The sequence below is a fragment of the Mustela nivalis genome (assembly GCF_964662115.1).
Source record: "Mustela nivalis genome assembly, chromosome: 10".
Lineage (NCBI taxonomy): Eukaryota > Metazoa > Chordata > Mammalia > Carnivora > Mustelidae > Mustela > Mustela nivalis.
This window is the reverse complement of record NC_139029.1, coordinates 101,731,002-101,852,897: the sequence shown is the minus strand read 5'-3', so window position 1 is coordinate 101,852,897 and position 121,896 is coordinate 101,731,002. Positions and strand designations below refer to the sequence as shown.

At 43.1% G+C, this 121,896-nt stretch overlaps 5 protein-coding genes and 1 long non-coding RNA gene across 22 annotated transcripts; 3 read left to right on the top strand and 3 right to left on the bottom strand.

Annotated features, from left to right (window-relative positions):
• Positions 1 to 1,590: 1,590 nt before the first annotated feature.
• Positions 1,591 to 6,044, bottom strand: BCL2L15 (BCL2 like 15). The gene is made up of 4 exons (XM_082685035.1): positions 5,645 to 6,044; positions 5,203 to 5,324; positions 2,479 to 2,703; positions 1,591 to 1,882 (listed from the first exon to the last, which is right to left on the bottom strand). Exons 1-4 carry the CDS (start codon positions 5,769 to 5,771, stop codon positions 1,865 to 1,867), a joined length of 492 nt encoding a protein of 163 aa, XP_082541161.1. The 5' UTR covers positions 5,772 to 6,044; the 3' UTR covers positions 1,591 to 1,864.
• A 792-nt stretch (positions 6,045 to 6,836) lies between these two features.
• AP4B1 (adaptor related protein complex 4 subunit beta 1) lies at positions 6,837 to 20,194 on the bottom strand. Of its 7 annotated transcripts, XR_014299252.1 has the most exons (13): positions 19,897 to 19,992; positions 19,510 to 19,696; positions 17,609 to 17,833; positions 16,783 to 16,913; positions 16,259 to 16,406; positions 15,222 to 15,718; positions 14,112 to 14,195; positions 13,253 to 13,356; positions 11,954 to 12,161; positions 11,455 to 11,736; positions 10,531 to 10,981; positions 8,171 to 8,214; positions 6,837 to 6,927 (listed from the first exon to the last, which is right to left on the bottom strand). XR_014299252.1 is itself a non-coding variant. In XM_082685028.1 (11 exons), exons 2-11 carry the CDS (start codon positions 19,620 to 19,622, stop codon positions 10,554 to 10,556), a joined length of 2,220 nt encoding a protein of 739 aa, XP_082541154.1. In that variant the 5' UTR covers positions 19,623 to 19,696; positions 20,073 to 20,194; the 3' UTR covers positions 10,168 to 10,553. The 7 variants fall into 7 exon arrangements, 6 of the variants coding, with proteins under 6 accessions (XP_082541154.1, XP_082541152.1, XP_082541151.1 ...); XM_082685028.1 differs by lacking the exons at positions 6,837 to 6,927; positions 8,171 to 8,214; positions 19,897 to 19,992 and adding an exon at positions 20,073 to 20,194 and having other exon boundaries at positions 10,168 to 10,981; XM_082685026.1 differs by lacking the exons at positions 6,837 to 6,927; positions 8,171 to 8,214; positions 19,897 to 19,992 and adding an exon at positions 19,997 to 20,078 and having other exon boundaries at positions 10,168 to 10,981.
• Positions 20,195 to 20,200: 6 nt separating this feature from the next.
• DCLRE1B (DNA cross-link repair 1B) lies at positions 20,201 to 26,522 on the top strand. Of its 2 annotated transcripts, XR_014299253.1 has the most exons (5): positions 20,201 to 20,707; positions 21,333 to 21,498; positions 21,849 to 22,031; positions 24,610 to 25,741; positions 26,157 to 26,232. XR_014299253.1 is itself a non-coding variant. In XM_082685031.1 (4 exons), exons 1-4 carry the CDS (start codon positions 20,519 to 20,521, stop codon positions 25,683 to 25,685), a joined length of 1,614 nt encoding a protein of 537 aa, XP_082541157.1. In that variant the 5' UTR covers positions 20,229 to 20,518; the 3' UTR covers positions 25,686 to 26,522. The 2 variants fall into 2 exon arrangements, 1 of the variants encoding a protein (XP_082541157.1); XM_082685031.1 differs by having other exon boundaries at positions 20,229 to 20,707; positions 24,610 to 26,522.
• Positions 26,523 to 40,074: 13,552 nt separating this feature from the next.
• Positions 40,075 to 41,050, bottom strand: LOC309841701. The gene is made up of 2 exons (XR_014299254.1): positions 40,927 to 41,050; positions 40,075 to 40,732 (listed from the first exon to the last, which is right to left on the bottom strand). It is a non-coding gene; the product is annotated as an uncharacterized lncRNA (long non-coding RNA).
• Positions 40,921 to 93,669, top strand: HIPK1 (homeodomain interacting protein kinase 1). 10 transcript variants are annotated; one of them, XM_082685003.1, is made up of 17 exons: positions 41,000 to 41,082; positions 51,658 to 52,735; positions 61,343 to 61,466; positions 70,191 to 70,310; positions 71,126 to 71,212; positions 72,116 to 72,300; positions 72,611 to 72,773; positions 73,686 to 73,911; positions 74,863 to 74,976; positions 77,664 to 77,785; positions 78,662 to 78,796; positions 81,411 to 81,553; positions 81,962 to 82,144; positions 83,218 to 83,424; positions 85,394 to 85,635; positions 87,277 to 87,407; positions 88,740 to 93,669. In XM_082685003.1, the coding sequence occupies exons 2-17, from the start codon at positions 51,660 to 51,662 to the stop codon at positions 89,226 to 89,228; spliced, it is 3,747 nt and encodes a 1,248-aa protein (XP_082541129.1). In that variant the 5' UTR covers positions 41,000 to 41,082; positions 51,658 to 51,659; the 3' UTR covers positions 89,229 to 93,669. The 10 variants fall into 10 exon arrangements, with proteins under 10 accessions (XP_082541128.1, XP_082541129.1, XP_082541134.1 ...); XM_082685008.1 differs by lacking the exon at positions 41,000 to 41,082 and adding an exon at positions 41,251 to 41,482; XM_082685004.1 differs by lacking the exon at positions 41,000 to 41,082 and adding an exon at positions 41,352 to 41,482 and having other exon boundaries at positions 81,414 to 81,553.
• OLFML3 (olfactomedin like 3) lies at positions 93,669 to 98,066 on the top strand. The gene is made up of 3 exons (XM_082685032.1): positions 93,669 to 95,490; positions 96,176 to 96,461; positions 96,773 to 98,066. The coding sequence occupies exons 1-3, from the start codon at positions 95,377 to 95,379 to the stop codon at positions 97,591 to 97,593; spliced, it is 1,221 nt and encodes a 406-aa protein (XP_082541158.1). The 5' UTR covers positions 93,669 to 95,376; the 3' UTR covers positions 97,594 to 98,066.
• Positions 98,067 to 121,896: the final 23,830 nt, after the last annotated feature.

Here is a 121,896-nt window from a genome sequence, read left to right as displayed (position 1 = left end):
AATAGCATAACTTGAAAAAGCCAACATATAGTAGCAGTGCTACATATTTATTTCTATGCATTTAGGGGAAACAGATAGCTGGTTGCTGGAGGGAGGGGATGTGGTTACACTTGAGCCAAACTGCAACCAAACCATTAGTGTCTCTAAAAATAGATATAGCAATGCTTTTCTTCTTGACAATCCACTAAGTAGTCTAGCCTCCTTGGGGTTTATGAATGTAAGAGTCTCTATGTGATGACTGCCTACTAATCTATGAGATTATGAAGGATTATTACAAAATACACTTGCAGATACCACAGGCTTCACTTCCAATCACTTGAGGTAGGGGCTGGGGAAATGTAGACCCTCTACTGACTGACTATCCAGGGGTCCCGGAGCTTTCTGATTTGCCAAAGAGCTCAAGAAATTGTGGACTATGCAGGAACTGACAAACACTCTTAGATTAAATTCTTAAAAAAAAAAAAAATAAATAAAATAAAATAAAAAAGATTTGTCCTGTGTACCATTGTGTTTGGTACGAATGATCAGGGTTGCAACAGAATTTAAATTCTTTGAAGAGAAATGTTCATTTAGCTTTTAGCTTTAAAACAGGGGTCTACATGCCTTTCTGTAAGGGCCAGATAGTAAATACGTTTTATAGGCCATTAGGGATCTGCTGCAATTCCTCAGCTGTGCCGCTGAAGTGCTAATACAGGCATGGGCAACAAGGAAACAAGTGAGTGCAGCTGCTTGCTGGTAAACCTGTGGACACAAAAAGCAGCAGGCAGGATTTGGCCGGCCCCTGTACTAACTTGAGTATGCTCAAGTCCTATATGGACATAAGAATGCCTTGTGGAACTGGCTAAAAGGGTTGGCTCCTAGGCCCCAGCTTCCCCCTACAGAATCAGAATCTCTAGGGATGGGGCCTGGAAATCAGCAATTCATAAAGTCCACAAGTGATATGTAAAGCACTTTTTGGTTTGAAAAACACTGTGGTATGCAGCTAGTTTCATCTAAGCTGGGATGGCCCCACTGTCCTAGATGTGGGCCAGCACTTCCTGCATCCTGTGGCAGTAAAAATGCACTATTTTATCTTCTGTTGGCCTTTCTCTTAGAAGGGCAGATGTAGAAACTGTTTTTGTTTTTTGTTTTGTTTTGTTTTTGCTTTCAACCTAAAAATGCATAAAATGATTCTACTTTGGTGAAATTAACACAAAACTAAGGATAGGAATTTAAAAGAAAATCCTCAACTTTTAACAAGATTTTAACAAAAATCTCTCTTGAAGTCATTTAGACTGCAAAATAAATAGACAAGATCCTTACCAAAGGATAGGGCTCAATTTGAACTAATAATTTACTGTGTGTTCCCTTTCCCAAAATATGCCCAACAGAGGTCTGCTCTGTTGCCTTGAAATTTCCTCCTAACAAACCATTACTTTGTATCTGGAGGTCTTGGCTTAAATGGAACCTCCTCCAAATTCACGTAAAGACAGAAAGTACAAAATCTCTGTAGACATCCAAGGGCTGCTCCCAACTTTAGCAATTGGTGGAAAAGAAACTATTCAGATAAGTCCAGTTGTGTCCAAAGGAAAGCAGCTTTGGATTTCGTTGTCTGTTTTGTTCTTTAAAGATGTAAAAAAATTTTTTATTTGACAGAGAGAGACACAGCAAGATAGCACAAGCAAGGGGAGTGGGAATAGGGATGCAGGGAGCCCAATGCAGGGCTTGATCCCAGGGACCTGGGATCATGACCTGAGCTGAAGGCAGACGTTTTACAACTGAGTCACCCAGCTGCCCCGGATGTCTGTTTTAATGGCCAGCAATCAATCGCTCGATCAAAATGGCAGTGATATTGAAGCTAGGAAACAGCGCCATCGCTTTGTAGTCAGCTCTCCAGGTTCTCCTAGGAAGGACAGGGAATAGCCTACAGTCAAAAGGACATCTTTGTAAAGGGAGCGTCCTAAAGAAAGAACAAATAATCTACAGACACCTCCAGGGCGTGCAGCTCTTACTGAGGTCTCTGCTGCTGCTGGAAATGAAGAGGAATGCTCAGCGAGAGCAGATGTTCTAATGATTACTAAGACATGGGCTTAGAATGCCTCCTATAGTTACCGCAGCAGCAGATAGCACTGTTTGTTGTGAGATGACAGGGGATGATTCTGAATTTCTGAAGCGGGGCTGAGGCTAGTACTCTATCACCAGTACTTAACAGGCCGTTATATATAGGAAGCGGGATTTAGCTTTACACTGTTAGGAGTCAACTAAAATTTTAGGTAAAATATCTCTGGAGTCTAGAGGCCTGAGCTTCTGACTGTCCCCCTTCCCATGGGGAAAAACAAAGCAAAACAAAATAACAAACTGCCATTTTCAGCAAAGTAGGGAGACCTGTTCTTCTACTTGGTTTCCAACTTACAGAAAGAATCAGGCATTGGGAGTCCTGGGTATTAGTACAAAAACAGTGCAAATGCCTATCAAAGCCAGGGGCCCCGACATACTTACCCAACCTCCCTGGCCCTGGACAAACTCTTGGATGGCATTGTTCCCATTGATCATGCTTGTCATGGAGACAACGACCTGTCTTGCCATTTCGGGAGCGATGTGGGCCACGTATTCAAGAAGCTTCACAGACACTGCCAGAAAGGCTCTCTCATAAGCTAAGCTGGAATCCTGAGCACACCAAGCCTGACTAAGACTTTTGACTGTGTCCTGAAGTGCAGCTCCTGCCTGGAGAGAGACACGGGATATCAGTGAAGTGTTGATATAAAGGTACAGGAGACTACAGGGGCAGGCGTCCAGTAGAGCAAGAGTTTCCTAGAGAATGGCAAGTACATTGTATCTGATCATATCTGGGGTAATCTTAAGGAGTGTTATTTTGTTATTTATTGTAAAGTGTACAGAGAAAATGTAAGTAGCCCATCAAACCCATGATTTTAGATATGATTACTTAGGACACACAAAAAGTGCCAAAAGTAAAAAGTGATTTGAAAGAAAAATATTAAGTATAGCTGGTCGAGTTGTAGAGGTATTACTTGAATGACTGAAGTCTGTGAAATTCTAAAGTAAAAAAAAAATGTTTTTCCTCCTCCTCTTTCCTTTCCCTCAGAATTGATCCGAAAGTCATTAGGTGGGGCCAAGCAATATCCACCCTTGGTAGTCAGAGCAGTTGCCAGAACCCAAATAAGCTGCAGAGGGCATCCACATATGTATCCAGATCTTGGTTTCCAAATATCATTCTCCATTTAAAGATACCAGAGCTCCCTGGAAAAAGGCTGATTGTAGGCTGGGGCTTGGATAATACAAGAGAGCTGTCAAAAATTAAAGAAGTACTCACAGAATGACAGGGACGTACTAAAAAGACACAGTCCAGTGGCGAGGACACCCACTGGTCAAAGCTAGGACAATTTGAGCATCCAAATAATAATGATAGTAATAGGTTATAACCCTTGAATAACACAGGAATTCATGAGTCCATGTTGATATAAAATATAAATGAATAGGTTGAAATGTTGATGAGATAAGGAATATTTACACAGTTTCAAAGTACCTCCACAACACAACTATATTAACCAGATACTAACTACAGTGGAGAAGCCTTGCAGACACTATCCTAAGTAACTGAAGTTAACATCAGTAATGGGACAAATTAAAATGTGTGCCGCTTAAAAGGTGCAATGAGAAGAACACAGCAACCCTTCTGTGACCTCCCTACCAAAAGTACATACCCTGAATCCACTCAAGAGGAAACATGAAACAAACCCAAGTTTAAGGGACTTTCTACAAAATGACTGACCCATAATCTTTAAGCACCAAGATCATGAAAAAAGGAGACTGAGGAACAATTCCAAACTGAAGGGGATTAAAGAGACAAGACAACTAAATGCAGGATCTGACTCTGGCCTAGATCTTTTTGTTGTATGTGACATCACTGGGACAACTGGCCAAACTTGAATGGGATCTGAGGACAAGATAATAATGTGTTAGTGCTGATTTCCTGGTTTTGATGTGGTTATATAAAAGAATGGCCTTGTTTGAAGGAAATGTGAAAGTATTAGGGGATGATGGAACATTTCATCAACTACCTACTCTCAGATGATTCAAGAGGGAAATTCTTTGTACAACTAATTATGTGCAACTTTCCTATGAATTTGGAAGTTCCAAAAAGGTTTTTTTTTTTTAAATTAAAAAACAAAATTCAGCTCTTGGCTACCTAGGAAAGTTTCAGGGCAAGCAATTAGGAGTAGTAAGTCCAGTTCTGCCTGAATAGGCGCACCATCCAAGCTATAGTTCATAAGAAGAATAAAGCATAATGGTGAAGAGTGTGGTTCTGGAATCAGTCTGGGTTAAAATCCTAACTTCAACACTCACTCGGTAACCTAAATTCTTGTTTCCCTCTTCCTCAGTTTCCTTATCTGCTTAAATGGATAGCGAGTCACAAAAACACGTACGGAGGGTCTCCAGTATAGGAGGTACTATGCTGGGTTGTGTGAAGACAGCAGTGAACAAAGAGGTCAGATTTCGCCTCCCATGGCATTCCACAAACAGGAGGGGAGGTTGCACTGTGAGTTTCAGTTCCTATAATACCCCAGGGACTGCTGGAAGGTTTAAATGAGATAGTAAGTATAAAGCGTTTGGAATACTGTCTGGCACCTGTTAAGTTTGTATTACCTGCCATTATTGATAACAATCAGCAACATCTTCTAGAATGTTGTCTGTGGTCTTTACATCTAATGCAGCATCCAAGTGCCACCGCTAGTAATCAGCATTCTGATGAAAAGCCAGATATGCCCTAGGTGGTGGCTGTCAGTACTCATTACAACTTACTTGAGGACTGCCTGCCTTTCCAGTACATAATTTCATTGCTGGACCTTGGGGGAAGGAAGACACCCACTCCCAGCCAAATAAATATTAAATAGGTGCATTAAAGAATAAAGTGCTTTACCAAGAACAAAGTGCTACATATGTGCTCCGTGTCACGTAAGCACAGCTCTGTTGAAAAACAAATGGGAACAATCTGAAGGTTGATCAGCCCTTGCCAGAAGATTTTCCTCTCAATACCACTTAGGCCTTTGATTAACTCCTGAAGAACTAGCAACTGGAGAATTCCTGCTGTGTCTCCTTGGATGAACATAAGCCCCCAAGTCTTTTGCAGGACATTTCTAGGTATAGTCATACAAGAGTGGTAAGAAAGGAGCATCTGGAACAGAAAAAGAGCAGCAACTTTACCCGTCCATGACTGGTTTCTTCAATGACATTTTTGGCAGAAGCTTCCAATTCTCCATTGAACTGGTCACCCAACATCCGAAGGCGACCAGCAATGATGGCCACGTCAAAAGGGCAAGGATCTCCTAAGATGGAGGAACACATTCACATGCGTTATACAACTTGAAGGGACGGCCAGTCCCAGGAATCTGGGCATTGGAGAACGCTCTCTAGACTTTCAAACAATTGTGGCATCGATCTCTCCCGAGAGCACCTTCGATATCCTTTCAACCCCATAGTCAGAAAATCCCCCTTCACTGAGAATATCTTTCCCTTCCATGGTAACTACTGATTTTCAGGTATTGCTGAAAGCTTAGTTCACCTTTTGAAACTTAGGAGGCAATAAGAAAGCATACTCAGATGCTCTTATTGACCCGCAATCAGCACCTCAGGCCAGGAGCCTTACCTGAATCTGGTTCATCTCCACAACATAGGTCCCGGTTAGCGACCTGTGTTGGTGTGCCCAAGAAGTCTGTGAGTAAAGTGTTCAAGATGCATTCTGTTTGCTCCTCAAAAGTTCGGGGCCTCTTCATTTTAGATGCTTGCTGCCAAGTTTTTGCTTTTCCACAAAACAAGCAGGTTTCAGCTCAGCAGGAAGTCAGAACTGCTGGTAAACTAGAAGCAATGACCTCTGTTCTTTCTAAAGTCTCCCTAATGGGACCTGTAGTCCTGGAGCGTGTTTCAAAACTAGCTGTCAGAAACATGGGACTTCTCTGAAGAGCTCACCTACACAAACTGGGGAGACTTTTTGAAAACTTTCAGTTCCTTTTCTCAGAACCACACCCTAGCCAGAACTTAAGATTAATGAATAACTTTTATTGTTAGCCAATTTAGAACTGAGATAGAGTTGAGGAAGAGTTTCTTGGGCAATTTCATTTAGAAATACTTCCTGTTAGGTTCTGAGTCTGGTGTTGCTTAAAGAAAGTTTCAGAGTTATAATAGAACAGCATTCAACTTCTAATAGATGGCATTTATTTGCCATTTTCAGATGTTTTATGTACTGAGTGTCTATGGGTAAGGAACTATGCCTGGCACTACAAATAACACAGGAAAATGACACAGACACAGTTCCTGTCCTCACGGAGCTTACACTTTTGCATGCACAGCCGATATTACATGATTAATCCATAATTTCTTGTGCTTATTGAGATACTGTGTGATTACATTGTGCAATGGGAAATCAGACCTAGGGGGTTAGGAAGGCTTCCTTGGAGTTGTTAACAACTGAGATGAGCTCTAAAGTACAAGGAGGGATTATGAGACAAAGAGGAGAAATAAAACCATTCCAGGTGGGACTAGGATATATAGAAGTTGAGAAGGTGGGAGGAAAAAACTTGCGCATTTGAGGAATTAAGAATGGAGATAATACAAAGTATTTCACAAGGAAATTATATGAGGGTTAAGTAAGACAATGTTCTGTGGGATGATCCAGCAGTTTCTGACATGTAGTAAGTGTTAAATGTCTTTCCTTTAGCCCAAGGCCTGAGGACCAGGATGAAAGGAATCTGGGATTCGTTCTCCAACAGAATTAAGTAAGATTCTTCTAACAGGCGTTAGACTCCATCACTGTTTTTGTGAGATCTCCTGACTGACACTTACCCACAGTGACTGCCTTCTTAATGAAGCCACATCAGTCTGGGATTTGGGTGTCAACACTCAAACTTATCAGCTCTTCCAGGGTATTCTGACCTGGTGAGCCGATAAGGAATTCAAGCATAAGTCCTACTTACAAAATAAAAAGAGCCAATCTTCTGTTTCCTATTCTGTTCTAAAAACAAATGATCATAAACTGCTTTTGGATGAGAAACAGAAATTACATAAAGGGCCATCTTCATTTGTCATCTATCACTAGGGCTGAAACCAGGTTCTGCTGAGTAAGCTTCAGATCTGACATAAGAAGATCTTTCTGAGAGAATTCTGAGCCATCATCCTTTCACACTAGAGTGGGTTACTAAAAATTGAAGGATTCTAACAAATTAATTTGACATATTCCCCAAGTGCATTGGAAAACAAATGAAAGGTTTATAAGATACCATCCAGCTGGTGTTAAACACCCAAGGTAAGTGGCATCAGTAAGTGGCAGCATAGAAATTGAAAACCAAGCCCATCCTACCTCAAATAATAAACCTTTTCCCACAGTAATTTGTTTCACAGGTGATGTGCTTACAGGCAAATGCCATCTTCGGAATCTAATCTTTGCATTATCTTATCTATCCTTCGTTATCTTGTAGAATCAATGTTGTAAGGCTAAGGAAAGGAGTATATCTTCTCCTGGGCAATATGGGGTAGTTTCTTCCTTTGTGTATTTCTTCTGGAGCCTTCATTATAGCGTCTTCCCGAACCACCCCATTCCTTCTTCCACAGCTCACATCCCCTTCACTCTTGCAGTTCAAGTACTATCTCCCAGGTAGTACCAAAAAACGAGGCCACAGTGTTTTCACCATCACTTGCTTCTTTTGCTGCCCTGGCCACAATTTACATCCCTCTCTCAAAAGCCTCATCACCTTTTTTCATTGGCTCAAAGTCTAGGGTCTTGTCATCTGCCCCAGATCTGCCTATGAATGAGGATCTTTGGGTACTGCTCCTCTCAATGTGTACTTCTGTAACTGAGAAAGTAAGTTCTTTGTCTCTCCTCCCCCAAACACCCAATATATGAGAAAGGGATAGAATAATGGTTACAGGACTCCCATTCAAAAAGAGGTGTGGGGGAAATGGAGGCATTTAATAGCCGCTAGTCCATGGCAGTACGATTATGTTCAGGAACTACACAAATGACTGCCTCTGCACAGTTTTAAAGCACCATGGTCATCAGTGGGCACCCATTCATTACACGTGTCACCGACTATTTCCCAACCCAGACATTAGAAAGTCATTTTTCTAAAAGCACAGTATCAACTACCCTCAAGGATTTTAAAAATATGCATCTACTTACATCACATCATCAAACCATATGTCTGCCAAGGCTAGAGAGAGCTCCTAGGGAGAAGAAATATAATTAACTTCATGGTATACGTAAGCTTTAGTCATTTTGCTTATAAATTAGCAAAACCAGGCTATAGTTAAAAGAAATCATTTCCTCCTTCAGATCATTTTAAAAGTACACTTTTCAAAAGCAACAGTCTCATATTCGGCTATGCCCCATACATTATAGACAAACAACCAAGTAGGACTTAATCTTTTAAAAGCTCCAATAACTGGGATCATTTTAGTAACATTTGTTCTATTATTGAGCCATTCCCAATTTTCTTTAGATCAACATTTCAATTATAGTCTTTAATTTTTAAAGAAGTAAATAATTTTACTTAATCTCTACCATTTATATACTGTTCCTTTATAACGCTGTAAATTGGCAGCACTTTACACTTCCATTTTATTTCTTTTAGTATGTAATTAAATAGTCACGGTTTAACCAAACAAATCAAACTATGGAAAAGGCAATTCTGAAACTGTTCTGATCTCTCTACATGTAATTGTAGGAACCCTTGATCTAGATCCTTCTCAGTGGGGAGCGATTTTGTCCCACTGAGGCACCTTTGGCAATTGTCTGGGCATTTTTGTTACCACTAGGGGTTCTATTGGCATCTAGTGGGTATAGGCCAAAGATGCTGCTAATAATCATTCTACAGACCACAGGAAAACCCTCCATACAAAGAATCATCTGGACCCAATGTCAGTAATGCTGCTTTTGAGAAACCCTAGTCTAGATGGATTTCCACTATTGTTTGGTTGATACAATATAACAAAACACACTTCAAACACCATTCCCAAAACACCATCAGATCTGATTATTGACAGCCATTCATTTGGTAAATATTTATTGAGTCCTCATTATATGGCGGACTGTGGAGATGGAAGGAAAGAACATCACCGTCCTTAGAAACTGTCCAGGTGGGAAAACAACGCACAAAATCCAGGGCCTTGCCAAAAATATCAGTTACTTACTCTTATTAAGAGCCTAATTGAGAGAAGTGATGGCTGAAAAACTTAAAGGTGCGCAGTCCATTTACGTATCTATGTGGTAGAAGTCCTTGAATCTAGATATTTAGATTGTGTTATCTTAAGTCCTTGAAGAAATGTGCTAAGGTCCATGTTAAAGTCATGCTCTCTGCTTTCACTGAAGAACACCGTAAGTGATGGGAAACCCATTACTGACTTCCCATAAGAATCTTGTACTTTTCCCCGTGTCACCTATGTGAAACTACATGTAAATTTCTTTTGGAAATTAATATTGGAAGGATTCTTCCTCTCTAATGATGACTTTATACTTATTTCTCTTCACTCAGCCAAATCACTTAGAGCTAAATTTGAGGCTCAACTGTACCAATTATGTCGGCCCTTAAGCCTGAACATTTGTGTACTTCCCCATCCCTAACTAAGCTGGTCTGCGATGGTATTTTCATCTTCCCTGTTGTGGATCCTCTGGTTATTTATACTTTACTATTTATACTTTAAACCATCCTATGGCATCTGCTCTCACCATAAGTTGCCTCAGTTAATGTAGAAAATGTGGGCAGGTATGAATAAAACTGAAAGCAAGGAAGAGTGACAGAAAACAATTACAACTTTCCTGCTAGACACACGCACTGGAGGCCATGACAGCCTGACAGAACCTGTAATGAAAGCAACCAGGGTCACAGAAAACTTCCTGCAAGAGCTCGTGACTGAGCAGAAGCTAAGAGATAAGGACTAGATGTTACAAGGACAAGAAAGAAGATATGAGGGTGGGGAAACGTTCTAGCCAAGCAATAAAAGCAGGAGCAAAGCACAGAGGTGAGAGGGAGCCTTGTGCATTCAAGGAATGCCAAGTCATTTGCCAATGCAAGAACAGGGTGTTCAGGCAAGCAGTGAGACAGGACACTGAAGAGTTACTTCTGATGCCGCACTAAAGACTTTGGACTCTGGCCTTGAAAAGCATGATTAGAAACAGGAGACCAGTGAGGAATTTATTGCAGTAATACAGGGAAGAAAAGATGATCCCCACAAATGATGACTTTATCAGTTTCCATAAACATCAGGCATCTTTAGTAAAACAATCCGTATAATGGATTAGAAAAGAATCCAAATCCTATCCTCAGTCCCTCCCCAACCCCTTACCAACATTAACCTTTCAACATCACCTAGAAAATGGGGTCATTCACCTATAGGTATGAGAGGAATAAGTCAATAGTCTTTGGACAAAAACATAAAAATCCTGGTTCTGAGATTGTCCATTCTCCTTTGTATTTGATAGCATCTGGATTTAAAAGCAAATTCTAATAAAAAACTAGGAATTCTGATAGCTACTCATCTCACCTAGGACAAGCAGCAAGAATCTGTTATGATTTTATGTCTCCAATTGTTCCAAGCACAGTTTCTAATACAGAAATAAAACTATTAAGTGTCTCAGTCCTTGGCTCGTTTTGTTTCACAGAGATCTGCATTTCAGAGTTCTCAGGCTCCAAGAGCAGTTCTGTTAGGAAGAGGCAGCCAGTGTCATCCTGGGCACTGAGGTAAGCTTTCCACGGCTGAGCCCCAGCCCTGCTCATTGCGATGGTCTGGATGTTCACTACTTGTAGGGCCATCTGGAGGGTGTCGGGATGGACGGCTCCCCGCCAAGGGAACACCTGCTGATGAGCAACTTTCAGGCTAAACCAAGTTTTCTCAAAATACTCAGCAGTCAGCTGGCTATTGGGGACTAGCATTAGGGCTCCAGAATCAGGAAGTTCCTGAACCGTTTCCTTGCTCTCTTCAGGAATCAGGGGACCTGAAAGAATTAGAAAGTTTGTGTAAGAGATCTTTTTAATCTATACCAACTGTGTTTTTTTGAAAAAGATTTTATTTGTTTGAGAGACAGAGAGAGACCACATGAGCGGGGGGGGGGGGGGTATGGGGGTGGGCAGCAGAGGGAGAAACAGGCTCTCCACTAGCAGGGAACCCTAAGCGGGGCTGGATCCCAGGACCCTGGGATCATGACCTGAGCAGAAGGCAGATGCTTAACGACTGAACCACCCAGGCGCCCCTAAATTATGTTTTTTTAATCTAGATTTCCATAAGTACACAGTGTGACTTTTATCTTTGGACAAATGGTTGAAATAGCCAATGAGGAACTTCTTTCTTGCTCATGAAGACTTCAAATTCAGCCCACAGTCTGAGCCGTAGCTAGGGTACTCTACTTCCCACCAGTCATTGCAAAAGGTAAAGATTTTTTACAAGATGTAAAGTAAGGACTATTTCTACCTGAAGTGGCAAAGGATGCAGCATTAGGAAGCTCCGGGCCCCGACGTTCTGGCCCCTGGTATTTAGAGATGGTTGCCCAGCGGGCTTTGCCGTAGACTGGCACCAGCGTGTTGAAGTCTGAGGCCCAGCTATTCACAGGTCTTTCTGCCTGATCCTCCAAAAGTCCAAGAGAAGGGTCAGATTTAGGACTACACAGGATCTGCTTCACTCCATCAATGCCAGCTAAGAGAAGGCGATAATAGAAGAGGCCCCGGTCTCGTACTGCCATATCCTTTTCTTCCTCTGAGGTAAGACAAAGACTGAGTTAATTACAAATAAAACCAAAACACTCCTTCTACCCTGTGCCAACTGGAATGGGGGAAAAAAGAAAGGAGGGAGGAAATCTTAGAGAATGTTAACGCGGTTTCTTGGGTCCCCAGCATGACTCACCAATCAGTGTCAGCTGTCAGAATGTTTCCTATCTGACATGGCAAGTACAGTTTCCTTCTGGAGAACCTACCTATGCAGTAATGTAACAGACGCCCCAGCATGTCCTGGCACTCGGCAGGCCGAGAGAGGAAAAGGCGCAGCAGTGCAGTGAGTAGCTCCATCTTCACAGCTGGAAAAGTCTCTGACTTCACGTTCTCCACAAAGTCTTCCAATACATATGGAGCATTGGGGATTCTCTCCCCATGGACACCAAGGAGCCAAATCAGCGCCTGTTTCCCCTGAGGAATGAAGAAGTGAAAGCAGGTCCTTGCCATCTGACTGTCCCTAACACAGTAACAGGTTTTGTTCCCCGCAACGTCAGCAGAAAAGGTATAATCTTTTATTGACTTTAATTTGCATTGTTATTGATCCCCCACACCCCGACTGCACTCTCTACAACAAATAGGAATAAAATGTCACTACACAAAAGGAGACTCAAGACTCCCAGAGCCTGCGTTGGTTATGTAATACAGCTTCCACAATGTGGGGGCCTCTGCCCCAGTCTGGGGTTTAATATGTCAGTGGAAGCTATTGAAAGAGTGCTCTAAACCACTTAATGAAGATGGTAATTAACCTAGAGTGAAAATCGGAGACCTCTGGGAAGCTTCTTAAAAATCTATGTGTCTAACATGGATGGAACTAGAACGTATCATGCTTAGCAAAATAAGTCAAGCAGAGAAAGACAACTATCATATGATCTCCCTGATATGAGGAAGTGGTGATGCAACATGGGGGCTTAAGTGGGTAGGAGAAGAATCAATGAAACAAGATGGGATTGAGAGGGAGACAAATCATAAGTGACTCTTAATCTCACAAAACAAACTGAGGGTTGCTGGGGGGAGGGGGGTTGGGAGAAGGGGGGTGGGGTTATGGACATTGGGGAGGGTATGTGCTTTGGTGAGTGCTGTGAAGTGTGTAAACCTGGAGATTCACAGACCTGTACCCCTGGGGATAAAAATATATGTTTATAAAAAAAAAAATTAAAAAAAAAAATCTATGTGTCTAGGCCCAGCACTCCTGAGTATTTAAGTTGGCAGACCTGCAGTGAAGTCCAAATATCCACAAATGATTCTGATTCTCATTACAGCTGAACACTCCATGCTCTAAATCTCTGGCTCAACACTGTTCAAGAAAACAATGATATCAAAGCATCTGTAGCAAAAATCATAGATAAATCTCATGTTTTTATCACTTCTACCCTACTATACCCAAAAAGAATCTGAGGTGGCAATCAATTCTAAGAATTTCCATATTCGGACACTGAATAGAAAGAAGAATTAGAGAAACAATCTCCCCTCTGCCTGGAGATAAAAGAGAATTTGCCATCTACCTCACTGTCTTGAATGTTCTCCTCGCAGCCGGGCAGGGCCTGACACACAGCTTCCGTACACTGAGGACACAACCAAACCAGGTCTCGGAAAGTTTGCACCACCACTACAACACAGCTCAGGACACAAGAGCATAGGATTAGAGGCTCCACACAGGAAGGAATCTTAAGAGAATTCACATATTCAGAGTAGACTGCTACATGAATTTCTATAAAATAGGTGTCAGAGGGGTAGTCAATGATTTTCTGAGAAATGTCTGACACAGGCAATAATTTCTTAAATCGGTTTTGTTCTTACCGGATTGGTCATGAGGATCAAGGAGCTCATACATGCAAAAGCACATGGTAAAATGTAAAGCAAATGTGAGGTCATGTTATTGTTGAATGATATTTGGAAGAGAGTTTAAATGCAGCCACCACGGATGGGACTAGGGTGAGGCAAATGAGGCGCTGGGGGTATAAAATTGAAGACATGCGGGGTTAGCATTTGCACAAGCCTGAGAGTGAGTGCCTTGCATCCTGGGTACCTAGCTTGCCTCACCCTAGTCCCAGCCCTGGAAGCCACTGCTGCCATAAAGCAAAAAGAGGGGTGAGGGTGGGGAGTTAACAAGCCCAGGCATTCTGGTAGCCTTCATTATCTACAGAACAGCCTTGCAGAGTTATGGCAACCTGAAGACCCTCTCTGTCAGATCTACAGACCCTACGCTTCTCTGACGGCAGCACATGAGGATGTAAAGAAAAGCTTAAATCTCTGTTACACAACAATAATTTTTTTTTTTTTTTTTTTTTAAAGCAACTGTTACAGGGCAGGCATTTGTCGGGGGAAAAAAAAAAAAAAGCCCAAACGGTGGCCAGCTATTACCTGTGGTAATGTGCTCTTGCTGAAGCCCCAGCAACTCTGTTAGAATCTGCACACACTGATCTGTGTAGGTCCTGGCAATCCCACCTATAGGAGAATAGAAAGCAGAGAAAAGTGGTAAGTCAAATCCTAGCACCTCATTTTAAAAAAAACTTGCCACCAGTCAAAGACAAAGAAGAGCAGCAAAATCTTAAAACAACCACCACCAAAAAAGCCCACCCCTTGCTTGATGAAGTAACAACCTAAGTTTCCTATGTTCGGTAAAAGTGGATCTTCTCATTGAACAAGGCTGAAAACCTTCAGCAACAAAGTTATGTGTGGCAGCTAGATACAAGGCCTCGAGGCATTGCAGGCTTCAGAGCACCTCCCAGGAATGGCCCTGCACGGAGCGAACACCTGACCACAAGAGCTCTGCTCTCCTCTTTGTTTGCTCTTCCTGCCCCTGAAAATATTCATTCTTCATTCTAACCTAAGAGTTCCTTCTCCTCTTCCACTTGAAGGCCTCCAACACAACATAGTTCCCTGGTTGCTTTCATTTTGTGACTCAGTCTGGCCTTCTGAATTCCAAACAAATATGAAAAAGCCTGTAAGAGTTAGGATTCATTGTGTTGGTCTGTACTCAGCACAATGCATAGCCCATAGTAGAAGCTCAATAAACAACTGGCCACTTGACACAGGATTTTGCGTCTGGAAAGCAGGTTCTGACCCTGGGTCAGGAACCACATGACCTTTGGCCATTTAAAAACCTTTTTGTTTCTGAGTTTCTTCATCTCTAAAATGACGTGATAACACTTGCCTACTTTTCCTGACTGCCTCCCAAGACTATGCTAAGATATATGGGAAAGCATTCTGGCTAGTACCCAAGAAAAGGCCATATAAATTTTAAGTACTCTAGTTTGAGTTACCTGTATTCTCTATCCTAGAAGATAAGGCAACACCAGTGATGCCAAAAAACCCCTCCCTCCCCACTTCTGTCTGTGGCCACTGACCCCAAGGTAATTTGGTGCATGGTAATTTGTCTCTGATGCAAAATTCGTTCCCTTTTGGTCTCTGTGATTCCACAGGTTTCTGGTTAGTCGAAGGTCTCCAAAAGGAAAAGCAGCAGACCCCTACCTATGGCAAAGATGGCGGCCTGGGCAAAGTCAGCTGACACGTCAGTACAGTACCCTCGGAGCTCCTCTAGCACCTGCTGTACGTTCTCATCGTTCACCAGCTCACACAGCACCTCCACCTTCTGCAGCTTGATGTAGTGGGGCTCCGAGTAGGAGCAAAAAAACTTTTTGTAGTGGCTGCTAAAATGCCCGGGCAAACTGTGCAAGATCTGACGCACATGACACAGGGCAGCAAAACAGAGCTCGCGGCTCTCCGAAGAACAGGCAGCCAGCAGAGGGCCCTTGACTTGCACAAGCACATCCGTCTGTACATGGGAGAATTTTTTTGCCAAGATGAGAAAGAGTTTCGTGGCTCCCATCACCACACTGGGGCTACTGCTCTTGAGAAAGCTATCTAGCAGATTGAGAATGTCAAACAGCTCTTCCTCACTGCGGGGTTGATAGCGTAGCAGAAAGTTCAATACTTCTGCCTGGCCCCACTGGTCCAGTTTTGGCATTCTATCCAAAAAGGAAAAGAAGAGTGTTATTTTAGCAACCAAATTAGGACCATCTGCACGCAAATGTCATGTCACCAGTCATCTGTTCATCACAACAAGGAGAGAATTCTTGGAAACAGGCTGTGCCATAACAGAACTATTCTTTTTCATGTGCTATTTAAAGTTTACACAAAATTGGCTTTCAATTCCGAGATGAGTTTATACTACAAATTCTCATCGTCTAAGGCCAAGGACCATAATCACTGGACCTAGATCCAGAGTCTTTACAGTTTACGACCTAAATCATAAATAGTTTGGGGGACATAAGGATTGTAGGGGAGGACAGAACCTATTTCCAAGGGATATTTCTGCCATCTCTCTATACCACCAAAAGAAACTAAGACAAAAGAAATCCTCTCAGCGAAATATGAGGAAGTTAATAGTCATGGTTAACTTTACTACTCTACAGAAGTTGTTCAAAAGGTCTCCTTGATTCAACGTGTCATGATCCCACTAGGATGCAGATCTCATTGTAACAAAGAGAGCACCGAGGCATCCAAACCGATTTAAGAGATGGTGGGCGATGGGCTTGTTGATGACAACGCCTCCTTCCTGTTTCAGAATTTCCTCTAGAGACCTCAGGCAGTTCACAACCACAATTGGATCCTGGTCACGCAGCAAACTGTATAATTCATTTACCAGAGCACCGTCTATAAAAGAGCACAAAGATCTCAGATAAAGAACAGCTTCAATGTCTCAGGAACAGAGCCAGAGTACTAGCTCCAGGCAGACAAAGCTGAACTTCTCGGCTACAAAAATAACAAAGGCAGTAATAAAGTGCAAGGCAAAAAATTGCCATCTGCAGACTGTTCTAAGTAGCTAACGTGATGGATCTCACCTGGGCCCCAGAGAAAAGGTGTCTGTGATCTCGAAAAATACCAAACCGACCTTTCTACTTAAAGAGACAAGTACAGAAGTAAGGCCACATTACTATTTTCTCCCAAAGTCATGTCATCTTTTACAAAGTCATACATGTAACTAAAGCAAAAATAAATACTGGTCATGACAGATTACACTGAAACTTACCCACTTCAGAGTCTCCATGAAGATTATGCATCTTGGCACAACCAAGAACTGCCACCCTCCTGACATATGAAGCTTTATCTCGCAGACCATTGAGAATGGGCTGTTGGATATATTCCTGCACACCAGGCATCCTAAGCAACACATACTGGAGTCAGCCAGATCCTGAAAGGCTAGCTTTGATGGAACTCAGCTCCTATTCACTTAACAGAAAGTTTAGTAGATGTTTGAATGTACAACTATCACATCATAAAGAATTAAGGAGGGGCGCCTGGATGGCTCAGTTGTTACGCTTCTGCCTTTGGCTCAGGTCATGATCCCTGGGTCCTGGGATTGGATTCTGCATCGGGCTCCCTGCTCGGCAGAAGGCCTGCTTCTCCCTCCCGCACTCCCCCATGCTTGTGTTCCTACTCTCAATCTCTCTCTTTCTGTGTCAAATAAGTAAATAAAATCTTTAAAAGAGAATAAAGAATTACAGAAAGCCACTGCTAAACTTAAAAAGTCATAGTTGACTTTTCATCTGGAATACTACTACAAGGGCAGCAAAAATATATTATCTACATAATTGTTTAGAAATCATTTAACCAAAACCAAGAACTATTTCAGCAAGAGTGAGAATGGAAAATTCCCTTTAATGTAACATGTGACATTTAATGTAATGTGACATAGTTTTTTAAGCCTAAGCAATGGCTGAAAACTTGGATTCAAGTTACAAGCACATTTTCTCTAGTATTAAGAAGTTCAAATAGATTATCACTGTTGAAAACCTTTCCCATGGTCTCCTGAATCCATCAGCCACTGATAAACAGTCAGGGAAGAGGGTACTCACCTGAGACTACACATGCTTCGTAGTGCCAGCCCTCGCACCATTGGATTGGGGTCCGAACAGTCTTTGCACAGTGTATTAATGGCCAAGAGAGCCAGATCTGGTTTCAGGGGAGCATATGTACACATGTAAAGATAAACCAGCTTCTTCTGAACAATATCTACGGTGGCACTGGCCTTCACCATTTCCATGAAGACACCAGACATGTCCAAGCCCTGAGTCATGTGCCTGAAACCAACACACACAGCAGAAGTAAAATACATAATCTACAGCCTACAATGAAAGACATTTTATCTATACACATCCTGGTTATCCAACTAGATTGTGAAGGAAGCAACCAAGTCTATCTTGTCTATTACATTGCACAATACTTCACGCCATGGACCTATAATAAACATTCTTCTATGCATTTAACAAACATTTATTGAATTCCTGGTACATTCCAGTCTAATTCAGCTTCTACATTCCAGGGATATGTTCTGGGGCATAAACCTGAAGAAGGCCTGGTCTCGATCTTTAGGAACTCGAAGTATAACTAAGGAGCAAGACAAAAACACCACTAAATACAGTACAATAGGTAAATATTAAAATAGGTAAGTATTAAAACTGAAGTTATAGACAAGGTTGGGGCACCTGGGTAGCTCAGTTGGTTAAGCATCTGGCTCTTGGTTCCAGCTCAGTTCATGATCTCAGGGTTGTGAATTCAAACTCCACATCAGTTCTGAGCTCAGCAGGGGGCCTGCTTGAGATTCTCTCTCTACCTCTCCCCCCACCAATAATAAATAAATCTTAAAAAAAAAAAAAAAAAAAAAGAAGTAACAGACAAAGTGCAGTGGGGATCCAGAAGTCTAATACTGACAAGAAATCATAAAACACTTCCAAGAGGAAGTAACACGTTAGTTGAATGAGCTGGAATTTTCCAGGCAGGTGTAGTTGTAAAATACGTTACACATACATAAAATACGTAACACATGCTATTAGATGTGTAGACATCAGCAAGAATGCTACATTCTTTAAGAGTCTGCAAGTAGTTGTGTTAGGGTGTTCTTTGGGTGCTAGGATAGGAAGTTTGGATTTCCTTCTGTAGATCCGTTTCTCAATCAGATGGGATGTCTGTCTAAAATGCACATTCCTGGGTTCCATCCCACCCGACTGAAAGCAGCATTATTGGATTGGATGAAAATTGTACACTTTTTTTTTTTTTTTTTTAAAGGCATCCCAAGGGACTTTTGTGCATACTGACGTTTGTGATCCACAACTACAGCCAAGAATTATATGTTCAAACTCAGGTTAGGAAACTTCGGAGAAAAATGAGGAGGCAAGGTGACCTAGGAAGCCACTTCAATTGCTTTGGTGATAAAACCAGAACAGCGGTGCCAACAAAAAAGAAATGCATAGACATTTTCTTGGGGGGGAAAAAAAGAGGATGGATATTTAGAACTATATATCCATACCATCTGACTCCAGAAGTGAAAACCAGGCGTCATCAAGACTGACTCCCTCCCTTGGTCGGCAGGACGGTGGCGTTCCTCAACCCAAATATAAGCGGAAGAGCGGGTTTGGGGAGAGGGGAAGGATGCAGGTGCTACTTTGCATGTCTTTGAAGAAACATCCAGATGGGAATGCCCAGCAGGCAGTAGGGTATGTGGGTTTGAAGATACAAAGGGCTTTCTGTACTAGACTCTATAGATCTGGGAGTAGCAGTCTAGGTTCAAGACATGGGTGTAACCACCCTGCTGAGTAAACGAAGTCAAGCAAGTGCCACAGGGGAGGCTGCCGTGGCCATCCAGAGAAGCGGAAAGACCAAATCACACCCTGCCCTGGGTTCATTCACACTTTCCGAGCGGCCAGGGGTGGGGGCCCGGATGGGGGCCGCCGCGGGGAGTGCGGGCGGTAGCTGATACCTAATCACTCGCTGGATGACATTCCGGTAGCGCAGCCTATCGGCCTGGACGTGAGGGTTACACAGAGCCTTCTTGAGCTCCTTCACCACGTCCTCGGAGCCAAGGTACGGCATCTTCGACAGTCACCGGGCAGCCCCCCAGAACCCCTAGGTAACTCGCGGGCTCCTCCTAGCCCTGACGTGGGAACCTGGGCAAAGCAAATGTCAGTCAGCAAGGAGACCAAAGGCGTGACCTCACCCCAGCCTCGGCTTCCCCGGGGGCCGCAGCCCAGGCCCCAGCACTCTCACACCAACCCTCTCCGCGCCCCGGCGAGCCCCGAACGAGGCTCTGCAGTTCTTTCCCGGGACCTGCAGGCCGGCTCGCTCCGCCCGAGACCGCTCCAGCTACCTCGAGGCCCTCCGCCCCATTTCCAGCCCCGCCGCCGGAGGTCCGCGGACCCCTCCCTCGCCAGTTCCAGCCCTCGGTGCGCCTCCGCGCGGCTGCCCACCCGGATAGGCCCAATCTAGCTTTCTGCGGAAGTCCCGCCTCCTCGGGGCCGCCCGCGCGCGGCGGCTGCCACTCACCTTCTCGCAGCGAGCGCCGAGCGCCGCCCGGACGCCGACCTTAGGGCGCCCTTCCCCCGCCTCTCACCTCCCGGCGCAGCCGCGCGGCTCCCTCTGGTGGAGGCGCGGCGGGCCCTCGGAAATCCGCTGCTTCGGCCTGTCTCCGCCCAGCAGCGCGCGCTTTGAGCGCCCGGCCTCAGCGCCGGCTCCCGCGCGCGGGTAGGAGTGGCGCTCAGTGGAGCGTCGTCCGCGGTTTGCGATTCCCCCCAGGACTCTCCAGAGCGCGGCCACTTCCTTCTTTTTGCCCACGCTAGGGACCTAGTCCTCTGCTGGCCTGGCTTCCCGTTAGGGTCTCTGGCCGCGTGGCTGCCCCAGCGTGACTTACCTTCAGGGCGCGGTCGCGGGAAGCTCGCGCGGGAGCTCTGTGCCCATGAAGATCTCGCTGGTGACTCCCCAACCCCGCCACCATGAACGGGGCCCTGATCCCCCATACGCCCATCGCTGTGGACTTTTGGAGCTTGCGCCGAGCCGGGTCCGCACGGCTCTTCTTTCTGTCCCACATGCACTCGGACCACACCGTGGGTTTGTCTAGCACCTGGGCCCGGCCCCTCTACTGCTCCCCAATCACTGCTTACCTCGTGCATCGTCACCTGCAGGTACGGGGCAGGGGGCGGGAGTCCTCCGAGAGCTGGGTCGAGCATTCGGGTGGGAATCCCGATCTGTCACAGCCTCTGACTCGTAGAGTAGGGGCCTGGAGGACTGATTTTTACAAATGTGGGAGTTGTTTGAACCCAGAAACGTGAATGTTTCAGCTATAAGTTGGGGAGATCTTTCTGTCCAGCCAAGGAGACTGTACCTACGTTTTCAGATAAACTAGGCCAGTGTATCTCTCGTCTCAAGAATCCACCTAAAGTGCTGGGTGACACATTCTTCAATTCTCCCCCACCCCCCTTCCAGTAGATCTAGCTGGTGCAGGTACAGGAAAGCTGGTTGGAATTTTTTTAACGGGTGCCCGTCAAGGGACCATTGTGATCAGAAATGTTTGAGAATCGCTTGGCTAGACTGTTTTTTGGACTCTTAATTTAAATTGTACCAAGGGTGGGAAGGGAGAGTGAGAGGAAGAAGGGAGCATTTGAGGGGACTGTCGGTTAGACCTTCTGCTCCTGGGTGGCTTAGGATGTCATTTGCGTTCCCTGATTCTGGTAAAGGGTTAGTTCCTGATCCAGGGCAGTATCAAGCAGGAGATTTTGTGTTCACTAGAATGACCAACTTTTTCCTCAGGTACCTAAGGAGTGGATTCGGGCCTTGGAGGTTGGCGAGAGCCATGTCCTGCCTCTAGATGAAATTGGGCGAGAGACCATGACTGTAACCCTCATTGATGCCAATCACTGCCCTGGCTCTGTCATGTTTCTTTTTGAAGGATACTTTGGAACCATCCTCTACACAGGTGGGCCTTCCAAGGGGTCCCTCCCGCCTTCCCAGCCTAGACACTACTTTTTCTTAAGCAGCCTTAACTCAGAAGTCTGGAGACCTCCTAGCTTCACCCCATATGAGCATAGTGACCCTTTCTCAACTGATTTCCCACTCTTTAAGGTTTCAAACCTTATAAAGAATAATAAAAACAGAAGCAGAATTCAGACCTTTCCAAAAAGAAGCTATACTATGTTAGTGCCAGACTTCCTATGAGTTTTTCCACAGGCTGGTAAGCAAATGTCCTTCAGCTGTTGGAAGCCGGGAGAGGCTTGTGTTTTATATTCTTGTCTCTGACTCTCTGCTCCCCATATATTCTTCTTCTAGGTGACTTTCGGTATACACCTTCCATGTTAAAGGAGCCAGCCCTGAAACTGGGGAAACAGATCCATACTTTATACCTAGACAACACCAATTGTAACCCAGCCTGGATTCTTCCTTCCCGACAAGAAGCTGCCCGCCAGATTGTTGAGCTCATTCGAAAGCACCCCCAGCATAACATAAAGATTGGTAAGTGGTTTCCTTTCCTTTTTCTTTTACCCATAGTGAATCTTGGGTTTGGGGGGTTTCTCATATCTTCTAGGTCTTTGTAGATCCCTTCCTTACCCCTGAAACCTTATTTAAAATTGTTATCTTCCCAGGGCACCTGGTTGGCTCAGTCTGTTAAGCCTCTGACTCTTGGTTTTGGCTCAAGTTGTGATCTCAGTATCATGAGATCAAGCCCTGACTAGGGCTCTGAGCTAAGCTCCCAATCCGCTTAAGATTCTGTCTCTCCCTCTGCTCCTCCCAACCGCCCAGCATCCCCACACCCCCATGTGTGCGCTCTCTCTCTAAATAAATCTTTGAAAAAAAAATGCAATCTTCCCACCATCTCTACTGCGACATTCTCAACTCCTGATCCCCGATACCAACTCAAGTTTTTCATTCTTTAATAGCACTCATCACCTTCCAGTATACTCTATCCATGTTTTAATATGCTGTTGCTTATTATTTGTCTATTCTCCACGTCTCCTGCCATACACACACACACACACCAACTCCTCGAGAACATGGATGGAGGTAGGAAGGAGTCTTGTGGAACAGAGAAGTAGCAGCCGGCATGACAGGCACACAGTGGGTGAGGAGGCTCTAAAGGTAGGAGGGGCTGAAGTGCTCACTTGTAAGCTTGAACTTGATCCTAAATGTAATCCTTGAATGTAACTTGATCCAAATGATTATATTTGGGCAAAAAGCTATTGAAGGTTTTAAATAGGAGGGCCAATATTGCACTTACTGTTTTATAATGTATTCCACAATTTGCATATTGCTGTATTTCGTTTTTATTGTCTGTCTACCCCTGCTGGAATATAAGTTCCACAATGGCAGGGCTCTTTGTTTTACTTGTGGCTATATCTCAAACACTTAGATTAATGCCTAAGAAGGCACTCAATATTTGTTATCTGAGTGAGTGAAATTTTTTTTTAAGAATTTATTTATTTGGGGCGCTTGGGTGGCTCAGTCATTAAGCATCTGCCTTTGGCTCAGGTCATAGGTCCTGGGATGGAGCCCCACATTGGGCTTCCTGCTCATCAGGAAGCCTGCTTCTCCCTCTCCCACTCTCCCTGCTTGTGTTCCCTCTCTCACTGTGTCTTTCTGTGTCAAATAAATAAATAAAATCTTAAAAAAAAAAAAAGATTTATTTATTTATTTGTCAAAGAGAGAGTGAGCACAGGCAGGGGGAGTGGCAGTCAGAGGGAGAAGCAGGCTCCCTGGTGAACAAGGAGCCTGATGAGGGACTCAATCCCAGGACTCTGGGATCATGACCTGAGCCAAAGGTAGACACTTCACTGACTGAGCCACCCAGGAAATTTATCAGAATATAGAATGCTGTGCTTAAAATCAGACACACTGAGAAATTAGAAACATTGTTTTAGCAATTCCTCAATAGTATAAAACATTTCGGGGCCTTTTTTTCTTTTTTTTAAATTTTATTTATTGAGAGGCAGTGTGCACACATGAGGAGGGGAAGGAGCAGAGGGAGAGAGAGAATCTCAAGCCGACTCCGTGCTGAGCTTGGAGCCCACTAGGGGCTTGATCTCAGAACCCTGAGGTCATGATCTGAGCTGATCAAAAGTCAGGTGCTTAACCCAGCCACCCAGGCGCCCTCATTCTGGGGCCTTCTAACAGCTGATTTCAGCATCTACTCATCTAGGCAATCCAGTAACACTCCTGCCATTTTTGTCTTCTAAAGCTCTCCTCTGATCATATTATTCCTGTGATTAAAATCAGCCATTTTCGGGGCTCTTGGCAGCTCAGTCATTAAGTGTCTGCTTTTAGCTCAGGTCACAATGCCCGGGTCCTGGAATCGAGCCCCGCATCAGGCTCCCTGCTTGGCAGGAAGCCTGCTTTTCCTTCTCTCACTCCCCCTGCTTGTGTTCCCTCTCTTGTTGTGTTTTTGTCAAATAAACAAATAAATAAGTGATCATTTTTAAAAAATAAAATAAAGAAAATAAGCCATTTTCCTGCTGCACGCTCTTCAATGGCTCCCCTTCACGTAACAGAATTAAGTTCAAACTCCTGAGCAATATATGTGGGCCCTGTATGATTCGACCCTTCCCTCTCCTGTGTCATTTCTTACCAGTTCCTTCTTGGCACTTTCGTAACACCAAACCATCCCCTTCCCTTGCCAGGTAAACGCAGACCCATCCTTTATGACAACTCAGTTGCCATTTTCCGGGAAGTTTCCCTAACTCTGTCAGCTGGTAGATAACTTTTCTGTGCTCTCATAATACTGTGTGCGTGTCTCTGACATGGCCTCTGAGTCCCCATGTAGATCATACTCCTTGAGGACTGAGGCTTGTGCTTATTTTCACAGTGCCTAGCATCTGGTAAATGCTTTCCTCTGTTGAATCAAACCAGTGGGTGGAATCAGTGGTAGGCCCTTCCCCATTTTCCATGTATTTGAGCTCAAATCCCACCTCCTCCCTGATACACTCCCCAACTGCCCCATTTGTGTATTTTCGTGAAACATTTGGGTGGCGTATTAGGATTCCCCGGGATCTCCTTTCTTTCATTTCTTGCTTTTCTCATTCCTTTTAACATGCTTCAGGACTCTATAGCCTGGGAAAAGAGTCACTGCTGGAGCAGCTGGCCTTGGAGTTTCAGACCTGGGTGGTATTGAGTCCTCGGCGCCTGGAGTTGGTGCAGCTGCTGGGCCTGGCAGACGTGTTCACAGTGGAGGAGAAGGCCGGCCGCATCCATGCGGTGGACCACATGGAGGTCTGCCATTCTGCCATGCTGCACTGGAACCAGACCCACCCTACCATCGCTATCCTTCCCACGAGCCGGAAGATCCGCCACTCCCACCCCGACATCCACGTCATCCCTTACTCTGACCATTCCTCTTACTCGGAGCTTCGGACCTTTGTTGCAGCGCTGAAACCTGGCCGCGTGGTGCCCATTGTCAGTCAGCAGCCCTATAGGGACTACTTTCAGGACAGCCTGAGCCCCAGGCTCTCTGCGCCTCTGATCCCAGACTCTGTGCAGCAATATATGAATTCCTCCTCAAGGAAACCAAGCTTTCTCTGGCTGTTGTTAGAAAGGAGGCTAAGGAGGCCACGAACGCAGGGTGTCGTGTTTAACTCTTCTCAGGAAGCTGCTGATCAATCTCAAGCTGACAGGGACTCAAAGAAGGCCAAGAATGAGAACCTTCCTGGGGACCTTGAGAAGCAGGCTTCCCACCCTCCTTTGCAGATCAAGAAACAGTTGTTCCCGGACCTCTGCAGCAAAGAATGGGATGGGGCAGTCCCTATCTCTGAGTCCCCGAAGATGGTGACTGTACGGACTGCGAGTCTTTCAGTGCACTTAGAGTCCACAGATGAGGACTTTCTTCCTCTAGAAACTGGGGAAGAAAGTGGTGTAGCGCCCCACTTGGTACCCAGGGGAAACCAGGATGGCTTAGCAGCCACAGGGAACCAGAACACCTGGCTGGGTGGGGAGTCTTTCCTGTCTCACAGCAGCAAGGCTGCTCCTCTCCTGGCTCCTGAGTTCAGGGGCCTGGCACTAAAATACCTTCTGACTCCAGTGAACTTTTTCCAGGCACGGTTCTCTTCTAGGGACTTCGACCAGCAAGTGGAAAAATACTGTAAACTCTTGCTCAGGTGCAGAGAGGAGAATGGAGAATGATACCTTTGGTTGGTCCAGCCTGCAGTTTTAAAGATTGACTGTTGGCTGGTGAGGAGGTTTGTGACGGGCCTTACTTTCCTATCTTCACAGGATCCTTATGGGCTCACCCTGGAGAAATATTTCTCAAAGCATGTTCATTGAAATCCCAGTGCCTACAGACTCATGAGTTTTATGGTTGACTGTGTTTAAGAAACACTTCCCATTACACCCCCTGCATAGTATACATGAGCACACTAAAGGTTCTGAGAAATCCTGCGGTAATTTAATCTGCTTAGCTTTAATCCAGTATTTCTCCACCTCTCTGGAACATGCAGTCCTTTTATGTGGGTGCAGAAAGAGATGTGGTCTTAATCTGAAAGGACCAGGTTATTCCCATTGTTTCTTGGTGGGCCATGTGCCATTCCCCATGTCCCCTTCTCCCTCTTCCCAGATCAAAGAACATAAGTAGTTATGTTGTTGTTGTTGTTTTAGTCAGGAACTGCACTGCTGGAGGATAAAGTGGTGATCCAGGCAGCACGTTCCAATCCTGAATGTCACTGACTTGCCATGACCCCATCAAAGAGACTTCCTCTCTTTGCCTCTGGGAGCGAACAGGAAGCAATGAAGAACCCTGGAACAGGGGAGTGAAACTCCCCCTGCTTCCATGAGAGTTTACAATTAGTGTCACAGGAGACTTCTCTGGAACAGAGCCAGCTGGGGAATTGGGCACCCCTTACCAAGGCCATACCTGGAACCAGCTGAGCATTAGACTTAGGGGTACAACGGCCTCCTGGCCACCTGGAAGCTGTGACTCTTTGGCTGAAATAAAGTTTTAATAAAAGATCAAATGTGCTGCCAGATACGTCTGATTGTTCACATGGCTGGGATATTTGCTACTCTCCCCACCCCCCAACCCCCTTGGGTTGAGTAGGGAACCAGAGCACACAGCCTGTTTGTTTTAGTATCCAGGGCAGAGACCAAGGAGCCAGCTGGTGGAAGGGGTGGGGGTGCGCAGCTCTGCCCTGTCCTTCTGCTCACAGCCTGACAACATGCCAAACCAATCAGCAAGACAGCAGATACCACAGGCTCTGAGAGGGCACAGGCGAGTGGAGCTGGGTACAGGGGTAAAAATGGCTTCAGAATGGAGCCTTGCAATAAAGAAGGTGGTTTCTACTTTCAGAAGAAGATAGGAAGAATTTAGAAAGTGAGGCCTTGCTCTTGGGCAAGCTGTGCAGTTTTGTTTTGTCAGTGACCTTCACTGTAAGCCTCCCATGGGCCCAATCAGAGCTGCAGCAGGTGAGGCTTGTGGGGCAGCAGAAAACATGGGCTCGTCCTGGGCTTGAGTCCAGGACACGCTGGGCAAAGAGCTCTCACGCCTAGTTAGTGGCTCCTCCATTCCTCACCTGTAAAATAGACTGTGAGACCTACTTTCCCTGGTTGCTGTGGAAGTTAGATAATTGGTAAAATTCTTAGCTCGGTGGCTACTCCATGATGGATATTTCAAATATTGGTTCTCTTAGCCTCTGGCTCTCTAAAGAGATTATTCAATATATAAAACATGAAATTTTACAAGTCATATAAAAATAGAAAGAAGAAAAATCAATTTTAATTTCTCCATGTACATCAATTGTTTCTAGTCTTTTTCTGTATGTATAAATGTATTATAATTTTCAAAATTGGGGCAATACTGTATATAATTTCAATCTTCCATTTTACTTAATATCTTTTTTTATTTTTTTTTTAAAGATTTTATTTATTTTTTTGACAGATAGTGGTCGCAAGTAGGCAGAGAGGCAGACAGAGAGAGAGGAGGAAGCAGGCTCCCTGCTGAGCAGAGAGCCTGATATGGGGCTCAATCCCAGGATCCTGGGATCATGACCTGAGCCAAAGGCAGAGGCTTTAACCCACTGAGCCACCCAGGCGCCCATTTTACTTATTATCTTAAACATTTCTTTGTACCATTAAATATTTGAAATGTATTTATGAATAGTTGTATGATACCTTACAGAGGTAATACCATTTCCATAGTCAACATTTTGTGCCCTTTTTTCACAAATATGTATTATAGTGAACAACTTTATGCATCTATCATGGCATTTTGTTTATTTCTTTAGAGTAAATTACTAGAAGTTGGATTACCATCTTAGATTATCTTTTGGGGGGTGGGCAGGGGCTGAGAGAGAACCTATGCCCAGTGTAGAGTCCAGTCTCACCTGAGATCATGACCTGAGCCAAAATCAAGTCAGACACTTAACTGACTGAGCCACCCAGACGCCCCTACAATTTTAAGTTCCTAATGCAAATTGTACCTCATTGCCCTCTAGAAAGGTTTCCCCACCATCCTTTTTGCAGAAGAGGATAGGATTAGAATACCCTGAAGATTCAAGTTCAAATGATGTTGTTAGACTGGAACTTACGAACATATGGCAAATCATCTTGTGTGTTAATAAATATTTACTAAGGCTCTGTGGGCAAAGGCTTAGCCTGAGCTCCTCTAGGAGCCTCTAGCTGTCTCACTTCTCTGCTACCCAAAGGTGGCTGGGAGAGATAAGGTAGTCCTCATATGAGGGCCCCCAGATTGGCGTTATCTTCTAGGGACAAGGGAACCTGTCTACTCTTGGCCTGTGCTGTGTCACACGCATTCCTTGAAATGGGATCTAGGTGAATTCAGATGAGGGAGTGGAAGCAAATTATTCCTCAAATAATTCTTTGAAGAATTTAGTTGTTGATGGCATGTTTGTGTTTCAAAAATAATGGGAAATTTTTTAAAGTAAATTTGGCTTATAATAGAGGTTCGCATGCAGTTGCCTTATTTGCTATCTCAACAGTCTCACGTAAAAGTCCTGCACTGCATATATCTGTAAGTAGCTAGTTTATTTCTTTTTAGGATTTTATTATTTCTTACTTGAGAGAGAGAGAGAGAGTGTGTGTGTGTGTCCACGTGCGGGAAGAGGCAGAGTGGGAGAGTAGGAGGGAGAGAGAATCCCAAGCAGACTCCTCGCCAAGTGTGGAGCCTGACACAGGACTCGATCCCACAACTCTGAGATCGTGACCTGGGCCAAAACCAAGAGTCAGAGGCTTAACCAACTGAGCCACCCAGGCGCCCCTTAATTTATTTTTAGAATCTAAGGATGACCACGTGAATCTAAGATCTTACAATTAGGTTTAAGGATACCCAGAGAAAGGAAATTCTCTAGAGATCAATTAGTCGTTCGTTTCATGATCTGTGGGAAAACATGTACCTTTCCGAAACAAGACGGAAAGTGACTTAAGTCCCTTTAGAGAAAAAAAATCTGCCTGGCTGGCTTTGAGGGGCCATCTCTCACTCCTGACCCAGACTGCCCTTTGTGGTAGGAAATAGGAGATAAGTGAGTCTGCTTATTTAAGAAAAGAGATTTGGACTTGGGTTCTCCATGTCAAGTCCACTCCCAGGGAGACTGTTCTCTCTGCATTCTTGGAGTGGTTCATAAGCAAGAGAAATCCCACCTGGTAGGCCATGTTCACATATTATTGAAGCTATCACTACAGAATGGCTATGAATTTGTTACGTGCCTCCCACTCTTCACCCTCCCTAATCACTACCACAACAAGCTGTTTTGTCTTGGGTTCTGTCTTGGGTTCGTGGTGCTTCCCAATCCTCCACGGAACACCTCAGCACATCAATACAGAATTCTGCTTGCTATTATAATCTTCTAAATCTACAGCTTCTGCGGGGATTCTCAGAATGGTTATGCTTGTCTTTGTTTTGACCACGGTGATTTCATTTAGCTGTACCCTTCTATTTTGACTATTTCATTCCTAGGTAACTTCCTCTTCTTTGAACACCTCCTTAACCCATCAGATCACAGAATGCTCCCAGAATCTCAGGCTTGGTTCCTTTCCTGGACAGATGGCTCACTGAATCATCTCTCAATCACACAAAACTCCTGACTAGCCTTGGGGTTAGTCTTTCCCTTAAAATATTCACATATTAAAAAACAGAATTATGGCTATTTTACCAATTCTGAATCTTCCCATCAATTTTCAGTAATTTTGGGGAGTGGAGAATGAAAATGTTCTCAGTGCTATAATCCCATTCTTAATGTGTTCACTGTAAAGTGTGCTTCTTGGAACCAAGAACCTTGGGTCCAGCTCACTCTCCCTACTAACTGGGCACTATGGAAACAAAGCATCAAGGTGGAGCCAGACTCCTGTATAGAGGGAGTCAGGGATATAAGGTTTGGAGAAAACCGCTAAAAGGTTCTGAGCACCCAATTCCTAAACTGGGGAGGGTGGATGGGGAGTCCCCTACCAGCCAACAAGTCTCCGGTGCCAGTTGGGTGTCCTATAATTCAACTGGATTCTGACACTCTTTAACTGGAGATAGCCTCCACTCCCACAGGTGAAGGACTCAATCCTACAAGACTGCTCTCTTCTCCCTCAGACACCAGTCACAAGTCCAGGTTATCCCCTGTGCTTCTGACCATGGGCTACAGATTGGAGCTTTTCTTGTCTTCTTGGGTTTGATTCATTTGCCAGAGCAGCCCACAGAACTCAGAGAAACATTTTACTTACTGAATCACTGGTTTGTTACAAAAGGATATAACTCAGATGGAAGGCAAGGTATGGGGAAAGGGCCAGGAACTTTCATGATCTCTGAGCATGCTATTCTCCCCAAATTTCCATGTGTTCACTCCAGAACTCTGTCTTCACCCTGGATGACTTTAACATTCCAGTCTCAGGTTCTTTGACCTCACCTCCAAAGACCTTATTTCTGTCTTCCTCACCGCCCTGTCTTTACCAGAAATTTTACTACATCTGAAATCTCAATTTTAAATCTTCTCTTCTCCCAGCTTATTCACTCAAGGACCTCCATGGCCAATGTGACCCTCTCTGAGCTTCACTTCCCACCTTGACCCGACCACATCCCATGATCTATCGGTATAATACAACTCCTTGGCTTGCACTCACTCAGACACACTCGCCTTGACAAACTCTAATTCTGAACAAATTCTACTATCTCTCTGCTCTTTGCCTGCACTGGAACAGCTAGATGCTATTGGAGAAACCCCTAACCAGACTGGTTTTGTTTTAAATCATGACCTCATACATCAAAATGGCCTTCCATTCTGCTAAGCAATCCTATTACGTTTATTCAGTGGGCTTGGTTTCCAATTTTCCCCTTCTCTTGGCTTTCCCTCCCATCACACTACCATCTATCAGTAAATCCTGTTGACTCTACCTTGAAACGTATCCTGAATGTTCTTTCTTTTCCCATCTTCACCTCCACCGCCTTTTTCAGAGCAGCCTTTGTGTCATGTCTTGAGTTATTGCAAGAGCCTCTTAAATGTTCTCCCTGCTTCCAACATTGCCCTCTCCCCTGCAGACCCACAGTCTGGTACCCCCAGCAGGCCTGATATAAATCATACCATATTGCTTCTCTGTTCAAATCCTCCAAGGTCTTTCCAGCTCACCCGGAATAAGACCCAGAGTTCTCACTGTGGTCTTCCTGGCCCACATGCTCTGCCCTGTTCTCTCCGATTACTCCCCACCCTTTGCTTACACTCTCCAAGCCTGCCGACCTCCTTGGGGTTACCCCAGCACCAGGTCCTGGGGGCACTCACCTCATTTTGCTTCCTCTCCTTACCAGGACTTCCATTCCTATACCCACATGGCTTCCTTACCTCCTTCAAGGTTTTGCTCAGCAAAATGATTCTTGGTCATCTTACTTAAAATTGCAACCATGTGGCTAGCCACTTCCTCTCTCCCTTCCTTCCTTTTTCTCCATAGAGCCCTTGCCCCTTGCTAACATACTCTTTTACCTACTGAGGTCACTGCACTATAGTGTAAACTCCAGAACTCTTCTTTTTTTGTTTTTGTTTTTGTTTTTCTCCCTTGGTTTCTTTTGTTCACCATTGCATCCATAATGTCTCAAACGCATGGCAGTTCTTAATAATAAACACTGGTGGAATGAATACATGAATGAATCTAGAGAAATGGATGGATTGTTCATCCTTTAGGCAAGCCTCCCTCAATAAATCCTGTTTCTCCCAAACAGGAAGTAAAGCAAGTTCTCAGCCCTCAAGCTAACACCTATTGAAGGCTTACCTTGGTAGACATTTTTTGTATGTTACCTTTAAATCTTGTAGCTCTCTTATGAGAAAACTAGTGTCCACAAATTCACAAATTCAATCATTCATTTGCTTATTCAGTGAAATTTACTGAATACCTACTATGTGTTCCAGACATTGGGGATACAAAATAGTGAATAAGAAAATGTCCTGCCCACATGGCACTTACACTCTCGAGAGACAGGCAGTATACATAAAGATCAGATAGTGATAAATGCTAAGAAGAAAATAAAACTGGCTTATGGGTGTGGGCAGCAGTTCAGAAACGGGTCAAGAAAGGTGTGTCAGGGGATTGGGGATTGACACTTAAGATGAGACTCGAGTCATGAGAAGGAACCAGTCAGGGGAAGACCTGATAGCCTGAGTGCAAAGTCAATGTGTTGGGAACGAGTTTTGTGTCCAAGGAACATTGAGAAGAGCATGTGTTAGAGAGGGAGAAGATGAGCTCAGAGAGGGAGGCACTTAAAGCAAGCAGTTTGGGCTTTAGTCTAGGTATAGTAGGAAGCTACTGGAGTGCCTTAAAGTGTGTGTTTCGGGGGGAGTGAGATATGATTTGATATATATTTTGAAAGCATCAGATGGAGAATAGGGGGAGAGTAAAAGCAGGCATACACAAGTTAGGAAGGTCTTGCAACTGTGAGAGATCCTGGTGAGCTGAACCTGGGGTTTCTGGAAGAAGGGATTTGCACTGTGTCTGGGTATAAATCTATTAGAGAAACCTCTTTATTACACATAGCTACAGAAATAAAAGACATGTCTTTTCCTCCACCAAAGCTTTCACAAAGGAGAAGCGTGTGCATGTATATATGTGTACATTCTGATATTTGGGGGTAATAAGAAAAGAATGAGTTTTACAAGTAACTAGAATATTTTATGAATTTACCCTATTTTCTATAATAGACATACTTTACAACTATGTACTTAAGAGAAAGAAAAATGTTTTACTTGCTTTGGAGTCAATACAAGATTTGGGGTTAAAGGTTATGTTTTCTAAGCGAGTAAGGCTCTTCAGTAAAACAAAAAAAATAAGAGAATACTTAATTTTAAAATTATTTAAATTATTATAAAGTTTAATCATAAAATTTTACTTGAAATAACATTAGTCCTGATCTTTGAATATCTGAATCTATGAGGAGAGATCTATAAGATATAGTAGAGAACAGAGTATAATCAAATTCAGTCGGACTCGAACCTTTTTGTTTAATTCACCAAATTATAATATTCCATATCCTTATGGAGGAGCACCAGAATGAACAGGTAACTTTTCATTCATGAGCGTGCATCCTCTCTCTGTAAGACTCTTAGTAAATATACACATAACTAAAATCAGCACTCCTTTTAATCAAGATAGGACTGAAAATTCTGTATTTATTATTCGTCTCTATCTCACTTCTTACTTTTGTGAAATAGAACGTCTGTAGGAGTGGAGATGAATAGTAGTAGATTCAGGATATTTTTTGGAAGTAATATCGATAAGTTTTTCTGATGGCTGGAATGAGGATGGTAAGGAGAAGGTATTAGCATCTCTATTTTAAGAAGGAGGAAGGTGCGGGGTGCCTGGGGGGCATAGTCAGTTAAGGGTCCCACTCTAGATTTCGGCTCAGGTCATGATCTCAGGCTCTTGAGATCAAGCTCTGTGCTCAGCAAGGAGTCTGCTGTCCCTCACCCTCTGGCCTTCTGTTCCTCCCTGCTCCTTCAAATAAATAAATAAATAAATAGAATCTCTCTCTCTCTCTTTTTTTTTTTTAAGAATAAGGAAAGTGAAATTCATCAGTATACCCACTATCACCCTAGTTACTAGAAGACTCAGGATTCCTCCTGATGTCAAGACTCCAAAGCTCATGTTTTACTTCTGTATTGGACATTCTGGGAGCACTGAGGTTGGTCGGGCAGAAGCCTATTTCGCATCAGAGAATTTACCCTCCAGGATTTGATCGGACCCCTCCTCCTCCCCACCTCCAAAGGAGTCACCTGCTAAGCTCTTAATAGCTTGAAGATTTGATAAAAGTGAGTTTCCAGAAGTAATAATGAAAAAATTAAGTTAAATTTCACAGCCAAAGATGAAGATTGCTGGGTTTTCCAAAACTCTATTCTATAGTTAATTGAATTCTGATGCTTTGAGCACCATGAATAAACACACAGTAATTTAGTCAGCCAAATAGTTACTGGTACTGACCACATATCAGGAATTGTGTTAAGCAAGGGATACTTTGTTAGGGCCTTTTTGATTTCCGAGCCTGCAGGAAGTGCAAAATGACTTAGCACAAATAATAGTCAATGATTGAATTTCGAGTTCCTGTCCTGATGCATAGACCTCTCTCTCGTGGGTCTCTGTGTCCCTTCCCAGATCATTTGTTTTGGCTTTGGCTTTGGCTTAGAATTGAAAATAGGAAAAGACATATGGAAGGCAGGTGCTAAAAGCTTGTGTAACAGTTGGTCGAAGCTAAGAAGCTACAGAATGGTGGAGACATAATGAGACACGACGATGACCCAGGGAAGGGGAGAGAAAAGCTGAATTTTGCTGAATAAAGAGTTGGTATATGGAGAAAGTGAGAGAGTAAGGTGGTGATGTGTAGATAAGGGAGAAAACAGAAATGGTTAGGGGGAAAGAGGGTCTGAGGAGGAAAAAATATGGTTGTAGGGGTATTTAAGGCATTGTTTCTTCTCCCATAAGGCTCTGGATGGACTCTTGAAAATTAGGAGTCAGGTCTCTTGCCCATTATGTCTAAATCCTGCAAAACTCTCTCCCCTCCCCTTTTTTTGAAGTGAAATTCACATGACACACAATTAATCATTTTTAAAAGATTTTATTTATTAATTTGACAGAGAGGGAGGGAACACAAGCAGGGGGAGCAGGAGTGGGAGGAGGAGGCTTCTCAAGGAGCAGGGAGCTGGATGTGGAACTCTGATTCCAGGACCCTGGGGATCATGAGCTGAGCCAAAGGCAGATACTTAATGACTGAGCCACCCAAGTGCCCTACAATTAACCATTTTAAAGTGTACAATTCAGTGGCATTTCATGCATTCATAATGTTAACTAGCTGTATTTGACTCTTTCTCTTTAATCCCATGGCCGTGGCCTCTTTCCAAACTCCCCTTCCATCCAAGTCATTTCTGCTAGGACCCAGTTCCCCAAATGTGTTATTTTGATACAAAAAGAGAACAAGACCAGCAAGACTTACACCTGAAAGCAGGGAAGCCAGTTCCTACTTGCAATCCCACTCTTCAGCCCAGCAACCACCCAGCTTTAGTGGGGAGATGCTAGGGAACATGAGAAGTATGGGAGCCAAGAGGGGACCAAGCCTTTTTACCATACAGAGGAGGGACTCACTCACCTGTTATCATAACACAGGTGGGCACTTCATTTCACTGTTCTGTATACCACACTCATCTCTGCCTGGTTTTAGTTTCTAACCCCGTGGCTCCCTGGTGGCCTAGCGCAGACCAATAACTCCTTCCCAAGGAGTACTTGTCATGCTGAAGAGCTCGTGTCCATTGCATGTGATAATGTAATGGTGTTTTTAGTCTGTTCACATTTTGCATGGAAAAGGTACTTAAAGATAGTTACTAAAACCAAATAACATCTCACTGATGGCCTGGCTAAAACAGTGCTGTCTTCTTTAAGTCCCTGTTCGGTCAATAGTGATACTTCTAGATGCATCTGCATTGATCTCCAGACAGTAACTGCTGTTTCTGACCACTAGTAATGCCACTTTGAGGACCAATCTCAGATTTGTTATAATTGTTCCTAATTTATTTCCTAAATTAGATTTTGAGGTCCCAGAGGACACAGAATATGCTTTATTCATCTCTTTATTCTGTCTAACTGAATGCCTGGTACTTATTATACAGTCAATAAATCCTGGAAGAAAATGTTTTTAAAAAGGTTCTATTTAGTCCCCATCATATATGCTGGGTTTGCCCTCTAGGAAACCAGTTCAGGGGCCAGAACAACTTTTCCTGGCTTATTGCTGTGAGAAGTGCTCAAGAGAGCAAAGTGATTCAGTTCATGATTTCCCAGGTGTAGCTGAAGCAGACAGCAGGAACCCAAACAGCTTCCTTGGGTATTAGGAACTGAATATGGGAATTGACCAGAGTAGATTCTGTCACCCATTTGGTTCAAACCATCCTTCCCAGTTTGTTGGTCACCACTCATACCAGGAAAGATCTTTTGTAGGAATCACATTGCTTCTTCCTCCTCACCATGCCACTTGATCTTACCAAGATCCACAGGGACCATCTCACTGCAAATCCTCTGGCCACTTTTCCATTCGTATTCTCCTTTACTTCTCAGAACATTCAGATACCACCAATTAGCTCCTTTTCCCAGAAAAGCTCTCCTACTTCTTTCTCGTGTCACTTAAGAATGATTTTTGGCAGCAAAGAACAGAAAACTCGTCTAGCAGTGTTCTTGAAACATATGAACGTTTATTTACTTAAAAAGTCCAGAAGCAGCGGGCAGTCCCAGTTCCATTCAGAAGCTTATTTCTGTCATCAAAGACTCCTTTCTGTCTCCTTTGCTGTCCTCCATCCTGACTGTCTTCATCTTTGTTTGCTGTCACATTTATGGTCACAAGATGGGTATGACAGCTCCACGCCTGGTGTTTTCACTCCTTTGTCTCAGCAAAAAGAGAGGCAGGGACAAAAGAATTTCTTCTGTGAAGGTCCTGTCTTTTTTATACAAAAAGAAAAATTTTCCTACGAGCCTCCCACTAGACTTCCTTTCCTATTTCAGAACTGAGTCTATACCCACTCTTAGACTAGTCACTGGTGATAAGAACTGGAATTACCAGGATTGGTTTGGATCACTGTAATTCATTTCCTGATTTGGTGAGATGAAGTTACCTTCTTTGAAATCAAAGGATCTTCCTTCTGTCTGAACAAAACTGGGATCCTACTAATAAGGAAGAAGTAACATAGAAAATAGCTTTTGGACAAGCATGGTGGAGACTGGCCTAATTTTTACTATGTCAAGTCTCTTGGGTACACAGATAGATTGTGTCATCTCCTAAGCATTGCAGCAGTATCCATGTTCCTGAGTTACCACCAGTGTGATGTGTGCAAAGTAGATCTATGTGTTTGCTACCTGCAGGCCTGGCCTATAAAAAATTCCTACATGGGATGGCTCAGTTGGTTAAGCAGCTGCCTTTGGCTCAGGTTATCATCTCAGGGTCCTGGGATTAAGCCCTGCATTGGACTCTGCCCAGCACGGAGTCGGCTTCTCCCTCTCTCTCTCTCTATGCTCTCTCTTTCTCCCAAGTAAATAAATAAAAATCTTTAAAAAATACTTCCCACACAAATAATCCATATTTTCTCTTCCCTTTGTTTTTTTCTGGCCACATACAAAGCACTCAGTGGAGAAATCCAATGCTCCAAGGAATGGTGAACCTGCAAGAATCAAGATGAATGTGGAATATGTGAAAATTGGGCATGCTAAAAAAGACACAGGAGCGGGGTACCTGGGTGACTCAGTCGTTGGGCATCTGCCTTTGGCTCAGGTCATGATCCCAGGGTCCTGGGATCGAGCCCCGCACTAGGCTCCCTCTCAGTGGGAAGCGTGCATCTCCCTCTCCCATTCCCCCTGCTTCTGTTTCCTCTCTTGTTGTGTCTCTCTCTGTCAAAATAAATAAATAAATAAAATCTTAAAAAAAAAAAAAAGACAAAGGAGCTTGAAAAGGCCCTCATTGACTAAATCTGGAAAATTTTATCATGCAAATAATTAAGGACTGTAAGGAATAAACCATTGAAAAACACAGTAATCCATGAGTCTATATCATTAATAGATAACTAATTAATTAATAAGAGATAAGGGAGGATTGGTACAAGTAAGAACCATCAATAGATGCTAAATCTATGGGAACACATTTGATGAGGAGCAGGATATTTGCAGGGTCTAAGATGTCTCCCCATGGATTGCTTATTACAGGGAAAAAAAATAGTAAATATACTGTGGAGGAATCAGACACCTCAACAAGGTGACTAAAATTATCATCACCCATTGAGGGAGAGAGTCATCATCTGACCTTGGGTTTGATATCCTGAGAAGGACACAATATCACAATATCACAATAGTATTCTGGCCAGGAATGGATAACTGGGATCTAATAATGAATAAAGGTGAGACAAACATAAACAACAAATTGGAAATGAGGGACATTCTCTTGTCCAAAGGGGGTGGGCTGTACCCTTCAAAAATATCAAAGACAAAGAAAAGCTAAGGAACTGATACAGATTAAAGGAGACTAAAGAGACATGCAATATATGGATTCTCTTATTCGAAGGGGAAAATGGGTAAGAATGACATTATTGGATTAATTGATGAAATCTGGAATATGGATGTAGATTGAAGTATGGTATCAATGTTAAGTCTCCTGAATAGATAAATGTACACGTTGTGTATATAAAAGAATGTACATATTCTTAGGACATTGAAGCATTAAGGGATAAAGGGGCATGGTAGATGCCATTTACTTTCAAATGGCCAGAAAAAAATGGGTGTGTATGTGTGCTATCTATTTGAGACTGCAAGTGTTAGAGCAAAAGGGGCAATCAACAAATCCAAATTAATCAACAAATCCAAGTAAAGGATATATGGGTGCTCTTTTTATTATCAACTTCTCTGTGTGTTTGGAATTATTTCCAAGTAAAAAGTTTTCTGGGATCTAGATTTTAAAAAACCACTGAGGATGCCCTCTTGTTTCAAAGGCTTTTTTCATGTTCTGCCTCTTATCTTTTCCTTCAGACCTTTTGTCTCACCTGGTTTCCCCCAGTTTTACAACTGTCAGCTTCTACTTGAATTCTCTCTCTCTCTCTCTTTTTTTTTCCTGGCCCCTTGGATTCACTATTTGTTCGGATAATTGGACAAGTTTTTTGATTCAACTTCTCCTGTGACTCAGCCTTTGGGTCAGCTTCTCCTACTTGGTCTTAAGTAATATAGCTCCCGAGCGAGTACTTCCTGTCTGCAACACTGAATCTAGGCTCTAGGCCACAGAGAAATATCATACCCTAGGTCAGATTCAATGCTTCCAACTAGCAACAGCTCCCTCTCTAGCGGCACTCATTTTGTCTAGGAGGAAAGAGTTCTCCTCTCTGACCCCTTCTCTCTAGGGTCTCTGCTTGACCAAACCTTCATCATAGCCTTCTAATTAGTCTGTTTCTCTAGTCTTTACATGTCCCAGTCAGCCATCCTTCTTCACTGCCACTGCCTCTCTCTTTAAAGCAGATTCCTTCATATTACCTGTTTGGCTAAACCTCTAAGAGTTCTTCATGGCCTTTAAAATCAACCTAATTTACTAAGTCCGTATCTTGCCACTTCTCTGCTGAAGGGTCAGCTCTTTCAGACCATGGACCATGCATTTTCTTTTTTGTATCTTTAATTTCCAATATAGTGCCTGGCACACAAATATACTCAATAGACATTTGCTGAAGGGACAAATGAACCCAGCTACATTAAACTTGAAACTTCTTTGACCATGCCCTGTTTAAATATCTCCTTTTCTGGAGTCTTCTCTAGCTCTGTCATTCAAGTCTTATATATGTCACTATGCATTTTTTTTCCTTGTTGACTGTGAGCCAAGGGAATGTCTTATTCATTTTGCATCTGACCCAGTATCTAGGAGAATGCCTGGAATAGAGGAGGCATACAGTTTGTTGGATGGATGAATGTATATTAGAGAGGGGGAAATAATAGATTTTGAGAAGGTCTCCATGTAGTGAGGCCGACTGAAGGAATGACCCAAGAACCATGAACATAGATCAGCAAGTACAAATAAGGTACAGGGAAGTAAATACACAGATGATGATGCAGAATTAAATAATTAGAATAAAATGCGAGTCAATCAGGAAAGGTTCCCTCAAGATGGACTTTGAGATGTGTTTGAAATGAGTAAAGGGACATAATTTGAGATAATAGGAGGCTAGAAGCATGTCACTGAGTTTGGTTGAGCCAAGTCATGGTAAGTAATTAGTGTGTTTGAAGCCTGCTTTTAGAGCAGGATCTGTTCTACTCCAGAGCTCAAGTTCTGCCTTTTTCCTGGCTCCTCCCCAAGTGGGCATGCTCACCCACTCTCTGTATTTTGATGTTTCCCAGGTCAGCCCAATGTAGGACTTTATGTTCTCAGTTCCTGTGAAGATAAGCAAACAAAACTGCCCCGTGGGATTGAACACTTGCTAACCTTGGTCCTCTAGGGAAATAAACTTCCCTTTTCCCAATAAAACAGAACTGCTCCTAGTGATGTTAAGCCAGAAAAGAAACCTTAACGAACATACTAACGTAGTATTACCACTTCTTCACAAGAGTATTAGCACATCTTCACTTTTTTTTTTTCTTTTTGTGAGGAGATGGAGATCCAAATAGGTCAAGAATGTATACAAGTGAGATCTGAGAAATACAGGGTAATAGCAGAATCTTGACTTTGCCACTTCTGTCCCCCTCCTCAAAGAGTATATGCAAACAACCATGATGCTGGACGGTCACTTTGTAGGGCTCAGATCATTGCTGCCTCCAGCACTTTGCAGGATAGAAAAACTAAACAGGTTATACTACTGTCTCTAAAAATGGTCCCCACTTTAGGAACAAGAACATTTTACACAGCGGGAGGTGCTTCTGAAGTCCTAGGGAGAGAATCTCTTGACTTGGGGAGATGGCAACAGTCTTTCTTTTAGGATAACCTAGTTTTTACAGTGTCCATTTTTTTTTTTTTTTCTGAATGCTGTGTGTCCAATGCACTCCCGTTCCTGAATACGCAGTCTTACTGTCTTCTGCTCGAGGCAAGAACGTTATGGTAGCATTCGCTCACTGCACGTTTTGAGGGGCTGGGTCCAGAGCACAGCTGCTCCTTCTCACCTCGCAATGCACACAGTTTTCCTATGGCGGGCAGCGGTAGTCTCCTAAGCGGCTCCTGATGTACGAGCAGGCTTCCAGATCCCGTGCACGGATGCCACTCTGCCAGAACGTCTCTAGATGGCAACGAAACGTTTAAGCCTAAACTGAGGTAATTCCTCATCAGCAGGGGGGCTTCCCGGGTAGGCACTGCTTCGCCGCGCGCAGCCCAATCTCTGGGGGAGTCACACTAGACTGTGGTGATGTCACACTGGCTGGGATGACATTTCACAGCTGGACCCCCTCCCCCCCCCCAACCGCCACCAAGCACCTTTAAATCATCGCGGAGTCTGTAGCGCGGAGGGGGCGGGGAATCCGGCCCCCGCACTCGATCCACGCTGGCTCCCCACGGAGGCCCCCCCACTCCCACCCCCATCTGTACTATGCTGTCCTCCTAATCCGCCCGCTCCTCGACACTTCCGCCTCAGTAGGTGTCATGGCGCTGGACTGTGAATGGTTCCCGCGGGGCGGGGCCGCCGGATGGGGGCGGCCGCTCGGCGCTCGGCTCGTCGGGTCTGGCGACAACGGCGGCTGCGGAGCGAGGGGCCCGGCGGTGGCCCCGGACGGCAGCGGGAGGCCGAGGCGGGAGCGCGCGGGGCTGAGGCGGCGGCGGCGGCGGCCAGGGGCCGGGCGGCGGAGCGGGCGGGAGGCTGAGGGGGCTCCCCCCGCGGGACGGGCGCGGGGACGGCTCCGGGGGGCGGGGGCCGGGGCCCGGGCCGGCTCGCGCGGGGGGTATGATGACCCGGCGACGGGGCCCCGGATCTCGTCTCCTCCGCCGCCTCCTCGCGGCAGCCCCAGCTCGCGGCTGAGAACCAGACCCACCGGCGGTGAGTCGGGCCGGGCGGGAAGGGGCCTCGGCAGGGAGCAAGCTCCCATCCGCTTCCCGAGGCGGGGTCGGGAGGGCCGCGGGCTCTCAGGGGCGCCCGGCCTGCGGGGGGCGCCTCCCTGGGCGCGCCCCCACCCGGGACGCGGTGCCCCGTCCGGCGGCCCGGCCGCTAGCGGCCGCGGAGGAGCTTGCGTTCCCGGGAAAGCGAGGAGGCTCCGGGCTTGTTTTCGGGGCAACTCCCCCTGCCTCCTGCCACTTCTCTTTGGGGCGTGTTGTTGTCCTCAGATGACAGGGGGCCGCCTTGCGCCTCCTCACCCGGCCGGTTTTTTCCCGGCCGTCGTGGCAGGTTCCCAGCGTGTGGCTTGTGCGTGTGTATTTCACAGCTCTGCTTATCACCATGGTTTTGGGTTATTTGTGCTCTTTGCGACCAGGAAGCGGTGTCTGGAAAGGACGGCGGTGGTGGTGGGGTGGGTGTGGAAGCTTTTCTATCCTCTCCGCTTCTGTTCTTTAATCGTTAGGTTTGTAATTTGTAATGATGGTGGAGACTACGTGGGACCAGCCCACCTAATGTGTGTCTGTGCAAGGCGGATTTAGAGGTCTGGCTCGGAGGGAAACTTTTGCTGTCTGTCGCCACTTTCCCAAAGCTTTCGTTTAAAGAAAAGAGAGAGAGAGAAAAGGTGAGGAAACAACCAAAAACTCTTGGGTAAGGCCCGTACTGTTCGCAGGTCTTTGGGAAAGAGGCCCTTTTTGTGTTTAGCAACCGGGACTTGGGGCTCGGTCTCCAAGAGCGCTGGTCTAACCTCCAGTTTGTTGTGGTGACAAACCGTGAGCACTGGCCTTGTGTTTATGCTGGGCTCGTTTTCTTTCCTGTTTAAGTGGGGGAAGGGAGGAGGGGCTCGAGAAGGGGAAAAAACAATCCTCAGCCTCCGTATGTCTTTCCTGCACGTAAAACCGTCCCTCAGCTGTAGAAAGACTCGTTTTGAGGAAGCCCTAGGTGCTTTTTCTTAGTGACACTTCGGGAATTTTCAGAAATTGCATCAAAATATTCATTTCAACTGTAGACTCTTCTGCCCAGTCTGTCCTTTATCTTATTTGTTCCCTAGTAACTGATGAAAACAGCAGCCTGGCTTCCTGCTCTTGATGAAATGGGGTTAAATTAAGTGGCTGATGCCCTCAGCAAAACCTACAATTTTGCTCTTGTTTGTGTAAAGCTATTTTTGATTCCTGGTCTGTTGTGTGTGTGTTTTGAAGATTGTAGAGATTTCAAGTCATTACAGGCTTTTACTTATATAGGTCTAAAGCTTTCTGAAAACATTTCAAAAATCTAACAAGTCCTGTTACCTATGATTTGGGATCTTTACATGTAATTACCCCAGAGTTCTGTGTTACAATACTGGTATGATGGAAGTATATCTGTGACTTTAAGATACTGTTCCTTGCTGGGAGGATATTTTAGTAAAGTAACTTGTGGTTGGAACTGTAGGCAGCCAAGCCAGTAAAGCATCTGATGAGTAAAATGGTGAGTGAGATCTTGTAAATATGTATACTGGCTCTAGTTGGTAAGTAGGACTTCTGCTGGTGATACTCATAAATAGTTTATACCATTTTTGGATATTGTAGTTTTATGGATTGTAGAGTAAGTTGATTGGTAACTTGAGATTTAAAACCAAACCAAAACTCCCTCCTAAAAGAAAAAAAGATAATCTCAAAATTCACAATTCTCTGGAAAATAGAATTTCTTCATTCTGTGGTTTTGTTTTCACAAGCACAGTTCAGTCAGTAGTTGTGTTGGGAGAAATCAGTGAGCCAAACCTGCCTTGTAAACTTCTTACACTTGGAACTTGCACAACTTGTTGTTAGTTATATATTGTAACTGGTCTTTTTGTAATTTGAAGTAATTTTGCAAACATGAACTTCCTGATCTGCCCTTTTTCATTTTCACGACTGCATAAAGCAATCCATATGTTTTTAGCTTTTTTTTTTTTTTCAAGTTTCAGTTATTTCTCCCTAGTCTCTTCCCTTACATTTCCCTTACATTGTGCCATTCTGAACACAACCCATCAAAATCATTTTTCCTTCAAGTACCACTTCAACAATCAGTGATTTGCTTTTTGGTTCCTTTTTTGTTCCTAACTTCACAGCTCCCTAAATGACTTATGTATTTTTGTACAGCATAAATTGGCTCTGTAAAAAAACCTTTTATATCCTGTTTTTATATTTTTCTCTTTCTTTTTCGTGTGTGTGTGTGTGTGTGTGTGTGTGTATGTGTGTTACATCACCTAAGCAACATTCTAAACTCCTAGAAGATAGGGAAGCTTATGTATATTTCTTTTGGATTCTTTAAGGGCACCTGGTACGGTGCTTTCCCAGAGTGCTTAATGGAAAAGAATCAGAAGACCTGAATTCTTTGCCAGCATTACAACTCATTAGCTCTATGTAAAGCTTTTTTGCCTCCTTGGGTCTCCTTTTTCTCACCTTGGAATTAGGGGGTTTTGGAAAGAGTCTCATCAAGTCCATTTTAGCTGTAAGAATCCCTGTACTTTTTTGCCAGTGTTTTTTGCTTCAGTCGAGTACATCTCCTTACTTGAAACAGTTTTTCATTTTTCAACATTCCCTAGCATACTGGCAAAAGTTATCTCATTAATCTGAAAGAAGTTATTCCACCTTCTATCTGCCAAAGTATTGTTACCTTATTTAAGTCCTCTTTTCCTTAGGTCTTTGCTGACTGATCTAAACAGGGTCATCTCAAGATTCATGTTCCATATTGATGTTTGCTTTGTTAATTTAACATTTTCCTTATGCTTGAAACTCCTTGAGGTATAGCTTTCTTCATTCTAAATTTTATAGGTCTTGTAAACTGTTGGGTGCATATACCAAGATCATACCTTTTTACCAAACACAAAAAATACATACTTTTTTTTTGTTCTGTTGCTATAGATTCATCATTCCAAATAATGAAGAGCTTGAAATTTAGGAAAAGATATCCTGTCTAGAAGGATAGTTTACAAAATATTACAAAATATTGATTATATGGCTGTGAGTTACATAGAATTATAGAATTACTCTTTCATCAGCTAACACCACTTACTCCACACCCTCTCTTTGCATTCTAGTTGGGTAATTGGCTTGCTGGTTCCTTATGAAGGAAAGTGTTACAGGAAAAGGGTGGTGGGCTTTCATTCAAATAGTGTCCTTAGGGTTTCACGCCTATTTTTTCCTTCTGTATCACTACACTTAGAAAACTATTTTAGGTATTCTCTTGTAGGCAAGAGACTATAATTTCTATTTCAGTTGATTATTTCTCTAATTCAGTCAGTATGACACCTGAGATCCTCTTTTGTTTATATATATGGAGAAGAAAGATCTCTTTCTAGTCATTCATTCTAACAAACATTTGACACATACCGTATGTGATAGATGCTGGTGATACCCACCCCCCAAAGACACCTACTCTGGTATTTAGAATTACCCTTACAGAATTTGCAGTTTAGAAGAGAAGTCAACTTTTCTTTTTGAGATTGGGAGGGAGGAGGGGGAGGGGCAGAAAGAGAGAGAGAGCATCTTGGGCAGGCTTCACACCCGGCGTGGAGCCCGTTCCAGGACTCAGTCTCACAACCCTGAGATCACAACCTGGGCCAAAATCAAGAGTCAGACGCTTGACCAACTGAGCCACCCAGGCATCCCAAGAAGTCAGCTTTTAAATAGTCATACTTAGAATAACATTTAGGGTGGTCTCATGAGTTAATACGTGATCTGGCTCTTGTCTGCCTGCTTCTATTATTTTCTTCCTTATTCTGTTCCATCTACACTGCTCTCTTCTTCAAATAAGCCAAGAATGTGCCTTGTCACTAACTGTTCTCTTCCACTGGAATGGCTTCTTCTTGTCAGTTAGATCTTAGCTTAAGTGCCACCACCTTACAAGGCTTTCCTTGACCACCAAATCTAGAGTATCTCTGCCCCTCCCACCATCTCTGTCATATCATTGTGTTTTGTTTTCATCCATAGCATTATCTCTAGCTTCTGTTTTCTTGGGGGATATGTGTGTGTTGTTGTCTTCCCAGAAGAAAGTAAATTCCAGGAGACAAGGGATCTTGTCCATCTGGAACACCACTGTTATCCCTAGTTTCTAGAACAGTGCCAGGCAGACAGACTAGATACTCAGTATATGTTTGTTAAATGAGTAAATGACATAAATAAGTACAGGTGTCATAAGTACCGAGAAGTGGTAGAGGATGCTGTGGGAGCCTTTACCAGGAAACCTAAGCTAGTATGAAGTGACCTGGGTGTATTTGTCAGCATAAGGCTGACTAACACATACATAATCTAGGAACATAGTTTTTCTTTCATGTGACATCCTGAAGTAAATGTTCCAGGTTCAAGTGAGCATTCTTGGTGGGCAGGTGGTTCTGCTCTTACAGGATCATTCAGAGACAGTTCTTTCCATCTTATTGCTCTGTCATCCTTGAGCATTGTTTCATGGTAGAAGCTGGGTCTCCATGAGTCTTTGCTGGTAGAAATGGAAAGGAACACAAAAAGCTGTACATTACTGTCTGTTTGTGAGAGGGGCTGATGTACATAGCCATGAGCCTGGGGTGAAGGAGAGAGTAGATTTTGATCCAAACCAACAGCCTATATAACCACACTGAAAAAATGGAGACTAACAGGATAAGTAGAAAAAGAGAAGACTAGGAGGGGACAGTGAAGTTCAGAGAGGAAATATTATGTGTAAAGGAACTAGGATGGGAGAAATCAGGCCTGCTCTAGGAACTCAGAAATTTAGTGCTACTGGAAATTTGGACATTTTGTACTTTATCTCAAGGTTTTAAGCAGGAGACAGATAAGCATTTTTTTAAAGTTTCATTTGTAAGGTGAAGAATGAGTTGGGAGAAAGGAGTTTTAAAAGGGGGCTTGAGAGTCCCATTTGGGGAAAGCAAGTTAGGCTGTTGAAATAGCCCAGGATTTTCAGCAGGGGTGGAGAAAAAAGAGTGGAGTGGAGAGATAGATGGTGTTACGGTGAAGGAGTTTTCTTCCCAACACTACTCCTTGCTTTATTTTTACAGAATGTGTTTTCTTATTTACCTACCTTAATGATATGAATATTCTTTTCTTTTTCTTTTAAAGATTTTATTTATTTATTTGACAGACAGAGACCACAAGTAGGCAAAGAGGCAGGCAGAGAAAGAGGAAGGGAAGCAGGCTCCCTGCTGAGCAGAGAGCCCGATGCGGGGCTCGATCCCAGGACCCTGGGATCATGACCTGAGCCGAAGGCAGAGGCTCAACCCACTGAGCCACCCAGGTGCCCCTGAATATTCTTTATATATCATCATGCTGGGGAAGATTTATATCTGTGTACATGTCAGCTGAGGACAAGTGCCAGAGGAAGCAATCAATTTACAGTACTGATTTTAGGTTATTTAGGTCACCAATTGTTAAATTGTATCAAAGAGGCAAAGATGATGCTAAGCAAAAGCAGTAGGAATTTATTATTCCTACTAGAATAATAAATTATTCCTACTGGAAGATGTAAGTTACCTGGAAAGGAAGGGCAGAACACTGACAAATGATTACCTTGGTTGTCATAACTCACTTCTCCTTTCATAGTTATAATATTTGAATCCTTTGTAGTAATATTAGCTACCTGTAGTGCCCATAATGTGGGGCACCATGTAAATGTTCAGTAGATGTGACCACGGCAGGGAGTAGGGAAGCCTTTAATTTGAAAGCTGTATGTTCTCAGTTCTCTTTAGCAATAAGTACAAATGCTAGTAACCCTTTGCCTGTTAGTTCTAGTTCTCCATGAATACTGTGGTCAAATTTGTCAATATACTTGGATAGTTAAATCCTTGGAAATCAGATTTGAAATGAAAAGACGTTTATTACTGGAGTCAAACAAGAGAGGTGAAAGTAAATTCAAGAGGTGAAGAGAGGTGCAACATTTTTAGGAAATCCCAAGTAATTTATTGGGCACTGCTCTCCTGGGAATTGGTAATATTCGTAACTTAATAGAGTCTGATACATAGTAAGTTTTCTGCAGATGTTAATTCTGTTCCATATTTTTGTTGGGAAGGCCTTACCCTAGGAAGAAAATTTCTTCCTCATTTTGCAGAGGCGGTTTTCTGGAACATAGTATCTTTATCTTATGTCTAAGAATGGCTGCTTTTAGCTGAATTTCAGGATGTTATATAGATAAGAGTGTTGATTTTTCTTTTTCTTTTTTTAAAGATTTTATTTATTATTAGAACATGAGTAGCGGGGAGGGGCAAAAGGAGAGGGAAAAGCCAACTGCCCCCTGAGTAGGGATCCTGACATGGAACTCAATCCCAGGACCCTGAGATCATGACCTGGAGGCAGATCCTTAACCAAGTGAGCCACCCAGGTGTCCCAAGAGTGTTGATTTTTCCAGGCAGGTTTGATTTTGTATTTTCTTCTCACCTTGTGCTTGTTGAGGTCAGGATGAGTCCCAGCCACACTGGCATAGTACTGACTTAAGTACCATACACCCTTACTGTGGGGAAAGCCAGTCAAATTCTGGGTTGTTCTTTCCCTATGGATAGACTTAAAAGTTTGTCATACTGAATAAGAATCACGCCCATTTATATCCTTAAGCTTTTAGAAAAATTCCTAGAACTTGTGCATTTTGCAGGGCTCACTGAGGACTTGAAACCATCCGTATCTGTTATTTTATTTATTGGGTGAAAAGTTGCCCATAACATTACTCTGGTAAATGCAGTATTTTAAAGTGTCTAGTTATGAACATATTTTTAAAAATTTGGTATTATACTTCATGAATTCTTTTTAGATTTATTAACTTTATAAGCTTTCATATTCCTTGATATAGCTACAAAGTGCAAATTTTGTATTCAATTCTTTTATCAAAGACTTTTAGGCACATAAAGGTTGTGCTCCTGTTTCTTGATAGGTTGTTAAAATTAGTAACTCAACAGATATGCAATGGAAAACAAATTTCAAAAATTTGCTTCCTTTCATTGTTTAAAAATTGGCTCAGTTTTATAATAGGTGAGAAGTATTTTTGCATATATTTTAATAGGTAAATTTTGTAAAGGTACTACTTGGTCTCAGATTTTTCTTTTCATTTCTTTTTTAAAAAAGATTTTATTTATTTATTTTTTGATAGAGAGAGACACAGCGAGAGAGGTAACACAAGCAGGGGGAGTGGGAGAGGGAAAACAGCCTTCCCACGGAGCAGGGAGCTCCATGCGAGCTGGATCCCAGGACTCCGAACCAGGAGCCCAGGAGCCCGGGATCATGACCTGAGCCGAAGGCAGACGCTTAATGACTGAGCCACCCAGGCTCCCCTTTCTTTTATTTTAATTTGGTATTATGTCAGTGATAATAGGCAGAACAAGAGGACTTGTAAATTCATAGCCTTGGAATTAAATTGCACTGGCTTTAGCTTTTAATTTACACTTTTTGTCTCTTCAGGATTCATATAAATTATGAAAACTCTCGTTTAAAGTAAATCCAGGCCACATTTTAGAAATCGAAGGCTGAGGATTTGTTCTTCATTCCAGCTGTCTAGTCCAGTGCAGATGGTTTTTAGTTGCATTCAGGCACAAAGAAATGTACACATTGCTTTTTTATGTTCTGTAACATCCTTTGTCATGCTTCCTTCCTTTCTTGTGTGTGTTTATTCTCTTATGACTAGTAAAATTAAACTATGTGTAGTGGAGTGGAGACTCCCTCTATATCTCAAAGATGCACACAGAAAAGGGAGGGATATTTGAAAAATATGAGTGGTAGGGAGTAGATAAGAGGTTGGTAGGCAGGGGTAGAAATCATCCAATAAATATTGCATGTCTGAATATTGCCAGGGTCTCTATGGTAGTTTCTGATGCTGTAAGCAAAGAACAAGACCTGTATGGCACCTATCATGGAATTAACACTGTAGCTGGAGATGGGAGTAACATTGAGTAAATAATTTTGAGTTGTAAGGGAGGAACAGGATGCTATGGGAGTGCATGGTGGGTGGGTGGGGGGTGGTAGTTGTGGGGTGTATGTGTGTGAGTGGTGTGTGTGTGTGTGTGTGTGTGTGTGTGTGTGAATGAATGGTTTTCTCAGAAGAAAATCTTATTAGATTATCACCATATTAGAGGGCCTTCCAAGAACTGAAAAGGGCAGTATGGGCAGGATGGCTGGCATGGAGGAATCAAGGTGAGGAGGTTCTGGAAGACAACAACCAGATTTTTGGAGAGTGTTTTAAGGCAGGTTGAGGATTTTGGACTTGATCCACAAAGCAGTGGAAAACCCTGAAGGCAGGGGGAGGAAGGTGGTTAAGAAAGAAAGAGCAGTCATCTGATTTGCACAGTTTAAAAACAAAGATCCCCAGAGTGCATTCAGGATTAGTTTGGAGGCTATTGGCTGTTTGAACTAGAATGGTCCCAAAAGGGGTAGGAAAAAAATGGCCGATTTTGAAATATACTTAGGAGGTAGAATTGGTAAGATTTGGTTATAGATTAGAGGTAGAGTAATAAGGGAGGAGGAAGATTCAGGATAATAATACTAAATGAACTCCAGGCACTGAGTCTGTACATGTGTTGAACAATTTAATTTTCAGAATAATCCCATGAGTTAAGTATTATCACCAATTTATAGATGAGGAAACTGAGACTCATTGCCTCTCTGATTTTTGGCTTAAGATGTAGTATCATAATTGAGTTAGAAGACTAGGGGTTGGGTGGGGGCTCATAAGATTAGTTTTGGACTTGTTAAATTTGGGATGTCTGCAGGATACCCAAATTGCAGTGTGGAATGTTATTTGGAAATAAGAATTTGGAGTTGAGAGAGAAGTCTCGGTTAGAAATAAAGATTTGAGACTCTTTTGTAGATGACTAATCCTGGGAAGTAGTTATTGGGAAGAGGGAAAGTATGGATAAGAGAAGAATTAATATAGAGCCCCACAGCATCTGAGGGTTACATGATTGAGAAGGGGAAGATAAGTAGGAAATGGCTTGTTATGCTCTGTCAGTTATTTCAACTTTTTTCTGAAAGTATTAGCTTTGGAAGTCTTGGGGTTTATTGAGTTTGAGGTGTTTATGGGATAGTCCAGGACAGAAAATTTGGCTGTTTTACTCCCTTTCTCCATGTTTTTCTAAGAATAACTTCCCGTGGTTCTTCAGAAGATCCTCTCGATAGGCTTCACACCATCTTGTTTTGTGATCATTTTATCTGTGGTCTCCTTACATTGTAGTGGACAGAGCTAGACACTATTAAAATAGTTAACTGAACAGAGTAGATAAGCATCCACTTTGTCCAGTACATTCTGGACACTATTTCTATGAATGTAGTTTAAGATTGAATTAGCTTTTGGGGTGTGTGTGTGTGGGGGGGGGAGAACATTATTATATGTTTCTCTTACCAACTGAAAGTGTCTTTCATATACATGTGCTCCCACTAAACCTTGTATTTCTTATCCTTCTGCTTTGTGCTAGTCATATTTTGGACTATGTAGGATTCTCTATTCATGTTAAATTTCATCTGCTGTTTTTGTCTTGTAGTTTCTACCCTATTGTGGTCTTTTTGAATCTGATACTTAGCAAATACTGAGTATCTGCCCAAATTTGAGTCCTGTCTAAATTTTGTAAGTGTGCCTTCTATGTCTCAATTTAAATAGTTGATCAAAAAGCTCATCAGGGCAGGAGTGAACACAGAGCTATGGAATGAGCTCTCGGGCCAAAGAGCTTGGTGCTGCTACTTAGTAGCTGTGCTGTTTTGGGCAAATTACTTTATCCACTCTGTATCTTAGTTTCCTCATCTGTAAAGTGTAAATAATAGTATCTCTTCCAAAGAGTTGTGGTGACAATTAAAAGAGTAATGTATGTGAAGTGCTTAGACAACTACTTGACACATAGTAAGTGATCAGTGTTCTAAGCCATTATTATTATTATGGTTATTATTTTATAAACCGTTATAGATGTTATGCTCTTTTAACAATATGACCAACTGTTGCTGAGTCTTGAAGAGTGATTAAGAGTGTGAGATTGACCAAAAAATTGATCCTTCTGTAATAGGAAATGTGTTTTGGAAAATGTATAAAATAAAACCCCAGGCAGGTAGTTATACTTTACTTGTGGTTTTTCTAAACTAAAAGTCTTCTGCTCTGTTAATTGAGGGGTTGTGTAAAATTGAGGGTCTAATTCTTGCTCTCTCTTAACGTAGGTATGGCATCACAGCTGCAGGTGTTTTCCCCCCCATCAGTGTCGTCGAGTGCCTTCTGCAGTGCGAAGAAACTGAAAATAGAGCCCTCTGGCTGGGATGTTTCTGGACAGAGCAGCAACGACAAATATTATACCCACAGCAAAACCCTCCCAGCCACACAAGGGCAAGCCAACTCCTCTCACCAGGTAGCAAATTTCAACATCCCTGCCTACGACCAGGGCCTCCTCCTTCCAGCTCCTGCAGTGGAGCATATTGTTGTAACAGCTGCTGATAGCTCGGCCAGTGCTGCTCCATCAACCTTCCAAAGCAGCCAGACCCTGACTCACAGAAACAACGTTTCTTTGCTTGAGCCATATCAAAAATGTGGATTGAAAAGAAAAAGTGAGGAAGTTGACAGCAACGGTAGCGTGCAAATCATAGAAGAACATCCCCCTCTCATGCTGCAAAACAGGACTGTGGTGGGTGCTGCTGCCACGACCACCACTGTGACCACAAAGAGTAGCAGTTCCAGTGGAGAAGGGGACTACCAGCTGGTCCAGCATGAGATCCTTTGCTCTATGACCAATAGCTATGAAGTGTTGGAGTTCCTAGGCCGGGGAACATTTGGACAGGTGGCTAAGTGCTGGAAGCGGAGCACGAAGGAAATTGTGGCTATTAAAATCTTGAAGAACCACCCCTCCTATGCCAGACAAGGACAGATTGAAGTGAGCATCCTTTCTCGCCTAAGCAGTGAAAATGCTGATGAGTATAATTTTGTTCGTTCTTATGAGTGCTTTCAGCATAAGAATCACACCTGCCTTGTGTTTGAGATGCTGGAGCAGAACTTGTATGATTTTCTAAAGCAGAACAAGTTTAGCCCACTGCCACTCAAGTACATCAGACCAATCTTGCAGCAGGTGGCCACAGCCCTGATGAAGCTCAAGAGCCTTGGTCTGATTCACGCTGACCTTAAGCCTGAAAACATAATGCTGGTCGATCCAGTGCGCCAACCCTACCGAGTGAAGGTCATTGACTTTGGTTCTGCTAGTCACGTTTCCAAAGCTGTGTGCTCAACCTACTTACAGTCACGTTACTACAGGCAAGTGGCAAATGCTAAAAAAGCATATCTTAGACTAGAGATCTGTCTCTGTATTTAACATATATTACATAGAGTTACATATAACAAACAATGAGTTTATTTATAGATTCCTAATGTCTGGCATTCCTATATGTAATATTTTCTTTCTGAAGTTATTATTTAACACTAGAAAATTTAATTCAGTCCGATTGTGAAGGTTGTTCCTTGTTGAATTATTTTAGCATCTGGTTCCTTCTTTAGTACCATTATACCTAGTTTTCCCATTTTAAAGAGTCTTTAAAAATATAAAGATGTTTACTTACTTGTAATGAATTTGGGCATATGCTGCTACTTTTTTCAAGTTCCTTTCTTGGCAGGTAAGATGCCTTGGGAATAATTCCAGGTTTAACTCTAGCAACATTTCATTCTTTGACATTTTCTTTCTTTTGTAATAGCATTGGATCTGATGATTGCTAAGGGCACTTCCTGTTTTAACATCTCCATAATAGTTCAAACTTATTTGGTTATGACCTTATTTGGTTATCCTAGAATGTCCTTGACCCAAGTGCCTTATACTTTAGTGATTTATATTTCCAGATTGGTGTGTCTAACAAAGCTGCCTTTTTAGTATATAATGATTATTAGGACAGCTCTTAAGTGTCGGTATATACAATGTTGTCTGTGCTATAACCAAGAAGATTTACTGAAAGAAAAGGGGGAAGTCTTCTTAAATGAGCTTTTATTTCCTCAGTACCTCATTTATTTATCTATTTGTCTAGTTACAAATTTTAAGGAATTTGATTCTTAATTTTAATGATTAATTAAATACAATTGCCCACTCACCCAATCAAGAAGTGAAACAATAAACAAACAAAAAAAATAGGTAACCCAATGTGTTTATCAGGAGATATATCAAGAGATAATCTGTCAAATGCTATATTAACTTTTGAGTAAATAGAAAGTCTGAGCTTAGAATTTTATGTAGTGTGAAAATAATAGGATATTTTAATCTGTATAAGGCTCAGAAGAGATGCCATCTCTTTACACATCTCTTTATATCTCTTTACACATCTAATTGTGTAAAATCTGCCCAACATGAAGTTTACCATTTTAACGATTTTTAAATGAACCATTCAGTGTCATTAAGGACATTCACCGTGTTGTGTAACCATCACCACTACTAAATTTTTTTTATCACCCAAAACAGAAGCTCTGTGACCATTGAGTATTAACTCCCACCTTTCTCCTACCCTCGGTATCCTCTATTTCACTTTGTGTCTCTATGCATTTGCCTATCTAGATACTGCATGTAAGTGGAATTATACAATATTTGATATTTGTCCCTTTGTGTCTGGTTTATTTCACTTAGCATAATGTTTCCAAGGTTAAGTCATACTATCAAATATATCAGAATTTCATTCCTTTTCATGACTAAATAATATTCCGGTGCATGTATGTATTGGATTTTGTTTACCCATTCTCTTGGGTTTCCAGATTTTTGGCTATTATGAATAATGCTACAAAGAACATTAGCGTTCAAGAGTTTAAGTCCCTGTTTTCCATTCTTTTGGTGGGTATATAGCCAAAAGTAGAATTGCTAGATCATATGGTAATTCTATGTTTAACTTTTTGAGGAACCACCAAACTATTTTCCACTAGTAATGAATAAAGATTCCAGTTTCTCCACCTCCTCATCAACAGCTTTTTTCCCCTTCTTTTTCTTTTTTGAAGTCGGGGGGGATAATAGCCATTCTTATGTGTATGAAATGGTATTCATGTGGTTTTGATTTACATTTCCCTAATGAGTAATGATGCTGAGAATCTTTTCACTTATTTTTTTATTTTATTTTATTATTTTTTTAAGGTTTTATTTATTTATTTGACAGAAAGAATGGGAACATAAGTAGGGGGAGTGGGAGAGGGAGAAGCAGGCTTCCTGTGTTGCCGGGAGCCTGATGCAGGGCTTGATCCCAGGACCCTGGGATCATGACCTGAGCTGAAGGCAGACGCTTAATGACTGAGCCACCCAGGTGCCCTGACCATCTTTTCATTTATTGCACATCTGTGTATCTTCGGGGAAATGTCTGTTCAAGTCCTTTGTCCATTTTTGAATTAGATTTTTTTTTTTTTGGTTGAGTTTTAAGAGTTCTTTATATATTCTAAGTATTAATCCCTCTGCAGATAGTTGATTTGCAAATGTATTCTCTCATTCCATTGTGTTACCTATTTACTTTGTCAGTGGTATTTGCACAGAAGTTTTAAATTTTATTGAAGTTCAGTTGGTGTTTTTTGTTGCTTATACTTTTGGTATTCTTTCTAAGAAATCATTGTCAAACTGATGTCATGAAACTTTTTCCCATTTGTTTTCCTGTAAGAGTTCTATAGTTTTTAGCTATTACTTAAAAGAATGTAAGAATACAGACATAGATAGCTCTTATAGTTGGGTTTTTGGTCTATTTTTAGGTTAATTTTTGTATATGGTGTAAGTTAGGGATTTGGTTTCATACTTTTGCCTATGAATATTCAGTTTTCCTAGCACCATTTGCTTAAAAGACTATCTTTTCTCTATTGAAAGGTCTTGACATTTGTCATAATTCATTGACCACAAATACAGGGGTTTATTTCTTGGCTCTCTCCTCTCTTCTATTGGTCTGTATGTCTGTCTTTATGCCAGTACCACACTGTCTTGATTACCAGTAGCTTGGTAGTAAGTTTTAAAAATTTAGAATCAAGTTTTGGCTATTTGGAGTCTCTTGAAATTCCATATGAATTTTAGGATGGATTCTTCTATTTCTACAAAAAACATCATTGGTTTTTGAAGGGATTGCACTGAATCTGTAAATCACTATGGGTAGTAATGACATCATCACAGCATTATGTCTTCCAATCCATTCTTCTCTATTTTTATCTTTTCCTTTTATAGTTTTGTAAAACTCTGATTATTTCTTGAGTGAGATGGAGTAAACAGATTCCTACGGCCTTGGTTTCTCATTTCATTATGCTCTAGGCAGTTTGGCTATTTTTGCAACTCTCACCTCCATTTAGTTAGTTATTCACGACTTAGAAGATTTAGGTTCTGATTGCTTTTTCTTTTATTATTCTCCTTTGAGCAATCCTACCACCACCCACTCAGGTATATATACAGAAACACTCTACAGGTGCACTTACGAGCTCAGTTCTGCATCTCCTTTGGAGCACTGGGGAGGTAGGAGGAAGGGCACTGCTGAAGGGTGTGGAGGTTGATCAGCTCTTGCTTCTCGATCTCTTCTCCAGTCAGTGCCTGCAGGTGTTCTTTAACTCGTAGCCTTATCTGTGGTAACGGAAGCCAATGTTAAGATTGAAAAGCAATTAGAAGTAAGAATTATTTTGTGAAATAATTTTAATGGAATTTTCTCTTAAAGTGTAAAGGAGATTTGAAGGGTAAATAGTTCTGGCTGCTTAGCTTTCTCTAATAACTAACTCATTTGAATAATTTTCAGTGTTAGGTTGCTGGTCTTTGCCCCTTTTCCTATCCTTTTGATGTACTTTTTTTTTTTTTTAATTTATTTGAGAGAGAGAGAGCATGAGCTGCAGGGAGAGGGAGAGAGAAGCAGACTCCCTGCTAGGCAGGAAGCCAGATGTGGGGCTGGATCCCAGGATGAAGGCAAATGCTTAACTGACTGAGTCACCCAGGTGCCCCTTGATTAATTTTTTTAAAAGATTTTATTTATTTGAGAGAGGGGGAGAACCCATAGGAAGAGTGAGAAGGAGAAGCAGACTCCCTGCCAAGCAGAGAGCCCAACATGGGGCTCATGGGGCTTGACCTAGGACATTGACATCATGACATAAGCCAAAGGCAGATGCTTAACTGACTGAGCCACCCAAGCACCCTATCCTTTTGATTTAATTTCAGCTGTCATTTGAGTAATTCGATTATGTTTTGTTTTTATAAGAAATACGATTTTCAGATTTTTAAGTCCACTGGTAATTACTCTTCAACAAGTCATCCTGGCGATTCATTGCATTTAGTTCTCAACTAGAGGAGTAATTGTGACTGGAGCTCAGTTTACCCCTTAAAAACAGGAGTTCTTTCTGCATATTACTGAGTAATTACTGTGCATACTGAAGTTCAGTATCCAGGGCTTAACTGCATTTAGGGTTTTTTTTTCCATTTGAAATTTAACATGAATATGCTCTTATGTCACAGTAATACTTGATAATGAACCTCAGGCCAATGGAATAGCAGCTCAGGCATTCCTTCTTTACCATTAATTTTATCCACAGTGGTCCTCTTTGCGTTGCATTTAGAGTCTGTTAAGTCCTCACCCTGGTGTCTTTTAGAAAACCTCTGTGAAATCTCTTTGGCCAGTGAAGCATCCTGGCTCCAAAGCCAGACTTCCTCTTACCTTCCTTTTTAGTTTACATTGCTTCATCTTCCTGATTACATGCCAAAATATTATCAGTTGACATAAATTTTTGCCACCATACTTCTCTGTTGGCCATCGGCTTGGCATTTATGTCTTAGCCAATGGAAATAATATATTTTATTTCCTGGACGCTATAATTGTGTTTGCTGACTACTTCCAAAGAAGTTGCTGTCTTTGGGGCTTGAGTTTAGGCACAAGGGTTTGCCATGTTTACAAGCTTAGTGCTTTTCCATTCTGAACAAATTAACTGGCTTTATTAAAGTTGAGATCACTGTATTTGTTATATATGGAAGGACAAGGGCTAGAGAAGGAAAGCATATTTTCAGTTTAACATAGACAAATAAACAGTTTCACCTAAGCCACAGATGCAGGAAGTTAGGCTTTATGTAATATCTCTGATCTGGTAAGTAAGTTTGATGCCTCTGAGATGGGCAGGAAGAAACAAGAGTGCTCATGACAATGAGCAGGGTTTAATTTGTGCTGTTAAGTGATCCTAACCACAACTTGCTCCATGTTCTAGTGAAATAATGCTTTATGGCTTTGGAGGGGTTTTTTAGTTTAAAGAAATTTGAAGTTGGAAAATCAAAAGACAAGAATTGCTATTTCTGCCACCTGGTTTTAGTCATTACAGCCTGCTTAGTATTTGTTCTTAAAGGATGGGATGTATTTTCAAAGAGGAGACCCACTAAGTCCAAAGTACAGTTAATGCCATTTTCCTACAAAAGTGAATACTGCCAGTTTGGGTTTTTTCCCTCTCTTCCATGTGTTTCTATAGGTCATCTTTTTAAATGTTCAGTTGTTAGAATGTCAGAGCTGGAGTGGGACCTAGAAGAGTAATTAACCTCACTCAGCCTCCCTAACAGATGAAGTATAAGCAGAATTTTAGTGTTGAGAGTTTATGTTGAAGGACTGAGAGATAATGGAAGGCAAGGGGAAAGATGATACAGTAATGTAGATAGCACCAAGAATTATAATCTGAATTCAGAGTTTAAAACATTCAGTCTTTAGAGGTGAGCCTGCTTTAAATGTTCTGTTCTGTTCAGTAAAAGAAAAGAACCTCAGTCTTTTTGCTTCCTAGAGTTTAGGTCAGACAGTATTTCTAGTTTCTAATGATAGTGAAAATCCCTCACTAGACTGAGAAACCTTATTTTATTTTTACTTTCTTTTTTTTTTTCTTTGATACTTAACTTTTGTATGGTAGATGTGGTAGAGTTACTGTTTTAAGTGAGTTTTTGCTGGAAATCCTTAGCTGCTTTTGTTACTCCGGAAGCAGAGTGAGACCAAATGGAAAAACTGATTCCAGTCAGTCTTTAGGGGATTTTTTTGTCTAATGAGGCTTGGGGGCTGGAATTAATGTTTTTCTTAATTTCCCTGAAACTTTAAGCTTTGGAAGCCTAATAGTTATCACATATTTTTGCTACCTTTCTAAAGAAATAAGTTATTGGGTGGCCTGCCCCTCCCTATGACCTACCTTTGGATTTTAAAATGTCTTCCTGGAATAGTGGGAATGGCAAAAATCAATCTGCTGCTCTTCAACTGATGCTTAGGAATGTTCTAAGCCCAGTTTTTATTTTGGCACAAAGCCATTTGCATGCTCCCTGCCAGCTATTTTTGGCACTGTCATGAACTTGGAAATTAATGATTCTGCTCACTGAAAGTAAAAATTTTGTCCCTTTTCAATTTTAGAAAAGCTTTTATGTTTCTGGATGCTCTTATGCTCTAGTTTATTAATGCTGTTAAACTTGTGCCATCTTAAAAACATGCTACCGTGATTGGGATTTAATTAAACTCTGAAATTTCATCAGTAATATGTCGCTCTAGCCACCTGCAACAGGAATATCCCTTTCGAAGTTTGTTTCTTTGGCTAACAAAACCACAGTTCACATCAATTAGTATAAAAACTGGTGATATTAGTCTTTCCACAGATAGCTGTCAAATAGCGAAGTCTTAGCAGGCCTGGATCAGTCTTCTGCTGTTCCTGTTCTAGGATCAGGAAAGCCTTTGGATCCTGTGAAGTCCTCTTATTTACCTTATTTTCTAAGGGCTGCTACTTAGAAAATTACTTCGGGGAGGATATTCTTATTTAAGGAAATACCCTTTATACAGCCCCTGCCCAGTCCTCCCTGCCCCAGAGCAGCAGCGTGCACATAATATTTAAAAGTTCGAGAAATCTAGGCACTCCATGAGGGGACACAGTCTGTTAAAGGGCTCCTTGTGGAGACAGATCTGCCAAGGGGTCTGGATTTGGTGTGCCCTTCCTTACAGATTCTAATTCTGTGACTTGTAAGAAGGAAGGAAATTGTCTGGAGATGATGATAAAATGTTTACGAGCTCAGCTCTTAATTCAGATTGCCTGTGCTCCATCAGTTAGTAATTGTGTGGCCTTGGGTGAGTTACTTAACTTCTCAGTGCCCAGTTTCTTCATCTGTAAAATGGAGGATCCTTTATTACGTAGCATCTAAGATACCATTGATTAGAGGTTGAAACATTTATATACCAATAAGAAGGTAAATGCACTGCCATTAAGCTAAAATACTCATCATTTGCAAGTATTTTCTTGATTTTAGAGATGTTAAAATATGAAAAAAAAAATGCACCTTAGAATTGATGACTTGGAGCACCTGGGTGGCTCATTTGGTTAAGCATCTGACTCTTGATCTCAGGGTTGTGAGTTCAAGCCCCATGCTGGGCTCCATGCAGGGCATGGAATCTACTTAAAAAAAAAAAAGAATTGATGACTTAACAGTAATAGTATCTATTTTCATCGGATTGTTGTAAGGAGTAAGTGACCACATTTGTAAAGAACTTAGAACAGTGAGTGGCACAGAGTAAGTGCTATATGAGTGTCATCTTTTATTATTATTGATATTAGTAATAACCTGTTATTATCATCCCCCCTTTAAACCCATTTATCTCATAATTTTAGTTATGGTTTAAAAAATGCCATGTAGGGCGCCTGGGTGGCTCAGTGGGTTAAGCAACTGCCTTCGGCTCAGGTCATGGTCCCGGAGTCCCGGGATTGAGTCCCACATCGGGCTCCCAGCTCCATGGGGAGTCTGCTTCTCCCTCTGACCTTCTCGCCTCTCATGTTCTCCCTCACTGTCTTCTCTCAAATAAATAAATAAAATCTTAAAAAAAAAATGCCATGTATACTACCAGGCCAAATAGATTTATATAGGTGGATATATACAACTTTTACTTTTTTGGAGACAGTACAATACAACTCTGGGCCCAGATTGCCAGGGTTCAAATCCTAGCCCTTCCACTTATTAACTGTAATTTTGGGCAAATTACTTACTCTGTTTGCCTCAGTTTCCTCTATAAATGGGTAATGATTTTTTTAGAGATTTTATTTATTTATTTGACAGAGAGGGAGATCACAAGTAGGCAGAGAGACAGAGAGAGAGGGGAAGAAGCAGGCTCCCCGCTGAGCAGAGAGCCCAATGTGGGACTCGATCCCAGTACCTTGGGATCATAACCAGAGCCAAAGGCAGAGGCTTAAACCACTGAGCCACCCAGGCACCCAAGTGGGTAATGATTTTATCTTAGATATGTTCATATATATATAAAGCTTTTAGTTTATGGTATTATCTTAGTCTTCTCTTCAAGGCTCCATAGGGTTTGGTTTCTCACTTTGAGCATTAATGGAAGTGAATATTTCTGTAGTGCTTTCAACCATGATATCTCTACAGAAGGCATTTCTGTTACCAAGGGATATTTATTGATCAGGTCACTTAATTTTTTTTCTATAATTAAAAAGGTGCTAAGAATAAAAATAATAAATTTGTGATCCCTTATCTGTGATTTCAGAATTAAAAAACTTTAAGTTTGGCATAAGCTCATTTATTGGCAAACTGTCTTGAACTCTAATGTAAGGCGATTTAAGTCTTTATTTAGCCAACTTAGTATGATTGTTCAATTGTTTCATTGCGGAAATACTAATGTGTTTGATTTTGGGGCGCTTTCCTAAACTCCATTGGGATTACTATGCAATATGTAGTTTTATGTATGGTGATACCTTTCTGAAATTCAAAAAAACATTCAATTCCATAACACATCTGGCCCCAGAAGTTTCAAATGATGGATTTTTATATCAAAGATAGTTTTCAGTTTCTTTAAATCAATATGTACCTTAAGCTGGTACTAAAACAGAGCTTAGTCGACATAGTTAATTTCCCCAAATAATGTTTGTTTTTTAATTTGCTTTTTTTGTTTTTGCTAGAGCCCCTGAAATTATTCTTGGATTACCGTTTTGTGAAGCTATTGATATGTGGTCATTGGGATGTGTGATAGCTGAGCTGTTCCTGGGATGGCCTCTTTATCCTGGTGCTTCAGAATATGATCAGGTAAGAGTATATATTTGGATGGAAATAGAATGCAAGTATTTACTAGTGAAATAGATTCTAGAGGAAGTACTTACTAGTGAAGTATTTAGATATTAGGGAAAGAGTAGTCCAATTAGAAAGGATTTTTTTGAAGACTAGAATTTTCTCTACCTGTTTCTCAGTCTGGTATTATGTTTGCAATTCAGAATTTTAAGTTTTTTATTTCATATTACCTTAGAAATGATTTATTAAGACTGGTTTTGGTTAACAAGTGTGTCTTGTGAGTTTTTAAGATAGGAAAATAAAGAAGGATGAGGAATTGGAATTTTAAGAGTGAACTTTGTCTCATTCAGAGCTGTTACTTCCTTTTATACATGACATATGCTGAAATAAGTACTCTCTACATACTGAAACACATTTGGCCCCGAAAGCTGTAATGTATACTGGATTTCTGTAAAATAGGATTTAGGAGGGAAATCATATGAATTGAAAAGTATTGTTTAGAAGATGATCTGTGTCTCAAAACAGAGAAGCTTTACAAGATGTCCGAGTTTCTCAAGGAGCTCGTCCTAAGGGAAAAGGTTTTGCCATGGATGTATTACTGTACTATGTATAATTGTATTATTTGCCATGGATGTATCATATGTATTATGCCATGAATTCTTATTTCTTGTTCTTTTAAAAAAAAAAAGGTTTTAATTACTATGCTGTAAGCTCTTTAAGGGCTTAGACTGATTCCACTCGTGTGTCCTCAGCTCCTGACATTATGTCTGACACATAGTAGGTACATGAGGATTATTATTTTTTGCTTTTAAAGAAGTAAATGGTTCTCTGGAATTATTAATAGGAAAAAAGAGTAAAACAGTATTTTTTCCTATTCAACTTAGAATTTTTGATTCCTTGATTCATGTCAGAGCCACCTTCTAAAAATTTGACTCTTTGGGCATGTCTTTGATTGAAACAAAAAATGAGTTGCTCATGTGATAAGTAACTGGTTACTTTGAGCTTTGTAATAATTCTGCCGTATGAGAGAGAAGTCAGCTTTCTTGTTTTACAATGACAAAGTGTGAGGGAGATAAATGATGCAAAAACACAGTTGGTTGAACTAAGCTATTGATTCTCCTTTTGGGTCTTAGACCCTTATGAGAATCTGATGAAAGATAAGGTGTATGGATATTCTTAGAAAAATTTATGTACAGTATTTTGAGTTCAAATTTAGGGGATTCATGATTCCCAATTAAGAAAGCTTGTTCTGAGCAGTTACAGCCCCCCAAGTGCCATTCCTAGGCCAACCTTCAACCTTTGTAAACAGATTGGTACTGTTAATTTTCCTAGGAAATAGAGCCAAATGAAATTAGGTTTAGAAGTTAAGATACAACTGTTTTTTTTTTTTTTTTTTTTTAAATAAAGAAATGATCTGATAGTTTTGAGAGAATTTTTGCCTAGTGCATAGATGTGAAACTGTGGGTGGTAGGAGGAAGTCGTTTTTCCCATGCTGAATAAATAGGGTACTGCTGTTGTAGAGCAGGATGGGGATGGGTTATCTTGGTGCATCTCTGGTTATACAAAAAGATTTCTGTTGCAGGATTTCTATTCTTATAGTTAAGTTTGTTTAAAACAACTTATATTGAGATAAAATTCATATACCATGTAGTTCAGCCATTTAAAGTGTACAACTCCCTGATTTTTAGCACATTCACAGGGTTGTAAACCATAACTATGGTCAGTTTAAGAACATTTTCATCCCTCTGTAATGAAACCCTATACCTATGCCCTTTCCCCTGAACCTCTGCGTCCCCCACCCCGTGGCAACCACTAATCTACTTTCTGTTTCTATAGAGTTGCCTAATGTAGTTGATCATATTTATCACATACCATGGGTGGTTTTCTGAGATGGACTTCTTTTACTTAACATGTTTTTCATCCATGCTGTAGCCTGTTATCAGAACGTCATTACTTTTTATGGCTGAATAATGTTGCATTGTATATATGCATACCACATTTTGTTTGTCTATTCATGTGTTGATGGACATTGAGTTACCATCTTTTGGCTGTTGTGAAAAATGGTGCTATGAACATTGACATATAAGTGTTTAAGTTCCTGTTTTCAATTTTTGAGGCTATATAACTAGAAATAGAATTGTTGGGTCATATGGTAATTTTATGTTTAAACAAACTTTTTCACAGTGGTCACACCATTTTACATTCCTACCAACAGTACACAAGAGTTCAATTTCTCTATATCCTTGCCAACACTAGTTCTTTTCTTTCTTTTAAAAAAAATAGCAGCCATCCTTATGCATGTGAAGTGATAATCTCATTGTGATTTTGATTTCCATTTCTCTAACAACTAGTGATGTTGAGCATCATTTTATGTGCTTACTAGATATCTGTTTATCTTCTTTAGAGAAATCTATTCAGGTGTGCATGAGTGGCTCAGTCAGTTGAGCGTCCAACATTTGATTTTGGCTCAGGTCATGATCTTGAGGTCATTAGATAAAGCCCAAGTCAGGGTCTGTGCTCAGTGAGGAATCTACTTGAGATTCTTCCTCTCCCTCTCCTCTTCCCCCCACTGCACTCAGGAATCTCTCCCCATCAGCACCCTAAAAATCAATCAATCAATCATCAATCAATCTTTAGAAAATCTACTCAAGTCCATTGCCCATTTTTTAATTAGGTTGTTTATTATTGAGTTGTAGGAGTTTGTATATATTCTGGGTATTAATCCCTTATCAGATACATAATTTTCCAAAACTCTCCCATTCCTTAGGGTTGCCTTTTCACTGTGTTGATAGCATTGTTTGCACAAAAGTTTTTAATTTTGATGGAGTCCCATTTGTTTGCTTTTCCTTTTGTTGCTTGTACTTTTGGTATCATATCTGAGAAATTATTAACAAATCCAAAGTCATGAAGCTTTTCTCCTATGTTTTCTTCTAAGATTTTATAGTTTTATCTCTTACCTTTAGATCTTTGAGCCATTTTAAGTAGATTTTTCTATATAGAATAAAGCAAGGGTTCAATTTTATTGTTTTGTATGTGGATATTCAGTTTTTCCAACACCATTTTCTGTAAGACTGTTCTTTCCCTACCTCTTTGCATCCCTATGAAAGATCAATTGACCATAAATACAGTGATTTATTTGTGGACTCTTAAGTTCTGTTCCATTGATCTATATATCTGTGTTTATCCAGTATTACACGGTTATGATTACTGTAGTTATGTGGTCAGTTTTGAAACTAGGAAGTGTGAGTTTTCTAACTTTTTCTTTTCTATTTTTTTTAAAGACTTTATTTATTTGACAGAGAAAGAGAGAGAGAGAGATCCCAAGTAGGCAGAGAGGCAGGTGGAGAGAGAGAGGAGGAAGCAGGCTCCCTGCTGAGCAGAGAGCCCGATGAGGGGCTCAGTCCCAGGATCCTGAGATCATGGCCTGAGCAGAAGGCAGAGGTTTAACCCACTGAGCCACCCAGGCGCCCCTAACTTTTTTCTTTTTCAATATTGTTTTGGCTATTCAAGGGACCTTGAGATTCCATGTGAATTTTAGGTTTTTTTTTTTTTAATTTCTACAAAATAATTATTGGTTGTTTTGTTTAAAAAGTAGAGTCCATTAAATCTCTGGGAGGTACCACCATCTTAACAATATTGTCTTTTTTTTTTTTTTTAAAGATTTTATTTATTTATTTGACAGAGAGAGATCACAGTAGACAGAGAGGCAGGCAGAGAGAGAGAGAGAGAGGGAAGCAGGCTCCCTGCTGAGCAGAGAACCCGATGCGGGACTCGATCATGACCTGAGCCGAAGGCAGCGGCTTAACCCACTGAGCCACCCAGGTGCCCCACAATATTGTCTTCTGATCCCATAAATGTGACCAGATTTTTTAGGTTTTCTTTAGCAACATTTTGTAATATTCAGAGTACAAGTTTTACATCTCTCTTATTAAATTTATTTCTAAGTATTCTATTTTTTTTTATGTGGTGGTAAATGGAATTGTTTTCTTTATTTTATTTTCAGGTTATTCATTGCTAATGTATAGAAATACAGTGAGTTTTGTAATTGATCTTTTATTCTTCAAACTTGTTGAACTCTTTTTCTAGTAGTTTTCTTTTTTTTTTTTTTAAGGTTCTTTTACTTTATTATTTTCATTAAGTGATCTGTATTCCCAGTGTGGGGGTTGAATTCATTGGACTTGAACTCATGATAAAGAGTTGCATACTCTACTGACTAGCCATCCTGGTGCCCCTCTAGTAGTTTTTTTCCCCCTCCTCCCCTTCTTCTCCTCCTCCTCCTCCTCCTTCTTCTTCTTTTTAAATTTGAGAGCAGAGAGAGAGAATGAGAAGGGAGAGGGTCAGAGGGAGAAGCAGACACTTCGCTGAGTAGGGAGCCCAATGTGACCCTCGATGCTGGGACTCTGGGATCATGACTTGAGCCAAAGGCAGTTGCTTAACCAACTGAGCCACCCAGGCGCCCCCCTCAAGTAGCTTTCTGATAGAGCTCTAGTTCTCATTGTTTTAATGGAATCCTTATAATTTTCTAACTATAAAATCAAGTCATCTACAAATAAAAATGGTTTTACATCTTCCTTTCCAGTTTGAATTCCTTTTTTTTCTTGCCTAATTGCTTTGTATTAAAGCAGTAGTAACAGTGTTGAATAGAAGTATAAGAGCAGAAATCCTTGTCTTGTTCCAGATTTTAGGGGGAAAATAATTCAGTATTTCACTGTTAAATATGATACCAGCTAAAGGTTTTTCATGAATACTACAGCAGATTTTATAGCAGATATTTGTGATTCTTGAAATATTAGTTAATAACTTCAGATTTGTTGAAAACATTTTGTTTAATATAACAAATGACAATAATGCTTTGTTTGCTTAAATGCAGGACTTTTGTTTTTGCTGTTTGTAAGCTATGTGAAAAGCAGTATCTGGATGATAGCTTCCCATTCTACTTTCACAGTGAAACCCATTCTGTAATATTAAAATTTTTAAATGTTTTAATTCTTAAAGTGCATCATTATAGAAAAATTAGAAAAGATGCAGTAAACCAAGAGATAAAACTTTTAACCTTTAGTAGTTTCAACCTTCAGAGGTGACCCTTTATGATTTGGCATATTTTATATTTATTTATGTATATAATTTGTTAATTTTCATCATGTACTTATTGAGTACCTACCTTAGACAGTGGGGATATAGTGCTGCATAAAACATTATACTTGCCCTCATGGAGGCTGTAGTTTGGTGATGGGAAACAGGCACTAAGTAAATAATTAAGTAATACTTTTCTACATAATATATAAATTATATACATAATCTCCAATTATATACATAGATCTCCAGTTTTTTACAGGATTTCTACAAAACACAAATTGATCATGCTACTTCCTTATTCTTCAGTGGTTTTTAAGCTTTTATTTATTTTATTTATTTATTTATTTATTTATTTATTTTTAGATTTTATTTATTTATTTATTTGACAGAGAGAGATCACAAGTAGGCAGAGAGGCAGGCAGAGAGAGAGAGGAGGAAGCAGGCTCCCCGCTGAGCAGAGAGCCCGATGTGGGACTCGATCCCAGGACCCTGAGATCATGACCTGAGCCGAAGGCAGCGGCTTAACCACTGAGCCACCCAGGCGCCCTCTTCAGTGGTTTTTAAAATACTTTTGGAATGAAGGCTAAATTCTTAATATGGCCTCTGAGCCCCTCCATAGGTTGTCCTTCCCCTTTCTCTCTCCCTCTCTTTGATCTTATACCATTTCTTCTTGCTTTTCGAAAAGTGCTCTAACACTATTGGCATCATTTCAGCACTGGTTAAGAATATGCATTCTTCCAGCAAAGGCCCCTTGTACGTACTTTTCTCATAGTCTGGAATGCTTCTGTACCACCCATTCATTTCATCTAGTCAGTGTCTACTCATTTATTAGCTCAAGCATTACTTTCTCAAGGAGCTTTTCCTTACCAGTCCCCAGTCTAGCTTGGGTTCCTTTGCTATGCATTTTTATAGAAGCTTGTTTCTTTTTTTCAGAATGCGAATTCAGTTTGAATATTCAGTTTCTGTCTCCCTCACTTGACTGCAGGGTTTATGAGAGCAGGAACCATATCTATTTTTAAAATCACCAGTGCCTCGCTCAATAAGTACTTCCTAAAAGAATGAATGAATATATGTGCTATATATAGTTCTATTCCACATGATAAACTTAGGGATATAGAGGAGCATATATACTGTATTTGGTCATATTTAAGACACTACTGACTGAAAGATACACCATTTTTCTATACCTGTAAGAAAGAATGCTGCCAGTTAAACCATGACAGTTATCAGTTGTGAGACATATCTTGATTTCAAAGATGTTAGTGTGAAAAAATATGCCTCTTAGAATCAGTGAAATGTAATTTTTTTTAAGTGAGATTATTTAATTTGTAATCTTGTTTTTCTACTTGGTATACTGTGAAATATCTTTATGTGTCAAGAATTAAACTTCTGTCATTTATTTATTTTACTTATTTTGAGAGTGTGAGCATGCACATGTGAGTAAGCAGGGTGGGGAGGGGCAGAGGGACAGGAAGAGAGAATCTTCAGCAGGATCTATGCCTAGTGCATCTAGTCCTGACCTAGGACTCGATCTCAAGACCCTGAGATCATGACCTTAGCCAAAATCAAGAGTCTGATGCCTAACTGTCTAAGCCACCCAGTTGCCCTTCTTCTATTGTTTTAAATGTCTGAGTGGTATTTTATTGCACAAATTTTATTTTGGATTTTAAAAAATATTTCACCATTTTTATATGTAAAAGAAGTTCATATTTAAAATATTCTTATATAGGGGGACCTGGGTGGCTCAGTGGGCTAAGCCTCTGCCTTTAGCTCAGGTCATGATCCCAGGATCCTGGGATCAAGCCCTGTTATCAGGCTCAGCAGGGAGCCTTTTTCCCTTTCTCTCTCTCTGCCTGCCTCTCTGCCTACTTATGATCTCTGTCTGTCAAATAAATAAATAAAAATAAAATCTTTTTAAAAAAATGTTCTTATCTGCATTAAAAAAAATTTTTTTTTTCTATTTTGTTAATACTATATTGGCTTCCATTATGTAGCTCTCACAGATTCAAGAGTGATATTCTGGTGTTACCTGAAATTGTCTCATGAAAGCAGGCTAGATGTGGCCTACAGGCCATAGTTTGCTGACCTCTGCTTTACACTGTTAAAAAATTGGTGAGGATCCCAAAGAAGTCTGTCTGTATACATTATATCTGTTAGTATATACTGCATTAGAAGTTAAACTGGGTGTACCTGGGTAGCTGTTGGTTAAGCATGGGACTCCTGATTTTTGGCTCAGGTCGTCATCTAGGGGTCATGAGATAGAGCCCTACTTCAGGATCCACATTTAGCATGGCATCTGCTTGAGATTCTGTCTCTACCCCTACTCTGGCTTAAACACATACTCTCCCTCTCCAAAAAATAAATAAATAAATAAATGGATAAAATCTTTTTAGAAATAATAAAATAAAAAATAACTCAAAAGAAAGTTTTTAGGGGGAGAGATGGGAAGTAAGATTTATTTCCTGGCTTATAAGTTTCTCTCTAATTTTATCTTAAATACAGCCATTCAAATATGGAAAAGGTGGTTAAAAAAAAATTACCTCTTGTATCACTCTCAGTAGTGGAGAGAAAAGCAAATCACCTCTTCTGTTGCTTTCTTGGGTCTTTGGAATTGTGGAAGCAAACAAATTGTTGAACAATAAAACTGGAAATTTTTTTTTTTTTTTTTTAAATCTTTTTTTTTTTTTTTTTTTTTTTAAGATTTTATTTATTTATTTGACAGAGAGAAATCACAAGTACACTGAGAGGCAGGCAGAGAGAGAGAGAGAAGGAAGCAGGCTCCCTGCTGAGCAGAGAGCCCGATGCGGGACTCGATCCCAGGACCCCGAGATCATGACCTGAGCCGAAGGCAGCGGCTTAACCCACTGAGCCACCCAGGCGCCCCAAAACTGGAAAATTTTTTAAACACAACTATATGCAAGCACATATTTTATTAGCCATCAGAGCAATGACCTCATCACACATCCTCTCTGGAAATCTCTATTGTATCCCCATAAGGAAATGAAAAAGGCAGATAATTTCTGAGTATTATTTTTTAAATAGTTTTGGTTTGTGGACTCCCTGAAAGGATCTTGGGGACCCCCAAGGCTCCCCAGACCAGACTTTGAGAGCTGATAGGTTAGTTCATAGTGGGTACTTAGTAAATGTTGATTGAATGAACACACTGCCTGCCCCCTAGTGATGTAGGGATAGAGAAACTAAATTAGTATTTAATTTTATGGTATGAGAGAGAAGCTCTATGGCAATTTAGAGTAGGAAACTAGAGTAACCAAGGAAGAAAGAAGCTTATACAAATGTTTTCCTGATCTTTTTAATTTGATAATACATCAACAAATGAAATGGAAAAACCCTTGTGATCCATGAGATAGTTTGTTGGAAATTATTCTGTTCTGTCCTAAAAATCACCTAAAGTTTTCTGAACTTTGTATCAGAGGTCTACAGAAAAGTGAAAGTGTTTATACACAAAATTTTCAAAACTGAGTTTTCCTCAGAAATGACTGAATAAATATTTGGGAATCACCTGTGAGTGGGTTTGCATATATATGTATTTACAGATACGTTTTATTTGTATTGATTTGACTAGAGCTAATAATGTCTTGGTGTAGAAGTTTTTAATATTTTCTCTTTCCACTCCAAATCAATGTCTTAATGGTTCTGATGTTTCAGATTCGTTACATTTCACAAACACAAGGCCTGCCCGCTGAATACCTTCTCAGTGCTGGGACAAAAACAACGAGGTTTTTCAACAGAGATCCTAATTTGGGGTATCCGCTGTGGAGGCTTAAGGTCTGTCTCCCCTACTATACTACCCATTCCTGCACTCCTTACTCCCAGCTTTTTAGTTACTAAGTTCTTGAGGTGGAGGTGGGAAAGGGGATGGTGGTGGTGGCAATGTATGTTTGCAGGAAGTACTTAAAAAAATTATCTCATTGTACCCATTTGACCTGATCCTTAGCTTAAAAAATAAATAAATAAATAAACTAAACACCGTTCAGTTGTCTAAGGTTGTTTTGTATATTTGAACCAGCAGCTGAGAACAGGGTATGGAAAACAGTGTTCACCATTAAATCACAGGAAGAACGAGAATAACTTAGCTTTGACTGTTTTGTAGAGAATTCTGAGTAAATATGAGAAAACAGCATAATTTTCTAACTCACCATGTTAAGGCCTTATATATTTTCATGAAATAAATGCCTGCTTTTTACTTGTGAATTTACTCCTTTAACTTGAAATCTCAAACTAATTTGAGTAACTTTGTAAATCTCTGTCCCTGAACCTGTTTAATAGTTAGGATTTGAAATATCATTTCCTTTGAAAGTAGCTTTAAGAGAAATATGGTAATGACCCTCTTACATGACATCCTTCAGGAACTGTGCTACATCATTGTTTCCACATTTAATTTAGCAGTATTAAAAGAGTAGTCAGATATCCAGGTCCCATTCATATGCTAGAAGATTTTCTGGCTGTAAATTACTTTCATGTTTGCCATCTCTGATTGGCAAGGTGATGACACCTGTTTCTTTGTATTTTGACTTTAATTTGAACAAAATGTGAAAATAACGTACAGATGGAATTTTTTTTTTTTAATCTGTATTTTATAGACACCGGAAGAACATGAATTGGAGACTGGAATCAAATCAAAAGAAGCTCGAAAGTACATTTTTAATTGTTTAGATGACATGGCTCAGGTGAGTATAGAAAGTTTCAGGAAGCCAGATATTTCCGTATCTCAGAGACACACTTCCATTGATTAATTATATTAAAGATAGATTTGATCTGTTATCTTCTAGTACATTTTCATTTTTTAGAGATAGAAGTTCATTAATATTCTGCCATGTATTAAAAGAACATTTGAGTCCTAACCAAGATACTTTTGGAATTACATGTTCTCCCTTGCTTTTGCTTAACTGATCTCTTTGCCTGTCAGTATTTTGAAATACTGTTTTTGAAGATTTCTTTACTGTCCATTTTCTCTGCTAAAAAAATACATAAGAGCTAACATTAGTTGAGTGCATATTGTGTTCCAAATTCTGTTTAAACACTTCATATTTATTATGTCATTTAATCTTTTCAACAATAGGAATTTTTAAGTAATAATAATTGCTTTCATTTGTTTGTCCAAATTTTGAATGAAAAGATTCATTCAGCTTTATTCTACCAACACACTCTATCAAACTGAAGATTTTATTTAGTATAAGAAGAGTTTTCACTTGTTTTTTTTTTTTTTTTTTTTTTTAAATTTTATTTATTTATTTGACAGAGAGCGATCACAAGTAGGTAGAGAGGCAGGCAGAGAGAGAGAGAGAGGGAAGCAGGCTCCCTGCTGAGCAGAGAGCCCGATATGGGACTCGATCTCAGGACCCTAAGATCATGACCTGAGCTGAAGGCAGCGGCTTAACCCACTGAGCCACCCAGGCGCCCCGAGTTTTCACTTGTTAAAATATTTTTCTGTAATAAAATGAATTTCCTCAGGTTTTTCTCTTGAGATCTATATCTATTTATCGATCTATCTATCTATGTATTATGCATATGCTTAGTATCAATCAGAGGTTAAATGATGAAGTGTGATATTTCTAAATTTTTCCCGTAAGGTAAATATGTCCACAGACTTGGAGGGAACAGATATGTTGGCAGAGAAGGCGGATCGAAGAGAATATATTGATCTGTTAAAAAAAATGCTAACAATTGATGCAGATAAGAGAATTACTCCTCTGAAAACTCTTAACCATCAGTTTGTGACAATGACCCACCTTCTGGATTTTCCACATAGCAATCAGTGAGTATGGTCTGGGGCACTTACCATGATGTGGTCCTGTGTTGTTACCATCTTACAGTTAAACAGAGCGATCACGAGCAGCGGCCTTAGTACTTGCATATGTGGCTCACTGATGCTTGCCTTTCTCATTGAAAAATCATGAGATTAAAAATAAGATGTCTGTTTTTTCTCTTTACAGTTATAAAAACTCTTGATTCATTTTATCTAAATATAAGTTGGGTTAAAATTTTGATCCGTATTCATCTTGAATTTTTGTTACCTTTTTAAATCTTAGCATACATTTTACTGAATCTTTAATCTTTCTTTTCAGTGTTAAGTCCTGTTTTCAGAACATGGAGATCTGCAAGCGGAGGGTTCACATGTATGATACAGTGAGTCAGATCAAGAGTCCCTTCACTACTCACGTTGCCCCAAATACAAGCACAAATCTAACCATGAGCTTCAGCAACCAGCTTAATACAGTGCACAATCAGGTATTCAGTAAATGATTTTGGAAATTCGAACCTAATAGGGATAGGAACTAGTTAAGAGTACAGGTTGAGATAAAGAAACCAGTCTTTGCTTTGGTGATCTTGTTATTTCTGAACGAATTTCCTGCATGGCGAAAGTGATGGAAAACCAGGTGGACATGACACTTACCAGTAATGTGTCACCAAAAACTAAATACAAAGGCCTAATTCACGTTCTTATAGTTTTCTCCTAGTTTCATAAGTGGACCATAGCTGTTGTACTACTTACTGCTGTTAGTTGTACTGATTTTAGTCACTGACTTTCTCTGTTAGAAAGATTTTATATTTCTCATTACAGTGTGTTGAAGGGTATTTCCAATATTTTTTTTCTCTACTGTACATTAGATCCTCAGAACTCATTCATTTTGTAACTGCAGGTTTACAGTTTGCCTTTGATTTCCTCCACTCACTTTCTCTCCCACCTGCTGCCCTGTCCCTGGCAACCGCCAGTTTGCTCAGAGTTTCTATGAGTTCAGTTTGGGGTTTCCAATAGTTAACTTTAAGAGTAATTTTGCATTTGTTTGCCAAACAGTGATATTTGTATTTGTTACTGAAGATGTGAGCTTCCTAATTTCTTTTAAAGTGTGATTTGGTGGTATCTCACACCCAGCAACTTTTTGTACAGAGAGAAGAGATAAGGGTTTATCTGAGGCTGTCCTTAGTACAGGACTGTTTTTGATTCTGTGTTTTCTTATTCAACCTTATAGTATGCCTTAAATTTAGAGACTGGGAAAATTTCCTAAGCAGAGAGTTATTTCAGGGACAGTTACTACTACATTTTAAAACTTTAAGTTTTTCTGGCTAGATTCTACATATGTAAAAATACTGTTATTTCTGCTTTATGTCCATATACAACTATTATTCTTTTGTTTTTAGGCCAGTGTTCTAGCTTCCAGTTCTACTGCAGCAGCTGCTACTCTTTCCCTGGCTAATTCAGATGTCTCATTGCTAAACTACCAGTCGGCTTTGTATCCATCGTCTGCAGCACCAGTTCCTGGAGTTGCCCAGCAGGGCGTGTCCTTGCAGCCTGGAACCACCCAAATTTGCACTCAGACAGATCCGTTCCAACAAACATTTATAGTATGTCCACCTGCTTTTCAGAGTAAGTGGGGAAACTACTGTATCGAATAGTTTCATATCAGACCCCCCCCCCCCCAGATCTTGCTTTACGCAGTTCCTTAGTAGGTATCTAGTTGTTCAGTTTTGATCTCTGACAAGTTTAAACTCTGTTTCTGAATATGAAGATTTACCCTTTTTACATTGGTTATTTATTTAATTTTGATACTGTCTGACACATTATGGGAGTTCAATTAACTTTTCGTATTTGAACTGCTGTGATAACAATTTCTTGCCCACTGAGACCTTGTGCCACTGTCCTATATCTTGTTTAAGTATGTTTCTCTCAATATGCAGAAATACTAAGCTTGAAGAAATTTGTTGTAAACAGAAATTCTATATCGAATCTTACTTCCTTTATCATTCCATTATTAAATAAAATTAATATTTCAAATAAAAGGTAATTTTATCCTAAAATGTAAAAATTATGCCTAAGAATATATAACCTCATGAATTACATTCAGAAATAAAGATTATTATTTATTGAACTGAAAAATTCTACAAGCTGAGATACTTGTGGGGAGTACATTTAGATTATCTGCTTCAGCTTATGAATCATACTCTTCCTCCTATAAACAGAGGAACAGAATAGCTGAAGAAAGAGGCTCTGACCCCATGCATTGCAATAAGATTTAAAATTTCACATTCCCATCCTTCCTCATTGTTTTCATTGTTGTTCTGTAATTCATTCCATCCAGTTCCTTTTTTTCTGAAATATGGGAAATGTGTTTATTGATATGGTGAGCCAGTTAAAAGGTTAAATTATTTAAGGATATTTTCTTAGCACACTTGACTTTCCCAACAGGAAGTCATTGACTGTACTCCGTGGTAATAAACCAGGATTCAGTCTTGTCATAGTAGAAGCAGGTAGCATTTTTATCTTTTAACTTTAGTTACTTATTGACTGTGACTCTCTTGTTTGTTTGGTTTCTGACAGAGTCGGAGCAAGCAGAAGGAAAAGAGGGGCTAGGGGAGACTGAGAGATTACCGGGAGGACAGGAGAGCGATAGCGATGTAAACCAGGGAGAGCGGAGGAGCAGATTCCAAACCCGTAAATGCAAATTTAGCCTAACTTCCAAATAATTTTCTGGTATACTACATGATAGTAAATTCTATTCTTTGGGTTGTCATATGTTGAGTGATTCTTCTACTGAAATTAGCAAACTAGCCACCCTCCTCCCCTTCACCTTTTCCAAAGTGAGTCTCACAGGAACAGTTTTCAGATGTGAGCCTCTGAAGTCTTCTGCTGCTTCTCAGATGGTATTTATGAGACGAGGCAGAACTTTTTGATTCCCTGAATTAAAAAAAAAATGTAGACTCGATATAGAGGGGGAAAGTGGTGTAACTCCTTTTGCTTTAACTAGGTAAGTATAAGTTTTGGAAATTTTTTTCTATTTAGGAAGTCCAAATAACCTGAGGAGCTAGAGCAAATTACAAAATTTCCAAACAAAAGGGAGTTTTTAACTTAAGGTAATGAGGATGAAAATAGCTGATAAGTATTACTACATGCCAGATAATGTTCTATTTGTACTTGTATTAATTCATCCTCCGCAAACAATCCTAGAAAGTAGGTAATGTCATTATGCCTAATGTCAATATGTCCCGTTAAAGATGAGAAAATTGAACCTGATTCTTTCATCTGCCCAAAGTCTTAATAACTAGCTAGTGGTAAAATTGGGACTTGAACCTAGGCAGTGGGGTTTTGAAATATGCTGTACCTCCTCTTAGCATTTAAACTCAGCTGTAAAGGTTGTCAGGTGGTTTGCCGGCCCAGCCATATGCTGGTTTTTTCCTAGCAGTCCTGTATTCCAGGTTGTCTTTTTTTCTTTCACTATCTGCTTTTTTGCAAAATACTATACTTAGAGGAAAATTGACCCTCATCAATTAAATAGTTCTTTCCATACTTCCATGGTTTTTTATTTAATGGGTTGTATTCAACAAAAACAAAACAAAACAAAAACCAAAACTTGAGTAATTTCTTAGTTCAGAGTTCAGGGAGAACCGTCCAAAAGCGTTGCCTTTTGTTAATTCTTGGTTTTCACTTGTAGTTTTCTGAAGAAGCAAGTTTGAAACTAGCTTAACTGCTGTGGTTTAACCTAAATTATGAAAGCAATCTGATGGTTATTTAGTTGCATTTTTAGGTTAGTACTCCAAATATTGCTTTCTGTACTATTCCAGTTGACCAAAATTAGGTACACATTTTGCTCAATGATGACTATTATTTTGTAATTTTGTCCCTTTTACTTCATTATCCTGAAACTTAAAGGTGAATGTCATGAACATTTCTTCCTAAATTTTGCCTCCCTTTGCCCTTTGTTCCTGCCCATTTCTGGGAGGCTATCACAGTAATGTTGGCCATATGTCCTGGGAATTTAGACAAGAATTTTGATGTTGCTTAGCTATCTTACTAGATAGCATTGCCTTATGAAGAACAGCTAGCAGATTTTTTTTTTCTAATCTGGATATCTGGATTTGTTACCTTTTATTTTTATATAAGTAGCACTTTTTAAAAAAGGTATTATTCTGGTGTTTTATTTCTGATCTTACTAGTTTCTCTTACTTTGCGTATTTGTGGATTGTGTTTTCCAGTGTGACATCTTACTGCTAAAATACTTGTAAATCACTGAAATGGAAAATTGTAAGACTTGCTGAAAACCACAGTATTAGAGTTTAGGAGTTACGCTTATTTGGTGTCTCTATAGTAATATTAAGAGAAGTTAGTCGTTGGTAGCTTAGAAGGTGTCACTGAAGAAGTATTCTAATTAAAATAATATGTTTGTGTTCCCACTTCACCAAACTCAGGCATTAGTGAATTAGAGAAACTTCTGTTAGTAGATAATAGAAACTTAAATTCTCCACATTGACAGTTTTGATAGGGCAGGTTTAAAAGAAAGCTTTGAAGTCTCTCTTTTCAACTCTTGGCTAAAGGGAGAACTGTCCTGAGCCCCTTTTTTCCCCAGAATAAGAAATATTCATTCAGCATTTGTGCCCAAAGCAAGGCAACAAAAGTTATTGATTTTCTTAGCTATGCATTAGTTGTAAAAGAGCCTTATTAGAAAGCTGTCAAAGGCAAAGGCAGATTCCTAAAATAAGTAAAAAAAAAAGTGTTTCTGTAAACGCAAATATCTACTTTTCAAATATTTTTATCCCGAGTTATAATTTCTTCAGTTCATATACTAGTTAAAGATCGAATATATAACTAATTTGTGAATTTTTTGAGGAGTAGGGTAAAACATCTTAAAATATTCTCTAACTTAGATGATAAATAATGATAATTTTTTTCTTAACTTAGAGTCATAACTAACCAAAAGTTACAATTATTTTAAGTCTTCACTTTTAATAGATTACATGTAAAAAATCCAGATTTTTTCCCCCGAATGGATTAAAAGGTGAATGTAGCCTAATAAGTGTAGTTTTTTGTTTGTTTGCTTTTGCGTGTGCTGTTAATGGGAATGGAATGGGTGTTAGTTTTAAGTGTTGTAGGACAAAAAAAAAATTTCTTTAATTCCCTTAAACCATCCCTTTTTGTATCAAACATCTGCCCATGAATTTAACCTGAAAGAGCCAAACCAGTCTCCCTTTTCTTAGCCCTCTAGACTTCTATGAAACTCCTTTGTCTTATGTGTCTAGTACTAACCTGGGTGGTGGATTATTTGAACAGAAAAGCTAAAAACAAGAAAGACCCAAACAAGGTGCAGACCTCGCACAGCACTTTAACTGTGGTGGTGTTTTCTGCAGCTGGACTACAAGCAACAACAAAACACTCTGGATTCCCTGTGAGGATGGATAACGCCGTGCCGATTGTACCCCAGGCGCCAGCTGCGCAGCCACTGCAGATCCAGTCGGGAGTGCTGACGCAGGTAACAGCCACGGCAGCTCGGACACTCCGTGTTTGTCCTCGAGGATGGTATTTGCTTTGACTGTCAGATCTTTCTTGGTTATGATTCAGTGGACGTAAATGGAGACAGCTTTAGAGGAATGATTCCTAACACTGTTGCAACTCTGACAGTGTCTTCCTTAGACTTACAGGGATAAATACCCTGACCCTGAGAAGCTGTGTTTTGAGTAAATTCACTCCGACTTTGTGGGATGTAGTTATTTTTTTATACACATGGAGTAACATTTTGATTCTAAAGATAAAGTGTTGCCCTTTTGTTCCCTTCAGTGGCCACTTTGCTCGCTCTTTCAGAATGACATCATGGCAGAGAGGCTGCATCAGATCAGGATGCCTCTTCACAAGTGTTACATTCCTTCACTCTGTGTGTTTGAGCTATAGGAAGCCTTAAAATTTTCTACCTGCCATGGGACATGCAACTAAGATGGGCAAGAACATCATGAAAGACTTACATAAGCAACAGATACTGTATTTTCAATTCTATGTGTAAATATTTGTGTCCCAATACACAGAAGAAATGTGGAAGTCCAAAAACTCTTCTCTTGGGAGTAGGAAGAAGAGAAATTATTAATACATGCCTTTGTTACCTGAGTTTTGTAGAACCGATCCTCTGAATCTGGCCCAAGAAGGATTCCTGTACTTGATTGCTTTAGGCCCTTGACATTTGACCTAGTAGGCTGATGCTGTGCAGAGTTGAAGGGGCAAGTTGTGTTTGTACGTGCATTTAGGTGATACGAAATGACTGCTTGTTGGTAATATCTTGGGGGGAATGAGAACCCTTCTGAATCCAGATAACCTGCCTCCGTGTCTGTTTCACTCATCTGCCTGATCTACGTTGCAGGGAAGCTGTACACCACTAATGGTAGCAACTCTCCACCCTCAAGTAGCCACCATCGCACCGCAGTATGCGGTGCCCTTTACTCTGAGCTGCGCAGCCGGCCGGCCGGCGCTGGTTGAACAGACTGCCGCTGTACTGGTAATTCCCCTCACTTGATTGTGTTACTAACGGAGTTTCTTTGGTTTCTTTCTTTTTTATTTTTTCCTGCTTGTTTTTGTTCTGTTTTCTTCTGGTTTTCTCATTTAAAAAAAAAAAAAATTTAACTTAGTCTTTGCAGAGGGCATGGAAGCATGTGCCATCTTGTGGCTGTGTTCTTGCTACATCTTTAATGTCTCATTGTTTTCCTCCCCAACATTTGCTGAAGCACTGTTTGATTCTGATACTCAGAGTGGCTCTGTAAGGAACCAGATCCCTTTATTCTTCTTTGCCAGCCTAGTGTGATAAAAGCACTTGGTGTAGCCTCAGAAGAGCTTCAACACTGTATCTGTTTTTTGCTCTTTTACCCTCTGATCCTTGAGAATAAAGGAAATGGCCTTTAGTTTGGCTTTGCTGCAGGTATCCGGATGGCCAAAATTTGAACTCCTTGGCAAGTTAGCTTCCTTCTTTATTTGCTGTTTTAAGCTTCTAAAAATTTTGTGCGTGTAGAAATGTTTAAGATGCTCCTAATTTATTGCTTTATCAGTTAACGTTTCTTCTATGAACGTATGAAGATAACTCTCTTTGCCACTCATGATCAGTGGCAGCTGGTATCTTCCATTTAAAGATGTTCCCTGTAGAATTTTTTTAGATCATATTTCATTTGTTGGTTGTGATTAAATATAAACTCATTTTTAGGGGTTTATGGAGAAATTAATGACTTAACAAATAGGTCTTTATACAGAGATGAAAATATGGCTGAAAACTCTTATGCTAATACAATACCTTTGTGACTAAAAGTCCTGGGGAACAGTCACTAAATGCAGCAGCAAATGCAGTAGTATGGGGCTTAGAGATAGGAAAAATAAGTAGGACTTCAAGGTGTATTTCAGCATTTGTATCCTTCAGAGTGGTCTTTGGATGTGTTTTGATTTATTCGGGGGAGTTAGAATTGTTTATTGGACATCCAGCATTTTATTATTTGAAATTTAAAGCTAGGTAAGCATTTGAAAACCTATTGATACTACTGAATACTGATTATCTGCATCTTTTGTGAAGGGGCTTTTAAATTTCCTTTGTTGTTTCTCAAGGACTCTGTGTGAGTGTAAACACTTCCAGAAACATACTTTGGTTGTCGGAATTTGCTTGGTTTATAGTTTAAAAGCCTTTGTCACCTCCATATTAATTATATCATGAGCATAAAACCTGAGTGCAAGGGAGTCAGATATATTTCCAATTTGATTGATCCAGGCCCTGGTTCTAACTTGCTCACCTATAGTTTTGAGAATGTTAGTTGATACTCTCCTTTGCTGCTTCTCTTAAGTTTGCTCTAGTCATTTGCTAAGCTTTGCATATTTTTGTTCTTCCTCTGTCAAAACAGTTCGTCGCTTGGAACGCCAGATTTCTGCCTCACGTTGGAATGTTATTTCTTGCTCTGTATTAAACTACATGCTTTGTCTTGTGCAGGTGTTGGCTTATGGAAAGACGCATGGTGTGACTTAACATACTTCTCTTATTTTTTGTTTTGTTTTATTTTGTTTTAAATTCTGCTTATGGTAGCAGACGTGTTTGCAGTTTCTCTGCTTTGAAGGCTTCTTGTTTGGAACCGGTATTTGTAACAAGTGGATCTGTTACTTGCAGAAATATTTTTAAAACAGTGTGTTGATGGCCTTGCAGTTTGAAATTTAAGAAAGAACCATATGTACCCTAGCATTGTAGGTGATTGTACTGTAGAATTTTAAAGTTTAAAAAGGAAACTTTCAAATCTGTTCCCATTTTTTTAAAAATGCCAGAATTTCTGTAAGAAGTTTAGAAAACATATTTGTTGCTGTCTATTGCAAATGCTTGTTAAAAACCAGAAATGATGTATTTTCTTGTAGTGATTAGTTTTTATGTTGAAGTATATTTTTATAAAGGATATGTTAAACAGTATATTTTAGGTAACTATTAAAAACAAAATATGGTGCTCCCTGCATCTGTTTTGGAAATATTTTACTTACTGCCTTATTTAATGCTCTCATATGGCTATATATGATGAAGTTGGCTTTCTGTTTCTGGCATATGCTTGTTTGCCAAAGGATTTTGGCCTTTGGTCATTCACATCTGGCTTCATGTTTGAAGTTCTACCCTTTTAAAAAGGCATAATTCTCCCCTTTGTTTTATGGGTTGAATTGACCTGATGTCTTAACTGATTGGCACTTAAATTTTAAAATTCCTATTTTTAATCTCAAGGGAGCTGTCTTAACTCTTTCTAGGTGTATTTTTAGAATTCTTGCAAAAATTATATTCCATCATTTAACCAGAGCTTACCTCTGAACTTTTCAGACTCTTTGATTCCACATTATAATAGAGAAACTCTTAACCACAGGGATCTTCTTTTCTTTAATACCCTGGTGGTCATGTTACAGAGGTGGCCCAGAGAAAGCAGTATGTTCTCTTTCCCTATTCATAAGACTTGTAACCTTGAGCCCCTCTGACTTTTCTTTTTTGATCTCTGCAAGTTAACAATCTACAAGCAACTTCTTTTACAATATGAATTTTTCTTTCATCTAAAAAACAAAAGAAAAAGCCAAGAATGAGTCAAGTCGGGATCTTTTTTGTGTGTGTTTCCTTACAGCAGGCTTGGCCTGGAGGAACCCAACAAATTCTCCTGCCTTCAACTTGGCAACAGTTGCCTGGGGTAGCTCTGCACAACTCTGTCCAACCCACAGCAGTCATTCCAGAGGCCATGGGCAGTGGCCAGCAGCTCACAGACTGGAGGCAAGTACCCTGTGTTCCTCTCTGGGAGATCTGCAAGGGCAGCTCCCTTAGGGTAGGAGTCCTTAATGATTTGGTCAGATTCCTAGGAAGAAAATAAAGGAAAGGAGAGATGTATCTCTTTTTCAGATTCTTTAAGAAAAGAACCCTTTTCGGGCTAGGAGATGGAGTAATGAGAAACTTAGAATATAGGAAAACATAGGTTCTGAGATCAGGAATCATTTACTTAAGATTGAAAGTCATGCATTTAGAAACCATGCAATGAAAACCAAGGCTTTGTCATCCAGGTGCCCAATTTAAAAAATAAAATGCAGCTCTATTTGATTGTCTTAATTGCTTTTAATACCTATCTGGTCCTAATTTCCCAGGGTTTAGGCATTCAGTCTTCTCTGTGTCTTTCTGTTGGTGCAGGAATGCCCACTCTCATGGCAACCAGTACAGCACTATCATGCAGCAGCCCTCCTTGCTGACTAACCACGTGACGCTGGCCACTGCTCAGCCCCTGAATGTTGGTGTTGCCCATGTTGTCAGACAACCACAATCCAGTTCTCTCCCTTCTAAGAAGAATAAGCAATCTGCTCCAGTCTCTTCTAAGTAAGTCTTTGTTAGAGTTGGTAGTTAAAAGTGCCAATTTTGAGATAGACGTCGCCAGCATTTAAAGGGCTGTGGTATAGACCTTTTTGGTGAGAAGCAGCGAGTAGCTGCCAAATTGAGGAAGAGATAACCTTTTCACTTGGGCATGCATACCAGGTGTGTCCTCCTTATGCAAATCCTTTCTCTCTGCTGCCACTTTGAATCCAGGCTCTCTTTTTTTTTCTTTTTATATGATTTTTTTTTTTATAAACATATAATGTATTATTAGCCCCAGGGGCACAGGTCTGTGAATCACCAGGTTTACACACTTCACAGCACTCACCATAGCACATACCCTCCCTAATGTCCATCACCCCACCACCCTCTCCCTACCCCCAGCCCCCCAACTCCCATCAGTTTGTTTTGTGACGTTAAGAGTCTCTTATGGTTTGTCTCCCTCCCGATCCCGTCTTGTTTCATTTATTCTTTTCCTACCCCCCAAATCTCCTGTGTTGCATCTCCACTTCTTCATATCATGGAGATCATATGATAGTTGCCTTTCTCTGACTGACTTATTTCACTAAGCATAATACCCTCTAGTTCCATCCACATCGTTGCAAATGGCAAGATTTCATTTCTTTTGATGGCTGCATAGTATTCCATTGCGCACACACACACACACACACCCCACATCATCTTTATCCATTCATCAGTTGATGGACATCTAGGTTCTTTCTATAGTTTGGTTATTGTGGACATGCTATAAACATTCGGGTGCACGTGCCCCTTCGGAGGCCCTCTTTTATGCCAATGTTTTTATTTTTCTGCCCACGTTACATTGGGAAATTTAACTATGGAATAAAGGGCATACAAAAATAAAATTTACATTGTATTTTAGGGTTCTTGGCTCTGATGGAAATCCTCTTTTAGAGTGGTTTTGTTTAATTTTTATTGGAACTTCTATAGTCAAGTGTATTGAATTAATGATTAGGTGAAAAGGAGTTAAAGAACAAGTTGGAAAGAGTTCTGGGGAAAAGGTAGATAATTTGGGGGGCCAGGGACTTAACAGTGTTTCTTCTGGCCTTTTTCTACAGGTCTTCGCTGGATGTTCTGCCTTCTCAAGTCTATTCTCTCGTTGGGAGCAGTCCTCTCCGTACCACATCTTCTTATAATTCCCTAGTCCCTGTCCCAGATCAGCATCAGCCAATCATCATTCCAGATACTCCCAGCCCTCCTGTGAGTGTCATCACCATCCGCAGTGACACCGATGAGGAAGAAGACAATAAGTACAAGCCCAATAGGTAAGATAGGTGAATGGCTCCCTGATCCAGTTGAAGGCAGGAGTGACTAAGACCCTTAGCCTTAGACCCTTGGTTTCAGACAAGTGGTCCAATTTGGGCTATGAGAGGAAGGACTAAAAATTGGTATTTTGGAAGTGTGGTCTTGGATGTGTGAGTCAGAACACTCCAGTTTCCATGACTGATCATCATGGTAAATCCTTCTATTCAGATACGTTAGCTGGAAGGGGAATATTAAGTCGCTTAATATTTAGCTGCTTTGGTTTGGAATGCACATTATACCATGGACATGATTCCCTGCCTTTAAGGACCTTTAGGGTCTGAAAACAGATGCCATAGCAGAGCACATAAACAACAGTTAATTAGAAAAGTCAGTAGATATGAGGTTATTTGTAAATTCTTCTTTTTTTTTTTTAAAGATTTTATTTATTTGACAGACAAGATCACAAGTAGGCAGAGAGGCAGGCAGAGAAAGAGAGAGAGAAGAAGCAGGCTCCCTGCTGAGCAGAGAGCCCGATGCGGGGCTCGATCCCAGGACCCTGGGATCATGACCTGAGCTGAAGGCAGAGGCTTTAACCCACTGAGCCACCCAGGCGCCCCTATTTGTAAATTCTTAATCTGCAAAGGCCACTTTGGAAGAGGTGCAACTTGAAATAGGGCTACTTTCTTTCTCCTGCTTTGTGGTCTGAAAGTTGAGGAATGTCAGTACCAGATAATTTCCTCTTATTTCAGCACCTTAATCCAAGTTCTTAACTGGGCAGTTAACCAAGAGAGAGTGTATACTCTCTTAGTGGGAACATAGTCAGTTGCTTCGATTGTTCTGTGTTGTATGCTTATTGGGCCTTCAGTGCTAGGCATAAAGAAGAGGGAATAACACCACGTTTACCTGGGGAGGTAGGGTTCACACATGACAGTAACTGAGAAGACTTTGCAGAGTTACATATGAATGAAGTTTAATGACCTGAAAGAGCAGATTTAGAATGAAGTACCTCAAAAGAGGTATTTACAAATGATATTTACAGTTACAAAATGGTATTTACAAATGGGATGTAGACTTGAAACTAAGCATTGAAAGTGGTTTCTGAACTGATTTGGGGAAGAGAAAAGGTAAACTTTCCAGTGAGGAAAAATGACTATGGAGTGGCAAAAAATGTGTAACCAGCAGGATTTCTTTGACTAGAGCCAAGTTTCTTTTTCTTTCTTTTTTTTTTTTTTTAAGATTTATTTATTTATTTATTTGTCAGAGAGAGAGAGCGAGCGAGAGCGAGCACAGGCAGACAGAGTGGAAGGCAGAGTGGAAAGCAGAGGCAGAGGGAGAAGCAGGCTCCCTGCGGAGCAAGGAGCCCGATGTGGGACTCGATCCCAGGACGCTGGGATCATGACCTGAGCCGAAGGCAGCTGCTTAACCAACTGAGCCACCCAGGCGTCCCTAGAGCCAAGTTTCTTAAAAAAATGAGGAAAAATTAAAGTTAGGCAGGTGGAGTTCAGTTTATGAAGGAACATTTAAAAAAAAAAAATATGGTGAGAAGTTTGTTTAGACATCTAAGGAATCATTAATGTAGTTTAGCAGGATGATACAAAGAATACTATAGAAATAACCGTGAGTGGAAATGGCTGAGCAGCCACGTGGAAGAGTTGTTAGAGCTGTGTATCTGGCAGCATTCTGTGCCAGCTTGAATCCTGTCTTCACCACTTACCACTTGTGTGACCTTGGCTGAGTGTCTTAATCTCTCTGTGCTTCAGTTTCCTCATCTGCAAAAAGGGGATTATAGTAACTACTTCAAAGAAGTGTTGTGAGGATTTAGTGAGACCTATGTGGAGGGTGAGAATAGTGCCTAATGCAGAATAAGAGCTCAGAAGTCTGCTGCTGCTCGTGTTACTCTGTTGCCATTATCGTCCTGGGAGAAACAATGATCATCAAAGAAACATTGCTAAAAGTGGGCTGAATTTTCACATATTTTCTTCTCCTCAGCTCTGGCCTGAAGGCAAGGTCTAACGTCATCAGTTATGTCACTGTCAATGATTCTCCAGACTCTGACTCTTCCTTGAGCAGCCCATATTCCACTGATACCCTGAGTGCTCTCCGGGGCAACAGTGGACCCCTGGTGGAGGGGCCTGGCAGAGTCGCGGGGGATGGCACCGGCACCCGCACCATCATTGTACCTCCACTGAAAACTCAGCTCGGTGACTGCACTGGGGCAGCCCCAGCCTCAGGTGAGCATCCTCACAGCCGCATGGGAATTCTCTGTCGCTGTTTGTATCCTGAAATGTGTTGCTTTAATCTACTTATGCCAATGGTAGCGACCAGTTCTTTAATTCAGAAATCAGTTCCTTGGGGTGTGAAAATATTTTTGGCGATCCGTTTATCTTACTTTGTTTATTTTGTTCAGGTAAACATAGTGATGAATTTGTAGTCTCAGAAATGTACTCACTTTTGATGGGAGAACACAGACAAGAGCTGTTGTATAGCCGGGAGAATCAGCAGGCAAATTTTTTTGTCACAGGTGATTCAAATTTGATAATCCAGAGTAAAAAGGAACTGATTTTTTCTTTTTTTTTTTTTTTAAACAGTGTGTACTCAGATCTTTTCTTACCCGGTGTCATAGCAGTGATACTTTGTGGTTTTATTTATCAACCTAGCTTCCTCCATCTTTTTCCTGTTAGATGCTGGGCTTAGGCTTGCTGGTTCAGTTACCGGGTGATGCTAGCTGTAGTAACAAGCAGCAGATCTCCAGGGCTTGACATAATAGAAGTTTGCTTCTCAGTCACATGACTTCCCAGTGCTAGTGCTCCTGGTTGGTGGGCCTGCAGGGAGTCAAGGATCAGAGCCCAGGAATCCTCAGCCTCTGATGAGAAGAGGGAAGAGTTTGGAGGAGGGACACACATTGCTTTAGCTCTTAAGCCCTGGAAACAGTGTATACTAACCCCATGGCCCCACCTGGAGGTTGGGGGGCCCAGGAAACGGAGTCCTTATCTAGGCAGCCGTTTTCCAGTGGCAACTCTGTACACCAAAGGAGGGAAGCATGAATTTTTGGTGTCAGTATAGCTTCTGTGCTGTACTTAACGTAAATTAGTGTTTTACTTTGAATTGTGTTACTGCCAGAGACATGAACAGGATTCTGATTTTAGGATATTGTGTTAAGCTTCAGTATGGTCCCCTCCCCTCCCCCCCCAGAAGTGGGTAGCTGTCCCATTGAAGACAAGGCAGAACTTTCTGATACCAGGCTACTGAACAGTGTTGTTAGAAGCTCTGTCCACTGTTGGGTCCAAAGAATAGAGGCTACTCCACAAATCATTGAATAAATGATTCCGTTTTCCTAGTAGGACTACAGAGGAAACAAAATTTTGAAATTGATCTTGCTTCTATCCACCTGGCCTGCAGTTTCTTAGAATTTGAAGCTAGTGAGTGCCCAACAAGATCCAATTGTACCTTCTTTTGAAGCCCCTTTGACACCTAAATGTTCTAAGTATTACCAACATCTTATTCAGTTTCCCATTGCCATTTCTATACTTGTTTAACCCCTTCCTACATAAAACTCTAGGCCCCTTGGGGGCATAGTGACTGTGTCCCACTGGTGTTTGTATTTCCAGTAGTGCCTTGCACATTATAAGAGACTGGATAAGATTTACTAAAGTGAATCTTTGGAAGATCCTTTTTGAAGCTTTGTAGCAAGCCAGAAAAGAAATGGGTTGTACAGTTTTTGTTCCTCTGGTATAAACGTAATTGAGGAAATAAGATACACATGAAACCTTAACTTTTGCAAACCTCTTTCAGATGTGGACTGATGAATATGATGCCATCTGAGGTTTAGCTAAGGCTACTCATAACTCATTATGGTCTGACCCTTTTTTTAGGTCTTGTGAGCAGTAAGACCAAGCCAGTGGCCTCAGTGAGTGGGCAGTCATCTGGATGCTGTATCACCCCCACAGGGTATCGAGCTCCACGCGGGGGGACCAGCACAGCACAGCCACTCAACCTTAGCCAGGTAAGCGCTAGGGGCTGCTGCCTTCTGTTTGGGGCCCTCCCTACTGTCACTCTCTGGAGAACCCTGCTTCTGGCTGGACTGCTGAATAAAGCCAAATGAAGCCCCTTTTGTGTCAGACCGTTTAGTGTTCTGTGGCCTGCGTCATGTCTGCATGTGCTATGACCCTTTATTCCCTCTGTAAGTGTGTTGAGAATGCACATTCCAGGTTTTCCATCAGACCTCCCTAAACTGTCCTGGAAGATTAGAGAAATGTCTGGAATTTAGGAAGAGCCTCAGGTGCTTTAGTCCATGCATGCTTCTGTACCACCACATGCTTTGCTCCCAGGTTCTCTTCCTTTATCGCCCAGATCATAAATAACCTTGAGCCTCACACCGATTACTTGAGGCAAGAGACAGTGCAAAGCTTTGTGGCTACTTCATCAACTGGTTCTAGTGCTGTGTGTTGCCTTGAGTCTGAGATGTCCCCCCCCGCTACCAGTATGTGATCTGATAGGGTGGGGAGGGACACTATTCTGTTTGTAAAAGAGGTACTATTTATTCTTTCTTAAGCTAAAATTCTGGTGCTTGTATGATGTCTACCAGTAGTAAAGTGTAAACATGAGGATGTAACTGTGTGTGTGTGTGTGTGTGTGAGAGAGAGAGAGAGAGAGAGAGATAGCACACGCAAGTGCAAATGTCAGTTCGAGTTAGTGCATGTGTTTTAGGCTCCACAAGTCAAGAGGGATATGAAGAACTTAGAGGAGAACAAAAGAAAACAATGGCAAGAAAGAAAGGTTAGGAAAAATTCAAATTCCCTGGCACCAAAATAGGGTGAGTTGAGTCAACATTTACTAACTTGCAGGAGTGGGTAACCCTGTGAACTCTTTTTTTTTTTTTTTAAGATTTTATTTTATTTATTTGACAGAGAGAGAGAGAGATCACAAATAGGCAGAGAGACAGGCAAAGGGAGGGGGGAAGCATGCTCCCTGCTGAGCAGAGAGCCCGATCCAGGGTCAGTCACAGGACCTCGAGATCATGACCTGAGCTGAAGGCAGAGGCTTAACCCACTGAGCCACCCAGACACACACATCCCCCACCACCGTGAACTCTTGATTCCCCCGTGGCCTCTGTTGTACTTAAGAGCAAACTGCTGATATCTGGGCTGGGTTAGGATCTGTTCTACCAAGAGGTGGAGGGATGGGGTCTGACTTCTGACAGCATTGCCAGTCTGGGAGATTCTGTGCTGTGGCAGCCCAGGAACAGTACAGGTTAGAACCTCAACTCTCCACTTGGCCTTTGATCCCCGAACCGGAATGACCTCAAGGTTCCTCACCTCCTTCTTCCTCCTTCCAGAACCAGCAGTCATCGTCAGCTCCAACCTCGCAGGAGAGAAGCAGCAACCCTGCCCCCCGCAGGCAGCAGGCGTTTGTGGCCCCACTCTCCCAGGCCCCCTACGCCTTCCAGCATGGCAGCCCACTACACTCGACGGGTCACCCACACCTGGCCCCAGCCCCTGCTCACCTGCCGAGCCAGCCTCACCTGTATACGTATGCTGCCCCCACCTCTGCTGCTGCATTGGGCTCCACCAGCTCCATTGCTCATCTCTTCTCTCCCCAGGGCTCCTCAAGGCATGCTGCAGCCTATAGCACCCACCCTAGCACTCTGGTGCACCAGGTCCCTGTCAGCGTTGGGCCCAGCCTTCTCACTTCTGCCAGTGTGGCCCCTGCTCAGTACCAACACCAGTTTGCCACCCAGTCCTACATTGGGTCTTCCCGAGGCTCAACAATTTACACTGGATACCCACTGAGTCCGACCAAGATCAGCCAGTATTCCTATTTGTAGTTGGTGAGCAGAGGGAGGAGGGGTCATGGCTGCCTGTTTCTGGCCCTGAGTTCTTAATAACAGGCTATGATGAACTCCTCCCTTAGGCCCCTCTTGAAACTCCTTAGCCAGCAACTTGTTCTGCAGGGGCCCACTGAAGCAGAAGGTTTTTCTCTGGGGAACCTGTCTTAGTGTTGACTGCATTGTTGTAGTCTCCCAAAGTCTGCCCTATTTTTTAATTCTTTATTTTTGTGACAGCATTTTTGGTATTTGGAAGAGTTCAGATGCCCATCTTCTGCAGTTACCAAGGAAGAGAGATCGTTCTGAAGTTACCCTTTGAAAAATATTTTCTCTCTGACTTGATTTCTATAAATGTTTTTAAGACCAAGTGAAGCCCCTCTTTATTTAACTTTATTTTATTGTAATTGCTGGTCAGAGGAAAAATGCTGATAGAAAATGACTTGAAATCTGGTAACAAGTGAGAAAAGAAAAATCATCACTTTTTGCTTATTTAAAAACCAAGACTTAATTGCCTCTTTTAAGAGCAGCTTACACAAGTCTGTATTTGACTATCAGGCATTTCTCCTCTCAAAATTTTACCTTTCCTTATGGGACATTAGACTACAGTGTTTAGTTGCTTTTCATGTCATGTTATACTTACTGGGCAATTGTTATTTTCGTAAAACTGGTTATATACTGCTCCTTATTACTCTTGGGATTCTCTCAGTTGCTCCTGTGTTTATTGTAAAGTAGTGTTCAAAAGGCAGCTCACCATTTGCTGGTAACTTAGTGTGAGAGAATCCATACCTACCGTGAAAGCACTAGGTATTATTACTCTTTTTAAATGAAGTACCATGCAGTCTTCTTAAGTTATTTTTTAAAAGTATTTCTCTCTCTGATTCAGCTTAAATTTTATTATTGGAAAAGCCATTAAGGTCGTTATTATTGTATGGTGGTGGTTGTCTTATTATATGCAAAATCTCTTTGTATTATGCGATACTGGTATCGATGAGCTTTGCCTAAAGGTTGTTGGCATTGGTGAGCTTTGCCTAAAGATTAATATGAATTTTCAATAATACACCTCTCTCTCTTTGCCTCATCTCTCCCTTCTGTTCTATGATTTATTTGGGGAGAAAGCTAAAGAATCTGAAACCAGATAAGAACGTTGTGTATAGCTTTTATACTTTAAAGTAGCTTCCTTTGTATGCCAGCAGCAAATTGAATGCTCTCTTATTAAGACTTATACAATAAGTGCATGTAGGAATTGCAAAAAATATTTTAAAAATTTATTACTGAATTTAAAAATATTTTAGAAGTTTTGTAATGGTGGTGTTTTAATATTTTGCATAATTAAATATGTACATATTGATTAGAAAAATATAACAAGCAATTTTTCCTGCTAACCCAAAATGTTATTTGTAATCAAATGTGTAGTGATTACACTTGAACTGTGTATTTAGTGTGTATCTGATCCTCCAGTGTTACCCCGGAGATGGAATGGATGTCTCCATTGTATTTAAACCAAAATGAACTGATACTTGTTGGAATGTATGTGAACTAATTGCAATTATATTAGAGCATATTACTGTAGTGTTGAATGAGCAGGGGCATTGCCTGCAAGGAGAGGAGACCCTTGGAATTGTTTTGCACAGGTGTGTCTGGTGAGGAGTTGTTCAGTGTGTGTCTCTTCTTCCCTTTCTCCTCCTTCCCTTATTGTAGTGCCTTATATGATAATGTAGTGGTTCATAGAGTTTACAGTGAGCTTGCCTTAGGATGGACCAGCAAGCCCTTGTGGACCCTAAGCTGTTCACTGGGATTTATCAGAACAGGATTAGTAGCTGTGTCGTGTAAATGCATTGTTGTCAGTTTCCCTGCCGACGTTGAAAAATAAAAACAGCAGCTTTTCTCCTTTAGCACCATGTCTACCCCTTTCCAGTCTGGAATCTCAGCTGAGTTCTCACAGAAGCATTTTCCCCACGTGGCTCTCTCACGGTGCATTGCTACCTTGCTTCTGTGAGAATTTGGGAAGCAGGTGAGAGGAGTCAAGCCAATATGAAATATATGGTGGTTTTCTTTTTCTTTAAAGTATGTGCAATCACTTTTAGAATGAGATTTTTCTTTTCCTTTTCCCATGTGGCAGTCCTTCCTGCAAATAGTTGCCATTCCTAGTAAAATATTTGCTTGTTGGAAAAAAAAAACATATAACAGATCTGTTTATACCAAAGAGCCTGTTGTATTGCTTACCATGTCCCCATACTATGAGGAGGAGTTTTGTGATGCCGCTGGTGACAGGGAACTCACAGGAAGGTTTCTGAGCCGGTGAAGAATATTAAAAAGGAACCAAAGCCTGTTGAGTCATCGGGCTTCTGACGTTTCTTTTTAACAACTTGAATATTCTTGGGGCTGTGAAATTGTCCTTGTACTCTCAGCTCCTGCATGGATCTGGGTCAAGTGGAGGGTACTGGGGATGGGGATGTTCCTGCCCATAAAAGATTTGGGGGAAGAAGGTTAACTCTAAGATAGAGAAGTGTTCCATCTGATTTGAAAATTATGTACTTGAGGGCTAAGTCTAGGACTGGTTCTTTGTAGAGATGGCGTCAAGGAGGTGCAGGATGGAGATGGGAGATTTCATGGAGCCTGGTCAGCAAGCTCTGTACCGGGTTGAACACCGAGGAGCTGTCAAGGTATTTGGAGTTTCTTCATTGTAAAGAGTAAGGGCTTCCATGATGGGGCAGATAGTCAGTACAGCCTACCAGGAACATGTTGGTGTTTTCTGCTTTTTCTCTTTTCTTTTCTTCGTTTTTCTTTTTTTTTTTCCTTTTCTTTTTTCTTTTCCTTTCTTCTCTCCTTCCTTCCTTTCTCTCTCTCTCTCTCTCTCTTTCTCTCTCTCTTTCTTTCTTATTTCTTCTTGTGGTCATTCTCCTGAGTTGTGTTTGCACTGCTGTATTGGTGAAGATACCGAAGCAGCTCGTATAGTTTCCATCACTAATGTTACACATTTTTCTGGTCAATGTGTGTGATCTTTGTGTTTTCTTTTTTGCCAAACGTTCTTGTTCAAAGGCAGACCTAGTTTCTAGTAGAAACATTTTTTATTCCTTATCTTTCCTCTACAAGGGATAAAAGATTTGTTGTTTTTGTGACAAATAAGATATGGGGCGGGGGGGGGGGGTTACAAAACATTCCACTCTCGCCCCCCGTCCAGTAAGTAGATACCACTTAAGGTGCAAGTCTTAACTAACTCCATGGGGAAAAGACAATACCCAGAGTGTGTATTGTTATCTGAAACATCTGTACTAGCAGTCGTGGCTTTAAGAATTTTAGAAACTTTCAGCCTTAACCTGCAAATCGGCATTTCAAATTTACCAAGATAAAAATCCATCTGTGTCTGCTGAATGAATACAGTGCTCAATGTGGCTTTAGAATCTGTCCGTGGGCTTCACATTGTCAGCCCTGACAGGATGGGGGGAAGCCCTGTGAATTCAGTGAGCAGCTGGCACCTGGTCATAGTGGCCTAACCTCAGGCCAGCTTCAGACTTTACATCCTTTCAGAACTTGTGCTTCCAGCTTCTCCCCTTCAGGGTGAGAGAGAAAGGGGGGAAGGCTTAAGTACAGCCACTCTGGGCTCATCAGGACACTTGATCACTCCAGAGTTTTAATAGCTCCCAGGAGGGGACACTGGCGTCAGTGCTCAGCTCAGATACCAGCCCCAGAAATCAGAACTCCATTTCACACAGTTCTAGCCCATCCATCCTCCTCCACTAGAGGGGCTCAGCTTGACTGCCCTGAGCCAGGGCAAAAACCCACTGGTTAGGTTGGTTTGTTTTAGGATAGGAGATGAAATGCCTCTCAGTGACAGGAATGGCCCAAGCCTGCTTCCTATTTTGGGTTTTGTTTTGTTTTTTTTTTTTTTTAAACTGATGGTTGGTGCAGCATGTCCACATGGTTGTTTGTCGCTAAACTTTATATAATGTGTGGTTTTGATTCAGCTTGAAAAATAATCTCACTACATGTAGCAGTACATTATATGTACATTATATGTAATGTTAGTATTTCTGCTTTGAATCCTTGATATTGCAATGGAATTTCAACTTTATTAAATGTATTTGATATGCTAGTTATTGTGTGCGATTTAAACTTTTTTTGCTTTCTCCCTTTTCTGGTTGTGTGCTTCCTTTTACAACAAGCCTCTAGAAACAGTTTCTGAGAATTATTGAGCTATGTTTGTAATGCAGATGTACTTAGGGAGTATGTAAAATAATCATTTTAACAAAAGAAATAGATATTTAAAATTTAATACTAACTACGGGAAAAGGGTCCATTGTGTAAAACATAGTTTATCTTTGGATTCAATGTTTGTCTTTGGTTTTACAAAGTAGCTTGTATTTTCAGTATTTTCTACATAATATGGTAAAATGTAGAGCAATTGCAATGCATCAATAAAATGGGTAAATTTTCTGATTCATGTGGCTGTTCTTGACTTCTTTTAGAGGGGGGGTGCAAAAGGGACCAAAAAATGGCATCTTTGGAGTGGCTAAGTACATCACATCTGAACATCAGTGGTGGCTTAGGGGCAAATCCATCTTTCATACAAATATCCACAATGGAAATGAATCAGAGTTGATAGAAAACACTGCCCAAGAATGGAGTGTCTGGGCCCTAACTGAAGATCATCTGGTCCTGTCCCTCTGAAAGAGACAGAACTTCAGACCCAGGATAACTAAACTTTGTTTCCTAGCACATTCCACCAACCGTCTGAAGTATCGTAATGAAAATCAGAACCACCACAGAAGACGCTATTTTTTCCACCTTTCAAGCTGCATTGTTAGAAGTCCTTTTGGAGAAGGAGCCCCTCTGATTAGATTTCTCTTGATCCTAAAGTGAAGAAAATTTCTCCTGATAAAGAACTAGAGATTTATCTAGATCAATCACTGCAGGTCTCTGAATAAACGCTATATACACTTGGTTTTTTTTGGACACATGTTTCAGGCCACATCTACCCTACAATGGCCATTAATTCATTGTGGGGTTCTGCAGTCATGGTTGGGATATAGAGATGAGACACATTTAGAAACACTTTTGGACCATAACCAAGAGAAATGATCAATAAGCTCTTTTCTCCCATTGGTCAGAACACATGTATTTTGATTTAGACTGCAACACATTCTATTTTTCCAATTTTTTTTTTCCTAAATAAATGAGCATGAAACCAGGGTGGACTCACTGAACGTTCCCCAGTTTTGGTAAGAGAATGTACCTAGAAGCGTTCAGGTAAGAGAAAGCCAAGTAGAAAGGCTCTGCCATCAATCTCACTACCAGGTAATCAAGAATTAATTTAACTTGTCAGTGATCTGGGTTTGTTTTTGTTTGTTTTTAAATCTCAGTTATATTCTCTTCCTTAGGCTAAATCAGAGAGAGATTGGGATAGCCCCTTAAGTAGTTGGGTAAGTCTGTGGGGAAATCTGTGTTTTAATGATGAAAAGCCCTGTAAACTCAATCTGCTTGGCTCACTTTGGGAACTTGAGGTCTAAGCCTTGGTGTCCCTGTGAATCCTGAGATGACACCAGGTGCCTATCACAAGATGGCGCCAATGAGCTATAGAAGAAGGTAGTGTAGCTGGGACCTCCGATCTTTTCTCCCACCTCTTCCCCTCAAACCTCATCTCTCCTGCTTCCAGCTTCCACTCAACAAGGCAGAAAACAATTCATGCTATTATTGCTGGGAAAGGAAAAGATTAATGATGGATGTTTCTTAAGAAGCCAGCACTGACTGGAAGGACGCATGCATTCTAAAACAGGAATAGAGTTTGCTGAGTGTACTCTGGGGCTCCTCCCTCCTGCTGCTAGCTCCTTTATCTGGGTGACTGCCCGGAAGGCCTCTGCCCTGGGGTTTCATCTTCTTCCCCTCTCCTGGGGAGCCTGCATCCTAGGCGGGAGGCGGTTAAGGCTTCTGGCTGCTCTGCCATAGGGCCATCTGTGTTTGATCAGTCCAGGCAGAAAGGAGCGGGTGGGGGCTCTGAGGAGACTGTGAAAGCATTCCAGAGTAGTGAGAGAGACCCGAGATCCAGAAAGAGAGAAGGCACCGCCCCCACCCCGCCTCCAAAGCTAAGCCGCGGGCTTGAGTGGAAAAGGCACGGGACCTCACACTCCTACTCCGGCCCCGTTCTGCTGCCATGGGGCCCTGCACGCCTCTTGTCACCTTGTTCCTTTTATCATGGCTTCAACCCCTTCAAGGACAGCAGCACCACCTTGTGGAGTACATGGAACGCCGACTAGCTGCCTTGGAGGTGAGTGACCCCTTTCTCTCCTGGGCCAGGTGGGAAGGACTTCCCATCTCTTGCTGATTCACCCAGTGTGTCAGGGATCTGGGGACATGGCAAGACAGGGCTCTGTGAGGACATACAGAAAACTCTTATTAAGGGTATCCTTATAAGTGCAAGCCCTCCTCCTTCCCTCGCAACGACAGAGCGATTCCAAAGCAAACAGGCCTTTGTGTTTTACCCTAAGATTGCGTGGGATAAGGGGACTGAGGACGCGGACATGAGAGCTAGCATGGCAGGACAGCATCTCAGGGGCAGCTGATGATTCTGTGAGAGTTGGAAGTTCCCAGAGAATCTGCAGCTTTGTGTCTTTTTAACAGTTTGAAGTCTGTGGCATTCCCAAGTTGAAATCTGTTCATTCCCAAGAGGAGACCAGTACAGGGGAGCCGAGACCCCTTACTACCCTCCTGGACTTAGGCCACCCACAGCGGCTTGGAGGACATGAAGTGGGGGGTCGAGGCCTAGGTGATCCCAGCTGGGTTTTTTGCACATTTGGCATCTCTGAACATCTGGTTTCCCTTCAGTGGGGGTTGGAGGGTAGTTAATCTCTGGCTGAGTTTGTGCTTTTTCCTGTTCCTCACTCCCTGGTTGGGCCTCTCCCTGCCTGGGAGTGGTAACCCTTCAGCCCCTCTCCTGGCCCCTATCCCTGCAGGAACGGCTGGCCCAGTGCCAGGACCAAAGTAGCCGGCATGCCGCTGAGCTGAGAGACTTCAAGAACAAGATGTTGCCGCTGCTGGAGGTGGCCGAGAAGGAGCGTGAGGCCCTCAGGACTGAGGCTGACAGCATTTCGGGGAGAGTGGACCGTCTGGAGCGGGAGGTTGACTATCTGGAGACCCAGAACCCAGCTCTCCCCTGTGTGGAAGTTGATGAGAAGGTGACCGGAGGCCCTGGGATCAAAGGCAAGGGCAGAAGAAACGAGAAGTACGATATGCTGACAGGTAAGCAGAGGCCTGCCACTCTCAGGGCATGTATTCTGCCTTGGCTCTTCCCTGTTTTTCTCCTTGTCCCAGAGGACACTTTGGTGTGATCTTCTGGAATCTGCTTTAGGAGACTCTATAATGACAGGTCCATTGCAAGCATTTCTGGGGACCTAGACCTCTGGGGCACCCTTTTCCCTATCCTCTGTATGAGTGGAGGCGTCCACCGGCAGCCGTCCTCAACGCGGCCCACCCTGGGGGGTTCCCGTAGCGGGCATCTAACTCATGTGTGTATTGTCTTGTCCTGTGCTCTTCTTCTCCGTCCCCGACAGACTGTGGCTACACCATCTCTCAGGTGAGATCAATGAAGATCCTGAAGCGGTTCGGTGGCCCGGCTGGTCTATGGACCAAGGATCCAATGGGGCCGACAGAGAAGATCTATGTATTAGATGGGACACAGAATGACACAGCCTTTGTCTTCCCAAGGCTGCGGGACTTCACCCTCGCCATGGCTGCCCGGAAAGCTTCCCGGGTCCGGGTGCCCTTCCCCTGGGTAGGCACGGGGCAGCTGGTGTATGGTGGCTTTCTTTATTATGCCCGGAGGCCGCCTGGAGGACCTGGAGGGGGAGGTGAGCTGGAGAACACTTTGCAGCTCATCAAATTCCATTTGGCAAACCGGACCGTGGTGGACAGCTCGGTGTTCCCGGCAGAGGGTTTGATCCCCCCGTACGGGCTGACGGCAGACACGTACATTGACCTGGCTGCTGACGAGGAGGGCCTTTGGGCTGTCTATGCCACTCGGGAAGATGACAGGCACTTGTGCCTGGCCAAGTTAGACCCTCAGACCCTGGACACCGAGCAGCAGTGGGACACCCCATGTCCCAGAGAGAATGCTGAGGCTGCCTTTGTCATCTGTGGGACACTGTACGTTGTCTATAACACCCGCCCTGCCAGCCGCGCCCGCATCCAGTGCTCCTTTGATGCCAGCGGCACCCTGACTCCCGAAAGGGCGGCACTCCCATATTTCCCCCGCCGATATGGGGCCCATGCCAGCCTCCGTTACAACCCCCGGGAGCGCCAGCTCTACGCCTGGGATGATGGCTACCAGATTGTCTATAAGCTGGAGATGAGAAGGAAAGAGGAAGAAGTCTGAGCACCTAGCTCTGGTGGTTGAATCTCCCTCACCTCTACACATTTCTGTCCCTGCGACATTTCCTGCTCCTCGTCCAGATGTGGGCAACTTGCAGTTTGGGGCCCATAAACGCAGCCAATGGAAGCCAGATTCTCATAGCCCCTCCGTTTCCTGTGGGACCTTAGATCTCGAGAGATCTTTTCAGAGCTGAAAGAGAGAAAACCCCAAGTGTTGCTCCCCTCCTGCCCCCTGGCAATGAATTTCAGGCCAAAGGCCACGCAGACCCAGAGCTCTGACCCTCCTTTGGGGGCAGCCCCAGCAAACGGGCAACAGAATATTTCTCGCCTCAGTGCAAGTCCGGTGGAGGGAGAGAGTTCTAGGAGGAGGAGACTTTGGCTCTCTGCCCTTTTCCTTTTAGTGCCCCGGAGAATGGGGGCTTTCTCCACATCATTTTGTATTGCAAGGTTTTGCATTAAAAGGAAAATCCACTGCTCCTCGCCTGTGTGTGTTTGGGGGTGGCCCTCAGCTCAGATTTCTCTCTGTGACCCCGCATTTTCCTTCTCCACCCCACTGCCACTCCGTAAGCCGTAAGCCGCATGAGGGATTTGGCTGGGCTCTCTTGCTGAGGGAGAGGGGACTTCTCGAGTTACAGATTTTACCGTGAGGCGCCTGGGGAAGCCACTTGAGGAGGCTGGCCAAGGGAAGGCCTCCCTCCACACCCACCTCTCCTCCACAGTGGCCCTCCCAGCGCTGCCCTTGGCTGCCAGACTGGGGCCCAGGGGCAGAGCTTCCCATTCCAGTTCTCAGAGGGTTTAAATCATAACATGGACTTGAGTCCCCCTGGACTCTAATGAAGACCAGAGCCCCAAATGTGTTTGGGGAAAGAACCTCGGGTCTCACTTCTGAGGTGGATTCTCCCCCAGCCCCAGCCCCACTCCCTCTCCAGCTTGGGGCAGTCCCCCAGGGCCGGTTACACAATGGAGCTTGCTCTAAAACGCGCTGATTTTCCTGCTGCCACGGCGTCTGCGGTTTGGGCCCGGAGGAGGGCCAGCGACCATGCCCCAGATGGTAGCTTTACCAGTTTCCCAACACATCCCTCTGGTCACCCCCACCACAGTCCTGGAACCTGGCTGAAGCCTGGCCAGGAGGCCTGGAAACTTAACCCTTTCCTGCCCTGGCCCTCAGGCTCAGGATTATAGGAGGCCATGGGGGAAGGGAGAGGGATCCGGAGAGGAAGTCCGTGGCTTTGGGAGTCTGGTCCCTCCCTGGGGGTGGGGGAGTGGTGGTGGTAGAGGTGGGGGTGCGGGTGGCCAGCCCAGGTCCATGCTCCCTTTCTGCACCCCGGAGCAAGGCAGTGTGATGGACAACATGCCCTGCCTTTCTGGAGTAGACCTCAGACAGCCTGGTAGTCACTGACCTCTGTGTGGGGAGGGAGGAGAAAGGAACATGTCTTTTCCCTAAAGGACACCCCCCCCCCCTCCAGGATAGGGTGGATCAGCCAGGGCCCTGTGATCCTCCTTTTGTCTTCTTTTCTTCTCTCCCCAGGCAGAGCTGCCCCTGACGTAGGTTGGTGAAGAAGGGAAAGGAGAGACAGCGAAGCACCTCACAAAGGCGCTATTGTAAGGAGCCCGGGGCGGGTGGGGGCTCTCTCCCATTCAATTCTCTCCTAATGTGGGGCTGGCAACAGTAATCACCGCCTGTCACCCACAGAGGGGGCTGCCCACGGAACATCTGGCTCCAGCAGGCGGTGCAGGGGAGGGGTGTGGAGGAGGGAGCTCTCCCTGGAGGCCTGTAGAGAGAGGGGTCCCATCCCAGCGGGGGTCACTGTATGTGTGTGCACGTGGGGAGGATGGTCTCCTCACTCCTCATAAGCGTGATACCCTCACAGTATGAGAGTCACAGCCTCACAGTCGAGAGTCTGTGAGTTATCTTGATAGGGCTGCAAACATCAGGAATGGGTTTTGGATGACCCTCAGAAGGGAACAGCTCTGAGACTGTGTGGACATGACATCAGTATGAGGAGCAGGATGTAAAAACCAGGACCTTCTGCCTCCCATGTGGGGGCCCGTCTTCGTAGCGTCTTTCTTTGCCTCCATCGTCAATGAGAAAGGCAAAAACACCCCCCCCCTTTTTTTTTTTGCAGGGTTTTATTTTAATTTTTTTAATAAACATATAATGTATTATCCTTTTTTTTTTCCTTCAATTTTCTTTGGAAAAGTTCACTGAGACTTTTCTGAAAGGACAGAAATCTCTGGAGCCTTGTCATTTATTCCTTTTTGCTTTTTTTCTTTTTGGCTCCCATACAATACCTAGTGCTATTTTGGAAGCATTTTGGAAGGTGAGTGGAACTGTGTGGGCAGATCCAGTGAACTGTCCAAATTCATTAAACTAAATTATCTGCTGCTCAAGGAGAGTGCTTCGGTAGCTGAATCCTATCATCCCAAACCAGCCTTAGTGCCCCTTCTCAGACCCTCTATAACCCATCACTTGTCAGAGACAGGCTGTGACCACTGCTTTGGGTTGAACAAAAGGCAGTGGGAGGCAGAGCCCTGCATGGGGGAGAGAGGACTAAATTCCCAAAGAGAAGCCCCACATCTGCCCCCAACCCCTGGCCTGACAAGGCTGAGCTGCCGGGCCACAGCCCTCGGCCACATCAGTGGTCCAGATGGTGCCTTCCTATCACAAGGCCTGATGGAGAGGGCTCCCTTCCCCCCACTGCAGCGCTGAGCCTCCTGCCCTAACTCCCAGGCTCTCCTTTTTGTTCTCATTATCTTCCCCTCCCCGGTGCTGGTCTTTGTGTCTGGGTCTGGCCGCCAGAGAGCCCTAAGTATTCGTCTTGCCGTTTTTTATCAAGGAGCCTGAGCCCATGTTGTCCGAGCTCTGGGTGGTAAGGAGGGAAGGGCAGAGATGGACGGATGAAGTTGTTGATTCAGCTGTCAGTGCTTCCTCTGGGACAGGACTCCGGACGACGCAGGAAGCAAAGCCCTTTCCCTCCTCCATTTCCTCCTCCCCCAGGCTCAGTCCATCTCCTAGTGCAGGAGCCCCATCCCTCCCTGAGGCTCCTGGGATCCTCCACTAACTGTTCAGGTCAAAACGTGCTCCTTTTGAGATTTGTTGAGATGTCTGTCCCAGCCTCTGGACCTGCTGTCCAGCCTCTCTGTGGCTGCCTGGGCAGGGCAGTGTGGTCCAAGAGCTCTGCTGCGTATGTGGTGTGTGTGTGGAGGGGGGGGGGTCCTGCACCCTCTGCATCTATCACTGTCTCCTCGGCCCCAGCAGACTGGAAGCTCCCTCCTTTTTTACCCCCGCTACCAGCCACCACCGAAGCCGACAAGCTCTCCTCTGCCTGCTCTTTAACTTCTGCTCTCACAATGCAGAGCTTAAAAGATTAAATCTTTATTTATGGATTTAATAACACCGCAGAAGAATTATAAATGTGGAAGCCAATGTATTACTTTAAAGGGCAGACCTCTCAGCACTGGCTTTTCAGAACATGGGATCTAACAATGTCTAGAGTTGGACACCTCTCCAGAGCCCTCCAGAATGACCCCCAGGGGTCTGCCCCGCCGTCCAAACCCCACCTTCTCTGAGGCTGGACGCCCACACACCCTGGGTGGCCCAAGGGGGAACAAATCACATTCTCTCTCCTGGGGATTTAGAATTGCAGATCAGAGATGTTAGATCTGAGAAAGTGTTTGGAAGCATCTTTTGGCCTGCTATGGAGAGGCGGCAAGAGCCAGATGCAGAGGGGAAAGGAAGAGGCGGCGGGGGGCAAGGCCAAGGCCCCTCGAGAAGAGGCCGCTGAGGGCCTGTCCTCTCCCTACCCATCTCCCCTGTGCTCCCTTTCTTGTTTGCTTTTCTTTTCTTTCTTTACCTTTTGCTTTTTTTCTCAGTATGTTTCTTCTCAAGTTATTTCTCAAGTTTCTATTTCATACAACATGAAGACGGACAACCCCTCATCCTCGACCAACCTCCCCACCGAAAACATTCACCCTGTCCCATGGACTGCTGGGCAAGGGGCCCTGCCCCTCTAGGATACCAACCCCCCCCCTTGACCCAGAGGACACACCAGGAGAATGAAAGAACTTGTGTAGCCTGTCATGCCCCATCCCCATCACCACCTGGATGGTGGCACGGTTCCGCTTTCCTGCTGTGTTCATTCGTGGTGAGCTGTGTCTTTCTTCAACCTACTGTCCTCTGCGGCTGCCGTCCATATTAGAAAGTGCACAGACTGCAGAGTCTGGCAGGCTTGGAGTCAGAGACTCTAGTCTGCCACTTCCTGCTGTGGTGCCTTGAGCAAGTTCCTCACAACTTTTATCTATAAACTAATAGGATCTGCCCAACAGGGCTGTTGCTGAGAGGATTAGAGCCGATTATAATGGAAACTCTCGAGCAGTGCGGACAATTTCGGGGTTGGGCTCTAAAATCTCACTTCCTTGGAGTTTCCACTCCCACCCCGCAGAGTCAGGGGCCTTTTCTCTGGGCCCCAATTTACCCCGGGCACATCCCAGCTTTGGCCTGTATCACCATACCCTGTATCTTTTTTTTTTTTTTTAAGATTTTATTTATTTATTTGATAGACAGAGATCACAAATAGGCAGAGAGGCAGGCAGAGAGAGAGGAGGAAGCCGTCTCCCCAGTGAGCAGAGAGCCCCATGCGGGACTCGATCCCAGAACCCTGAGATCATGACCTGAGCCGAAGGCAGAAGCCTTAACCCACTGAGCCACCCAGGCGCCCCAACACACCCTCTGTCTTGCTCATCTTTGTGTCCCTAAGGCCTCATCAAGAGCCTGGCTCATAGATGGGGCCCTGTAAATACTTGTTTTCAGGTTGCCCCTGTTAGACTGCACACCCTCGGAACCTGGGGTGTACCTGTCTCCTAGCTTGGGACATCGTAAATGTTCTCAGCGGCATTCTTCATTTCAGCTGGACAAAGACCGGCTACAGAGAAACACGGAAAGCAGTCTCCTTCAATGGCAGAACATGCTGGCCTTCCCACATGACAATTCTAGCTCCAGCATCAAAAGGCAAAGTCTCACACTAGGCAAGTTGTGACCACAGGGGAGGAAGGCAATAAAACTACAGAAGGTAGTGGAAGCTTCTGGTTCAGCAGCTGGGTCCTGGCAAGGGTTCTGGAGCAAGGAAAGCTGCTCCTACCCTAGCCCTGCCCCCCACGGCTTGCCCCGTACTTCACCTCTGCGGGCCTCCGTTTTTTTCATAGATTGTGGGTAGTTGTACCCATTTCACAGATTACTGTGAGGACAGAATGGAGCAATTTCTATAAAGCAGTGAGCCCAGTGCCTGACACATAGTACATGTTCAATAAGTGTCATTCTTGTTATTGTTAGTAATGTCACCATGATTGTAGAAGTCTTTTCAGAGAGCAAAGAGCTCGTGCATTTAATCTCTGATCTTTATAACAATTCCACAAGAGAAGCAGGTCTCGGGAGCCTGAGGGGTCTAAGACCACATGGCTAATAAGTACTGAAGCAGAACCATGTCTTGGAGGTTGCTTGAGGAGTGGAAAGAGCTGGAACTCTCCACTCAGGCTGAGTTCAGATCCTGGCCCGGCAACTCCCTAGCCTCAGCCTGAGCATACCAATTCTCTGAGCTTCAGGGAATGTTACCTACCCCAGAGCTGGCGAGGAATGCAGCCAGCAGAGCCAGGAATGCTCATTCCCAGGGCTGATTTTTCACTGTCTTCTTGCGAGGAGTATGCTGGTGGCTATCTCTGGTTGACAGGGATCCTGCACCTGCCCCCTTTTCTCTGTGCCTAAACAAAAGCTACCAGCAGTAATGCGTGTGTTTGGTTTTTTGGGTTTTGCTCGTCTTCCCCCCGCCTCTTTTTTTAATGTAGAACTCCCAAGCTGCCTTTTTCCTTCTACCATATTTTGTCTCAAAGGAACTTTAGCTGTTCAGCATGGGTGCCTGGTAGACATCACTACTGACTTTTATGACTTACCCTGTTGTTGACTTTGACAGATCCTTTCATGCCATTGCGGGTGCACGTGGTCATACAGATATTTATGATTGTTCAGTTACACACGATTTTTGTTTTGTTAGCTGCTGAATGTTGTATTCCAGACCGGGAAGTCCGTGCCATTGTCAGGTGTGTGGGCTGTTCCCTGTCTATTCTGCTTGCCCTTTTGGAGGAAGAAAGATAGTGCAGAGAGAGTGCAAGGGAGAGAGGAAGATCCAGCTCGTCGGTGTGACTGGTCCATGTGGCTGAGTGTCATGAACCAGACATGAACCCCTCTGAGCCTCAGTTTGTTCATTTGCAAAACAGGATTCTGGGGCCCCGGGTTACCACCTCATGGGACCCTTGAGGATCAAGCCATAAGGCATAAAGCTTTTAGCGCCCCCAGGAAGGAAACTTAGGAACCGCAGAGTTTGGCTCCCTCATGTTACAGCTCAAGAAACTGAAGTCCAGAACCTTTTGAAGGTGAGGACCATACTTTATCCATCTTGCTATCCCTGGGTCCAGAGTCAGGTGCATCCTGGACGGCCAATAAATATTTTGCAAATGAGTGAGTGACCAGTTAGCTCTCAGTAACCTATCTAATGGTTGACCTCTCTTGATGTCTTGGAGTTGTCATCAACATTAATTCCTACACTGGGCTGCCCTGCCTTGATGCCTTCGGAACCACTATGCTGAATAGAATGTGGCTACTGTGCTTTTCCACGTATGTTTCTTCTCTTAACCTCTCTCACTGTCACCTGTCAGTTCTTCCTGTAGCCACTGGATCCACTCGGAGGAATCTGCATCACCTTCTAATTGCTGTCCCCTCTAGGCTGGGACAGAACTAGAGTGGAGGGCTTTGAAAGATTTAAAGGGGCACCCGCACCGGGTACCATGATGGGAGTCCCAAGGAGTGTGGCAGAATATTCCAGAGATCAGAAACACAGCCTCTTCTAGGCTGGACGTGGCGTGAAGTCATCTGGTCTCATCCCCTCAAGACATACAAATATCTTCTTACTCACTGTGCCCTTTCTACACCTGGAGTGATTAGTTTACCGTCAGTGGCTGGTACTGGCTGGGCAGTGCGCTTGTTTCTGCCCCCTGCAGTCTCTACCCAGTGACCTGGATTCTCAACTCCTTTTCTCTCCCCACCCAGGGGAGGGAAACACACAGAGATGTGGATTTCTCCTCCCATTTCTGCCTATGCCCTAATAAACTCCCTTCTCTTCCTCCTCCTGTCCTTGCCAGCCCTCCTTAGTCCTGACCGGGGTGAATTATTTCTTGCTGTCGCAAACTAGTAAAGGGATAAACTAGGAGCACTCGCTTAATAATAATTCAGGAGGTGAGGAGAGACATAGGGGAAATGTTAGTCATATCACTGGATTTTAAATCGAGATAGGAGTAATCTCATTTCTATCAAACTTCAGTATTCAATTGAAAGCCTGTAAATTGCAGATAGGTTATCAGCCGTAAATTGGGATTTATGTTCTGTGGGTTTTTTTAATGAGGGCAAATCAGGCAGCTCGACACTTGTACTGATTCACGTCTGGAAAGCCCCAGCTGGCTCATCCTCGCCGAGGGCAGTGCGGTGGAAGCGCTCAGAGCAGACGTCGGGGTCCACTGCATTGGCGGTATCAACACCTCCCTCCCGGGGACAGGGTGATGACTAAATGAGATAACGTATGTGAAAGGGCTTTGTAAATCATAAAGCACGCAAGTGTATACAAATGCCAGCTGCTCACAAGAACCATTTCTAAATTAGCATAGATGTCTCACGGCTGTGCTGGGTTTCAGGCAGTCAAGGGCCAGCAAGAGGGAGCAAAAGGGTGTTATACAGATGAGAAGTTGTAATTAGGGGTGTCGATTATTAGCAACAAAGGGAACTTACAGATATCCCAGACTCTAAAAGGGGCTCTGAAACGCTCTCTTACCTGGACCCTGTGTGGGATCGCACGGCTGCGAGTGGTCATCAGTAGGCAGGGAAGACAAAGCCAAAGATGGTGTTCCGACGGCACAGTTCAGAACACATGAGAGAGTGGAGCGGGACCCAAAGTCTAGTTCCCAGAGCAGGAAGAAAATTGGGGTGAGACACAGGTCCAAGATAGGAAGGCCCTGAGACGCGCTGTGGCCCGAAGGGAGCCCACGTGAGAGGTAGCATCTGTGGGAACACTTCAGTGTCAGAGCCAACTGGACAGTGGATTAATTAAGAACATAATGAATATTGACGAAGTATTTACTATGTGCTGCATGCATATTCCCAATATTGGGTAAGACAGACATGGACGTCTTCACGGACTATGGACGGGGGTTTGACGGGATGATTCAACAGGCAACCATGTCACCTTATGGTGGGATTATGGGAGAGGAGGACCTTCCACCCTAGCCTTGCCTTGGGAGGGGGGGAGCTTCTGGAAGCTTCTCTGTCTGAGCCAGAGGGACACCCCACCCCCACCCCTGCAGGCTCCTCCGCACACCATTGGCACGGCTGTCATGACCACTCGGCCGGCCCATTGCAAGAGGCTCCCAGTTGACCTCTTTGACTATGAGTCTTTCCCAGTGCCTGCACACGGGTCACATGTCTCACTGTCATTATTTGTGACTGGACCCATCTCCCCACGTGAGCTGTGGAACAGCCCCTGTCTGCGGGGAAGCAGCCCCCAGACAGCCGGGACAGAAACTGCCTCTCTGCCACGTGCTCCAGCGTGAGGGGTGTCTGCCAGAAACAGAAAGATGCACAGGCCGAAGGTGCAGAGGTAGAAAGCAGGGTCTTAACCATCCCGGGGCTGTCCCCTCCTCCCAGGGATATTCTCCATGAGCTTGAGAGGCCAGTGTGCCCCCTCCTTCCCGCAACGAGGCTTTTTCACAGGTGTCCGCGCTCCAGAAGCAGCAGCTCCTCTTCTGAATGGAAAATGTGCCAAAGGCCAGTAGCCAGAGGGCCGGAACCCAGAGACCATCTTTGTTTCACACACTGTTTTCTCTGCGAATCTTCTAGTAACAGGGGCCTTGTTGCCCGGCTTCCATCCATCGCCCACCCCCAACCCTCGTCAGCCTAGATTCACTGGGGGGCGGCCTCTAATTCACATTTGCCTCAGGCTGCAGCTTCTGTTGGGCCCTCACCCCTGGGCTGGGCCACCAGCCCTTATAGTTATTCAATAATTACACAGAAATAATGAGCAGCAGCACCGTCTACCTACCCTGTGCACACACTGGCCATGGCCTGAGTGCGGCAGTCTCCACGCTCAGAACAATGGATCCCACCAACAGATATTTCACAAGAGCCAGGCTTCGTGCTGGGGGTCAAGGAGGACTCCGTGATGAGCAGACGGTTCAGGTGAAGCAGGGGAGCAGGGAGGTGTTGCAGGCAGGATGATAAACAGGCATGCTTCCCTCTGCTACCCAGGCTTCCCGAGGGGTTAAAGAGCTGTGCCTTAAGACAGGGTCCTTGGTAAGATCTCCAAGGAGGAAACGGTTTTTCTCCAACGAGGGAGATTTGAAGAGGCTCCGTAAGGGGGTGAGATCTGAGGTTGGCCTTGGAGGGAAGACAGGACCTAGAACAGGTTCTGGAAGAAGGGACTAGTGTGAGCAAGGGTGTGTGTGTGGGGGGATGCGTCGGCTCAGGCCTGGTCGGGAAATAGCCACTAGGCTAGTTCTTTGAGAATATAAATTGCCTCTAACTGCCCAATAGGTTTAAAGCCAAAAGGACTAGAAGGATTTGGGTTGATCTCAGGTTTATGTAAGTAGGTACAACGAAGTGCGTCTGCTGCAAAAGATGAGTCTTCTTAGGCCACGTAGGTAGAAGCCCAGCATTAGTGTGAAGGTTGGGGAACAGTCTGGTGTCGCTCTGCTGTGGTTAGGCTGGAGAAGTTGTGTTGCCTTCTGTCCCAGGGCAGAGGATAATTACAGTTGCTCCTACTTACTGGAGGTCTGCCATGGGCGAGGCTCCTTTGAGACATTAGCATGCATTCTTTTGATTTTGATTCTGATTATTTGTTAAAATTTATTTGTTTATTTCAGAGAGAGTGCGCGCGAGGGAGCGGGAGGAACAGAGAGGCAGAGAGAATCCCAAGCAGACTCCACCCTAAGTGTGGAACCTGAAGAGGGGCTCAGTGTCATAACCCTGAGATCATGACCTGAGCCAAAGGCAGAGGTTTTAACCCACTGAGCCACCCAGGTGCCCCAGCATGCATTCTTTTTAATCCCAACAGCAATCCTGAAAACTAGATCTTTTTTCTTAAGATTTTATTTGTTTAGTCATGAGAGACAGTGAGAAAGAAAGAGAGAGAGGCAGGGGCAGAGGGAGAAGGAGGCTCCCTGCAGAGGAGGGAGCCTGATGTGGGACTCGATTCCAGGACCCTGGGATCACAACCTGAGCTGAAGGCAGATGTTTAACCAACTGAGCCACCCAGGTGCACCAAACTAGATATTATCTCCATTTTACATGTAAGAAAACTGAGCCTCCAACAGATTGTTACAGGCCAAGTTCCCTGGGCAATGGAGTGGCTGACACCTACTGAGAAGACCTGTGGGAAATAAGAGCACGGCCTTCAAATGTCTGAAAGGTCACCTAAAGGAAAAGGGATAATGCTTGTTTTATCCGGCCCCAAAGTGTAGAAAGAGGCTCTCAGTACATGTTAGTTGCACAAAAAGAGAGTTTTACTTAACAAAAGGAAGAATAGTCAGTCCTGTGTCAGAATGTTCTGTGCTATGTTTGGCGGTAGTGAGGTCTTTGTTCCTGGAGGTATGCAAGCAAAGGCTGGATGAATTTTGGGTGGGGCTTTACAGAGTATGCAAGTGTTAGGGGGGTGGAACTAGATGTTCCTTACGGTATTTTCCAACATTCAAACTTTGTTCCATTTTCCAGCAAGATAAAAAAGAGGGAAAGTCAAGAGGGAAGAGGTTCAAAGAACTTGGGATGGCTGGCCTCGGGGCAAACCTCCTCATGGTGCATTTTAACAATGAGAGGGGTTCTTCTGGCCTTTGGGTGAGAGGTAGAACTGGGATCCTACCCGACCCCGCCCCTGACTTGACCTCAGATGAAGTCTCCTGGAGACGTTAGAGGAAGAAGAAATATAATGTGTGAATTTCTGCCTAAGCAACTCTGCATCTATTTTTCAAAAGCTCTGGCTCAGGCAGGTGTCTGGCTGTGGTTTGAATCTGATTTGTTTGCATTTCTGCAGCAGGCGGCCTCTGTGACTGGCTGCAAAGGGAGAGATTTGCTTTGCACATAATTTAATACAAGGTTTAGTTAATGAGTTTGCTCCCCCTCAGACAAGGGGAATCAACATGCTTCTGCCAACCTTGCCTTCGCTTGGTCATTAGCTGGGTTGCTGCTCTGTGAGCCTTGTTAGTTTCATGTGATCACAATTCACGGGTGATTTGCTCTAACTCCTGATATTAAAAACCTCTGAGTGAGACATGCAGAATGAATAATGCTTTGTAGTGAATTTGTTAATGAATTTCCTCTCTGCTCCCCAAAAGTAGGGACTGGCAAAAAGAAAGGAGGGGCTCTTAGACCAGGGAAGGACCATAATATTCTGCAAATCAGAGTTCTTGATGAGTCTGGAGAGAAAGTAAGCAGAAATTGCTTTTCAAAAATAAAAAAAAACAAAAAAAACTCCACCACTTCTGTTCTCAGGAGGCACTGTCATTAATTTCAGGGTAGAAAATGGGTTGGCATCCTTCCGGTATCCTTAAAATAGAATAAGTAAGCAGTCACCTTAAGGGAAAAAAAGGAGGTTATGATCCAGGGTTTAAATAATCTTGGCTGGCTTCTGATTTGCATATATATGATAAAGTATGCCACTGTTCCAGAGGTTGATTGCTGGGAAAGTGGGCTCAGGAAAATGAAAATCTGTTCAGCAACAGGTGAGGAAGCAGTGTGACCTCCTGCCAGCTCCTCCAGGAACGGTGCAGGTCTGCAAGCCCTTACCTGCTGCGTCAGGCTGCCCTGCTCCAGACCAAAGACCGGGGCAGGCATCCTGGACACGTGATCCCAACAGCCGCACAGGGCTGCCCCTTAGAGGGCCCCACCCTTGGTATAATAATCCTCTGCTACTGCTGTCTCAAAAATCTTAATGTTCTTTATAGAATTTATTTATTTGAGGGAGAGAGAGAGAGAGATTGAGCACAAGCAGGAAGAGTGGCAGGCTGGGGGAGAGGGAGAAACAGATTCCCCATTGAGCAGGGAGTCCAATGTAGGGGCTCAATTCCGGGACCCCAGGATCAGGACCTGAGCTGAAGGCAGACAAGCCACCCAGGCGCTGCCAGGAAAACCTTACTTTTTGAAGAAGGTTCTTGCTTTCATTTTGCACCAGATCCTGCAAGTTATTTAGTTGGCCCTGCCAATGATTCTCTATCCATCAATGACCTGTCCTACGTTCATCTATCTCTTCCACCTCTGGTTTTCTCCAGAAGCAAAGTGATAAGTTCATTCAATGAGTATTGGATAAAGTATATGGCTGTCCTTTAGGAAGGTGGACAATTTACTGTTTTTGTCTGCTGACTGAAAAACATTGCATGCTCATTGTGGAAAATTTAAAAAGTACAAAGAAAAAAAATCATCCGGATACCCGTCTCCCACTCCCGCCCCCACCTTTAGAAGTAATTGGAGATATACTGAAATAATGTTTTGGAAATCGCTTTTAAAAAATTCTCAACATAGCATGAACTTTTCTCCCTACTTTTTTCCCCCCCGAGATTTCATGGTATTCTAGTGGCCCCCAAATACCATCATTTGTTCAGTCCCTTATGTTGAGTCATTTGTATTTATTATGAATAACACTTCAAAGAGAACACTCAACAGATTTAAGACAAAATGAAACAGACTGTTTTTCCTGGGGTAGATTCTTAGAAGTCAGGCTTAGTAAGACCTTTGGCACACATCACGAAATTCTCTCTGGGAAAAGGTTCCAGCGTACAGTGGGGAAGGGAGGCAGGAGGCTGGCGGAGGGCGCAGAAGAAATAACAGGACAAGGGAGCCCAGCGTGGTTTCTTTTTTTTTTTCTTTTCTTTCCTTTTCTTTTCCTTCCTCCCCAATTTTTATTTCAGTTCCAGTTACTTGATGAGTTTCTTTTCCCGTTCTGATTGCGCTCCACTGCCCTCAATTAGAAGTGAGCTACTTTCGCCTCAAGACCAAAACTCCTCCCTGGAAGAGGCTGGACCCTCCTTCCGGCCCCCACTGGCACTGCCCCAGGGGATCTGACCGCCCCGATGAGGGGAGCTGCCAGGAGTTGCTTCCCGCTCCTTGCTGTGGGACAAGGGCACTGTGTGCATGAACATTTTAGAGTGTCAGGCTTCGTCGACGGTCTGTCTGTATTCCTTCCAAAGTCTCTCCGGAAGAGGAGAATGGCATTCCAAGCTTGACATCCTCTACGAAGGGTCTCTGGTGAGAAAACGGAGCCTCCAAAGTCTGCTGCCCCCTGCCCTCTGCAGGTTCACCTCCACTGTAAAGGATCTTCATGTGCATTCACAGTACAAGTCTGCCCATAGCTGTCCTGATCATTTAGACTTGTTTCGGTGTGGGGGAGGGGGGATGGTGAGTGGTGGGTGTGTTTACTATGGAGGCCCCCCGCCTGTCTAAGTGGGGGGGGGGGCTACCATATGCTGTTGGTGGGGAGGGAGCTCTGGAGATCTCTTTGAAATGCAAATTGGGAAATATCCAGATGTTTCCACTCTGGGTCTGTGGCCAGGTGACTGCCGGAAACAGGCTCCTGCTAAGGGAGAGGGGAAGTGAAGAGGGTGTTCTGGACAGTGTGGGGTTGAAATGGCATTTAGACAGCAGCTGTTCAGGGCACCCAAGGGATCCTCAGCCCCTGCAGAGTCCGTGGCGGAAAGGAGAGGCCACAGGGGTCATTCTTGATGTTTAATGGCTGTGGTTCTTCTCTGCTTGGAAGACCTTCTCTTGCCTTGGCGATGTTTCCATATGCCGGAGACGCAAAATTCCTCAGTTACATCGTTTTCCCTGAACTTCTTTCTGCCTCTTCCCACAGTGCATTTCACCCTCAGGCTTGTGCAAGGCCCTGCTGGCCGCAGGGTCTGGTGGGAGGTTGCTTACACCCACGGACTGACCCACGCTGGGCTGGAGAGGCGGGGGCAAACCGCTGGACTTTTGGCTCCCTCTCCTTTGTCCAACCCCATGGGAAGAACAAAAGGCTCTGTCTCTGCAGACCACCACAAAGAATGTCCCCTGGAAGGAAACCACACTGCTGGCCGGCTGGCGGTGGAAGTGGCCTCTGCCTTTGGCTCAGCCCCAAGTCAACTTAGTAAACAAGACAGTCTTAGCTTCTGCACGTTCTCCAAGAATTGCTTCACTTTTGACTTCTCGACATGATAAGCTTTACCAAAGTTTTTACTCCATTTATAAAAATAAAAATTTATTTTGAGTCACTGTTTTTGCATACGTGTTTTCGGGAATCCTATGAGAAATTATTTCCTTTAAAGAGGACTGGACTAACGGTTTGAGAAATACTATCTCGTGCCTCTAATGAGAACAACTGTCTTTGCGAAGACCTTCATCAATGACAACCCCCCATGCAGCAGCTCATTCATGTCCTTCAACACTACTGCGACACAGGCATGGCATCACCATCTCCACCACCCCCACCCACTGTCCAAAAAAGGAGGAAAAAACCCTAACGCACAAGCCAGGAAGCTAAGATGCAAAAGTCTCATCCCAAAGCCCACACCTTCTTAATTTGAGTAGAATCCCCCATGAGAGGCATCGTTCTAAATGTGGAGATGAGTGTGGAGTGAAGTTACAAAAAATTCCAATGACACTGGAACATGGATTATGAACGCATGAGGGGTTATAACACACGTAACTGATAAAGGTCACGCAGTGATTTTTTTGCTGGTGCAAAATCAAACGCGAGGAGGTGCTTAAGAGCAGAGGAAAGAGGAATTCTAGCTTAATAGGTTTGAAGAACATAGGAAACAGAATCATTTCTTTTTAAGCTAAAATTTCAATGAGCTGCTACTGTGTGCAAAGTATTATGCCAACTGCTAGAGGTACAGAGATGAAAAGGACATGTCCAGCCTTCAGAATACTCTCTAGGGCAGCAGGATGAATGAGTGGGCAATGAGGAGGCAGTGGGGGAAAGCGCAGGAGTGGAGACTGAACGCAAGGTGGTACTTCCTGGGGAGCACGGATGTTCTCCTCCCCCTCCAAGGTCCTCGGGGAAGCTCCGAAGCAGTCAGAGGAGAGGATAGCAAAGAGGATAAATCCGGCATGCAGAGAGAGCAGCTGGAACAGAGGGTCAGAGGCAGTGGCCCACAGAGGGAATGAGAATCTGTTCCATATTACTGAAGGCAGGGGGTGCTCCTTACATAATGACTGCAGCGAGATAAGACAGGTGAGTCTAAGCTCAAATCACCCAATTTTTAAAGCCTCACCAAGGAAACTGACATTTTCTGGCAAAAGAGAAGACCTGGTAAAGGTGTTACGAATGGGAATGATGTGTTGTAGAAAGCTGACCCAAGCAGCACTGATGGGTGGGGCAGGCAGGGTGAAGGCTGGAGTCAGGGAGTCCAGCTAGGAGGCTACTGCAGTAACACAGGTGAAAAACGGGGAAGTCTCAGTTAAGGCTACCCACTGCACTCAGAGGAAAGACCAAAGCCATTGCAGTGACCTACCAACCATGCCCTTGCAGGCTGATCCCTTATTTCGGAGACCTCCTCTCCCACTCAGTCTTTACTGGTCCAGCCACACTGACCTGCTAGCTGCTCCTTGAATATGCCTAGCACTGACCTCAGGACCTTTGCACCTTCTATTTCTTTTCTCTGGAATGGTCTTCCTCCAGTCATTCACATGGTTCCCTCACTTATCTCCTTTAGCCTTTGTTTAAAATTTTCTTTTCCATGAAGACTTGTGAGTCATTTTACTTAAAATAGTCCTTCCACCCTCCACCCTCCACTATGATTGATTTTTTTCATCCACTACACTATATCCTTTGCTTATCTATTTTCTGTCTCCTTCAGTAGAATGGAGTTCTTTGAGGGCAGGGAAATTCCTTGAGAGCAGTATTGCTCGCTGCTGTCCGTGAAGTATCTTCTCAGAGCCTAGCACATACTAAATATCAATAAATATTGGCTAAATGAGTGAATTATTGAATTTATGGATGAACAAAAAAAAATCATGAAGGTAGGGGCAATAGCAGTGGGGTTGAGAAAAGGGGAGAGATGGAGAGAAATCTAGGAGATTTCTCACAGGACTTGGGATTGCTAAGTATGGATGAGGGGACAGAGAGGAATCAAGGATGACTCTCAGGTGTCTGGCTCCAACACTGGGTTAATGGAAAGTTATGGTAGTGGTTTTAAACTGTCTGATTGACTCCTTTGGGTGGACCCTTGGGGACTTTCTGGAGCCACTTCAGAGGCCAGAGAAGGGAGGAAGGGAAGAGCTCCAACCAGAGAAAATCCGTGTTTCTCTATTTGTTTTTGGTTTCCTTGTTTTGGTGTGAGTGAGAAAATAGAAAAATCCAAATATTGGTCTTTCCCCCACTTCTTGACACAGGGCTTCTGAACCCTCATAAATTCCTAAGTGATAAGAACACTAGAGGCATCTTTTGTTCTAACGAGGTAACTCTCGGTAGCCTCCCGGATGGCTCCTGGATGGGGGCTGTTCCCCAGAAAGACTAAGTTGAGTAGAAGGTTGGAGTTTTCAGCCCCACTGCCCATTTTCCAGAAAGGGGAGGGCGCAAGAAATGGAGTTAATAATTGATCATATCTATGTAATGAAGCCTTCACAAAATGCCAGTAGTGTGTGGTTTTCTGTCAGAGAGCTTCCAGATTGGTGAACACATTCACATTACCAAGAGGGTGAAGCACCCCACGTCCATGGGGGACCGAAGCTCCTGTGCTATCCTCTCAGACCTCACCTTACAACTCCTCCATTTGGATGTTAATCGGTATCCTTATCATATCCTTTTATATTACACCTGTAAACGTAACAGCTTCCTTGAGTTCTGTAAGCACTCCAGCAAATTAAACCAGAGAAGGCAGGTATGGAAGCTTCTGATTTGTAGCTGCGTTGTCAGAAGCACTGGGGACAGCCTGGCATCTGAAGCGAGGTGAGAGTCATCCTGTGGGACTGAGCCCTTAACCTGTGGGGTCTGATGCCATCTCCAGGTAGATGGTGTCAGAACTGAGTTAAATTGGAGGCCAGCCAGCTGGTATCGCAGACAATTGCTTGGTGGGGAAATGCCCCCCTCCCCACCATCTGTTGTCAGAAGTGTTCTGAGCGTGGTGGTCTTGTGAGAATAAAGAGGTACATAACATGGAAGACTGGGAGGTTTCTTTCAACCCAGTTTGGTTTAACTTCTAATACACTGAGATCAGAAATTATAATAGGTTACAGTTACTGAGTTCCTACCACGTTCTGGATATCAGGCTAGGTAAGCATTAAAAACTGGTTGATCGAGGCACCTGGGTGGCTCAGCTGGTTAAGCGGCTGCCTTCAGCTCAGGTCATGAGTCCCACATGGGGCTCCTTGCTCAGCGGGGAGCATGCTTCTCCCTCTTCCTCTGCCTGCCTGCCTGCTTCTCGCCCTGCTTGTGCTCTCTCAGTCTCTCTCTCTCTGTGTCAAATAAATAAAGAAATCTTTAAAAAACCTGGTTTATTACATTTCTTCTTCATGACATCTTGATAAGGCTGACACTAATCTATCATCCTCTTTCTACAGACAGGAAACTGAGGCAGAAGAGAGGTGAACCGACTTGCCTCCGGTCGCACAGCTGCTGTGGGCAGGTGGCTCCGAGCTGGAGGGGCGGTGCCTGCCCTGTTCCCGGCAGCCCGCCCGCCAATCAAGAATGGGGGCGGAGCCAGGTGGGGCGTGGTCGACTCAGGTTGGTTCCTTCCACGGTACAGAAACTGTTCCCAGTGGGAGGGTGAGCAGCTGGGGAAGTTACAGTACATGTTTTTGAAAATCTTACACAAAAGGACCTAAATCGGTCAAGAAGCCAGACTCCTCAAAAAGAAATTGGTCCGTTGGGGACCATCTGGCCCCATCTGAAGGGCAGCTGCTGACCTGGTCTTGCTGCCTTGCCACCAGGGAGTGTGGGCTCCAGGTTGCCTCATTTTCTAATAATAATTAAAACACACACACACACACACACACACACACACACACACACACACAACAGCAACTAGAAGTCAGTATTTTTGTGTAAAATCCTCTGACCTTTAAACGTTGCCAAAAGCCCCCAAAATACTGTGCCATCCAAACCAATAACCTCAGAAGGCCACATCTGGCCTTCAGGCCCTGATTTGTGTCCTCTGACAAGGATTTTTAACTTCTCTGGGTCTTGAGGATCTGATGAAAACTATAGTCTTTTCTTCAGGGGAAAAAATATGCCTCAAAAACCAAAAACTGTGGACATCCTTTGTGGGCATCTTTGTGCTCCCAGAATCATTCTTTTCTAAAGGTAAATGTTGTAGAGGCAGAAATGACAAGAGCTTCTCCTGAAGGGACCTGAGGCTCGGGAAGGTACAAGCTGACCCAGTCGCGGCACCTGGTGGTTCAGTTGGTTAAGCGTCTGCCTTAGGCTCAAGTCATGATCCCAGGGTCTGGGGATCAAGCTTGGCATTGAGTTCCCTGCTCAGTTGGAGAGCCTGCTTTTGCTCTTCCTGCCCTCTTGTGCTCTCTGTCATTATCTCTGTCTCTCTCAAATAAATAAATAAAATCTTAAAAAACAAAACAAAACAAGCTGACCCAGTGGTACTTGGTTGGGGTGAATCTTTCATCTGAATAAGATGGTGGAGTTTGGTGGGGTCAGCACTTACACCTCCATACACCCTGCTCCCATGCTCTGTACCCACCTTTCCTCCTCAGTCTTGGTTAAGTTCCTCCATGTCAGGAGGTATGGGTCAGGAAGGTTGACCCGAGGAGCAGGAAAGGGGCTGGGACGCTGGGACACTGGTCTGGATGCAACTGAGGCAAACTTGAGCAGGTATGGAGGGAGTGAGGAAGGCTTGATGCACAGGGAGCTTTTGAGCTGGACTTTGGAGGGTTGATAGAACTTTAAAAGACAGAATGGATAGTTTTCTGCTCTTGGGCAAGGAGGAGGGGGTGTGGATCTCAAGTAGGAATGCTCTATGTGCCAAGGTTCTCTGCAGCTAGGATAGGTATCCCATGCCAGATGCTCTCCTTCAGCCATGCCTGTGTCCTAGCCAGTCTCCTGAACTTTCACACGTGAATGGCAGCCCATCTCCAGCTCAGCCTATTAAAGAGAGAATGTGGACCTGCCCTCAGTTGGTAAGAAGGTGGAGCTGAACTACACATATTTGTCAGTTAGCATAACATTGAGCTCCCTGCAGCTCAACATTTACCAAATGCTCACAGGCAAAAAAAGTAGCATTCATAGACGCAAAAGACAGGCATTCCCATTATTCTGCTAGATTTCCTAGTCTTATCCTTGGGTAAATCAGACCTTCAGAGATCTTCAGAGAGCTGGATGACTAGACACATGATCTTGGTCTCTGGTTGGCTAGCTTGTTGGAACCGGCTTTCTCTGCTATGCACCTGGCCTAACAACGATGTGCTTAGAAGCACGGGAAGGGTGAGGTTCACTTTATCAGCAAGTTTCTACTTTTTGAATACTTGTGTGGCAGCATCCAGTGATCCTTGCCTCCCGGGGAGTCATGTCTTTATGTGGTCACCTTCCTCAGTGAATAGGGCTGACTGTGTAGCCAAGAGGATATATGTGGAAGGATGGAGCGTGACTTTCGCAGCTAGGTCATAAAAGATACTGTGGCTTCTGCCGTGTTCTTTCCTATACTGCCCACTCTGGGGAACGTTGGCTACCATGTTGTAAGGAAGCACAAACAGTCCTGTGGAGAGGTCCTGTGGTGAAGAAGGGATGCCTCCTGCCTCCAGTCCACGACACTGGGTCAGCTTTGTGAGTGAGCCTTCTTGGAAAGGATCCTCTGGCCCCAACTTCCGTAAGCTCCTTTTTTTTTTTTTTTTTTTTGGTATTCACTCTCACATCTCTAAATATCAAGCTTATACAGCTGCTTCCTGATTTTTCTGTTTTAGGCATTATCTAGTGATTTCCCACCTTTTCATTTTTATAGCAAGAACTACAAATTACCTCCAAATTTAGCAGCTTAAACCCAAAAAAGTCGTCTCTCACAAGTCCCTTTCTTCTCTTAATATATTATAGCATCAATTTGATCAACATTTATATTGATATTTGATGATTACACGAAGAGCACATAAACCCTATTCATAGCAGAGTTATTAGTTTTATTGTACTTTTAAAAAATACTGGATATAATTATTGCCCTGTCATTATGCTTAATTTCTATGAATCTATCATTATTTCATGCTGAACTTCCCCCTACTTGTCTAAACTCTTTAATACTCTCAAACATATCAGGTATTCTGTTGGTTTCCTCCCATGGAGACAGCCGTTTGGAGCCAGCTCCTGGAATGTTCTGGTGCTCTCCAGGCCTGCTGCCTGGCTAATACCCTGGGATTTGCCTGTATTTTCATGTTGGAAGTTCCCTTTGCCTCTTTTTTATTCTGAATTCTTTTGTTTTTTAATACATTTGTTTTTATTTAAAAGCACAGCAAATCGCATACAACATGTTTCCTCTTTATGTTAATTGGAAACTCAGGACTCAGTCTATGACCATTTAAAACAAAGGGTACAGAAACTAATGGTGATGGAATGTATTTTTGGCATTTTCACCTTACTCTTGGATTTACCCTCCTTCTTCTAATTTTGCATTTTCTTCTCATTTATGATCTATTTAAAAGAATCTTGTTATAGTCAGTGTATCTCTATTAACCATGTCAAATCCCTCTACCCACGAGAGACAAAAGCTAGGGTGTCAAAGTGCTGAATACAAGACAAAACTCTGGAGAAGGAGCCGAGAATCAGGGACAGAAAGGACAGAACACCAAAGCCAAAAGGACAGGGGTAAGCAAAAAATTGAGAGGTGGTTCCAGAGTTGAAAGGCAGGGTAAGTGGGGATAGGTTTAGACCTTAAAGAAGGCAGGCCAGTGTCCCCATAACTTAGGGAGGATTCCCAGCTTGCCCGTGGTCAGTACAGGCATCACGTTAAAGGCTATGGGATGCAGACGTCTATGTCCATTATAGGATGGAGTCCTTTTTCTGGTCCCCACTTCTCCTGGCTCTGGACCCCAGGCCTCCCTCTTGCTTCTCAGGCACCTCTAAGTTCTTGCCCTTACTGGAAGGAGTTGAGGAAAGGATGAGACAGGACAGACTTCACAGTAATCTCAGTAACAGATGCCCGTCTCAGTTTACAGGTTGCAGGGAGCTATGCGTGTAGTATCACTTCATGAGAGCTGGGAAAGCCACTGCCTCTCGGGGAGCAGGTAAGCCTTCTCCTATGTGTGTGAAGCCTGGCCTCCCTTCTCTGTGGTCCACTTCCATCCCTGTCCTCTTCTCTCCCAGATGTGCAGTCTCTTCCTCTCTCCCACATCCTTATTCCCTATAGATAATACAAGTTCTTCTCATCCTTAAAATTTCCCTTCCTTGGTTCCCTCTAGTCCCACTTTTGTCCCCTTCCTTACCTTCCCAGCCAGACTTCTTGACTTTTCTGCAACTGCCATGCCCACATGCGGTGTGTTTCTCTGTCTGCCGTGACATGGATCCACTCCCTGTTGCTCCCAGTGGCCTTTCTGTGGTTGTGCCTGTTTCGGTCTCGATGTGATCTGGCCCGTTTGCATTACCTGCCGCCCCTGCCTTCTCCCGCTCGAAACCCCCCTGCTCCTTGATATCTAGGACTTGCTTATTCCTCATCTCTTCTCCTTCCTCCACAGCTTCTAATACCTCCCACCCCTGAAATGAAAGGGTCTGTTGTTGGCTGCCTTCTCTTTTTCCTCCAGTGGCTTTGCATTGCGGTGCTCCCAAATGCACCTGTTTCCCACACAGGGCCCTCTCCCTCCCTGAATACATGTGTGTGCACCTACCCGTGACACCCTAAACTCAGCCCTCCCCATGTGGACTCTGTGGTCTTGCCCAAGCCTGTCCATCCGGCCATCCCCCTGGATATCCTGTTCTGGAAAATGGCAGGAAGGCTACCTTTGCTTCCCAACCAGAGGCTGTGATGTCATCCCTGACTCTCCCTCAGCCCTCCTCCGGCCCCAAGGCCAGTCAGACGCCACTCAGCCTACTCCTTGGTCCTTCCTCTTACTGTCTCACAACCTTCCCCTCATCTTTGCATCGCCATGGAGGCTGCCGTGGTGCAGGCCCCCAGCTGCTCCTCCAGCCTCCTGAATGGGCTCCCCACCTCCAGGCTTCCCTCCAGGAGCCCAACCTGCACCCGCGTCCAGGGTGGTTATGGAAAATGTACGCGGGGCTGTCATGTTCTCTTGGGTGAAACCACACTAGCTCCCGTGCCCGTAGGCAGGATCTGAACTCCCCGGCTCGGTCTCGGAGGCCCTGGGGAGCAGGGCCTGCCACGCTGGGGCCCTGTCTTGTGCCACCTGCCCTGGCCTGACCTGAGCCAGTCGCTCCATAAACCCTGCACGCCTGCCACCAAACTTTCTGCTTCCCTGCACCTGCAGTCTCCTCTTCACCTTCTTCACCAGATCAACGCAGACCCATCCTTCCAGAAGGGCTAAAGTGCCCCTCCTCCAGTCTTCCCTCTCCTACCACCTCCCTGAGCCCCCAGGTCCAGGCTGGTGGGGCGGAGGTCGGGGGGTGTCCCCTGCTCTTGGCTCCCTTGTCTTCACCTTGATCAGGCTCTGTCCTTCATAGGACCTATTTTTTTTTAAAGCTCTTTATCGGCACTGTTTGGACAGCTGTGGGTGCCTTCCAAGTGCTAACACAGGGAGTTAGATGAAAGACCGTGTTGTGGGGGAGAGTGTTGTCCAGACTCCTCGCAAAGCTGATGCTTCATAATAACACACATTTTCTCCCCCTGATCTCCCAGTGCACAGGGTTGGATTGACCCGCCCCTCAGCTCCTGTGGCGCAGGGTCCCCGCTGGTCCTTGCAGAACCCTCGGCATCCATTCCCGCCTCTGTTCCTTTTGTCCCCATTCCTCGGTGCAATTACTATTCTAATGTGTTTAATGTTGGATCTTTGAAAAACACGTTTGGTTGTTTTGTGAGCAGGTGTATTTTTAATCTTGGTGAAGAGTATTGTGGTACAGAGCTCGTTGTTTTTCCTGCATTTTCTATTCAGGGTCCTGTTCTTAAGATCCGGCCATGTTGCTAGGTGTACAGCTAGCCCATTGCTTTGAACAGCTTCATTGTTCTAAACAAAAACAAAAACAAAAACATTAAAACAGATTTTTTTCGTTCCCATGAATTTTTTGTTTTGTTTTTTTTTTTTTTTTTAAAGATTATTTATTTATTTATTTGAGAGAGAGACAGTGAGAGAGATCCTGATGAGCGAGGAGAAGGTCAGAGAGAGAAGCAGACTCCCCGTGGAGCTGAGAGCCTGATGTGGGACTCGATCCCGGGACTCCAGGATCATGACCTGAGCTGAAGGCAGTCGTCCAACCAACTGAGCCACCCAGGCGTCCCTCGGTTTTGTTTTTTAATTCGATCCTCGTATCAGCAAAGTGAGGACGTCAGGACAAGTATTCATATCTTCCATTTACTGAGCAGGAACTTGAGGCTCAGAGAGATTAAGCAACCTGCCAGAGTCCCACAGCATTTTTGTGGCAGGACCTGAATGGAGTTCCCTGTCTTCTAGCACCAAGTTCTGCGTTTGCTAGAGGTCTGCACTCCTTTCTCAGGTGGAAGTGGCCATTTCGGAACCTAAGGCTGTGAGAGATCGGAGTTTGTCCTGATGGTCAATGGCAAGAGGGTCCCTGGGGCAAGCCTCACTGGCTGTCTCAGGATTCCTGCTTCCTCAGAGACAGATTAAAAGTAGTGTCGGGGCAGCTGGGGCTGGAAGTGGGGAGGAGGACACTATACAAAGGCAACCCCTCTGGGGCTGATAGAATTCATGTGGGCCTGGATTGTGGTGTGATCGCTGCTTGTGTATAATGGACACTCGTCTCTTCCTCCTTTCGTTGCCTCTCCCAGTAATTGTTGTGCTGCCTGCAAGGCAATGGCCCCCATCTCCAAAGCCCAGTCTCTGGAATTTACCCCTTCCGCCCACTAGCCTCACTGTCTGTCTCAGGTGCTGGTGTCTGTTCTGCAAGTTCTGATAAGTGACATCTGTGCTTGTTTCTCTAATTAATGAAAATGATGAAGGACTGAAAGTAAAGCTCCTAGAAGAGACCGGGTGAGCCCTCTCTAGATCCTGCCCACGAAGAAGTTTCCAGGAATTCAGGCCACTGCCTCTCACCATGAAGGAAATAATAGATAATTATAACTAATAAGCACTATTTACAAAGTATTATTCCTTCATCTCATACATCTTTAACATATGTTATTACCGCTTTTT

Excerpts from the sequence above, each read along its gene's own strand:
- BCL2L15 (XM_082685035.1), bottom strand. The coding sequence starts at position 5,771 with ATGAAGAGGCCCCGAACTTTTGAGGAGCAAACAGAATGCATCTTGAAC. Across the intron at positions 5,325-5,644 it reads TGGAGATGAACCAGATTCAG|GAGATCCTTGCCCTTTTGAC; the intron begins GTAAGGCTCCTG and ends CCTCCATCTTAG. Across the intron at positions 2,704-5,202 it reads AAGAAACCAGTCATGGACGG|GCAGGAGCTGCACTTCAGGA; the intron begins GTAAAGTTGCTG and ends GTCTCTCTCCAG.
- OLFML3 (XM_082685032.1), top strand. The coding sequence starts at position 95,377 with ATGGGGCCCTGCACGCCTCTTGTCACCTTGTTCCTTTTATCATGGCTT. Across the intron at positions 95,491-96,175 it reads GCCGACTAGCTGCCTTGGAG|GAACGGCTGGCCCAGTGCCA; the intron begins GTGAGTGACCCC and ends CTATCCCTGCAG. Across the intron at positions 96,462-96,772 it reads GAAGTACGATATGCTGACAG|ACTGTGGCTACACCATCTCT; the intron begins GTAAGCAGAGGC and ends CGTCCCCGACAG.
- DCLRE1B (XM_082685031.1), top strand. The coding sequence starts at position 20,519 with ATGAACGGGGCCCTGATCCCCCATACGCCCATCGCTGTGGACTTTTGG. Across the intron at positions 21,499-21,848 it reads TGGAACCATCCTCTACACAG|GTGACTTTCGGTATACACCT; the intron begins GTGGGCCTTCCA and ends TTCTTCTTCTAG. Across the intron at positions 22,032-24,609 it reads CCAGCATAACATAAAGATTG|GACTCTATAGCCTGGGAAAA; the intron begins GTAAGTGGTTTC and ends AACATGCTTCAG.
- HIPK1 (XM_082685003.1), top strand. The coding sequence starts at position 51,660 with ATGGCATCACAGCTGCAGGTGTTTTCCCCCCCATCAGTGTCGTCGAGT. Across the intron at positions 73,912-74,862 it reads ATGTCCACCTGCTTTTCAGA|AGTCGGAGCAAGCAGAAGGA; the intron begins GTAAGTGGGGAA and ends GGTTTCTGACAG. Across the intron at positions 87,408-88,739 it reads AGCCACTCAACCTTAGCCAG|AACCAGCAGTCATCGTCAGC; the intron begins GTAAGCGCTAGG and ends TCCTCCTTCCAG.
- AP4B1 (XM_082685028.1), bottom strand. The coding sequence starts at position 19,622 with ATGCCGTACCTTGGCTCCGAGGACGTGGTGAAGGAGCTCAAGAAGGCT. Across the intron at positions 13,357-14,111 it reads GCAAGAGCACATTACCACAG|TGGTGGTGCAAACTTTCCGA; the intron begins GTAATAGCTGGC and ends GCTGTGTTGTAG. Across the intron at positions 11,737-11,953 it reads TCTGTTACATTACTGCATAG|AGGAAGAAAAGGATATGGCA; the intron begins GTAGGTTCTCCA and ends GTCTTACCTCAG.